This window comes from Melopsittacus undulatus, chromosome 4 (assembly GCF_012275295.1).
Source record: "Melopsittacus undulatus isolate bMelUnd1 chromosome 4, bMelUnd1.mat.Z, whole genome shotgun sequence".
Taxonomy (NCBI): Eukaryota; Metazoa; Chordata; class Aves; order Psittaciformes; family Psittaculidae; genus Melopsittacus; species Melopsittacus undulatus.
The window spans coordinates 38,831,605-38,953,757 of NC_047530.1; the positions used below are offsets into that span (position 1 = coordinate 38,831,605).

Below are 122,153 nucleotides of genomic sequence, written 5' to 3' on the forward strand. Positions count from 1 at the left end.
AGGACCCCTAGGAGATGCCTTTCAAAATGTCTCAGCAGATTTCGGTTCTCTCTGGTGACAGGATTATTTTAGTCCCTGATCAAGACCAAACATGGAGGCACCACATCCCACAGATATTGCCCATGAGATCTTGTGCTTACAGCCTGAAGTTCTGTTGTGCTAAGCACTAACTCCAGTAGTATGTACAGGATCAGATACTGGAGTAATACCTGATCCTTTATACAGTTTGACACAAAACTCAAATTCATTCATACACTCAAACTTCACTTTGTTTAATGATGACCTTGTCCGGTGTTTTTTCAAGTTAAAGATTAGCTGACACATATGAACTGGTAGTTACTGTAATATTAACCTTTTTCTTGACTGCTTCTCAGCTTCTCCCTGAAATCAATCTTCAGGCTTTGGGCCACCCTTACACTGAAAGCTGAGCAATACTAAGCCACAACAATCTCAAATACCATCACAGCACATCTTAAACTGCCTACACCTTATGGAAAAATCTGACAGATGCTTTACTTAGAAATGCTTTGGTTTAGGTATGTCATTCTATTTTGTTTCCTCAATATGTTTCTATGAAAACAGGGTTATGGTTTAGGATTTAATCTTTTGTGTATTCCTGACTTCAGTCATAACCTCTGTCCACATCAAAATCAGCTGGGATATCGTTTTCACAGCACATACCAGATTTGAAAATGATCTTTTCATCTTTTCTTCTTCTTCATTTTTTTTTCTTCTGTAAAGATCTAAAACCTAAGCACAAAAATAATGAAAAGAGCCTACCTTCATTTCACTGATGTGTTACACTCAAAGTTTTCTCATCCTTTTTGAATTATTCTTAGTGTGAATTGATTTTGCAGTATTGATTCTAGGAATACTGTCTGTAAGCAGTTATGTTTTGTGCAATATATTAAGCAGTAAAAAGGATCTGGGTGCATGTGTTTATAAAGAATAGAATATTTTTTTATACATACAACACATATATACACACACACATAACCATGGAAAATCAATCAAACAAGATGTAGTACTGGTTACAATAACACACTTTTTTCAATTCTGTGTTCTTACTAGAAAAGATTAAAACAACCCCGCAGTTGTCTTCTCCAGTGCAGAACAGCATATACATTGAAAACTTACTGGGAAAAAACACCACGTGAATTTCCATAAGTAGCTGAAAACCTGAATAACAAGACCGATGAAAGATGCATTGTAACGACATACGGAATAATAAAACTAGTGGTTTATACTAAAGTTACATATTTTGTACAGGAAAGTGGATTTCAATTCAATGTCATACTGCTGTCACCTGCCCTCAGTGCCTTATGTTGGTTTTATAGAGGTTGTACTTGAGCAACTGAAAAAAGAATCTCAAAATAAGCAAATCCACTCTTTCCTTGGAAAGTTGCTCATTGTTCCTTGCCTCAAAAGGAAGCAGTGAACATATCTATAATGCAAGTCAAAGACAAGAGTATGATTAATTGTCTACCTGACCTTTCCCAGGGAAAGACAGCAAGGAGGGCTGGAGAGGGCTAGTGCAGGGAAAGAGGGCTGTGAAGCTTCCTGGGGCTCTTTGTAGCCAAGGCAAAAACTGCATTTATGTATCTTTCCAGAATAAGTTCTGAATCATGTATTCACCAGTCTTTTATGAGCTGTCTGCTAATGCTGAAAGGTTCACCTACATGCCAGTTTCGGGATTAGTGTAACTGTAGATCATCAGTTCAGAAAGAGGTAGCCATATGGGTACAAGCTACAGTAATAGAAGCACTGTTGGTCTAGAAAAACTACATCCAGTCTAACAGAGTATGAAGTTATTGTAATGATATTTGTACGTTAAAAACATTGCAAAGATGTGTTTAAATCATCCCTGAGAGCAAAGACAACAGAGAGTGAGCTATATTGCAAGAGCTGGTTGGAATACTTTAGTGTCTTTAGGTACTTGAGAATAATCTGCATTATAACTTAAAAATAAATTGATGAATCAATTTCTTTTAGTTGTGACCAGTCAGTCTTTGATTCCCTTGTCAATGTCTGCCAGTTAAAGCTGAACCTAACGAAATGCATTTATTCAAAATTGTTTCTTAGAAATCTTATCTTCCCATCAGTTGCTTTAGCCCACTTAGTATTGCAGGTCAGGACTCATCCGCCTCACCAGGGTAAAGAGAACAATTTAGATCATTTTACTTGAGGACTTAGTTAGCACTTTTTACCACTACAAAATGCTCTAAGAATTAAAGGATGACAGAAAACTCCTTCAAATCACATTTCAAAAAGCATTTTCCAAAAATTACCATGTTAGTAGACTTTATTGTCACCAGAAAGCCTCTGTTAATCTTACAAAGCATCTGCAATGAATAATCTTCCCCTCCTCCATCCTTATTTGCTGCCAGAAACAGCTTATAAATGCTTAGTTCAAAACGCTGCCAAATTTTGCTTTTAGGCACACTGTTGTAAACAGAGGATATTTCTACTGATTTTGGTAGAATTTCTCCAGATTTATGTGGATGCAAGCAAAAGCCAAATTTTGCCTGGGTCTTTCGTCATCACCTGCCACTTCGTGCCTTGGTCAGCACCAGAACTGCCACCTCTGGTGTCAGGGGAAGGCAAGTGCTTGAGCCGAGTCTGCCCATCATTTGACAAATTATTATAAACAGATTTGAACAAATGTTTCTTTACAAAACAAACTGGTCAGCAGGCTCCAGGCTCTATTCTGATGCATTTTACAGGAAATAATATCAAGTTAGTTATTATGAAACTACCCCCTCCTCACACACACATAATTGCTTCCAGCTTGCTGATTATTACCCTTTCCTTAACTGATAGAGTGAGAAGAGAAATAAAAATATCTCCATACAGTGGGCCAAATCCTCATCTGGTATAAATCAACATAGCTCCATCAAAGTCAATAAAACTATGCTGATTTACACCAGTTGAAGAGCTGATGCACTATAATTTTTTTACTTGCTTTTAAAAATAAAACCTTATGTGATTGTGTAACCAACATTGCAACAGAAACCAGCATTTTCTTTTGTGAAGTCAAACATGTGCCCTCCCTTTGACTTCCAAACATTTTCACTTAGATAGCCTTTCTATAACTTTTTTTCCTCACCTTTCTGGCAGAGTGCTCCTACAACCCTTTTTACTAGGCTGGCCTCACCACAGAGGTACAGACTGGGCTGAATGACTATCAGACACAAAATGACAATTCCATAGAGTAATGAGGCTACAGAACAAAGTGCTACCACCACTCTTTCACACAAGAGAGGAAAAAGGGCTAAGCAAAGAACAAGACAAGAAAATTGCTTCTCTATTGACATTCTCTCTGATCTCCACCACACTTTGCAGTTAGCTAACACATATTAACAATACTAAGCAATTACTAATTCCTACCCAGGAATGACAGTACTGTAAACTGCTATTATAGATTAAGATTCTTAAATAATATTTAATATGATGAGACTTATTACAAGGTTTACTAAAAACAATAGAAACTATGTGCTCTGCCTAGAAAACTGAGATTTCTAAGGTCTTTCTTCAGTCTTCACTAAGGGCTGTCAAACACATGGAGATTTTTTTGGGAATACTCTTTGTCTCTTGTTCTGATCAAGAGCACAGACAGATCTCAGGAAATCTTTTACATCCATTGCAGAGGTTCTAGGCATTTCAGTGTGGTATTTTGTCAAATAATGGTCTGGTCTTTTCCAAAACCCTCACATTTTTGACTGGGTTTTTTTTGATTGATCTGTGTATTCAGAGATTTGTGATATAGCATCCTGAAAATCTGAACAATTTTACAGTTAATGCTGACAAAGTTTTGTACTTGTTCAGCAAAGACTTTTAAGAAAACTTTTATTTATTAATTCTTGGTATTTAGTAGCCCCTAACAACATGCTGGTAGTTTTATGGAAGTTAATGGTGATCTTTGCAGAATCACAGACCTTAATTTCCAATAGCTTTTTGAATACTGTGACAGATTAAGGTGCAATAAAAAGCTGCAATAGCATGCATTTCCAAACGATTTTGTGCAAAATCTGGGCAAGATTAAGCTTACTTTAAAATACATTTTCCATTGCTCTGAATAACATCTTGAAAATCATTCTATGCTGTCTGGAATTCAGTTGCAAAGACTGAATCAGAATCCAGTCACACATTCCGGTCTCTGGTTTAATATGCATATTTTAATTCAAAGGCCAGTCTGAAATGGATTTGGAATTGACAGGAAAACTTTCTATAGTCAGACCTGAAAATTTCCTTATCGTATTTGGTAGGTACCATTACACTGCTTATTTTGATTTGGAAAAGACTGCTTATCTACCTCTGTTATGCTGTGAACCCTTTGGTTTTGGGACCCTGCTTTTACTGTAACCATCATTTTGGAGTGCAGCCTTTATTTTGTAATGGGTCTTTGTCACCTGGTTGAATGAATGACTGAGATGTTGGTGCAGAGAAATCCAGTTCAGATCCTTCCTTACCTGTCTGTTTCCATGGCAAAATATGACTAGAAAACACAACCTAATCTCTGGAGAAAACAGCAGTTCCCCAGGCACCCTTTAAACAAGTACTTATAGGCACACACTCTCCAGATCTGTGCAGAGGAAATTAAAATAAAACACAAATTGGCAAACACATTCCATTCAATCAGGATTGAAAAAGCAGCCCTGTCTGTAAAGAAACTGGTGGTAGATCTTGCCAAGCAGTTCTGTCACATGTAGGTAGGACAGCCTTGCGTAACATGGGCAAGAAGTGTCAAGTTCTGCTGGGGACAAACAAAAGTTATTCAAAAAGTCAGTTCCTGTCCTCGCTGGTACTGACAGTGGCAACAAGTCACTCCAAAATGAAACCACACTAAAAGACAAGGAATCAAAAAGGGGTTTACATAGCTAGAAAGTGCAATCTTTCATAGGGCTGCAGTTCTGGCTCTCTGACCCTCAGGAGGAGGTTTCTGGGGCTGCGGGAGGTTGGCTTTCAAGCTGCCAGTTTAATAACCCAGAGCAGTCAAAAGGCTGCTCTTTACAAAGTTGACCCCATTTCCTACACAACAGCAAGAGCAACAGTTACATGCCAACATCTACACTTGTGAGGCTTGAGCTTTTCCTGCTAAAGTCACAAATTGCTGTTTGAGGAAGTTGTGTCAGCCAGTATAGAGATGGATGATTTGGATTCTCTATCCTCTCACCATTTGGAAGTGGTTCAGAGACTAGAGATCTGGTCTCTGTAGTGCCCCATTTTGAAGAGCTTGGCTTCAGCTCTGATTGCTGAAAGTTCGTCAAAGTAGAGGGCTTCTAATTAAACACTTCAGGTTCAGAGCTTTTTTTCAGTAGAAACAGCACATCTAACCAGTTTGGATCCAACGTTTCTTCCTCCAAGCATAAATCATATATGCAATAGGTGTAGAAGATTTAGGTCATGACTCAGATATGATTTTCTTTTTATCTACAGCAAAACTTTTATTTTATTCCAAAATATGGCAAGAACGATTTAAAAAAACTCTGCTTTGCCTTGAGCACGCTGAAGCTTTGTAGCATCTTTACACTGGATTCTTGGCTTTGGAGACTAGAGAAACCTGAAAGTGTACTGGATATGAAGTCAAAACAGCTTGTTACCCAACTTGCTTTCTTCCACAAAGGACTGAAATATTAAGAACACAGGCAAATAATGCTTGGATACAGCTCCCTTTGTTTGTGTCAAGTTGAATTTTGTTTGTCTGAAGCCAAACTGGGCGGATAATTTTGCATTCTTTATCTCAGTGGTGAATTGTGTGGTTCTGAAATTTGAATAAGATAAGATCACAAACAAGTGAAAACAAGTGTAGGGTGAAAAATCAATATGTTTCAAAGTAATAGTTGAGAAACAAATTATTCCTGTACTAATATGCTGAAAAGGTTTAGGGATTCTGGGAGGGCTGATAGGATTACTAACAGTTAACGCAGTATTATAAGGAATTTGAGATGCCTTCATAGATGCTAATCATGCTGTCACCTAGAAATAAGGTAGTCAAAAGGCTGATAATGGTAAATTGCAACATGAGGGATTTTTTAAGCTTCTCAGTCTTTGCAGAATAATTAGATCTTAACAACTGCAGTTCTTTTTAATCACTCATGCTAAGGTCTGTTTTTCCCATTTACCCTGAAATTTTCTAATGTTTTAGTTGAACTATTCAGAAGAGCTACACTCTTGCTAAGATATTGCTATTTTTCAGTTCAGGACTCAACTTCATTGTCACCGAAGAGTGGCAGGATTCCTGCAAACTTAATCACATTCAGACCTATACTGTGCCTGACATGAGAAAGCCATTAATAACTAGCTTATACCAACCCAAGTCTGTTCTGTCAGTGATGACACATCTTAAAAATAGTTTCCTTTGAATGAAATCTACATTTCTGTACTAAATTATTACTTGCTGGGAGTCACTCTTTTGGTAACCCTTATGCTGTGCTGAAGCAAAACATTTATTGCCCTTGAGAAACACCTGAATAAGCCATGCCTAATACGATACAATTCAAGAACAATTAAAGGCAATAACTGAAAACTTTAGGCTAGCAGCAATATAAAGACTTCCTTTGCCACCAGAATCTGACTTTTCTTCTTACAGCCCTGCTTGACTCACTGCATTTAGGAATGGTGTACGATTCATACACACTTGACTGTCAAAAATAATCCTCAGAATCCCCAGTCTCTGTGTCTGGTACATACATTCACTAGGACAGAACCAAAGATCTCCTGTTTATGTTTCTCTCTATATGCTGAAGTCTCCTGAGTGCTGGCTTTGTCTACAAGAAGGCCATATATATACTATAAACATCTGTGTGTTTATAGCACAGAATTCCCCAAATTCACACCACCTCAGCAGATGATTGACTCTTTTTAAAAGCTACACTTGCAATAGCAGTCTCATCCTCTCTGCAGGTATTTGTTTGGTAAACAGCATTCTTTAGAGAAATGCTGTGTTGACAGGAGAAGGGACAGGTTGCTGAGTTATGTGGCTGTGGGATGGTGATGGTAGGCAGGACTCAGCAGCTACCAATAGAGCTGTAAACCTCTAAGACGGGTGTCAATTCAGTCCTTCAACAAAGCCTGAGTGACTCAAGGAGCATGTCGAGGCACACCACCCAGAGACTTATCTGCTTAGTTTTACATTAATGTATTAGAACAAAAAAAGCAAAGAAAAACCCCACTCAGAAATCAGCAGAACTACATCTTCCCAGTGAGGATCATACTAACAGTGCTTAAGATGGAGTTTGGACTAAACACCTGAACCGAGAACACAAGAGAAGCTCCCAGTTCAGTTTCTTTGGGTTTTATGTGATGAAGTGGTGATTAAGGCAGCTGTATAACTTACTAAAGAAATTTCCTTACATATGACGCTAAATGGCAGAGGAAAGAGGAGAAATAAAAGAAGAATTACCTACTCATTAAGCTATTTAACAACAATTGTGAATAATTTTTGTCTACATGCACCTGAAGTTTCAACTGTATTTTCTTGGAAGTTTTTAAACAACTGTGAAATCACTTGCTACTTGCAATTACAGTGTAATTTTGAGTAATTAATAACCACAGCCATTCTAGAAGACAAGTAAGATGGTAGATGAGCATATGTTAAAAGGGATGTTTATAACTGGATGATTAAGAGCAGCACTTGGAAAGGTTCAGGGCTGGAAGCAAAGGTGAGGCCAGAGACATTAAGTGGGACTGGGGCATACAGGACAGAAATGTGTTGTGAATTGATACCATCACTTACAAGTCAGTAATTCCTAACTCTGTCTTTCTAATGCATTGCCAACTTTAGCTCCACATCTGGGATCCTTATGGAGCAGTGGGACCTTGTTTAGATCCCAGAACTGGTATCCCAGCCCTTCTGAGTTCCCAGTGGTCCATTATGCCCCTCTTGCTCCTGCAACCCAAGCCAGGATGTGCTGTAGCCATGTCCCTGTTTTCTGGGGCAGCAATCCACAGTCTCATACCCTGGGGAAAGAGAATGCCCTCCTGTTGAAAGATTTCCTAGCAGTGGTGGGAGGAGGTAGACTCTTGTGAAAGAGAAGGGGCCAGCATTTGGAAGAGCAGGAATCTCACTCCATGAGCCTCTTGCTCAGGTCATTCAAAGGTTAGTCCTGTTTAATGAGTCCACTTTCTACCCCATGGTAACATGGGGTAAAAATTCTAGGAAACAGCTGAAAAAGGCAATAATAACAGAAATGTTATAAATCTGGTGGGTTTTTTTTAAATTGGGCAGTGAAAATGGTAACACTATTCAGTGTGTGGCATCAATACCTGTGTTGGAGCTTTAAACATAATCCACTGAAGTCTGTCATGTGTTGTTATATTACCAAATTGATGGCTAAAACCCCGCTTAAAAGCTGTATTCAAAACAAAAAGCTAAACACAATGTGGCAATAACAAAATCCAAATGAAATTTATACAGTAATACAGACATGGTCTTTATTTTTTTCTACAAAGCTTAATGTGGGCCTAGCTTGAAATGTACCATAATATGCGTTAGTTGTTATGAATAAGAAAACCACTTATGACAGAATACCCAATGGCATCTGCTATTACAAGTTACTTAAAAGCATTCTTAAATACTATAAATATCCCAAGGAACTGTGACTTCTTTCTCCACTGACAACTTTTTACAACATCAGAGCAAGCTAACTTTTGATGTACGGTATTGCTGTAAAACTGGATATGACAGTCCATCGCTAAGCTGTGTTTTGGATTGATAAGGATGCACTTAAAGTAAACGCTAGCAATTTATTTTTCCTAATTATCTAAATTATTCCAGATCTAGAAATTCTAGGAAACAGCTGAAAAGGGCAGTATGAACAAAAATGTTATAAATCTAGTATTTTTTTAAACTGGACAGTGAAAAGCAGGGTGAAATTCACCTTGTACAGATGACATTTATATACCACTTTCCCTGCAGAGTGTCAGAATAGGGAGTCAGCTGAATCCTTCAGTGCATAATTTTTTCTTATCTTTTCATGAGACAAAGTTCACATGAAGCGATAAGCAGATGGAACAAATTAGGAAAAGGTGAATGCTGAAATGATGAAAAGAGTACTTTCAAACAGGTACATGTCCTCCCTTTTAATTTTTTGGCATTGCTGTAGCTGCCTGACCTTCCAAAATATGGTACTGGTGAAAATCCTTCTTTGAAATAGGGTTTCATGCACCTGCAAAAACAGACGACAGGACACAATAATCACTTGTGCCAGTGAAGCAGCTTTAAATAGGCTGAAATCAGCATCTTTCTCAGGTGTCATTGTTTTGTTCCCTTCTCAGTCAAACCTGGAAAGAGACTAGCCGACATTTGGAGAACCTTAGCTGTCATTTTATTTTGCTAAGCAAGCCCTGCAAGTTTATGTTGTCTCTAGATAAGGTTTTTTATGTGTTACCTACTACACTTTAAATTACTATGAACCTATCTGCACTGTTTAGGCTGCTTACTGTACTGGCAACCAAACTAGTTTAGTTTGAGGGTGTGAAGTCCTCTTCATAACTGGCATCACCTATCTATTGGATGCACATTGAGTGTTCCTCCCACTAAACATCTGATTGTCATAAAAGGGGAAAATAACATTTTCTTCCTGGCTTTAGAAGTTATTCTTGGTATCTTTGAATTAGTGTGTCTATCAGGAGGACAAAGGGGTAGTACCAGCTCTAGCACTTCCTCTATAGTTTTTGTAAATAAATAATATGCAATTCCTTATTTCCAAGCCCTGTGCTGGGCCCTCAGGCCCATTCAGTGCCCTGAAGGGATCTTTATTCTCTTTCTGCTTCCTTTTCACACAGTGTAATACCCAGTCAGCCCCAGGATTTGTAGGTAGTTGTAAAAGGGCAAAGGTTTCAGATGACTCTAGGCAACAGGAAAACAAAACCGAAATTTCTGCCCCCTTGCTCTAGGCAACAACTAGTGTTGGGGTTTTTGTTCTGCTTTGTTTTGGGGTTGGTTTTTTTAGTTGCTCCTGGGGACAGTGCCTTTGCTCTTAATTCACTCACATCTACCTGAGAAAATCACATGTACCTCATGGACTACTTCTTGCTCAGGCCTTAAGATTCAACCTATTGCTTTGGATAGTTGCTACCTCAATGTTTCCAGAGTTATCACCATACAAAGACACGTCTCAGAGCACCCTCCATTTAGCCTGAAAGAAGAGTCAGTAGGGCAGCTAGCTATATAAATCAAGTATATGACTGTCAACAGATTAAAGCCTTTTGATGTTGACTATTACCAGTTTCAACATTGTAAAATGTTGACTCTTTTTTATTACTCCACAAATTCTCATTACTTCCTCACCAGACAGAAGCTTGAAAGGGTGTCTGTATAAAACAAGCTACAGGAACTCAAAAATGGTATCTTGGATGCTTCACTAGAGACCAAAGAAAAGCAAATATACGTGAACCCTATCAGTCGACATTAAAAAAATGATAGTTTCGCAGTGCTGATTCTATCCTATCTCCAAAGATGAAGAATAAAAAAAAAAAAAGAAAGAAAAAAAGGGAAAAAGAATTAAAAAAAAAAGAAAAAGGAAGGTGCAGTGAACATTTTGTTGGGGCAGAGATGCACTACACAGCAGGTACATGCTGCCCAAGCCATTTGTTTCTTTGCCTGTGTCCTGGTGGGTCCTATGCCCTGCAGAGCTGTTCCTGGAGAAGTGAAAATACTCATGTCTGGGGCAGTTAAGCTGGCTCCAGACCTGTTGGAGCAGAGCCAAGGACCTGGCCCAACTGATAGATTCTGTTTTCAAGTTGCATAAGCACATGTAACCTGCAAGACTTGATTACTTTTTTTTAGTACAATGGTTAAGTTCAGATAGGATTATTTAAACAGCAGCTAGAATGGGACCCATGTAAGCATTTTCCACTTTACCTTAATCGCCCTCCCAGGTGCTCATCCTTGCTTGTAGGCCCTTGGGTTCTGATCTTACAGCTGTTCAAGTGTTTTGACATACTGAACACCACTGAATCTTTAAGGATCCTGCCCACAGGGGATTTGTATGTGTGTGTATTCACTTACTCCTTTAGAAAGATTTCAGATCATATTAATCCATATTAATTTTATTATGAAAAAATAATCAGGTTCCATAATGAACTAAAAAGCAATTTTAGTATGATTGAACTTAATGGGGGTAACATCCTCTCTTTACAGATACTTTTTCACCTTACTTTCAGGCTGCCTTTAATTTCTTTAGAAGTTCAAGCACACTAATGACCTTTTCCTCTCACAGACATTTTGCAAAGGCTGCGGAACATACTCGCATGAGAGAATATACTTATGTCTTGAAATACATAGCTATTGACTGTCAAAGGGGTTAATAAATTACATTTAAGTGTAAACAAAAGAGCATGTAAGTCAGCTGATCGGACTGGATTTTTAGCTTTACTACTAATATAGGAGGAAAGCATGCTATGTCACATATTTCAGATACTTCAACACAAATCTCCCTTTGGTGGGACAAGTATATACTTACACCAGTCATCTGATACAGAGTTAAGCAGAGTTCCTACGCAGGCAAACTCCAGACAAAAGGAACTTAATTCCAAGTAATGCTAAAGCTAGTCTATGCACAAAGCTTGCACTGGCTCAACCTTCATCACTTTTTACGCCCACTTGACCACATACCTTTAAACCCCTGTGTTAATGTGCTAAAATAATGTTCACACCTTGTTTCTCAGTGTGTCCACCTGACTGTTCAGAGCACAGCAGCTAAACCAATTCCAAAATAACTCTAGTTAAACTAGTCCATGGTCTGGACTATATGCAAAGCTCATGATACATCTAAGAGCAGGATTTAAGAGTAGACTGTGTTAAAACAAGAGGAGTCAGGAAAGTTCCCTGCTGCATTTCCTCACACTGTGAATCTGTTAACAATTTACAAGTGCTTTTATCCTTCCCTAAATCCTTGTGAACTGAGAGTTTACAGAAAGAAGGGACAGACCTAATTTTACAAAAAGAATGGTCAGATGCACAAGGTCTATATACCCTGGAAATGAAAGACTAGTTACATAGATTAATTCTGGTTTAACTGAAGAAACAAAGTCCAAATTATTCCCAGCAGCACTTTGCTATTCGACCCCCACTGGAACTGATTACATTTTATGACCTTCAGCAGAAGGACCTCTTAATTTCTGAGAGGTTTTATACCTGTACCATGCATCACTGCTGAGCACTGGGCATGATCTGGTGTAAGAGAAGCAGTGCAGCTTGTGGACCACTGAGTGCTGCTTCTTCACTATTGACCCAAGGGGTGGCCAAACCCTGTGCTCACAACCCACATCCTTCAAAGCTTTCCTGTGGCCTGGAGCCAAAAGGTGCTTCCTACCGAATGTTGGCAAAGGCCTGAAAGGTGGGGAGGGCAATGGGCCTCCATGGTGACCTGCTTCATGGCAGGCTGCTGGTGCACCACTATTGTGCTGGGGCTGGTGCCAGCCCTGGAGGTTGCCCAGGCTGCCAGCCTGCCATTTGGAGGCACGTGCTGGATGTGCAGAGGGGGTTGAGGTGATGGACTGCACAGCTTTTCTACAGCAGCCACAAACCCCAGCCTCCATCCTTGGACAGCAACTTTCAGCCTCCCGCACACCCCTGGGAAGATGGGGCAGACAAATGTCGAGGGCTTTCCTGAAAACACCTCCTTCCACCAATGCTCACCTCGGTTAAGCTTTAACCAGCCTCCTTATCTACAGGCGAGAGCACAGACACTCCACCCACCATGAGGCTGCCCCTGATGAGCAGCTTGTGGGGGGCTTTGTCGTTAAGGGTGCCACTGCCCCTGCAGAGACCCCACAGCATGGGTGCCCACCGCCCAGGCCCCCACCTGCTCCTGTCACTGCCAGGGGCCATGCCGGCCAGGCCACCTGCCTCTGCTGTGCACTCTGGCTCTGGCCCCAGGCCCTGATTGCAGTGCCCATGGCTCTGTTGCTGGCAAGGCTGGAGCCCAGGGTGCAAAAAGCCTCAGGCGGTGGCCCACTCACCATTCTGGCCTTCTCCCTGTGAGGACTTGAGGCCCCTTGGTGGGTGGATGGATGTCCCTGTCCCACCAAACAGCTCATGGTTTAGGCAGGCGTGAAGTGGTGAGGAAGGACATGAAAACAGACAGGCAGCTGGCTCTTCCTTAGGGAAGCCATGAGCTGAGCGTGGAAGCTCCCACCATCACAAAGGCACTGCGGTGTGCCTGGTTGTTAAAACATGGCTGGTGTAGGAGTGGCTCCAGCCTCCTCCACAAAACGCAGAATTTCCAGAAGTGTTTTTCTCCCAGATCCCACAGTTAGTGCCAGACACTGTCTAAATTCCACTGACAGGCCAGCCAGTGGAGCTGGTGCACACTCGGGTGGCAGTGTTGGCCTAACACTAAGAACCAAATTGACAGCAGCAAATAAAACCTCTCTGGCAGCGTTTACTCATCCGTGCATTCGGACTGAGCTTTGACAGCCGGAAGAGCACAGCTTCTGTTTGCTTCTGTAAAGTCGTTTGGAAAGTCACAACTTTTTGTTACCAGGTTCTGTGTGAACGTTAAGAATTTGTATGTGTTGGTATGTGTCAGAGATGGGCTGTAGTCACAGGCTGCTGTGGAGCTCATCAAGATCCAGCCACCAGCACAGACCCGAGCAGTGTTTCCTGGCATACCTTTCCCTTTCCTCCTCCTGATTTTTAACACAAATTGTCCTCCTGCCAGGAGATTCGTTCAGACTGTGTGAATGAAGTATTATGAAGTATGACTTGGGGGGAAGGGGGGAGGTTAGAAGTGTTTTATTTCAACTTATGTCAGCTGTTAAACATTTTTATCCAAGCATGTGTGCATGCAATATGCACAAGAATTAGATAATGCTGAGGTTGTAACTCTTTTTGCTGCTAAACTTCCAGTTGCACAACCAGCAAGAAATGGAGAATTGAGGTCACACGTATGCCTTGAATGGTTAAAAACCCTGTCTACAAAGAAGGAAATTCTCTCACTGACCTTTAGTTTTGTCAGAGGCACAACACACCCACTCACAGACATAAGAAAGCAAAATCAAGGTAGCTCAGGGCAGTGATGGGAAGGCCACAATTTGACCTTTTAAACCTTTCTCCTTGGTACTGACTTTAGTGGGGTACTTACTGAGATAAGGTATAAAAGAACACTTTTATACTTGCACACTTTCTCCTTTTTCTCATTATTAGCTGCATTTCTGTCACTGGACCTCATATGAGTCAGTGGTACTGAGTGTAACTTAAAGTTTTCTTTAAAGAAGGGGTCTGACCTGTTGCTTCCTTTAAGGACTTTGTAGAGCTGTAGGTGACCTTTTGTTTTGCCTTAAAGGAGGCCTGCAATTAAGAGTAACTTTCTGATTTCTGGGACAACGGGATGGTCAGTATGCTATTTTAAGTGTTACATCTCTGTAAACTTGGATTTACATACTTTTTTAATGACATTCTGTAATTATGATAACTAGGGTGCAAACAAATACAAAAAGTATTTTAGACCGAGATGTTTATACCAATTAAACTTTAAATATGGGCACATTGAGAGGTGCACAATGGTAAACTGTATCACTTGAAAGTGTGCCTATAGAACAATAAACTATGTGGATATTAAACATTTTTACAACATTGTGTCCATGCTGTGGGGTTGTACTGAGTAAGGTCTCAGGTACTATAACTTCCATGTTTGAAAGTGGTTTTAGGATTGTAAAGTCTTGCTCTTGCTTTTTGTTTAGAAACTTCTTGGATGGCTGGAATATGCAACTGAAATAATTTTCAGTTCTTAATTCACAAGTTACTGAATCTTTAACAATTTAATTCTGTAAATTGTTGCAGTAAATTGGTACCAGTAACAAAAACATTTTATTCCTTGCTATGAATGCTTAGCAACTTAATGGTAACAATCCTACTGTCACTGGCTGTCGTAAATCTTCTAAAGCCAGCAAGAGACCAAAGCACACACTGGATTTACCACCTTTTATGTCATTTTTCCTTTAGTTTTGCTCTACATAAATGCTTTATATAAACCAAACACACTTATGAGTCCCTGACTTTTAAGAAATGTAGAAATTCCATCAATACCTCTCTTGGGTGTGAGGACTCAACATGGGCATCATGGGACACAGATGTCTACCTAATGCGTGCTTGTCCCTGGACCTTGGGAAGAAGGGGAATGATTATGTAGGCTGTGCCTCAGGAGTTCTCCTTTTGGGGTATCTCCCTTGTGTATAGCTTTCCCCTGAAGAATATGTTCTGTGGCTGTGATGTAGTATGGTGGGCTTCCCTCTAGCTTTAGGACTCAGCACACCAGGCTTTGATCACTCTGCCAGCACCTTGTTAATACAGTTATGGAAAAGCAGTGTCTTACAAAGGCATGAAACTCCAGTTTATTTTGTACCCAGGGCAAGCTACTGCTTCACTCCAGCCCTCGTCTACGTGGGCTGAAGTGGTGGCCAGGGTCTAGGCATGTGCAGGAGCATCATAGTGAGGCTGTTCCACCTGCACATGCCACAACTCACCGATGTGTCATTAAGTGGGGTCAACTCTGCTCCTATTTGAGATCTACCATCAGAATAGTGCCTAAATGGTTAATCTCTTTGCTTCATCCTTCCTAAAGCCCTCTATGAGAGATAAGTAGCAGAAGAGAAGAAAATAAGGTGGGGGCCAAAGGAGTCTCATATTAAATGGGTAAGTCAGAATACTAGTCACAGTCGTGAGTCATCACATTTGTCCAGTGAATGACTCTATGAAAATCCAGCATGGTCTGTCTGTGAGTAGAATTATGTTTCAGATTGGCTCATAGCTGTAATCTTTGACTAAATAACCCTGTGATCAGCTACTGTGCCAACTTCTCTTATGTACTCCTCAACAGAAATTGCACTTCATGGGATCTCTTTCAATAAGCAAGCAGGTTTGTCTAATCTCAGTATTACTGAAAAAAAAAAAGTTGGAACTATATGGTCGTAGAACAAATTCATAAAGTAACAACCTTGAAATTACTGGTTCTACTCATCAACTGGACAGAGAGGTGTTCAAGTATTTCGAATAAGATGAATACAAACTTGGTAAATGGTAGGAGGTTAGTATTATGCAGTTCAAGAATCGTCAGTCTTAAATTTGACTGCATAGAGACTGCATGAATTTGACTGTTACCAATTCAGATCCACGTTTCAAGCAGGATATTTAAATCTATTGTAAAAGCCATATACACTTCAGTAGTGACAATGTGCAAATGTAGCAAAAGGTAGCAAATTCACCCATCATCCATTGAAAATCATTCATCAGTCATCATCTATTCTAAATATTGGTTAGCAATAAGAAATTCAGTATATTTTAGTGTCAGAAAATTACAGTAGTGTCAATAGTCTGTATACTGTGCACTACAACTGTAAGAAAGAAAACACAGTACCAATCCTCTCAGAATGTAAGCTGGTTTCAGAGACAGTATTAAGAAATGAATACTGGTTTCACAACATGATTTTATCATTTTGTAATCAGGCTACAGGCCAATCATACATGATCGTCACTGCAAAGTAGATGAGGTCGGAGTTCCTCCCCACTAGTATAAGGTTATCAGTCTAAATACCTTTAATAGCCTTTTCAGAGAGGGAAAAAATAGGGTACAATTGAAGTAAACTTCAGAGGAACACCTCTATTTCTGGTGTTCCACAGAAATTAAACATGCAATATCCTGATAAAAGCAATGAGAACTGTATGTCTAAATCCTTTTAAACTGTGAAAAAAATTACAAAGATGGAATGCCTTTAGGTAGAATAACTCTGATGATATAAGAAACATCTCAGTCCTCCCTCCTCAAGGGCTTTGTTGAGAGATAGGCCCTGCTGTATCTGCTGTTGTTTAACTTCAGCAATAAGGGAAGCAGACTCTGGCCATGACTTACTGCCCTCTAGGATAGCAACAGACCCCAAGGTTATGCGCATTTGCAACTTTGGATTACTTGGGTTAAGACTATTACGGAATTACCAAAAAAATGTGACTGTACCAAAAATTTACTGACAACAGGGATTGATCTTCACCTTTGTTTGTGACTCCTGTGAAAGCAACAAGCTTGAATGTGTCTATCAACTGTAGAAAACAACATCCTAAACTTCTGCTCTAGAACTGCTTTCAAAGCATATTGAAACACAACTGAGCTAGAATGAAAGATGAAGATATTTGTGAAAAATCATCTGTGTATCTCTTTGTTTTTTTCTGACTGAAATATGTTATTTATAAGTGAGTGTGTTAGTAAAAATCAAGCATAGTGCTTTACAGCCAGTGAAAGACAACAGACCAAATGTTACTGCTACCTATAGCTGGGGTGGATTGATAAAACAGCATGTTGTCTTTGCTCACATAATTTTAAGTCTAAATAAAGATATATGATCAAAAGAGTATATTTGCTCAGAAAAGTGGCAAAGAAAGGGCAAATGTTGAAAGAAAAGCTGTACTGGTAAATTATAAAGTGCATAATCAGATAAATAATAAGTTTTTGTCGGGTGCCGCAGGATCTATAGCTTGTTTGCACTATGGAAATGAAGGACTTTCAAAACAGCATTTGGAAAGAAAAGGAATTATACTATTTCTCAAAAATCTACTCCGTGCATTAAAATGAGTCAACGCTCACATATGTTACACTTTTCCCTTTTTACATGCTCCAGTCAACTGAGAAAAAGGTAGAGATTACTGATGTAACTTGACTGAACAACTAGCAATCTTTCATTTACACAAAGAGGTGCATTTTTTCACATTTATCTTTTCAACCATGCTCTTGATAATAATTAGAGTTGAGAAGCTATCATGCTGTTCAAAGTCCAAAGAAGTTCTTTATGAAGAAATCCAGTGAAGTTTTCTCTGACATCAACCAAACCCTGAGAGAACAAAGTGGCAACTTTGTGAGTAAAATAAAAAGAACAAAAAAGCAAGCAAGCAGCTAAACATACTGTGCAGAAAAAAACCTCTCCCAATTGTACGATAATACAGGTAAAACTGATTAAAATTTTGCTTTTGCATGGTTCCAGATATATGATTTGGCTTAACATTAGTTATTTCAATGTAAACTTAGGTGTGAATTTAAAGTGGCAATGGTCTAGTAAAATGATTCCATGTGCTCTACTTGTTCCAGAATAACAATGGTATACATGTGGTATAGATACATTTGGTAATGGATATAGCTGAATAGATATTTGGGAATATCTGAATAGATACGCAGATTATCTTTGCATAAAGCAGTTGCTGGTGATTTCAAGACAGGAAGAAACAGGATAAGACAAGGAATGATATCTGTGATAAAGCAAGGAGCAAGTGAAAAGAAATAAGGAATTTGTAAATTGTGGGGAGAGCTGAAGGAGCAGCTGGGGGGCTGCCCCAAGCCTGGGCTGACTCTGTCCTGGGGAAATCATTCTACCCTTGTAAAGCAAAGAGACCAAGTGTTTTATAAGGTTTTATGTTCCCAGTATAACTATTTTAAAGTTCCATGAACTGCCACGAATGAGAGCCAGTCTCCCTTAGTATGGCTGTTGGGTGTAAGTCATCTTTTAAAAATAAAACAGCTTCTTTTTTGCTGCTTTTTGGCAAAATACACGTCAACAACCCCAGTTATTGTCATCAGTCCCATTCTTGTACCTTGAATCAAAGCTACACTTTCAGTGATGTGTTAAAAAAAATCCACACAAATTATTGCAAAAATTAAACACAGTGTAAAAACACAATAAATATTTCCATGGAAGGCAAGCAACTTTTTTCCTGATTTCTCAGAATTAAAACCCAGTGAATCCTCAACAGACTTAACAGACATTAGCTGCTGTCATAAACATTGTTCTAGTTCCTGCTGACCTTAGTGGGAGCAGAATCAGAGCTTAGATTTATGGATTTCAAAGAACAGAGCTGGATTTGGAGGTGAAAACTGAATGAACTACTCCTGTGTATCCTATGAACATGAAAACAGAGTGCAGCCTTATTACTCAGTGAGGATCTGTTCTCTGGAAAATCGCCGAGGGAATAATGAGGGAGGAAGAACAAGAGGAGGAGGAAAAAGTGAGAAGAAAAGAGGAAGAGGGCAAGAGAGAGCAAGAAGGAAGGGGGATTTTGCTTTTGATGTCACAGTTCTATCAACTCATGCATTTTTCATGGGTACCAACTAGTGCTAAAATAAGGCTGTGCTGACAACGTGAGCACAGAAACAATCAGCTAAGTTCCCAAACACCACAATACTGGCTTAAAAATAATGAGATTTTAAATAATGAGAAATTCAAAGCTCAAAGCTTTTATTTCTCTTCTAGTTTGTGAATCGTTCAGGTTCAGATATTCAAGCTCTTCTCTTAAACTTGATATTTAGAAATACAATTATTTTTAAGGAGACCTGAGGTTCCAATTTAATCACATCTGCTGAAGAGCTAGAGCTTGAAACAAAGCTCAGTGTTGTGAAACCTCACTGTAATCATATGAGCTAGCAACACTCAGTGTCATAACCACGGTGTGCTGTACAGTTTTGACGCAAAGCTAACTAAAAATTACCAGATGTTAGGTAGAAGAGCATTAACTCAAGTTGTGTTTGTGCCCTTTGCTAGAAAATAATTAAAAACTGAAAGTGAAGCCAGCTGGCAAATGTAAATAAATTGGTGGGACTCAGGGGTTAACCTGTTTTGTAGCTCAAGCTTTGTATTTTGTGAACTAGAAAGAGCCAGAATTAACATTTCTCAGTGCTTTTGATTAAACCTGAGCACTTTTTAAACCAAGTAATTAATGAATTGGATGTAAACATTCTTTCAGGTTTTAGTCACGCATGCTACAGCAGCACCGATCGTTGCCTTTACTTGCAGAGGTAAAGAAAACAATCTATGTACAGGTGCAGGAAACAGCATGACACCTTTATTTGCAGGAGCAGCACTTGAAGTTGTATGCTTAAATTATTTACAGATCAGCTTTCAGATATTCACGTAAGAGTTCTGTGGAGTTTGTACAATTATTTCATAGATATTTTTCCACGTAAGCACTGGATCCTACAATAGTGAACTATAATGGATGTGAACTTTCTGTGTTTTTGTGTCTTCGAGCCGACTAGCACTTTTGAGAACACAAATTAACACCCCAATTTTAATTTTTAATTACCGATGGCACTGTACATGCACTGGTGTAAAAAAAAAAAAAGGATAAAAGAAAAAAGAGGAGTGAAAAATGATAACCATGTAGTGATATTTTTGGTGAACAGGAAAAAACATGTTAAAGGGCCCACGTACAACGTTTACGCTCATTTTAATTGTATATAACCTCACTTTCAGCAAAATCTATCCGTGTCCCCCTGTTCGTTCTGACAGCACTACGCTCCTGGCTTTTGGGCTGTAACAGAGAAATGTCTCCGGAACTGCACTGTCAAACGCCGAAAGCACTGTGGACGAGCCCGAGCGGACAGCCAGCCAGCTCGATCGGGGACGCGCCTGGCCCTGCTGGGAAGGGCAACTACTGGGGACAGCGAGTAGGTCGCCCGGGACTGGTGGTCGCCAGCTGTTCGGCTGCTCCTCGGAGCCCGGTTGGGAAGCGCTGGTCATGCCGGTGGCAGGAGCCGCGGCCGGGCGAGCAGCGCCGCAGGCTGGGCCGCCCCGCATTGCCTTGCCGCGCCATACCGTGCCGTACCGTGCCGCCCGCAGCCCGGCCGGCAGCGCCGTGCGGGAAGAGCCGCCTTCCCCAGGGCGGTCAGCCGGCCCAGGCCCACCCCCCGCGCCGGAGATCTCCGGCTGATAATTCAAAAATGGAGGATGCGCCCTCTCAGCCATTAATTAATAATGTAGCTCGCTGTCTTCCTGTGTGACACACGCTGGAAGGCACCGAGCGGCCAATAAAGATGTAGGGGAGAGCAGGGGAAGGCTCCTCCCCGCAGCTCTTCCTGATTGAGGGCTTGAAGAAGTAGATCAAAAACTTCCCAGGAGCCGGGGGGGCAGAGGAAAGGGCAGAAACGCGGCGAGGGCACGGCGCTCCGCACCGGCCGAGCAGCGAGGGCAGCCTGCGGCCGCGCCAGGTGGGCCCAGGAGCAGGGCATGGGGGGATGGCTCTGCGGCGGGCCGGACGGCAGCAGTCCCCCGTGCCACAGCCGCTCTGTCTTGCGGCGGCAGAGCTCAGCGGCGGCCGGGCCGGGCCGGGCCGGGGCGCGGCTTGGGGCAGGAAGGGCGAGGACCCCCATCGGGCAGCGGCCCGGCAGGAAAGGGAGGAAGGAAGGAGGGCGATAAGTGGTCGGCGCTGCCCCTCCTGAGTGTTTGCTTTGCGGGGAAGAGGCGTAGGCGGTGGGGGAGTAGAAGTTGGTGTCCGGCCCGGCGTGTGTGGGTCAGAGGCGGGGGAAGGGGGCGGCCCGGGGGCAGGGGAGCCAGAGGAGACAAAGCGCGGCGGCGGTCGGGGTATCCCCGAGCCGAGCACATTGCGCGGCTGGGGCGGGGGCGCCGCCTCCGCCCGCTGCTCGGCGTCATGGCCCCATTGTGAGGCAGAGGGAGGCGGAGGCGGGAGGAAGGATCCGCCGTTCGCTCCGCGCTCAGTCCCAGGCAGGCAGCGGCGCGTCAGGCACACAAAAGACCGCCGCACCGCCGCCGCTTTCTCCCGCTTCTTCGGCCCCCCCGGGGGGAGGGACACGCCAAGCCCGCTCCCTCCTCCCCGGGCCGGGGGCCGTAGCTGCCGCATTCGCTCACTTTCCCCACATTGTATGTTTTTCTTTTTTCCTTCCCCCTCGAAGCGGGTCCTGGGGCAGGAAGAGAGCGCGGAGTGGGGCGATGCCGCTGCTGCACCGAAAGCCCTTCGTGAGGCAGAAGCCCCCCGCCGACCTTCGTCCGGACGAGCGCGTTTTCTACTGCAGGGTCACTAATGAGATCTTCAGGGACTACGAGTAAGAGACAACCCCTCTGTGTCCGTCTTGCCACCCCCCCCCCCTCCTCCGGCGGCGGCGGCTGCGGGAGCGGTTGAACGCCGAACGGCTGACACCTGGGTGGGCAGGGAGGGGATTCCCCGGCAGCGCCGCGGGGAGCCCGGCCGGGGGGAAGCGCGGGGCGTGAGGGGGAACGCGGCTGACGGCGAGCCCGCTGCCTGCCGAGGAGCAGGGGAGAGGGCGGATCTCTCGCCCGGGGCAGGGGGAATCCCTGCCCCTCCTCGGCGGGGTATCCCACGGCCCCCTCCCCTCACGGGAAAGGAGGGGGGCCGGCTCCTTCCCCTCCCCTAAGCCCCGCTCCGTTCGCGGTGTTGCCCCTGCCCCCTCCGGGGAAGTGAAAGTTGCGCTTGTGGGAGGTGGCGGGCGGTAAGGAGCGTCTGCGGGGCCCGGGCTCTCCCCCTCCCCGCCTCTCCAACGGCAGCCGCGTGTCGGCGGCGGACGGCGCTAGGCCGCCCCGCGGAAGCGGCTGCGCCGGGCCCGCGTTCACCCGGGGCAGCAGGGCAGCCCCGGCGATATGTGCCGACCGCCCTATTGTGGTGGTGGCGGTCGGGCGGGGGGCACCGCCGCAGCCTGAGGATCCCGCTGGGCTCGGCCGGGCTCGGCTTCCCGGCCGGCTCCCGCTGCGGTTGACCTCTTGTTACCGGCCGTCGGCCGGGCCGGGGAGCCGGAGTCGCCGCAGCGCCCAGGGCCGCGCTCGCTCCGCCTTCACGGGGAGCTGCCGCCTCACCCGGTCGGAAATGGCTGGCGGGCCCCACGGCTCGGCCGGGTAGGAGAGCGAGGGGTCAGTGCACCTGTCCGGCGGGTACGTGTCCCGCAGCGCAAGCCCTCCCTTCCCACCGCCAGAGCTTAAACACGGCCTGAAGCCGAGCGGGAACACCTCTCCCCTCAGGACCTCTCCTCTTAGAGAGGTTTGTCACTCTCATTCCGGCCCTTCTTACCCTTTTCCCCTTTCTCTGTGTCTAAAAAGACTAGTAGGAATTACGCAATTGTCGTTAACGGCATTAACGATATCCGATCGTATTGCACGGGGAGTCCCGAACTTGCTGCGCTGACTTTATCGCTTGTAAGAAGAGCGAACAGAAAGTATTTAGCGAGACATTTTTTCAAACACTGGTAAATGTGTTTTCACCATCCTCCCCCCCAGTCTGATCCAGCTGCATCCCCGCCCTCAGAAAGGCCCCCACATCCAAACTCCTTTTTTTTTTAAAGACGTGCAGGCTAATGAGATTAAATCTGAAATACTTTTCATTTGCAGCACATGAAATTAGAGCACACCTAAATCTTTTTCGTGTTTAGGCTTGTTTTTCTTACTCAAGTACACTTCACCTAATAAAATTTTTAAAGAAGCTGGATTAGGTAACTTTGAACAGTAATGCTTTACTGTTTCCTGGACAGTATACTGTGGGGGGCAAAGGGGGCGTAGAATGTGATGTTGGAAGCTTTGTAAGGTGTATTTTCATTATAAGGTGTGTAAGAACCTAAGGAGCAAGAGCTGACAGCCTCCTGTCCTTGAAGGAATTGACTCCCCCTCCCCCAACTTCCAATATTTGGAAAGCTGCTTTTCTGGTTACAATTATTATTATCACATAGTTAGATGAGTCTCACGTATTTGTCAACACTGTGCTGAAATATGCTTCAGGTATGTGTAGCTTTGTTAAAATTTCAGCATGAAAAGTACCCTTTTAAAACATCTTTCTGCTCTCAGAGGATTTGGTGAATATTTTAAGTCCTCTGACAGCCTTATTTATACTGCAAAGATGCTGTCAGATGCAGTAGTATGAAAGACTGAATTCCATAGTTAACCAAAGTTCACAAATTAAGGAATAAATTTAGACTTGTGTTCACACAGGCAATACCTAGAAATGTCAGCGGGTGGTTAGCTCAGGGGTCAGAGCTTACAATATGGTATTTGGGAAAACTGCAGAAAATTCTGCTATGCCTGGGTTTTCTGGATGTGTGGGGTGGGGTTGGTTTGTTCGTTGGTTTGTGGTATGTTTTTTTTATTTTTTTTTTTCCTTTAATTCTTTTCTGTCTTTTTTTTTTGAGATTAGGTAAAATTGGTGCTTTGGATTTGAAAGTTTAGCATTTTTTATTTAGCAAGGTGTCCTGGAACAGATGAGTAAGTTTAGATTGATGTTAGTTGCTCGTGGCATAATCTACTGGAATAAATAGGGTCATCTGTCAGCAAGTTTTTCTCTGCTGCTTGCAAAGCGATGCTTCAAACAGCTAATGTCTTCTGGAAACAGCATTTCCTATTTCTTTACCTAAGCAAGGGCAATTAGATTAATAGGTGTGGGGAAGGCCCACTTTGAAAAATTGTATTAGCTTTTTCATGAAAGAAAACCATTGTCTAAATTGGGCTGAATCTTACTTTTACATAGAAACTTGAATTTTTTTAAGGGGAGGATTTAAAAATTACAGTGACTAGATCTAAGTGGGCTGTGAAGAATACGTGGTAACCTGGATTTAACCCCCTTCCTCAGCTGTATGGACATACTTGATTGTTACAAAGGTTAAGACTCTCTGTTTTTTGTTGAGTTTTTTGATTAGCTTACTTTTGCTCTTGTAGAGCACAAACTTGGCATTGAAAAGATTTGATCATGCCCATGACAGCTTTAGTAGAGACGAATACAAATCTTACATCAGTATTACTCTTCTCTGTATAAAAAATCATTATGCAAATGTGAGGAGAATTTAGTAAGATGAATATTTTGTAAAGTGACTTTCCCTTTAATCATGTATTTAGAATTATAGAATAGTTAGGGTTGGAAAGGACCTTAAGATTATCTAGTTCCAACCCCCCTGCCATAGACACTGCATAGTATACCATGTTGCCAAAGGATCAGTCCAGCCTGGCCTTGAACATTGCCAGGGATGGAACATTTACCATTTTGGGCAACCCATTCCAGTGTCTCCCCACTCTCACAGTAAAGAACTTCTTTGTTAGATCTAACCTGAACTTCCCCTGTTGAAGTTTAAATTCACTGCCCCTTGTCCTACTGCTGCAGTCCCTGATGAACAGCCCCTCTTCATCATCCTCTTAAGCATCCTTGTAGGCTCCCTTCAGGTATTGGAAGGCTGCTATGAGGTCTCCAAGCAGCCTTCTCTAGGCGGAACAGCCCCAGTTTTCTTTATAGTCTGAAATGCCATCACATAATTTTGTAACCCTTCAAAAGGGGGTGCAGTGAGGTGGCAGCGTTCGATTACTTTTATCAGGAGTAACAGGAACTAGGGGAACTGATGTTCTTCGTGGTTGGCTGTACTCCTGGTTAGAGTGACAGACCTGGGGACAGACACAGTAAGAGTCTCTGCAGCCACAGTAGTAGCTGGAAATGCAATTACGAGGGATGTATGAGAAACACATTAAAGCAGTGGGATGTTACCACCAGTCTTTGACACCTTGTCTGTGAAAGTTAATAGCTGATGGAGACGTGTTGTGAAAGCAACTATTAGAGTATGGGAAGTCTTGCTTGTGAAGACAGCCTGAAAAAGAAAATGTTGAGTAGTAAAGATACATGGTAGGAACATTCCTCATTCTGAAATGCAGGGGGCAAAGAGCCGCTTTGCATCTTCGAAACTTACTGAAACTTCTTTGTAGATTGGCCTGTGAAATTCTCAGATACAGTAAAAAACAGATAGGTTCAAAAGGCATTTTAAAGTGCCCTGTAGTTAAATTAGGTATTTTTTCTGTTGAAGAGAAACTTATAACTTGGAATATACTCCTGAATGCATGATTAACCTGTAAATATTAAGGAATAAACTCTCCTCTTCTCCCCCTCATTTCCTTTCTTCCTTTAGGAACTTTCTTCCTTTTTTTTTTTTTTGTTGGGCATCATTTTGTAATATGTGTTATTGATCACTTGGGGAGACAAGGCAGACTACAAGAATACTTTTGTGATACAGAATGGCAGGGTTGGTGTTCTGTGACTCTCCTGTAGACTAAGTAGACTGTATATGTTAGGGGCTCATAGGGGCTTCAGGATTAAAATTAACAATTATTATAAATTAGCCATTCCATTGGGTTTGTTTTCTCCCTGCTTTTTCTTCTAATTCCACTTAATGCATCTTTCTCATATTTTACATTCTACACTATATAATTCTTCTGTTTAAAAAAACTGCCCAGTTTGTTTTAAATATATGCTAAGAAAATGAATAAAAGTAAATGGTTTGAAAGAAACGTGTTCTTTGCAGCACACTAAAAATAAAGTAAATCTTGGACTCAATGGAAATACTGGGTTAGTTCAAGTAATTTTTAGGCTGAATTTTTACATCCACTGCAAGTCAGCATGGAGATTGCAAATTGTTTATTTCTGTTAAAGATCTGCCTCCTATCAAATACGTACTAAGTAGCAGTATTAAACTACTCAATGATTTGTTGACAATTTTTCTGTTTACCTTGTGTGGAAAACTATAATATAAATGAAAAAAAGAATTCAACTGAGAAGTTAGTATTAATTACTACTACAAAGGCAACTCTGTTGCCTTTAGTCCCTGCTCCTCCAGTGGTTGAGCTGATACTGGCATGTTCACCAGAGCGCTGCAGTCCCATTTGACTACTTGCAGGCAGGTGGGACCATGCAAGTGAGCTTTGTGGACATGTTTTGTATAAACTTCTTCTCCATGTTGTCGAGAGTTAGCTCTTGAACCAGTGAGGAAGCCCTGAAGATGGCAATACCTTGGTTAAAGATGTATGTAAGGCTTCAGATGTGATGTAGCAGCCTATGCATTTGCTGTTGTGAATTTAAGTTGAATGTAGAATATGATCAAGTGCATTATTACTCTTTAATGGAAGGGTTATCATGGCTATTGCTACCATTCACTTGGTTTGCTAGCTGTTGTGTCTGCTCTTCATAAATAGTTTTGTGATAAGGAACACTGAGGGACAGAAAGAGTACTACAACATCTAGTGCTCTGCTACTGGTTTTTTGTTCTCTCTCTTACACCAAGTTAGAGTGAGATCCTTAAAACATTGCAATAAAACTGTGTTAACAGACTAAGCCACAGATGGTTTTGATGTGCTATAGGTAATGACTAGCTAAAGACAATGCTTTCAAAATAGAATGTTTTTTTTTTTCCCCTGTAAGTTGACAGGGGAAAAATCCACACAAAACAAAAGAGGAAATGAGGGAAAATGAAACTAGAGGCACAAACTACTCTTGTATGCAAATGGAACAGGTTTTCCTCAAATATGTTTCAGTTAAAGTCATCTTAGAATTTTGCACTTGTGATAGTAATGGTCAAAAAATTTTCGAGAGGGTGTTTGTTTGGAGTTTTTGGTGTGGGGTTTTTTTGTTTTTGTTTTTTTTTTCTTGTTTTTTTTTTTTCCTGTTCCCCCCCCCTTTTTTTTTTCTTCCTGTAAGTTCAATGCTGTTGCTTTAAATAGCATGACTGCCCGGTGTCCCTTCACAAAGAATAACAGGAGCTCTTAAAGGGACATTGCTAGCATCAGCCTCAGCCTCTCTGAGGGAGGCTCTGCTTATTTGCTGAGCTCCCTTCCTCTTTTCCCTTTTTCTTTTTTCTTTTTTTTTTTTAATTTCCTTTTAATGTCGTAATTTTTGAAAATTATGTTCCAATGCTTTTTTTTAATAACTCTCAGGTTGTTTTTCACTTTTCTAGCTAAAGATAATGGTCAGGAACAAGTCTAAGACTACTAAAGTTGTCAGTCTAATACAGAAGTATAGAAACGTTGGGCAGGAAGAGACCTGAAGAGATCATGTTTTATGTATTCCATAACCTAAAAAAAACTAAGATAGGTTTTTGTCTAACCTGTTCTTCAGAATATTAAAGTAACTATACCTTAAGGGTAGCACACAATAAAATGCAATAAAGATACACAAAGAATGAGTGTTGGACATCCATTTTTTATATATCAAAGAATAATTTCTCTTGTTCTCTCTCCTTTGTCATTCTGCTTTTCTTGTTTAGAATAAGCAAACCCTAATTATTCTGTGTTACTTGTGAGTGTTGGACCCAAGTACTGTAAAATATTTTAGATGCAGATAGTATAAAAATCTGAAATTTGGTAGTTATTAAATATTATTCAGATAATATATCTGTTCTGTACTTTTCCCCTTCTTGCAGCTGATGTTCTTTCTAAAGCATCTCTCACTCAGAGGAATCCTGTGCTCATACAGAAAGGATTATCTGAGCCAGGACCCTCCATTGTCCTCAATCTGGAATTTCCATTTTCATTTACAAAATGTTATGGTTCATCTGTCCATCTGCAGTGAACATTGTTATCTACAAACGGATGCATGTTTGCCAGCTTGAGTTTGCAAGGGAGCCTGCAAGAAAAAACCTCAGTGTTAACTGCTCAGTTCTCCATCCTTACTACTAGGAATGATTTATACTGTTCTACCCTGTTAAAAATGGGAACCCTGCACAGTGTATTTTTATTATTTTTTTTTGTAAATGAATGAATTTTCAGTGTAGGTATCTTGTGTAGTATTCAGTGTTCTGAAAGTACTGAGTGTCTCCTATGAAATAGCTATGTTGGACTGATACAAGGCAGAGCAAACCTCCATTTGTCATCTTGTGTGTTGCCTACTTATCCATACTAGTCCATTAAGATTTTTAAAGGAGGGCAGATAAAAATCATTGTCTGAATTGGAGCATATTGAAATGTTGCTCTGCTGTCCAATCACTGATCCATAACGTATGATACGTTTTTAACATGATTTTGTGAATAGCTGTATCATCTACTTCATGTACAGTGTTTTAACTGCTCTTTGTCTGATATTTGTCAAAAATTGATAGATACTGACTAACAAAAGCTGCTCTTTCTTGATTCCAATATAATAACTAGTAGGCAAGCAATAGCAGTGTAATTTTAGCATTAATTAGAAATACAGGTAGGGAAGAGAATCAATATTTGCTAATGGAACAAGGGAGGAGAAGAATCCAGTTAAAAAATACTTTAATGCTTCTTCTGAGAGAAATGCAAACAGTGAAGGAATAAAAACTATTTAGAGAACTACTTGACATTAATATTTTACCTCTCCCATCTTTTCATTTGTGATCTAGAGCACTCGAAATCTGAAAGTTACTCAAGTTTCAACATGTTTCTGTGATCTTAAGGTTATTTTATGTTTCTGCACTTTAGACCCTCCTCTTGAAAATATTTGTGGAAATGTGGGGGATGTGAGAAGGATGTGACACCTATTAAACACAGCATGATTATTCTCATGTGTCAGACTTCTTCTATATGAGCATTTGTTTGCAGCACTTCCAGGTCTCGATATTATTAGTGTAGCCTGTAGTGAGAGGAGACTTTGATTTTACAATAGCAATTTACCATGCTGTGGCTAAGAAGTGGTAAATAACTCTTGATTAGGGACTGTAGTGATAAGACAAGGGATAATGGGTTGAAACTTCAACAGCAGAGGTTTAGATTGGATATAAGGAAGAAATTCTTTACTGTTAGGGTGGTGAGGCACTGGAATGGGTTGCCCAGGGAGGTTGTGAGTGCTCCATCCCTGGCAGTGTTCAAGACCAGGTTGGATGAAGCCTTGGGTTATATGGTTTAGTGTGAGGTGTCCTTGCCCATGGCAGGGGGGTTGGAACTAGATGATCTTAAGGTCCTTTCCAACCCTAACTATTCTATGATTCTATGATTATCCAAAAGGCTGTGCAGGAATAGAGCTGCCTTTTCATTTCAGCCTTGTAAGGGAAATTTGCTTTTATAGTAATTGTGAGCAAATTGAAAGTGTTTCTCAGAACTGAACTGTTTTCTTTCTCTCTCTTCCTTGCTTTTCAGTGATTTTTTTGAACGCATTATTCTGTGCAACAGCCTTGTGTGGAGCTGTGCTGTCACAGGTAAACCAGGACTCACATATCAGGAAGCACTGGAATCGGAGAAGAAAGCCAGGCAGAATCTTCAGAGTTTTCCAGAAGCACTCATCATTCCAGTTCTCTACTTGGCCACCCTTACACGTTGCTCCCGGCTGCATGAGATCTGTGACGAAATCTTTGCTTATGTCAAGGATCGCTATTTTGTTGGTGAAACAGTGGAAGTAGTTAGAAATAATGGTGCAAGGTAAGTATATTTAAAAATAAATACGTATTTCCTTTTGGTGAGGGTAATTTTTGTGTTTCTTTTAAATGAAAATCAGGATAAAAAACTCCATCAAATGCATCCAAAGTGAGGTGTGATGCTTAAGCTAGTGGTACTGTTACTGTTCCTCCCTACTTTTAATTAAAAGTAGGATTGAATTGCTGGGCTTGGTATCTCTTAGCTTAGAAGCAGCTGTGGGAGCAGGACAGCTCTCCTGGGTCTGGGCACTGCAGCTTTTTGGTCTGTGTGGTGGATTTGCAAAGGAATGTCAGCTCCCAGATGTAAAAAGTGGATTGTTTGTAGAATAGCATTTAATGAGAAACCAGGGGAAGCTATGAATTAAGAATCATATGAAAGTTTTGATGAATTGTCCAGAATGTAATTCATCACATGGTGTTTTGTGTACTCAGAATGGTCTAACTACTAAAAGTTTTGAAGTATCAGTAGAAGTCATAATTTTTCTTTTTAGGTAGTAGTGAAAATTTTGACTGCATTCTCAGAAGTTGGGAATTAATTGTAAAATGTTTGTAGTATGCGATTATCTGGGATTTAGTGTGATGGGGTTTTTTTCACACTTGGGGTTAGTGTTTTGCTTACTCTTATGCTGATGTTTATATAGCAAATATTTTTATTGTTATCCTAGTTTGATTAAAAACATGGAAAAATTTTGAGCTTCAGATGCTTGCTTTCTCATGTTGCTGGTACATGTGCTTTGTAGTATAAAGAAGTTGTTTTACAGTATGTAACTAGCTTTTTTTTTTTTAATCAGCTTCTGGGAGAGGGGTAGAGAAGGTCAATGTTTTGTCTAAATGAGCTTGTAGTTTCACCTAACACATTTAAATGGAAAGGCTCAACATGCTCAACTTGGAAGTACCTGCAGAGCGAGTGCTAAAGCCTTTGTGGGTTCAGCTGTTGCTGTTTTGTTGTTTGTGGAGTTGTTTTATTTTGCTTTATTCAGGAGGAAGGTACCAGCTTATACTACAGAGTCTATGCGGTTTGTATGGGTAGCCCGAGGTCTCAGCACATAATCTGGTGATAAGAATGGGCTAGTTCAAAATGGTCATTGGAGAACAGTTATTCTGTATGAGACTTTTTAGTGGCTGATACAGATTTTATTTGGGGCAAATCTTGTACTTCTCCAGGAATTAAAATATGTGGTGAGCTGCAGGGGATAAGTTGTATGGAAATTTGTATGAGCATGTACATAAGGTCAGTGCTTAATAGAGAATCTTCCTGTTTCTTCCCTGCTCTGTTCCTTTCAACCAGTGAAGTCAAAGTCTGCAGAGGCCAGACAGGAATAAATTGAGTGCTTAAGTTGTTTTGTGAATTTCTTTCTGAATGTTTCTGATACTGTTTTCTGAACTTATCTGAATGTTTGTTTCTATCTTTATTATCTTCATATGTGTCTAATGACTAGACTCAGGTTACCACTAGTATTACAGTTATTTTGCTTGAAGTAGTGTGTTTTATTTTGGTGGTGGTGTTCTTTTTTCATTGTGAACTATGGGTGTAATTCAGGTGCTGGGTTTTGTTTGTTCAATTAAATGCTTTGTTTTCAATCCTGTCAGTTTCAAAAAGAATGCTTTAGAAGAACAAACTCCTCCCACACAAGAGATCAATCTATTACTTTTCTAAACTCTTTTGCTAAAATATTTATGCATATGCATCTTAGCTTTTTTTAGAGCTTAAAGTAAAAGTAAGCTTATGTGATAAGTAAGTCTGTCTTGTTTTTTCATCTTTTGAAATTCATAATTATTTTGCTTTTATTTTTAGACCGCCATTAATCAGTTCATAAGTGGGATTAACAAAATGGTTTCTACTTGCCATATATGCTAAATTCTGTTCAGATAAAGTTGTGACATGGTTATCTCTTATGAGAATCACTATAATTTATTTTTTTCACCAGACTTGAAGTCCATCTTCTTGCATATTCAGAGTTGTGTTGAAGTACGCATCTAAAAATTTTGTGTTGGTGTTCCACTTTCACAGATCAATGTCTTCATAGATATAAGCTAGATTCCATAAGCCTTTGGGGTAGGCTAGATACCATTCAAAATACTGAAGATACAGATAGAATCTATTTTTATCAAAAATTACCCTGCTAGAGGTTATATGTTTTAACCTACATAAGTATAAAATTCTGTCTAGTGAAATGAAGCATGAAAAATTTGCTGAAGCTGATTGTATGCCACTGATATTTTAGCCAGGTGACAGCTGAGAGTTAGTTCAGGCCTTTAATACTAAATTCAGGAAACAGAGCAAATAACACTAATGCAGAGGGATTTGTATGCTTACAGATACATAATTAAAGAATATGAAGTGGGCGGAGGTGAGGTGTTGTTATTCTGCTCAATTAACAGTTGACTTTGACCCGTATTTTGAAGTACTACGTTGGGGATTAAGTATACCAACTCATGTTACTTGTAAATAACATGGTTGTCGAACAGAGCAATTTGCACGTCTGTCATGCAGCTACTTTTTTGTGATTTTTTTTCTAGCAAAAATGATCACAGTCCATCTACGGTGCAGTAGCATCCTATAAAACCAACAGAATTTTGCAGATCATAAAAACCCTGTTGTGTCATGGTGTTGGGAACTCTTCCACTGAATTTATGTATGAAGTTTTTTGCACATATCAGCAGGATCATTTATTTGCATAGCTTAATGCAAAGCCTACAACATAATGTATATGTAACCAGGGGTGGCTCAAGCAGTTTAAGTATTGACATTTTATAACCCCTAACTTTGCACATGTAATATTCTTGAAGGATAGATTGCTTTGATGCAGCTTTCTAGATTTTGAACCAAGTAAATTGGAGGGACCCAAACCCTAGAGGGGTTAGTATTTTGGCTTAAAGCAAATGGTTTTGTCTTGAGCTTATGAAGTGGTCTGTAGTACTGTAAGCAGTAGACAGATGATCTAGAAGTAGTAGGAGGACAAGTGCTTTGTGCAGAGGCCAGGTAGAAGATGGTTTTGGTTGAGACTTGTTCTTGTATCCGATCTCTGAGTTCTGGTTGCAGGATCTGATGTCCCATTGCTTTTTCTGGCTTTACATCTCTGTCAGGCTCTTTGAGTTTCTAGCCTTTTGTTGTGCTGCTCAATTTTGAATTTGCCTGCTTCTGCCTTGTTGCTGAAGTCTGGTGGGAGGAATTCATTCTGGGAGATGTTTTTCTGTCTTCCTTTTGTTTTGGTATGTCTGGTGTCTTAACAGACCTTATCAACCAGAAATAAATTGTAGAGAAATATCCCTCAGTCCTCTGATGTGTCTTGCTCAGGTTGTCTCTGAAAATTATGTGCAATTTGGTAATCAGAAACAACAAAGACAGAATTCTGCTTCTTTTTAACCCTTTCTGATGATGCCATCCAGAGGGACCTTGACACGCTTGTGAGATGGGCTGATACCAACCTCATGAAGTTTAACCATGACAAGTTCAAGGTCCTACACCTGGCTTGGAGCAATCCCAGGCACAGCTACAGGTTGGGCAAAAAGGAAATTCAGTGCAGCCCTGCAGAGAAGGACTTGGGGGTGTTGGTCAATGAGAAAATGAACATGAGCTGGCTTCAATGTGCACTCACAGCCCAGAAAGCCAACTGTATTCTGGGCTGCATCAAAAGAAGCATGAGCAGCAGGTCAGAGGAGGTGATCCTGCCCCTCTACTCTGCTCTCGTGAGACCTCACTTGGAGTATTGTGTGCAGTTCTGGTGTCCTCAACATAAAAAGGACATGGGACTGTTGGAACAAGTCCAAAGGAGGGCCACGAGGACGATCAGGGGACGGGAACACCTCCCATACGAAGACAGGCTGAGAAAGTTGGGGCTGTTCAGCCAAAGAGAAGGCTGCGTGGAGACCTCATAGCAGCCTTCCAGTATCTGAAGGGGGCCTACAGGGGTGCTGGTGAGGGATTGTTCATTAGGGACTGTAGTGCTAGGACGAGGGGTAACGTGTTAAAACTTAAACAGCAGAGGTTTAGATTGAATATAAGGAAGAAATTCTTTACTGTTAAGAGTGGTGAGGCACTGGAATGGGTTGCCCAGGGAGCTTCTGAATGCTCCATCCCTGGCAGTGTTCAAGGCCAGGCTGGACAAAGCCTTGGATGATATGGTTTAGTGTGAGGTGCCCCTGCCCATGGCAGGGGGGTTGGAACTAGATGATCCTAAGGTCCTTTCCAACCCTAACCATTTTATGATTCTATGAAAATGACCAGGTTTTGTTTGTTTGTACATGTCCAGCTTTTCTGGCCAAACTGGGTGTGACTTTTCTCCAAAGTGGCAGCTGTGCTAAGCTTTAAAACAGGAGGCACTTGAATTTCCACTTAAAGAACTGTAGGAGTTGTGTAACAAAATTTTTCTAGTAGTGTCTGTGTACAAGACAAAATGATCTGAAATATTGGTCTGAAACATAATACAAACATAAAACCTGATCTCAAATTAAGTTTAAATTTGTCTGGGTTGCCAAGGAACTGAAAACAGCTGACACTGTAAGTACTGTTATTCAGAATGTCAGTTTGCTGCTTATGGAAAGTAATTTATTGAAAAAGGCATGGAAATCATCATTATATAATATATAAATCTCAAATTGTTGGGGTAAAAAAATAGAACAATATTTCATGTTAACTGTGATCACTTAAGATGTAAAATAAGTAGCCAGTGTTTTAGCTTAACACTTTATTGAAGCAAAGGAAAAAAGTGGACCACATCACTGAAATTGCTTCCTGTATTTGTGCATCAGAACTTAGTTGAAGATCCATAACATAGTAGTTGTCTTTTTTTTTCCCACGAGGAATGGCATCTCTTGCAGTAACCTGTCCATCTGTTGCTGTCTCAGAACTGTGTTGTAGTATTGGTACTTAAAATTTGTGAAATTTATTTTCAACATGTTGGCATCTGAAGTCAGTTACCTGAAAGCTGGTACTATGTGGTGTGGAAGGCCTACCTGAAATAACCTCAGTGAATGCCTCAGGCACACCAAATAAAACCTTCAACAGCCTAACTCAGTCAGCTGTAGGACCTGTTCTTTTCTGTTTGAGGTCAGCAGTGTGCTTTTTTTTTAATGATTGTAATTTGTTGGAGCAAAAGCTAGATTTAAAGCATGTGTAAACAGCCAACTCTGATTTCTCATCAGTGTTCTGAGTCTGGTGCTATCACAATAAATAATGTCTGTCTTTATTAGGATATACAAGTGAGCAATGTGATAATTAGTACATTAATCTATAAGCTTGCAGTTTGACTTGAGCAATGAAGAGATCTGAGGTTTTAGGTTGGGCAACTCTACTAGCTCTTCAGCTCCCCCTCTACCCACCCTTAAAAATAGCGTATATGACAATGCCTTCCCTTCCTCACGGAGATTGGGGGACAACCAGTTGTTGTCCATCAATTAATGTGCAACTTAATTAAAAATCTTAAAGGTTGCTTAAAGGTAGTGTATAAGAAAGAAAAAATCATACAGAACATGGCACATACTAAAAAGGAATATCTTTTTTCTTTGGATTTGACCACTAGATGACACCACTGCGAAAGGGTATTTGCGTAATGCTTGTGGGCGAGCAACAGCAGAATGCTGTAATATAGTGTTTTTAAAATGAGCCTACTTACAGAAGTAGTAGACAAAGTTCTCTGTTGGGAAGATTGCTGCGTCTGATCACACATTGGGTACAGGTTGACATCCTTTCTCTGCTCTGAATGATACGATGTCGACCACTGTCAACCTGTAAGAAACTTAAGTAATGATAGAGCAGCCTTCTCTGTAAGTGAAATTCTTTTTTTAACTCATCAGTTGTTTGGCTGGTGTTCTAGTCCTTTAGGTGTTTGTAGTGGATTAACCACTGCATTAGGCTAATTAAAAGATTTGCATACTGATTTCATCTCTGTAAGCCTTAACTGGGGCAAAAGAAGTGTGATGCCGGTCATGACTGTGCCTAGCTGATAAGGAGTTAGGATGGTAGAAGATAAACCTTGTGAAAGATAAGGATACAGCTGATTTTCCAACTTTTTCATTCAAACTGGCAACAAGGTATTACTGGCTTTATATATAGTTGTTTTCTGAACACTAGGATAAGTTAATATGAGACCACTAGGTAGTAGAAGCAATATCTTCCACTCTGAGTTACAGTGAATGTGTTGGTGGACCAGAAAATAATTTACATTTTCCCCTTTGACATGCAGACTGCAAAGCTGTCTGGATTCAGAGTCACTGGGGCTAATGGCTAGAGAATCAGAAAGTTGTTATAGAGTGTTTCTTGTAGTGGTAAGGCTTAAGCATAAGTGCATGCTAAGAAAGTTTCCTACTGTATTTCGAAAGGTGAGTTTGAATTCAAGTAGCAAAGTTAGTGTGGTGCTCATGAAACAGCATAGCTGACATTATGGGAGAGCAGCTTACGCATTCATAGAGCAAGGACAGTTTGCACTCTTCCAGCATTGCTGTTTATGGATCAGTAAATTCCTGTCTTGGAAAAAAATCATGCTTAAAGATTTTACTTTCCATTGCCCTTCAGTGCTTTGAGATACAAATATATTTGTATTTGTTGACTAACAATTATATTTGTGTTTGACTAGTGGAAGCTATGAGATGATGGTATCTGGGAAAGAACCTGCAACTCCTTTGTTATAGGTTGTTGAACAGCTGTTTATACAACTATTTTTGGGCACTGCCACTCTGTTAGCTCTCATGTCTGTGCTCACACTCTGCTTTTTTAACTATAAGTTTTAAGGTACAGGTTTTGATTTGTGTTACAATTTTTGTTGTGTGGTTTTTAAATCATGCTTCTTACTACTACTTCTGACTGCCATGCAAATGAAGATGGTAGAACTTGAAAATAGCATCTCTTGCTGTACTTCAGGGAGCCACTATGTGCATAAAACTTGTCTCCTTGTTGTGTGCTTTTGTTATGTGTGTGCATTAAATTGTGCCAGTTAGCTTAGTAAAAGATGTCACTTCTTCAGATCTTGTGTCGCTTTTATCTCTAATTACTTTCAAGTGTACGAGAACTGTTAGGACAAAGATATGAATTGGTGCACTTATCTGACATTTACTTCTTAAAAACTTACTAAAAGTTGACAAAACAGAATGAGGCTGTAGCTTTTTTGGTTTTTCTTGGTACTAGCTGCTATAGCTTCTTATATTATTCTTGGGATTTTCTGTGTTCGACTAACTTTACATGCTGTTAGAAAGGGCATGCTTTTAAAATTTTGGTGTTTGAAAAACTGTTTTTATTTGTGTGTCTTTTTAAAAATTATTTTTCTTTTTCATCTGACCTGCTGATCTTGGGTTTTATGTTGAAAGTTGGTCCCAATGAATTCCAATATTCCCCCACCTTCTGCACAAGAAACAGCCTTCTGCATTCAAGGGACATTTTTTTGTCAGCTTATTACAAAACATAGAGGCATGTTTGTAACTCATCTGGGCCTTCAAGGGATCTTGGTTTTTGACTTGAAATGAGGACATAGCAGAGTGCCAGACTGTTGTATCATGGTAGTTAGCATGAGCCAGACCAAAAGCTGTTGTGCGAAACTCTCAGTTGATGGGCAGTGGTCTCCCTTCTCACAGCTTGTAACTTCAGCCTTGGTTGGATGTAAAGTTGCCTACTCAGCATTTGGGAAGAAATTCTGAGTAAGTGCAAGTGCAAATAATGTCAGGGTAAAGGTTTCCACTTGACACCCTGTGATGGCTGGTTTTGGACTGTTAGAATGGAGTATGACTTTTTTTCAGATTGTGGTGTTCTGCTTCAGCAGAGGTAGATGGAGGTACCTGTTTGTTGTGTAACTTGTAATAGCTTGTGTATATGCTTTTGAGTTGCTGAGCTGAATGAAAGAGAAATTTGGCAAATAAGTTACAATTACCCTTTGTTCTGAGTTTTCCTGAATCACTCTCATCTTGGGCTGCTGGTGAGTTTGAAGCATGTACCATGTCTTGCCCAACTACCTTGTTAGGTAGGTGGTCTCCCTGGAAGAGGCTTTACTGGTATTCCAATGTTCACTTGCCTAGATGTCACTTTCAGTTAGTAAGGATAAACTGCTGAAATCACTGAGCTACTCAACAAGTTTGGAAGCATTGGGGTTTCTAAATGAATGAGGTCTTGCTACTTCTTCCTTCCTTCTTTGCTTTTGTCTGTGGCCAGTATTTGCGTCTTGCTCTTAGTTCACATCAGATTATTCAGTGAGCCACCTGATGTAGCTAATATGACAGCTGATATGGCTTAGAGCTTTGGGGTTTTTTTGGGGTGGTGGTGTTTTGTTTTCGTTGTGGGTTTTTTGTTTGTTTGTTTGAAGTTTTTTGTCAGGTGGTTGAATTCAGTTTAATGGCAAACAAAAAATAATAAAGAGCGCCCAAGCTACAGAAAGCAAGCACTGCACCAAGTATGTGGCTGGAAGGAGGAATGGCAAGGGAAGATTTTGGTGGTGTTGAACTATTAAGTCATCTCTGCACCTTGTGGAGCAGTAGCCAGAGGCTGCAGAAACAGTTTGCTTTTGTACACCTTCACCCTGCTGCTTCCTTACCATTCTTATGGCAGTGACTGTTTAGTCAGACTTGAAGTTTTCTGCTAGTTGCATCAAGCTGCTTTTCAAAGCAGAGCCCAGAATTGTTCTTCTAGAGAGATGCTGATGGAGTTAGGTTTCAAGAGAAACTGTGTCCTGTGCCACAGTTTTCTGTCAGTGTTTCTTGCCTTAGATGGCTGGAATCAGTTGTTCTTTTCACTTGTGCTGTTGACCAGCCATACCCAAAATTCATGGAAGTCAATGGAAAAATCTCATGGGTTTTTGTTGTTGTTGTGTGGCTGTATTTTTTTGTTGTTGGGTTGTTTGTTTTTTTTTCATTTCAGAAAGATGTGCCCTGGTATTTTAAAAAGGTTACATTCATGTTGGTGGTACCTCCTCTGGGTTTGTGTTTAAAGCTTTTTGGGGCTCCTGTGTTGTTGTTCTTCAGCATATTTCCTCTCTCCCCTTAACATAGGCCAAGCCCTTCTTGGGACGTTTCCCATAACATGGAAAGACCTCAAAGAACTTGGTTTCTGAGCATAGCAGGAAATAAAGCTGTAAGCATAAAGGCCATCCTTGGGACAGGTTAGGGGACGTGTACTCTTGTTTCTAGCAGCTTGTAGTGCAGAAAGGGTATGCAAAACTGCTTGTGTATAGAGTAATTTTGTTGCAGGCTTACTCCTCTAGCTTTTGGCTGTCAGTGTGAGCTAGTTGCTGGGACTACTGTGTAAAAGTTCATGATAGCTGTATTTTCAATTTACCTGACCATTTTCTGAATACCTATGGCATTCACATAATGTGGCTCTCAAGTTTCTCCATGATATTTATTACTGTTTGAAGAAAGTGCTTCCTGACTAAGGGGGATATTAGAGTGTGTATTTACTTTAATGCTGTTGTCTGTTTAAATTCAGGCGCCTCCAGTTCTTTTTTATGGGAAATGGTGAGTGAGCATGGTTTGACTTTGACATGAGTTCTGTAGAGGTCTTAAGTCATCCTTTTTAGAAAGTATTTTAAATAGCATGCTTCATTTGAGTGTCTTGCTTCAGCTTTCATCTCTACTGTTTTTTGTGCCCAGTAGAAGAGTTCTAATAAGTGAACTTGGGGAATGATTTGGTTATTGGGAAAAACAGACTTTTATTCGCACTAGAGGCAGTGTCTGTTTTAGCCCAGGGAATTGGCAGCTACTACTAACCATGGCTTGACTGTAGCAAGGCTAAAAAGAGTCTTCATTTGTAGATTATTTCTTTAATGCCAGAATGAAGGGTTTAATCACTTTCTTCAATCTCCTGTTAGTAACTGTTGAATTTCATTGAAATATGTTTTTGTTGAGACAGGTAATGTGTGTTTCACCTGATTCCTTTCCCAAAGATTGATGGTAATGATTTGAATGAAGGCATAGATAATGTAGATAATGGAGAATCACTTGCTTTCTGTGATAGCTGGTTCCATTAGTCATCCTTCCTGTTTAATAATAAAAAGGCGAGGGAGGATGGGGGGAAGTAGCTCTATTGGTGATTTTGCTAGTTACTGAATCAAGTGTATAGAATATTTGATTTCGGTTCTCACAGAAGGAGACAGGATACCCTCTAAATTACAGGGATGTCCAATGGATAAGCAGGGAAATTAAGCGTTGGAAAAACACTTGGTGGCTAAATATTCAAATATTTTTGTCTAGGAGGATTGATTCGCGTGCATCTCTTTCAGCCTCTTTGTCCTTTCATGGCATTGGGTAGCATAGGTTCCGATTCAGCCTTCATGTGGCTGTTTTACTGTGATTGCAAATTGAGTGTGTATGCGCTCCCTCTAGTGGTCTTCTAATAGTGAATGTAATTGAAGAAGTGTCAGTAGCCTTAAGCATTGGTGCTTTTGATTACTTTCCATTAGAAATTAATTTTAAAGTGTTTTTAAAGTTGAATTGAACTTTCTAGGAAACATACCTTATAATGTGAAACAAAACCAATTCTACTAAGAAGTGCTTTTTTTTAGCAGGTAATTGTCGTTGGATTTAAAAAAGCCAGCCTAATGATATACATTCTGCCAGGCAGTCAGCTCCATATTATTTAATATGAAAAGGAAGCTGTGATATTCTGAATACTGAAAACCAAGATACTTTAATGATAGACTTCTCTTAGGACTCAGGCAAAGTCTGGTGCTGGGCCAGACCTTAATAAGCCCTGTTGGACTTGTACTGATTTCATGAACATCCATGAGGCTCTGTCTTCATTACATACTTGGGTGCTCTTGGTTCTGTTCATGAAGCCTATTTATTTTTGCACAGTTAATTAGTTTGGGCTCCATTCACCAGGAAAATGTGTCTTCCAACCCCAGACCAGCTTTGGAAACTGGCTGCATTGGACTGGCAGTGTGCCTGCGGTCATTTTGGCCAGCGGGTTTGGGCTGCCTCTGTGTGCAGGCAGCTCTGGTGTCCCCATATTGTTGTCTTTAGGAATATATAATGATGCTAATAGTTGGTTTGGGATTTTTAATTTTTTTTTTTTTAGTAGCATATCGCATTGGAACATTCTGGAGCTCTGTTCCTGTTGGAGAGAGGGGTTTGAGAGGACAGCTAGGTACACTTAACTGTGTTATTGGTTCTAGCTAAGTTCACAAGTAAATATGACACACGATAGTTGAATGTTTTCAACTTTTCTCCCTATGCTCCCCTTCCTTTCCTCCTTCCCCCCTCTCTCACCCCATCAATATCTTCAGGTTTTGGATGGTACTGTCTGCTTACAGAAAGAGGTGTCTAAGAAATATTTTGACCTTGTTTCCTTTTTGCCAGTATTTGGATAGAAGAACACTCAGAGTTTGCCTGCCATAGATTTGTTGGTACTTTATTTCTGTTTGCTTCTAATTTGGGCATGATGCCACACTAATTCAAACCCTGTGCTTCATGTATTCTTCATTTTCTTCATTTCTATTGGCAGTGTTTGGTGCCCAGAGAAGAGAATCACTGTGTTTTTTTCTCCCCCCATTCTTTGTGTGTGACAGCATCCCTTGACTGTAATAGTTAGTTTTCATGAAGCAGACAAGGCTTTAGGAGATTAAACTAAAAAATATGTACCCTGGAATTCCAGAATGAGGTGAAAGTTAGTGTTCAAGAACCAGCTATAATACAGTTATCCAGCACGAAGTGTTGATTAATTATACTTTTTAATATGTAGTTAATTCTGTCTTTTCTAACTAGCATTCAGGACAGCGAAGGGATAGACTTGTTTTGTCAATTGTGTGCATGCCAGATGGAGGCTTAATATGTGTCAGCAGATAAATGGGCCATTATTAAGATTAGATGCATAATGATCATTTCAGCCTTGTTTATTTAGGTCATCAACAGCAGTAGAAGATGATCTCTTATAAGTAAAAATACTTAGGATCTGAAAATCTTTTGCTTTCTTAGACTGCCATAAAAATAAATGTAAAGATTTGGTGTCTAGTTTTAAAGAAACACATAAAGTTAACTTTTTAGTTTGCTAAAGTGAGAACTGGAAAAAAAATACAACCATAAATTCTACCAGTGATTTGATTTCTTGTCTTGGCTAGGTAAGCTGATAGCTGTGAAAGCAGATGAAATTGTTCATTTATTAAATGGAACTCATCAAATTAATATTTTACCTGATATTTTGGTGCAAGGCACTTAAGGACTTATTTAGTAGACAATACAATGTTCAGTTATAAATATACTCTTAAAATCACATCTACAACTTTAGACTCCTTTCACTAGTGAAAGACTTTATTAGTAATAAATGTCTGTTTTATTCCAGGTTGCAGTGTAAGATTTTGGAAGTCATAGCTCCAGCCCATCACAATGGAATGGCAAATGGCCACACCAGCAGCACTGACGGAGACACAATTGTCATCAGTGACAGTGACGACTCAGAAACGCATAATAGCTCTGCACAAAATGGGTAAATGATACTTTGACAGTGCAAAGCATGTGGGCTGGGTGGAAATGAGACTAAAGCAGATGTGGCAGGGTCTGACTGAAACAGGTTACTTGATCTGTATGGATCATGAGTGTTCAGCTGAAGGTGACAAGCTGAACATTCACAGGTGTCAGTTGTGCTGTGCGTAATCCACCAGAGAACAGTGTGTTACGAGAAATGGAGTACCTACACAATAATAATTGTTTAATTTATTTGGAATGACAATGACAGTGTTTCTGTTGAGAGACAGTGGAAGAGCTGTGTATGCCTAGTCTTCTCTGCTGCAGAATCTGTCCTGCTATAGCCTGGAAAATGCAGTCATGTTCTGTATTTCTACAGTCTGGTATGACCTAGCATGATGTATTACTTGACTTTTGTCACAGGGCTGAGTTCTTACTGAAACTCTGCAGTCTTTCCAGAGACTTAATGCATTTGTGTACAAAATATAAAAATGTACAAAGCTTCCTTCATTGTGCATGTGTCCATATAAACATACACCATTGTGTTTAATGAATTGATTGATTTTTAGGTGCAGTGAAACAGCAGTGTATGTTTTGTCTTAAGGAATTGCCTGTAGGTTGGAGTAGCTTAATAATATTGAATAAGCTTTTTGGCTTTAATTGTGATGTTTGAGTATCCCTTTACTGACCAATAACTGAGTTTATACATACAGCTTATCCTAGCAGTATAACGAGGAAAGTTTTCTGTGCTTCACAAGCACAACATTGATGAAAGAGGAGGTTTTTAAGTGGGCTCCAATCTTGTATCAAGAAACATACAGGCTTTACATGAACTGTTACTGACTTTGAGATGTCATTTGGATGCAGAAGTTATTCTCATTGTTGGCTGCAAGAGGACTTCCATGTCCTGACATGCCTTGAATAAGCAGGGTGGAGCTTCTGGTTTGGCTAAGAAAGTAACATGGGATAAATAACCTGAAAAATTCTCTGCTGTCTCTTGAAGGCAGTATCCAACTTGTTCATGAAGACATCCTACGTCTTTGAGAAAATAAATGCATTTTCTGTGTTCCACAAGGCATGTGGCATTTGAAAGGAGGTTATTCTTGGAATTACGCAAGCGTGCACAGAGCCGACTGTGGGATTGATCCCTTTATGTTGCTGTCAGTTCCCTGCAACAGAGCTGGTAGTAAGACTGAGTCTTACATTCCGTCTGTGGTTGTCCCCAGCTGATTACTTATTTTGACAATGCAGAGAGGGAAGATCATTTCTGAGGGAAATCTGGTGAGAATAGACAAATTCTGAAGCACTGTTTTATTGCATACACAACTGACATTTATGCTACAAACTTAAATTGCAGTCCTCTTACAAACCTCTCACTTAAGTGAGCTTTAACAAATCAAGAGTGTAATAACAGTTAAATTAGTTTCTGGATATATTCTGAGTATATGCAAACTTCAGAAGTATTTGTTGTACTTGTAAAATCTATCTAAAGGTAGAGCATTGTTGTCAGGTTTTGTATATTGGCATTTATGGTTCTTTATACCCTTATTTGTAACAATAAGAAATCCCACTGAACTCAATTACGTGGTTTTGCAGCCCTAATTCTTCAGGGTCTGTATTTTGCTGCTTATGGAGGAACTGTGGAGAGTATGGATATTATTTGCCTTGGGACCAATATTAAGTTGATACGTGTAGAACCAGAGTTTTGCCTCCATCTGCACACAAATCTCCACGTTTTGAGACCCAGCCTTCATGCAAAGCTGCAGTGCTGTTAAACAATGGTACAGCAGATGCTCAGTGTGTTTGTGAGAGGGGGGGAGGGGAGCGCAGCACAGATTGATGGGCCATCTGCAAATATTTTTCTCTAAAGAATCTGTAAAGCTTGAGAATCTTAACTGAAAATAGACGTTATTAGATCTCCCAACCTTTCTCTGACCTTACTCTGGTCTGTATGGGGCGCAAATAGCCACGTGTTCAGTACTAGTGTTCCTGCTGGCCTGTTTTTATTGTGTTCTGCAGTAAAAGCAAGATATAGGTATTATATTTCAGCAGGACTCAGATATATACATATTATAGTTCCAGCAGGACTCAGACCAGATAGTAATGTCTTGGACGTGAGTAACTCAGAAGAACAAGGACTCAGACATTTCTTGTTAAGCTACCTTAAGACCATACTGTCCTGAGTTCAGGGAGGAAGGGCAAGCAAGCGGCTGTGTGGTTCTGAGTAGCCGGCTGGGCTTAAATCACGACGGTCTTTTGTGGCACCCAATGTGAGGCATGAATGGGTGAGATAACAGCAGTGTCTCCACCAGCTAATAATAAAAACACAAGCTTTCTTAGGTGTTGTGGAATTCTGGAGAACTACACATCCCAACACATCCCAAATTACAATCTAAGTCCCCTCTATCACATGAGCAAGAAGAGGAATGATTTCAAATGGGGCTCTGAGCAACAAGCCTTTGAGCAAATTAAACGAGAGATAGTTCATGCAGGAGCCCTTGGACCAGTCCAGACCGGGCCAGATGTGAAAAATATCCTGTACACTGCAGCTGGGAAGAATGGTCCTACCTGGAGCCTCTGTCAGAAAGCTCCAGGGGAAACTTGAGGTCGACCCCTCGGCATTTGGAGTTGGGGATACAGAGGATCCGAGGCCAGCTATAACCCAACTAAGAAAGAGATACTGGCAGCTCAAGCTGCTTCAGAAGTGATTGGCACTGAAGCACAGCTCCTCCTGGCACCCTGGTTGCCCGTGCTGGGCTGGATGTTCAAAGGCAGGTTCTCCTCTACACATTGTGCAACCAGTGCTGCGTAGAGTAAATGGGCTGCACTAATTACACAGTGAGCTGGAATAGGAAATCCCAGTCATACAGGAATTCTGAAAGTCATTGTGGACTGGTCAGAAGGCAAAGATTTTGGAATGTCACCAGAGCAGGAGGTGATGCGTGCTGAAGAGGCCCCACCATATAATAAACTGTCAGAAACTGAAAAGTAATATGCCTTGTTTACTGATGGGTACTGCCATATTGTGGGAAAGCATCAGATATAGAAGGCAGCCATATGGAATCCCCAAAGGCAAGTTGCAGAAACTGCTGAAGGAGAGGGCGAATTGAGTCAGTTTGCTGAGATGAAAGCCATCCAGCTGGCCTTGGACGCTGCTGAACAAGAAAAATGGCGCGTGTGTGTGTATCTATGTATATATCAAGAGACAAAAAGCAATGGTATATTGAAATATGTGGGATCTGAGCATGACGTGAATGGTATGAAATAAGGGATGGATGCTGTCCTGGGTTTAGCTGTAACAGTCATTTTTCTTCTTCTTAGTGCAGTGCTGTGTTTTTTGACTTCAGTCTGAGAACAATACTGGTAACACTGTTTTTAGTTGTTGCGAAGTAATGCTTACCCTGATCAAGGAGTTTTCAGTCTCTCATGCTCTACCAGCAGGAAGAGGCACAAGAAGCGGGGAGGGAGAAGAGAGAGGACACCTGACCCAAACTAGCCAAAGGGGTATTCCATACCACAGCACATCATGCCCAGTATATAAATTTGGGGGAGTTAACCCAGAAGGTCCAGATCACTGTTTAGGGTCAGGCTTGGTGGTGAACAGTTGTATTGCACATCACTTGCGTTTATTGCTTTTATTTTCTTTTTAGTTTTATATTCTCTTCCCTTATTATTTCCCTTATTAGTGGTAGTAGTAGTAGTTTTGTATTGCAACTTACTGGATTGTTCTTAACTTGTGAGATTTACATAGTTTTAGGTCTCCTCCCCATGCTGCCAGGAGCTGGGGGGAAGAAAGGGGGGAAGAGTGAGGAAGCAGGTGTGTGCTTCTGAGTTACAGGCTGGGCTTAAACCACAACACTCTTAAGTGTTTTATGTAATGCTTTGTAAAGTAAAATATAACAAAATAGAATGTTACGACTTTTATGCCGAAGTGACTAGATAAGGTACATAATTTTTAAAGCTTTCTACAGATGCTGAATGACCTTTTTCTTTCTTTATGCACTAAGCAAAATTTTGACTTCTAAGTTTGGATTTATGGAGAAGGATTTTGGGAATATGTTAATTTCTTAGGATAATCATTGGAAACTCAAACTAAGTAGAAAAAACTAAGTGTGTTTGGAAATTAGGTTGGGGCTATTATATGTGATCCACTGAAGGTGAGAGAAAGATTTCCTCAAACTAGAAAATAAAGGTTAATGATTATAAGATTTAACCATTTGATTATTCTTTGGGCCCTTCTTTTGACTACAGATAGTATTGGAGCTTAAAATCTGTTAAAAATGTATAAATTAACTGATACACTTTTAGTATAACATTGGTGCTCTGATGCCTTTTTATTTTGTACCTGAACATTATTTAGGCCTTTCTTTAACTTTCTAGACCAAAGAGCTGGAGATACAGGTGTGAATGGTGAGGGAACAAGTTAGTATTTGATACTATCCAGAAGTTCCTAAAGAATCAACCTTTGTTCCTTTAGCTTTCCTGTTTTGAAATTGAAGGTCATCATGGAAGACCAAGTTAACAGTATGAGCAAAATATGAAGCCACTTTTAACAAACATAAAATTATAGGCAGAGGTGTTAAAACCTCAGCAATAGGTATACTTACTTTGTTCATACAGCTTATCTCTTTTGCTAAGATGACTAACTGGTTGGGGGGGTTTATTATTTTTCTTAAATTGGAGTTGGTCAGAGTGACTCAGCCTGAGACTTAAACTTGGATGGCATTATGCAAAGCAAACAGTGTATATCACAGTGCTGATCTATAGGTCCAGTAGATGTGTTGTGGTTTCCAACTCTGAATCTTCTGTCCTTCAGTTGTTTTTAACTATGTGTTGATCATTTAATCATTCTAAACTATTTTTATCCAGAATTTTGCAAATTATTCTCACCTAAAATGACACTAACTGTGAATAAGTGCTGTTTCTTTTACACTTCATTTATATTAATTAATACATTTGTTATTAGGCATCTGAATGTTTCATTTTTTGACTTCTATTTGACAGAGTTAGTAGAGAAAAACTTAAGAATTGAAGCAAATTGCATGTTCAACAGCCTTGCAAAGTAGAGTTTGCTGCATTTTGTGTGTTCTTCATAGGGGTAAAGAATAGCAAGTGGTATATTGATTTATTTTGTTTTGTCATAGACTGCACCTTCGGGCATTTTGTAAATGCCACAAGGACTGTTGATGATGAAATGCATAGCTGTAAATCTCCTAGTTCATCCTCAAAACTTCTTCATCGTCCCTTACTGATGAAACGAGATGACAGTTGAATTCTTCCTGATATTCAATATGACTTCTGATAAAAAAATTACCATTCAATGATGTTAGTGCTGTTATTTAACAAAACATTATTTATTTTGTTATTTAGCAAAATGTAGCATTATTTAAAGAAAATCTCAGTAGTTCAGCTCTGTTCATGAAGCTTGTCCATAAATGTATCACACTATTTAAAGTATATTGTCTATGGCAGAAACCTTCTCTTTGTTTTTTAAAGGAGTGAAGTTTGTTTTGGTAGCACATTTGGTGATGATTCTCCTAGTAAGAGGTGTAGGAAAACAGTTATTCCTATGTTAAAACTGAAGAAATATTTTCCATGGGCGAGAAAAAAATTAGTTTTCTGTGGCTGATAGCTGTAAAAGGAAGTATGCTTCGGGGAAAAAATATTTAACTTGATAAGCATTTCTTTTAAATCATAGATTTATTGCCTTGTGATTCCTGTGATTTTCAGAATGTTGCTGGTGACTTTTCTAAATCAGTATTTCAGAAAAATGTGCTGTCTTGTTTTCAATCATTCTGATATGTGATCCTTAGGTCTGTGGCTGCTATTCTTACTGTATTTAACTATGTCTCTCATAATTTCTTTCTCCATTTTCCTGCTTTCTGTTGCCATCATGAGTACTAAGAGTATTACGAAGATGATTTTCTAACAGATAGGGGTGTATTCATTGTTCATCTCCCTCTTTGTTCTCCCCTCCCTTCCTATCTCCTATCTTCCTGCTAAGAAAAACAACATCCTCTATCTCTTTTGCTGTTCCTTGCAGAAACTGTCTTTGATGCAGATCTAAATGTAGTGGCAGGAAAGTTGGCAGAAGTGAATAGATCCTCCTTGGTACCAGTGGAATTTAAAGCCTGTATTAAATATGGCTGGGTATTTTGAGAAGTTCCATTGTGTATGCAAATAAAAATGTTAAATGCGTACAATGTAAGACTGGTGTTTTGTCAATGTAGTTAACATTTATTTATTTATTTACTTATTTAGGGAGAAGAAAGCCATAACTGATCCTTCTTTGTTTAAATACAAAGTCGAACCTATTAAAAAAGATTTATATGAAACTGTTATTGTTAAAGCATCTCAACTAAGGTAATAATCAGTATATGAAAACTAAAATTGTATTTTATAACTGTGAGTTGTTTTAAGTCACTAAGTTGTTTTTGATATGAAATGGCATTTTAAAATAGTATGTTAGAACTATTAATTAGAGGCACTGCAACAAAATACTGTGTTTCACAGGCTTTCTGTAGCAAGGGTTCTAAGCTTCACTAATATTAACACAGACACCCATTCTTTACAACTCTCTGCTTTTGTTGGCAAATGGAAGAGGGCTGGTGTTGCTGCTGATACCTGTGCTTACTGCTGTGTCTGATGGGAATAGATGGAAAAAAGTTTGAGAACCCTTTTTTCCAATATTGATGAACTAATGGTACTGGGAGCTTGCTCTGTCTGGTAGCATTACTGCTTTAGAAATGTTAGAGCAGACACTGACAATCAGACTGCTTTGCTGCTTTAAAGTAGAAGCTGCAAAGAGGTTTTGATGCTTAAGTAACAGTTGTGTCTTGAACTTAGTTAAAACTTTTTTGTTTTAAGAGTAGCTTCTGCATCAAAACTTTATAAACAAGGATACTTTGGGAAAAAAAAAAAACCAAAACCCTTAAGTGATTTCATGTCTTTTAGTTCCAGCATGAATAGAGATTAATTTTTTTCATTAACTACTCCTGTGTAGTTAATTTTCTCGTGTTCATGAAGTAGTGCAGGTTCCCTGGGATGTCAGGAAGCACTTAGAGCACATATTGTCCTGGATTGAAGAGTGCCACAGCCTGATAAAGCAGTGTGTGAATTCACCCCTCTCACTTGGTTGCTTGAAATGTCCATGCCTTACTTCCCCCTTTGAGAGATGTGAATACTTCTTTCCTGCTGTTTTTGTTTGCTTGTTTGTTTTCCTTGTCTTCTGAAGCAGTTGGACTTCAGTTTTATTTGGGTATTTTAAAAGCTATTGTGATACAAAAGAATGTTTGGAAGATCTAGCAGAGATGAATAGGCTGTGGAGTTGGTCTGTATCTTTGTATAAAAGAGGACATACCAGATCTTCCAAACAAAAATTACAGATGCATAAACCAATTGTTTAAGTATTACTTGGGTTTTGTTTTATTCATAAGGAAATTTTTAATTGAATTGGGGTTGCAAAGAATGGCTATTTGTTACAATGGTAAGAGTGTAATTTATAAATAGGAAAATGAGAAAAAAAGGTCAATCCTGATGTTACATGTGTTCTTGCACCTATTGTCAGCTGTACTTAAACAATAATTAAAGATGTAGTTGATAATGCTACCTTTCTTTCCTAATACAGCCGGAGGAAACATCTCTTTTCTCGTGATAGACTTAAACTTTTTCTGAAACAACACTGTGAACCACATGATGGAGTCATTAAAACTAAGGTAAATAAGAGGGAAAAATTTCTGGAATAGAGCTTTTTGTAAGTATAATATAATGAGTTAGTATTTTACCTCTCCAGAATAAAAGGATGAATACTGAACTCTGTAAACCTCTAAAACCAGGTTTTTGTTAACTTTTGCTTGTAAACAGAATGGTAGTTTTTCCGTACATGAAGCAGAGTTCTCTATCCTCTGATTTATTCTTTAGCTACCAGTTTAGAAAAGTCCCCAAAATAAAAATGGAAGCTTTTATCTAGAAAAATGCTGTTTATTAAAACATAATATATTTTTGCTTAGTCTAGCATGAGTTGTTTTCATTCTTCAAGCTATGCAGCTGGTATTTCTAAGTCAAATAAAAATCAACTGTGTCTGTTTTGGTACAGTAAGCTGATACTATGCTGTTGTAATGGTTTTAGCTGGAAAGTATTTCACTGTAGGTAGAAGTCAGTATTCCGTTCTTCAGTGAGACAAAAGTACTGAAGAGTTGTGGTGGCTGGAATGGGCTTTTACAGTCATTTTTTGCAAATTAATGATTCATTAATTAGCTTAAGTCTATGAAAAGGTAAGAATGTTGCAATGAATATCTGTTTTCATCTTTCTTATTAAGGCAACATCAATTGCAAAATATAATCTAGCAGAACAAAATTTCTCCTACTTATTTCCTGACGACCCACCCACATTTATCTTCAGTCCTACAAGCAAACGGCGAGGGAGACCTCCAAAGAGGGCATCCAGTAGTCTTGTAAGTAATAACACTTTTAATTCTATTTGAAGACATATCAGCATAGTCTGTAAGTTCCTTTGTTTTTTCTGAACTTTCATGACAGTCAGAATATAAGGTTGTCAAGCTTTTTTTTTTTCAGGATGAACTGGGATATATTACTTAATTGCTGTAAAAGTAGATTGCTTTATAGTTAGGTGGTAGAAGGGACCATAATTGAGATGTTATCTTCTTAATTTTATCTATCTAATTTCTGTGATCCCACCAAGAAACTAGTTTTTCAGTGTGTTGTGAAGATTTATAGACTACTTGTCCCTTCTGGAATTTGCTAAAAAACTTTAATTTATACTCTTAGATACAGCTATGGCACTTGCCCTCAGCTGCAGTTACATGTCTTGCCTATCTTTAAACGCAGCAAGTCTTGGTGCGCTAAGCTGTTTGAACAGAAAGCTGGAAAAATAAGGTTGTGTGTCACTGTTCCCCCGAATTATTAAAATCTCTGAGGACTTTGTGGGAAAATCTTAGAACCTGCTTTTATTCTTTAGAGAACTATTAGAAAAAAAAATGGAGTATCTGTTGTTGGTCCTTTCACTATAGATATTATGCTCTTTTTTGTTTTTTTCCACTCCCCCTCTGAATTCTCTATTAGGAGGACGAGATTGTGGCTAAACGAAATCGACAAGGAAACAAAACTAAAGTAACAAGGGAAAAGACAAGGTTCCAGAAGCAAAAAGAAGATATGCGGGCCATGGGTAAGTTGAGGTTTAGTCTTATGACCAGGAGAGCCAGTTTTTACAGGTCTACAAGGAGGCCATAATTAGAATATTTTTGAGGTTGTACTTTTCAAAGGGAAAATATAATAAAAGTGCACTGCCACAGCACTACTGCGAAGTGCTCCTTTTGGTGGTTAGAATGGTTATTTCCTGAATTAGTGTGTATTGTTTGGTTGTTGTATTTATTTTACTGAACGGCTAAATGTAGGAGGCTTGCGGTGCAGCTGTGTTGCTTTCTATCTCAGATAAAGAGCAAAATAAATTTTTGCACAAGTTTGGATTGTGAAATCATTTATATCATAACATGAACATTTAACACAATCTGTTGTATGAGGAAAATACGTAAACGGAAAATCTGCCTCAGAATTTAAAAAACCTGCAGTTCTTCCTAAACCTGTAATAATCCTTAAGGGAATCGTTGAGGCTTTCTGAAGATGTCTCTGTGTAGATGTTTAAGGTATGTCTAAATGTTCTGCAAGATTACTTAGAATGTGTTTTTATTTTTTTTTTTTCAATTAAAAGAGCACAAATCACTTAAGATGCTTTTATTTTGGATTGATTGAATTATTTTAGCTTTGGTTTTGACCTGTTTCAGATCTATCTAAACTTGATTTCAAATGAAATAAGGTGTCTTTTGTATGGGTTTATGTAGGTAAAGTGGTGCATCTTGAGGAGATAAAGCTCAGACAAGGAAATACTCTTCTGGATTTTAAGCACTGGTGTTCTTCCTAAGGAAAGGCTTTCATCTGTGGAAATAATTCAGTGAATTTCTGGTTTTTACCTCTCATTTCCATTAGCATAGAATGCTTTAGGATGGCAGAGACACCTGGAAATTACCTAGTCCAGCTCTGCTTGTATAAATGCAAAGTTTTTTGGGGCTTCTCAGGGCTTTTTTCCTCATAGCAGATCGGGCTTAACGGGCTTCACTAAACTTGTGTGTTCACTGTTTTGTACAGCTAGCATCTATTTGTTTATGTGCTGGAAAGAACAGCACAGAACAAGGTAATAGCTGATCAACATCAAAGCTGCTTCCTTTTTTGTGTGGTGTTAACTACAGCTTCTAGAAGGCAGGTTCAGATGTTCTGGCTAAATCTTTGTGTTGTCCTGTTGTACCCGAAAACGCGTTTTGCTGCGCAAAAGACCTTGCCAGCATGTGTAGTAGCTATCTGTAAAATCATTTTCAGAATTTTACAGGAAAATGTAATCAAAATCCTTTTGGAGTGCTGTCCACTTGGTAATAGGAAGTAAGGTTCTTTTTTAATTTTCTTCACTTCTGATTCTAGTTTTCTTGTTTATTCATTTAAAATGTTAAGCTCCCTGACCCCCTTTTATTTGTTAGCCTGTCAGTGGGTTGACAGACATTGTCCACAGAAAGCGGAAATTGGTATCCTGCTGTCTCCAGAAGAACATCTACAAAGAAATCAGGGTTTCTTCAGGCAGTAACATTTATTACTAATTAGAGTTCCAGTTAAACTGTGTAAAAAGTGAAACTTACACAAACCTCACTGAAATATTAAGTAGGTTTCAAACATACTGACTTTTCAGCAATTCAGTAATAATTAAATATTTAAAGATCACTTATTTAAAGGTTTTTACTAGTGCAGATATTTCATGGGTTTATGTGTTACCTAGTTTTGATGTGCTTCTATTAAGTAGTCATTAATATGAAATATGTTGCTGTAATTATACGTGGTTGGAATCAGTTCTTTGTATGTCACTTGATAGAAACCAATAAACAAGTAATAAACTTCTGTATACTCATAAAAGAGAAATTTGACTTTATTACAGTGATGACAACCTTATAAAACATGTAACAGGCTCAAAATTCTGATTCTGTAAAGAACTTTCAAGTGATTGAATTTCTGGTTGGCATAGAAAAAATTCAGTCTTCATAACTGTATCTTCCTCATATGATAATTATAAAAATGTCAGATTATTTAGCATACATAAATAAAATTAACATTTTGTAAAAGAAAAAATAACTGTGGTTTGGTTTTGTTTTTTCTCCCTTTTATAGCTTTTGAAAAAGCTAAATTAAAACAAGAGAAGGCAAATGCTATAGAAGCCAAGAAAAAGGAGAAAGAAGATAAGGAAAAAAAGAGAGAAGAATTAAAGAAGATTGTGGAAGAAGAAAGGATGAAGAAGAAAGAAGAAAAAGAGAGACTCAAAATAGAAAAGGAAAAAGTAATGCAGTCTATGTATTTCATAAAAAACAGTACAATGGCTTTTTAATTTACTTGTTTCTTAGGTGCTATCTGCTTCAAGTTATTTTCCTTTAACTGTTTTCGGTCAGATAAATGCACTTTAGAAGAATAGGCAGTTATAAGATCACATGGATTTATATTTCTGGGTAAAATTCTCTATATTAAAATTTTAGTTCACAAAAAGTTCTCTTCGAACTTACTTCTGAAGTAATGTGATGGGGTTTTTTGTCAGTAATGCATGATAGTATTTGATTAATGGTTGTCTTCTATTTAAATGTTAAAGAGTGTACTGGATCAAATTCACAGTGTGTTAAAAAGTTGTGGGTTTTGTTATGTTTTCTCTTTGGATGGAAACTGATAAATAACTTTTTGTCACCTTGAATATGAAGAAATTATTTATTCCACTGTACTTTGCCACATCTACTACCTATTTTGGTGATTTTTTTTTGTGGCAGCTTCCATAAACACTTTTTTTAGATTTTTTTTTTTCCTCATCTGCTTCCATTAATAAAAATCCAAACAAAAAACAAAACCACCAACAAAACCCCAAACTAACCAAGCAACAAAAATCCACCAACATTAATTTAAATTTTATACAGTTTTTTGATTGAGATAGTAAGTGATGCAATTCTAGAAACTGTAATAGGGCATTCTGATCATATTTTATATATAATTGTGACACCGTTTCAGGAAAGAGAGAAGCTGCGTGAAGAAAAGAGAAAATACGTGGAATATCTGAAACAATGGAGTAAGCCCCGGGAGGATATGGAGTGTGATGATCTTAAGGTATGAGTGAACTGGGAATAGGTCAAGCTTGTACTTTACAGGAGTCTCCAAGGTAGGTTCCCAAATGTAGAGGTGGATCTAGATCTGATCCAAATGCAGGAGGTTGTGCATCACCTGCAGTCATGTAATATTTCCCAGTGGTGATGCTAATAGGATCATCTTCGTTTTCACCCTCTAGAAAAACTTGACAGGCTGTTCCCAGTCTTAACATGGAACAGATGCATTCTTAAAACGCTGACCTTAGTGTGGAGGTTTTTGAGCATGCTTGACTTTTCTGTAAAATATACAAGATGAGTTCACCTCGAATAGACCTGTATTACTATTGAAAAGATTGGAGTCATGAGATGAAGTTTTTGGCTGCAGAAGGTAGAAAGACAGTGGCATTCTTTTGATTTAAACTAGCAGTATCCTTGCTTAATGAGCATCTTTCTGGATGATCCTGGAAACATGTAGAAAGTAACAAGAATTTACTTCCCAAAGAGCATAATGTTTTAAACAAGAATATTCTTGTGCGGTTGTACATAATAGAAGATTGTCTAGTGATATGTATTTGTTTACACTTTATTATGATTAGTTTTGGCAGGGGATAGGAAAGGTAGGAAAAATTGTCAGAAACATAAGGATGGGGTTTATTTGGAATACACATAGCAACATGAGAAGTACAAGGAGGACAAGTGGGAATAATGCTAAATGCATTGAAGGGATACCACTGGTGGGAGCAATATGAGAATTGAATGTATTTTCAAGAAGAGCTGTGTAGTCCCTTGAAGATGAGAGTGAAAACTCTTGGCTGTGTTCAGAAAGGGAGAAGAAACAAGAAAGGGAAGAGCATGGCCAAAACAAGACAAAGCTGAGCAAAACAGTGCTGCTATGCTTCAGTTGGATAAGAAAAAGGGAGGGGTGGGAAAGTAGTACCACTACAGTGAAAATTAGCAAAACTATAAATAAAGATGAGTTTAGGTAAGAACTTAAAAAAATTCCCTTCTCAGAATGTATGAAATGCCTTACTGTGTTCTTCTGAAAGCACAGGGTTTGGCATTCTTCTCGTTGATGTTTGTGAACTACCACCTTTGTGGCAAGGAGCCATCTTTATCGACATTTTTTGACTCTGTCCACTAAGAAACCTTAAGTGAAGACAAATCTTGGAGACTTACATCAGGATGTTAATTTGAAAAATCAGACTTGGTATTGCCAACCGATGTCTCTGATTTGGAAGTGGTGTCTCTGCTAAGTGATCTTTATACATGGTTACATCAGCTCCCTTTAAAGTGTCTGTAGCTATCATAACTACCTTACTGATGCAAAAACCCAAATACAAAAACAATCATTAGACATGATCTTGCATATCCTAGTACTAGATGAGTGTGATTTTATGTGAACATGTTGGGGTTTTGTTTGCTTGTCTTCACAAGCAATAGTGAGTAACTTTTTAAGAATATGTTTATTTTTGCTTGTCTGGGCAGTTCCAGCAAACTCAAATATGAAACTCTTGTGAAATAATACAGGTTTAAAGGAAAAATCTTGGCAGCCGGTGTTTTTAACTTGTAGTGGGTTTGAGCTCCTTTAAACAAATACACAAAATCATTCAACTGCATGAACATGAATAATTTTTTATCTCAGAAGGTTGAGATATCATCCAAGTTGTATGCATGCCAGTATTTAAAGTTAGTACTGCTAGTACTGTCTGGCAGAACTGCTTTAAGTAAAAAGTAAAGAAACCTGACAGGTACACTTACATCTTAGATTTGTAGATTGTTTTGTTTTAATCAGTTGTACTCTGCAGAAACCAAAGACAGTATTAAGTTGTCCCATTTGGATTGCAGGAGCTTCCTATTCCAGTGCCAGTGAAGACAAGGCTTCCTCCTGAGATCTTTGGTGATGCTCTGATGGTTTTGGAGTTCCTGTACGCTTTTGGGGAACTTTTTGATCTTCAAGATGAATTTCCTGAAGGAGTGACTTTAGGCAAGTTGTCATTTATGTGGCAAGGTGCCCTGATTTTTTTGGTGTTCCTTCTCCTATCAAACAGCCAAACATCTTAGATGCACCCAAGTACCTGTGCTACAAAATCTTCTCTGAAGCTTTAATATGTCAGTGCTTTCATATGCATATCAATGTAGTTTGCTCTTCATGGTGAACTTCTGCAATGTTTATAAAAATCAAAATTTCAATGTAGAAGTTGTTAATCTACTTATTAAAATGTTGACTTGTACTTTACCCTCGCAATTGTATATTAAGAAAGTAATGTTCTGTGGGACACCATGTTTCTGACACCATCACCTTAGGAATATTTGTAGTAAATTATGGAAAAGTAACTTATACCTGAAGGAAAAAAATGTTATCGTTCTTCAGTACATAATCGTTTTCCAACTTTGCGGCAAAAGTGACGCTTCTTAAACTTTATTCACAGAAGTTTTAGAGGAAGCTCTTGTAGGAAATGACACTGAAGGCCCACTATGTGAATTGCTGTTTTTCTTCCTGACTGCCATCTTTCAGGCAATGGCCGAAGAGGAAGAGGAAGTGGCCAAAGATCAAATAGCTGATGCTGAGACCAAAGGTCAGATCCTTAATTTTACTGTTGACAAACTGAAATTCCACTGGAATTAACTTTAAACTGCATGATTTATGACGTTCCTTTGTTTAACCTTGTCTTACTATGCATGGATATTCTACGTAAATGGACTTGTTTTTTCTCTGTTGTCTGAAATTAAAGCTTTAAAGTGGGCATGGAGGGTGGGTTCTGGGGGAATAGAGAAAAAACAAGCTTATTGTTGCTACGATTGTATCCAGCAAAGCATAATAAGCTTTTAACAACACTGCTTACGTTTTGGAGGTGAGGAAAACTTGTCTTCACCTTCCTCCTCTTCCTTCAGCACAGTGAGATATTTCTCCTGAGGGTCAGGAAACAAGACATTTTCCTAAATCTTCTCAAAGGTCTCTATCTCTAGCTAAAAAAAAAAAAAATAAATATTCTGAACCTAGCTGGATTAAAACTTAAAACTCCCCGGCATGACTGTAATCAAGAATTCAATATTCATTGCCCTTCAAGACTCAAAAGTATGCATCCACAACTCCCAGATGCTATCCTGTCTCCATGTTTTTCCAGTAAAGGATCTTGGAGTCCCTCTGCCTTTGGACTCTAAGGCTGAAGTTTCCCACTTTTTCAGAGGTTTTTACTGTATGCTAACCACTGATGAGAAGAAAGTACAGGCTTTGTTCCAAATTTATGTGGTCCTGTGTTTATGGACTGCCAGATTTGCTGACTAGGGAGAAGTTTTGACCCTTCTGCTAATCTTTATCTCATTAGCAGTTGATAGGAACATCAGAGCACTCCCCATTTGAGGGCAAGTGAATCTTGTGGTGCCCCTGTAAGACAGATACATGAGGTACAGGGGGTTCCTTTAATTCCTTCCTTGAAAACTAGGAATATTCTCGTTCTTAAGATTTATGTCCAATCTACAAAATGTCTTTGTATAAAATACGGGCAGTATCTTCAGCAGTGGAGTCTGCTCTTTTTAATTGAATAAAATTACAGATTTGATATGGTGTTAAGAAATTTAAACTGAATATTAATTACTGTTGCATTTAGCAATTAAATGGTATCTTTTAACTACTTAGAATATTGCGTGGGCAATATAAGCAAGGATCCCATTATCAGGTAATCATAGAATAGTTGATTGATTTCTTTACTACTCATAGGACTGATCAGAAAAATTGTAACTTCCATGTTTTAATTTGATGATATGGGGCTGGCGATTGCAAAAAATCTTCTGGTTCCAATTTAGCAGAGCTGTGGAAAGGACACTTTATCTGGTACTTGCCTTGGAACTTTCATGGCTTGTCACCTTTAGACATCTTCTTTCCTGTAAAAGAATTACATGTTCTTGGCTTTATAATTCTGGATAACCAAACTAGTAGTAGTCAGCATGTTTGCTCACTGCAATTTTGTACTGACAGTTTTTCTGCAACAGCAAACACTATGGGTTTTGGTGTGTGCAGTACTTTCTCAGACTGTGTTATACAGATAGAGTGAAAGGCAAGGTGCACAGGTTACTTTTGCAGTGACTGGGTGACAGTTGTCAAACATCAATGATACTCTTGTGGATTTGCTTTTTATGTAGTCTTAGTTTGGGTTTGTGGCTCTTTACTGACTTGGTGGCTACATAACTGCTTAATGATTTGGATCTGAATAAAGTGAAATTGATGAAACCGCATACAACACTGAAAAAAATCTGCCAGCCCTCTGGAGAAATACCTGTAAGTGCTAAGGAAATTTTTGTCTAAGAAACAGGAATTTTGCTGTTGCTCCCTTTCAGTCCCCTGCTTTCCTGGTCAATTTGCTAGTGTGTGGTGCTCCTTATGAAGTGCAGATGCTTGTTTTGGTGAAATATGGTTTCTTTGTAATGCCTTATTAATTGTATTTGTGCAAGACAGTAAGGCTGTGCCAAGACAGTAAGGCTATGTCTGAGTTGCAGATTAAAAGTATACACTGAATGGTGATAACCAGTATCAAAATGTGTGATTGGTTTGGATGGCCTTTCCTAAACAGCAGAATGATGATAGGAAATAACAGTTAATTTGAGGGAATGAAATACAGGTTTTCTTGCATTGTTGGTTGGTTTTGCTTTCAAGCGTGTTTGCGGATTTGTTTTTGCTGCCTTTTATGTTGCCATTTTGCATGTTTTGTGCACTGTTGTTGCTTTAACAGCTCATAGGGAAAACAGTGTATAGCATGTGGTGCATGTCCTTATCTTTTAGTTGGATTTTTAGTTGCATTTAAAGACATGTAAATTTTAATTTGGATGTTGAATTGAGTTTTGAATACATTGATGCTTTTGTAAATATTTGGCCCTCTTCCTGCTTTGTCTGCAACTTACAAAAAACCAGCTTGCTTTCCTCCCCTCCACAGTATAAGTCTTAATTTGCACTAGAATAAAGTGTTTATTTCCTTAAAGATTTAACAGAGGCTTTGGATGAAGATACAGACCCCACAAAATCTGCACTGTCTGCAGTTGCAACTTTGGCAGCTGCATGGCCCCAGTTACATCAGGGTATGTGTGGGTTTCACTTCTTATTTTGTTGCTGTTATTAATTTGCTCTGTATTTTAAAGCACATTTTTAAATACACATATACATTTAAATGCCTATATAAAATAACTGTTCATTCTTCTCAACTGTAGGCTGCAATCTGAAAAACTTGGATCTTGATAGCTGCACTCTTTCTGAGATTCTCAGACTTCACATTCTAGCATCAGGCGCTGATGTAACATCAGCCAATGCAAAATACCGTTACCAGAAACGAGGAGGGTTTGATGCTACTGATGATGCTTGCATGGAGCTGAGACTAAGTAATCCTGGTCTCTTGAAGAAACTTTCAAGTACCTCAGTGTATGATTTGTTGCCAGGTAATACAAGACAATAAATATTAGAGATTATTAGATAGCTCATCAAGCGATTGGTTTTGTAACTGCTTCAGATCAATAATGGTTGAAATTTACTGTATCATAGAATTATCCAGATTGCAAAGGACCTCTGGAGGTCACCTAGAGCAACAGCCACCCCCTATGCTCTGGCACCTACAAGCAGATCAGAGATTGCAGAGCTAGGCAGTCTCATTACTTCTGAGTAGCTTTTTAAAACCCCATTTAGAAAAATGTTTCACTTGCAGAAGGGTATCTCTGAGTGTTTCATTCAACTCCTGCTTTTTATTGCTGTTCTGGTTTAGGTCTGTTGTATATTATTTGGAAACGGAGAAAAGAAATACTACCTACCGTTACTTATCTCCATTTTGAAGATAATATTGCATTGTAGTTCTTTCAGTGCTTAAAGTTAATAAATTAAAAATAAAGGCTTGCATCTCTGAGCAAAGCATATCTTTTTCAGGAAATGCTGCTTTGCAAGTGCTTCTGGAACACTTATACTGCAAATGCTTGACTATTAATTTTTTTTCTCAAGTGAGAGCCAATCATCAGTCTGGAGTGTGTAAGTGTAAGGCTTATTTATAAGTTGTATAATGAAGTGGTCTAAATTTTATTAGGAGAGAAGATGAAGATCCTTCATGCCCTCTGTGGGAAACTTCTGACTCTCGTCTCCACTCGAGATTTCATTGAGGACTCTGTTGATGTGTTACGACAAGCAAAACAGGAGTTCAGAGAATTAAAAGCGGAGCAGCATCGCAAAGAGCGAGAGGCGGCAGCAGCAAGGTAAAACTAGGATATGGAAAGCTAAATTTATTGCTACAAATTAGATTAATTCCGCAGTTACAAAAGGTATGTGACAACCAGTAGTAGTGTTTGTGTTCTGTGGTGATTTCCTGAGACCCCTAGGTTTTCACAATGAGGAGTGAAACCTTGCATTGTGCTTTCCCACATTACTGTTGTTTTTTTTAGATGGTGCTGTAGTATAAAAGAAAATAGATGCAGACAGATTAGGGACTAGATTAATTGCAACTGGTTTTCTTTATCCTTCCTACTATTAGGATACGTAAGAGGAAAGAAGAAAGGTTAAAAGAACAAGAGTTAAAAATGAAAGAGAAACAAGAAAAACTGAAGGAAGAAGAGCAAAGAAATGCTGCGGTAGAAGTATCTGTTGGGTATGATACATGCTATTACTGTGATACATATGATAGAGCACTTAGTGATGTGGCCAGACCTTCCTTCCTTAGTTTTAATTTTCTCAGTCATATATGAAGGTATATTTTAAGTCTATAGCCATCAATGTTGATTTCACTTTTCTTCCTAGTGTTCTAGAATTGCTTTGTGAAAAAGATTTTTATTTTTAAAATGAATTAATTTTTATTATACTTGTAATTCTATTAAAAGGTACTGACATGAGAAATTTACAAAATGTTGGGGTGTTTTTTGTATTACTTTGTCTTGCATTGGTTTCAGATTTATGAATATCATCCTAATAGACCATTCTAGTTTGTGGAACTGGTGTGATCTGAGCTACATCATACTGACCTCACGTGGCAGTTTATAAATCAAATTAAATAGTGGGTTTTGTTTGTTTTTTTAAAAAATGCCATGCTATCCCAGGTGATTTCCATAAAACTAAGATTTATTTTTTTTTATTCTGTTAATGAAGTTGTATGGCTTCAGATGGTAAGATTCATGCAGATGCAGCTGTATCTGATTCCAGAAAAAAAAAAAAGCAAAGTGTAAATACAACAGCATATCTTTACCTGTTTGAGGAAGGGTGTTAGTTAAGTATATTTGCTTGAAAAAAGTAAGTATGGGCCAAAGGCAGATTTGTGCTATGTTTTGAAACTCCAGATGGGGGAGGGGGAGGAATATTATCCTGTAATGATCATGTAATTCTTTAGGTTTTTCACTATATTTGCTACTAAGGGGAAGAATGTGTAATAAACATTTTATAGAGCAGTGTACATTTTGCTGAGGAAGCATTTTCTTAGTAATGAAAAAAAATTGAGATCAGTAGAACTATACTTATAAAATATCTCAGCAAAGGGTCTGATGATAATAATGCTCTTTAAATGAAAGAGTGAGTACCAAAGAGCAGGTTTTGTCTTTAATATGGAACTTCCCATTTATAGTTCAATGGGTTTCTTTTGGGTTTTAATATAATATGACTTAAAATTATTTTTTTAAAGCATTGTAGGTCTTCTACTAGCTTAAGTAATTCTGAGAGGAAAATGCAGTTTGTGTTGAAAGTGCCATATTGTGTATATTTTTTTTCATTCTATTCAGCTTTTAATGGCGGGTCACTTAGTCACCTTTTGGTTAATTTTTTATGTGTCAGGGAGGAGGAACGGGAAGACCTTGATACTAGTACGGAGAGCAAAGAAGTCGAACGTAAAGAGCAAGATGCAGACACAGTGACAGAGGATGAAGAAGAGTTGGGACCAAACAAAAAACGAAGAAGGGGTAATACTATAATGGATTTGTTCATTTGTGTACATGTATGCACACACACATGCATACACCTGGGAAGTTCTTGGGGTTTAGAGTAAATTTTTATAAAGTATCAATCTTTATTGTAAACTTTTCAACGAAAAAGAGGAAAAAACCCTCAAACCCACAAGCAAAACCAGAAAAACCCTCCCAAACAAGATCATAATGGGCTGTTAAGTGCTTCAAGCTGTTGTCACAGCATTGGGCTATATGTCCTTTCACACTCTAGTTTCTTCTGTTACTTGATCTCTGGATTCCTCATTGTCTAAAACCCAGGCTGTTGCCTGAGAAAGTAATGCTCTCATCAAGATTCTTCAATGCCCATGTTTGAAACATTGTGATGGGAGGACAGATAACTGTTATTTCATTCCTGCAGTTGGGAAAGCTGAAGATCACACTGGAAACTGGTAGAAATTGAGCGCCAACAGCATTGTTCACTGTTGCATGTGTCAATTATAGGATGTACTTTTCTAGATGACTATCAGGACCTTATTCTTTGGTAAACTAAAATGTAAACTGGAGTATATTCAGCTGGTGTAAGTTTAGGGGACATAATAGTAGGATATATATTAGGAGAAAAAAAAAGGAGTGGTAACATAACTGAGTTTGTGATAAAACTTCTTATCTAGGGATTTTGGTATGGCTTGAGGCCTTTGTGAGGTTTAACTTTATCATTTTGAGTATGATAAATTAAATCCAGACCAGTTTGCACTCAATAATGAAATTGCTAGAATTTCACTTTATCATAATAGAGTACTTCTGTGACATACTTTTCTTAAAATTCTGGGCTTTGTTATAGTGCTAAAAATGACCATGTCAGTAAATGAGACTTGGTCTAGGTTCTACAAATTGAAAGTATTCTAAAGATGGCTACCCCTTTATCAAAGGAAGGGGAATAATCGCTTGAATTTTTCTTTAACAAAACTAGTATTGCTTCTTGACTAATCTGATGGTCTTAGACTGTGAGTTTTGATAATCACAAAGGGACAGCTCAAAACCCTACTCTTTCCTTGAGTTTTTGGTTAAGGAAAGAATTTATAAGTGCATTGCTGTCATACTTCTTCCTTTAACTTTCAGGAAGGAGAGGGCAGAATGGATATAAAGAATTTACAAGACAAGAAGAGACTGCTTGTGAAAAGAGTGAACCTCTTACTGCTGAAGATGAAGAAGCTTTAAAGCAGGAGCAACAAAAGAAAGAGAAGGAACTGTTAGAAAAGATTCAGAATGCAACTGCCTGCACAAATATCACCCCACTGGGTCGTGATCGTCTGTACCGACGCTACTGGATTTTTCCCTCTGTTCCTGGATTGTTTATTGAAGAGGACTATTCCGGTCTCACAGAAGACATGTTGTTGCCTCGAACCTCTTCCTTTCAGAATAATGTACAGTCTTGCACAAATGAACCTCAGGTATTCAGTAAAACTGGAGAGTCTTTGAAATCTTCTGAATCTACCTCCAATATTGACCAAGATTCACACACCAGTGTTGTCGTAGAGGTGCCAAGGCCAGTATATAAACCAAACCGTTGGTGCTTTTACAATTCTCGGGAACAACTGGACCAACTCCTAGAGGCTCTCAATTCCCGAGGACATAGGGAGAGTGCCTTAAAAGAAACTCTTTTACAAGAGAAAAGTAGAATATATGAACAACTAAGCAGTTTTCCTGTGGAAAAATTCCATATTCCAGGTAAATGAAATGAAAAATTCTTGGTCTTGCTTATGCAGCTCTAACTTCTGTATAATATTTTTAGAAACCCACAATTCTCATTTAATTGTAATTGCTAAGAGATAAGAATTATTCTTAAGAATTGTTTCACTCTGAAAAATGGATTTGGGTTTATTTTGGGGTTTCGTTGGTTTTTCTCTGATGGATCTTTGGTATTTTTCTGGTGGCTTATGCTAAAAAAAGCAACAATTTTTCAGTTATCTCACTGCTTAGTAAAATGGGATTGGCTTTTAAACAAACGTCTCTAGGAAGTAATTTGAGCTTTGGGAAAAGATTAACTGGGAATAAAGATTACTGTCTGCTAAAGGTAAATCATAGTATTGATCATCTGATGTCCTCATTTCCAGTCTGATGAAAGCAGACACAAGATACGACACTGGAGACAGGAATACTGCAAGGGGAGGCAATTACTATTACCTTGGTTTCTGAGTAGGACATGCTCTTTCATAACATTATAATGCATGAAAATCTTTCAGAAGCCTGTATTGGCCTATTGTGAACAAGGGAATACATACTGCAGGGTCATACTAATTCCTCTGGGAGGAATGTTTAAGAATCAGCATTTTGTTTCAAATTATGTGAAATTACTGTGAAGGCTTCATGTTAGCTGTGTTGGGGCAGGGGAGAATTACTTGTATCAGAACTGAGTTCTGTTTTGCTGGAGTGTGTATATGCCAGGGCATGCCGTGAATGCATCACATATGTAAATTCATACCTGATCTGCAGTTCATTTCAGTGGAAACTATTATGGGACAGAGTTTCTGCATAGTAATTAAGCTTTATTTGGAGATTTATGGCTATGTTTGTGGGGTTTGGTGAGAAAATCTCTGTAATTTTCTGATAAATTTATGTATGTGTGTGGTTCCTTGTGTTCCTAGTTGCTGCACCTTTATCTGTGTTTTGTGTGCTGCATTTCATGTTGATTTCTGCCCTCAAGCAACTTGATTTTCACACCCATAGATGTTTCATCTCTTGCTAATTGTAGAATACCACTGAGGGTTTTTTTGGGGTTTTTTTTTCTTTTTTAAGTAGCTTTGAACTTAAAAAGAAATCAAAAAAATTCAAATGCAGTGGTTCAGTACCAGTGTCACTTCATAGAGGCATAGAATCACAGAATAGTTAGGGTTGGAAAGGACCTCAAGATCATCTAGTTCCAACCCCCCTGCCATGGGCCGGGACACCTCACACTAAACCATATCATCCAAGGCTTTGTCCAGCCTGGCCTTGAACACTGCCAGGGATGGAGCATTCACAAGCTCCCTGGGCAACCCATTCCAATACCTCACCACCTTAACAGTAGAGAATTTCTTCCTTATATCCTATCTAAACCTCTGCTGTTGAAGTTTCAACCCGTTACCCCTTGTCTTATTCACTACAGTCCCTAATGAATAGTCCCTCACCAGCATCTTTATAGGCCCCCTTCAGACACTGGAAGGCTGCTATGAGGTCTCCACGCAGCCTTCTCCAGGCTGAACAGCCCCAACTTTCTCAGCCTGTCTTCATACAGGAGGTGCTCCAGTCCCCTGATCATCCTCGTGGCCCTCCTCTGGACTTGTTCCAACAGTTTCATGTCCTTCTTATGTTGAGGGCACCAGAACTGCACACAATACTCCAAGTGAGGTCTCAGGAGAGCAGAGCAGAGGGGCAGGATCACTTCCTCTGACCTGCTGCTCATGCTTCTTTTGATGCAGCCCAGAATACAGTTGGCTTTCTGGGCTGTGAGTGCACACTGAAGCCAGCTCATGTTCATTTTCTCATCAACCAACACCCCCAAGTCCTTCTCTGTAGGGCTGCTCTGAATCTCTTCTCTGCTCAACCTGTAGCTGTGCCTGTCATTGCTCTGACCCAGGTGTAGGACCTTGAACTTGTCATGGTTAAACTTCATGAGGTTGGCATCAGCCCACCTCACAAGTGTGTCAAGGTCCCTCTGGATGGCATTCCTTCCCTCCGGCATATCAACAGAACCACACAGCTTGGTGTCATCGGCAAACTTGCTGAGGGCGCTTCCTCTGTGTAAGAAGCAGTGATAAGTGGTGGTGTGTAACTGTACTTTGGAGGGAGCTTTACTGCTGTGGACTCCAACTGCTACCCTACTTCCTTCACTCGGATAACTTGCAGGACAAGTGAGAATCACTCTTAGGCTATGGGCTGCCCTTCCCCCTTTTTAAGTTCCAATTCAGGAGAGAATGGAAATAAAGTTGATATGTGCTATCACTTGATTCTATTCCAGTATCTACTAACTTTTTCTCATCAATTATTTGCAAGCTTATTGCTACTGTTTCAGTTCTGCTCAAGAAAAAATCCTGTACTTCCTTAGCAACAATGTTATGGTAACTTTTTATTAAATACTTCCAAGTTCTTGCACATACCTCTTCATTATTGCATTCCTAGGATTTAAGGTAGATCCTGTGAACAGGAATGTTTGCCACCTATGAAGATTCGCAAGCACTAATTTAGGATCTGGGCATCATTTCAGCTCTTTCTGGCTTTTGAGGTTTTGCATTAATTTTGAGTTATTTTATGAAGGGGTTTTTGCTTGATAGCCCATCATCAGCTCTTTTTAATAAATTACCTTGCTGTCTTCTTCCTTTTTTTCCCCAAAACCTTTAATTAGAGGGGACCGTCAATCTAGTCTGTGCCTGTGTCATGTTTCCTTTCTGTTTTGTTTTAAAGTTAGGTTTTTAAAGGGGATTACATATTGTTCTGTTGGCTTTTGCAGCTGGCAGTTGCATAAGCTTGTTTTAAATGTTGCCATGATAAAGATTTGTGCAGGAAAGAAAACTGAGGAGCTCTCCTCTAAAGTAAGGGTTGTCAGTTGAAATGGATTTTATTCCTTGCACTTACAACAGAGTTATTGTTGATTAGCTACTCGTTCAGAAAATATTTTTTAAAAAAGTAGTTACTTTTAAATTGACAAGGATTTCTCATCTTGTGTGTTGGGATGAGTAGATGCTAATCTGTATGTCTTCCCTTAAAATTGTACTCTGCTTGGTTGGATCCGAATCCTTAGTTGGTGTGGAGATGTTGATGTTGGCAACTGTCACTACATATAAAGAGGGAGTTTTGAACCTGTGTTTTTAGTTTGTTCTGCTCTGTACTACTGTTGTTCCCTCCACCAGTGGCTGCTTTAAAGAACAATGTCCACTAACGTGAAGTTGCTTGGTATTCTTGCAGACAAACCTCAAAGTGACGTCAGACCTCCTTCAGGACGGGGAAGGATGCAGAATGCCCATGATGGATCTCATGTATCTGCAGAGAAGCAGCTTGAACTGAGACTTAGAGACTTTCTTTTGGACATTGAAGACAGGATCTACCAAGGAACACTGGGGGCTATTAAGGTATTTGTGTATTGTAGAATAACTAGAAGCACAGTGGTGCCGGCGAGTCTGTAACTTACATGAGAACTCTTGCATATTACGGGCTTTACTGAGAGCATAATTAAATTGTGTAGACAGTAATTGGCACTAAAAGTTTTGTACCCTTTGATTCTTCAGAAACTTCAAATTTGTATGTTTGCTTCAGGTTACAGACAGACAGGCTTGGAGAGCAGCCTTAGAACATGGGCGGTATGAGTTTCTGAATGATGAAAACAAAGAAAATGGTATAATTAAAACTGTGAATGAAGAATCTGAAGAAATAGAAACCGATGATCAAGATAAATTTATTGTGAAAGACAGGTAAGAGCTGTGATTAAGTAATGTCTCTTCGTTATGTAGCAGTGCTCTGTTTTTTCAGCTTTCAAATTGTTTCTACCCTCAAATTCTTTGGTATTTTTTTAGGATTTGAGTTGTAACGTGAGATTTTTGTGTTAATTTATATTAGTTAAAGTACATGATTTATATTTCTATATGAAAATAATTTCATATATTTTCACATGACACTGTTCTATTACCCTGTAAAACTAAGGCACCAAGTTTTACTTCTATTCAGATATTACACTGCTCAAAGTGGATGTTAATTGTCAGACAAGAGATATGGGAATTCATTATGAAAATGTTTAAAATGCAAAGAAAATTTAATCTAGCAAATTCTGTTTTGCTTACCAGAAGGAGGGGATGCAAAAAAAAAAAGTAACAATCCACTTTGTGGAAGAAGTGGGAGTGTTCAAAAGGGAAATAGAAATAGTAATAAATTGTTGGTTGAACCATCCAGTGCACCTTTTCATGTGTCACAGTAAGAACCATCAGTGCAACAGGCCATGGTCTGCATTAACCTTTAGCACTGCAGCAAAACAGAGATATCTTACAACTTCATGAATAACTGTCCTTCTGAAGAGTGAGCTGCAACATAGTAAAAGAGAGGAAACCTCAAATGGTACAGTGTTGCTACAATAAGTGTTTTGTTGGCTTTGTTTTGGTGTTTCTTTGAGACAGATGTGGGACTCTATATCAGTGTGTGTTGTAAGTCAAACTATAGAAACTGAAGATTTTGAAATATTTAATTCTTAGAAGTTACCTACTTTCCAGAAGTAAAGTTCTACCTTAATTTACTTAATACATTTAATTGTATACCTTGATAGGGTGTGAATGTTGGCTTGTGTATTCTGTGAAGTTTTTCTTTCAGACAGGAATTAGACTTTTACTTTATGTAAGCTGTACTTTTGGATGAACTGTTGAATGCTCTGTTTGATACAGGAACTGAAATTTCTTTAAGGTTTTCCCTTTTTTATTTCAGTTTGATGAAATAGTATTTTCATACAACACTGTCTTTTAGATCTGAGTTCTCTAGTTACATGCAGAATGTATAGGGTCAGCCTTCTTTATATTAATGACACAATTTGCAGACATTTGCCTCATGAAAGCCACAACATAGAAATATTCCACTGTTTTAATTAAGAAGCTGAAATTTATCTGTCTTCAGTTACGTTGGGCACTTGCTCCATTGCCAGTTTGATGCAGCTGCAGAAGCTTGTTGCTTCATTTTTTTTCCATTTGATACCGACTCTGTCAAAGTTTCTGAATAAAGTCTACTCTAATAATGTCTTGCATATTAAAAGAAAGACTATGGGATTCTGAAATCATGTGACAGATTGCTTTTGATGCTGAGCTTTTTATCCACCTCAGAACTAGTGACATCTCATTAAGACCTTGGAGTCTGACTAGTGAAATGTAAATAACTGTGCAGCTTTTTTTCTGTTTGCTTTCAGGCTCTCAAAATGTGTGTGACTGCAAAATATAATGAACAGCTTTTAAGTTTGGAAAAAAAGAACAGGGACAACCAAAAGCATTGCTCATTCACCAGAATAAAGAATCCAGACAGTCTAATTAGCTGCCTTTTTTTTTGTTTTTTTTTTTTTTATTTTAATAAACCCCCAGTAGAAATTGAATTTTATTTTCATTTGTGCAAGTTGCTCTCCTGCACTATACTTAATATTTGTGGTTCAGGAAAATTACACTTTAAAATTATTACTTAGTCTTTGGTCCAGGAAAAGGCTGTTTTATTGGAAACCTAACTTTCCCCCCCATCCTCCCCCTTACTTGAAGTGTTAATTTAGAAGAATCCTCCAAGGATGAGAATGTATAAGTTAACAATTCTTGATTTAACGTTCTAAAATTGCTTCCTGGATTTACTTAGTTTATTTTATTTTAAAGAATCTTGTTACTTGTGGGGTATGTGTAGCTGAACTTCTTCAGGAGTATTGTAAAAGGCTGCATCTCACTGCTGGATGTGTTTTCACTGAAGAATTAGTGAGACTATAGTCTTCATGAAAATCTCTCATGAGCTAGCCAACGGATGTTGCATCCAGTCTTCTGGAAATCTTTGTACTTCAATACAATTATTAAGTTTGTTACCGAAAGATGATTTCTCTAGATTAACTAATTAAGCAAACTTGAGAACTGGGATAGCATATCACACCTGTGTAGTATCTGTTTAAGTCTATAGTCCATGCACATAAGCAAAAATAAAAATCTACTGTGGATACAGACTTAAACAAGTATCTGTGATGTTTAATTCTAAGTATGTTAAAAAAAAACCAGTAAGATCATTTACTACATTTCTATTCTAGACTCGTTGGGTTAAAAACTGAAGCTCCAAGTGCTGCATCAACAAGTACAAGTACTCCTCAGCCAGTTAATAATGTGGTCCACTGCTTGGCATCTGCACTACTTCAGATAGAACAAGGAATTGAGCGCAGGTTCCTCAAAGCACCTCTTGGTAAGCTTTCAGAATTGGAACTGTATGTCTCTAATTCTGTGTAAGATTTTGTACCAAAAAAGAAATCCACCCAAGCCCAGTGGCTTCTCTCGTAAGACTGGATGCTTTAGAGGGACATGTTGGGAAAAGAACAAATAACTAACCTATGACCATCTATCATTGTACAATATTGAAATGTCATTAAATTAAAAATTAAAATTTAAAAATTGGTCAGTTTATAAGGCCTTAGATAATGAGGAAATACTAATGTTTCTCTCATTATTCTCTGTGTCCTGAATTGTATGTGTTACGTAACAGCGTATTTTACTCTTTAAATATGTACATATTTAACCTGGATCATTTCAGTGATCTTGTTTATGTGGCCCCACAATTATAATGATCATTGGGAAATGCTTCTACAGAAATTAGTAAACTTTCACGGGGAATACTCTAATTCATCTTTACTGGTGAGGCCAATGTGTCATGCAGCTATACGATGGGTTTATTCTGTGTGGGTTTTAGGTAGCAAAAATGTATGTTCCTTTTTATACTGTTTTGGTGAAAGCAATATAGGTCTGGTTTATCTGGATCATGTTGTTCCTCAGTAACAGAATATTTATGGTATAACATAGTAAAGATTTACATTACAAACTTTCAGATCCTCAGGTTTTGAACTTAAGCTGTAAAACTTGGAAATAGAAGGTTGTAAGAAAAATATAAACTAAAGCAAGATTATAGCTTGACTTTAACACACATTCATTGTTTGGACTCCTCTGATGTGCTCTGGGGGTGAGAGTCAAAGTGCATAATGCAGGTTTTGATGCATTAACATTAGACACAGTGACCTAAAACTTTTTCTGCACCTCTGCTGCTGCTGCACAGAGTCTAGTGTTTGGGTATCAGTTGCCACTGAAGATGAGTTTGAGCTAAATTTGTGCCAGAGACTTCTGACACTCAGGCATGAGTTTCCTTCCACAAGATTTCATTATCATTGTGATGACCTCTGGAAGAGGGAAATGTGGCAAATGATTGAGATGAAAGGGGAGAGCAAAGGAGTAATTCAAACTGCATCTGTTTGAAAGTGTTACTCAGCAAAGTCATCAACTCACATATGTCTGCCTTTTCTAAGCCAGGCATAACAGGACTTATTTCCTGCTATATGACTAGATTTATAACAGGTGCATGAGACAGTTAATTAACAGTACATCCAATGTTTGTTGTATTTATTTTGCATGTGCAGGTTGTAAATATGTTGTGCAGTGCATGCCTGCACTTCCAAACTCTCTGAGGGTATTTCAGCAACAGCATCTTGCTGACAGCTATAAGTTTACTACAGTGTGCTCTTAAGGGGAAAGAAATGGTTATTAGTAGGTTATAGCCATAAACTGGGCATCCTGAGTTAGAGGAAATGGATTAAAAGATAAATGTCCCTAAAATATTTGAGATAAAGTGTTGGGTTTTTGTTGTTTTTTTGTTTTGTTTTTTTTTATTTAGCAATCCTCCTGCATCTTTTTTCCAGTGGTCTGAACTCTGCCATAATCTAATGATGGTTCATCTTTTTGCCTGACCCTTTGAATGATGCTGGGGTTTCTAGTTTGTTTTTGACTTGGGAATCCTGTTTTCCTTTGGATGCCTTATACTGTGTGACAAAGAAAGTATATAGGGAAATTAATATTATATTATTTGCATGTCTTAAATCTTGTATATTTGTATATTGTACTATACCTGTGCATCTCTTCTGCTCTGAAGAATGGTACTGCTGTAAGCTTACAGTAGTATATAGAACAACCTGCATAGCTGAAGGAGCAGGAAGGATCCCAGGTGTGCTCTGCTCAGGCTTACTGTCCTAACCATTAAGGGATGGTGTCATGTTCCCTCTTCCTTGCTTTACCTTTGGTGCCAAGTGTCTCATGTTTTTGTTTGCGTAATGAGCTGCCTTTGGCAGGAGATGAGTCTGACTGAAGGCAAGGTTTTAGTTTTGTCATTAGAGAGCTCTTGGAGGAGCCGTGGCTTTGTGTGGCTCTGTAGCAAAGAAATCTTAAACCAACTATTCACTTTTGATTTTATGACCACTAGGCAGTTATATGAAAGGTGCTCTGACTTGGGAACTTGGGGATGTGACCACAAGGTGTGACTGCAAAATGTCAAGGAAGCCTGTGTATTTGAGAGGCATCTGTCAAACTTAGGCGCTTCAGCAGTCAAGAGCAGTTCTGAATGCACACCTTTCTGGATATAACTCTCCAGTGTTTCAGACGTTTAAAAAACCAAGAATGCAAAATTTGCATCATCTTATATTGAGCTTAAGCTCCCCCATTGGAAACAGTGTTTTTGCATGCTCCTGCAGCAGGATCTGTTTCTGAGATTGCAACTTGTGTATGTATAACAGGCAAAGAAAAGTTTTCTACTTAGCTTGACAAGGAGGTGTTAGTAGTGTTACTATAACTTTGTATACCAAGTGGACACTGTTGCTTGCTGGTGAACTGCCTTATGCTCAGAACTGTGATACCCTCTTCTGTTGGCCCCTCTAGAAAGTGGCCAGCAGTACTGTGACAATAGAAATTAACTTCTAGTTTGTAACCACTGGGTTTTGGTTTGTGGGGCTTTTGGGTTTGTTTGCTGTCTTGTTATGCTTGATCTTATATAGTCCATTGTGTCCATATACTCATTTCTTTTCTGACAGGAGGGTTTTTTAATAGTTGTTCCAACTGCTTAATGGAACCATCCCTAGACTAAATGCCTGCCTATCTGTTTCTAATGCTAAATCTGACAAGCCCAACCTGTTTAGGCTGATTTAATTATCATTGAGATAAAAACACTAGACATCAAGCAAGTGCTAGTTCTGTTTGGTAGCAATACAGGGGAACACTAGGTAAAAAGAGTACCCCTGCATTTCTGCTTTAAACCAAATCGAACCTGCTTTGTCTTCATCAGTATTTCAGTTGTTCCCTTTGCTGTGGAGTTTCTTTTCCCTCTCTGCTCCCCCTTCTCTCCTCCTACCCCCCTTCACTGTGCTCAGTTCCTATTAGGGGAATGGAGCCATAATTCAGAATTTTTAGTTTTCAGTCTGTTTACAGCCTCTAGTACTAAAGACAGCACAGTGAAATTCATTGCAGTCACTGGCAAGTTTATCCCGGTGGCCTCCAGGGTGCAGAGCAGACAAAGGGACCCAGCACAGCAATAAAAGGACCAGCTGCTCCTCTCTGCTCAGTTTTTGTTCTGAGCCTCTATCAGACTGCCAAGAGCCTCACTGGTGATTCTGATAAGTTTAGAGTTGAGGTGCATACCAAATATTCAAGTGGAAGAGCAAGAAAAGACTGGCACAGGAGATAGCAATGCAAAAGGAGATCTAGAAACCCCAGAAACTGCACCTTCTGCCTTGCAGAGCTGCTAGGTGGCCTCTAATCTGCAGTTTGGTGATTAAATGTAACATGAATTACATGCATTTCTTAACTGTGAATTGTGTTTTAGAAATCATTTCATTACATGTAATTTTAATACTCAAGAACACTCCTGTACAAAAATGTCTTAAGAATATTGTTTCACATGGCAGGTGAGCTAGTACTCTTTTTGTTTAACAATTTTGTAGCCAATTACATAAACTGAAAAATTTTTTATTGAAACCAAAGGTTTAAACATGGGTAGTAATATAAAACCTTTGTTTTATAGTAAAACCCCTTTGTTTTATAGTTTTATTTGTAGTAAAATGCAACCCACAGATTAAAAAAAAAAAAACACCCACAAAAAACCTGTATTTTCTTTTCATCAATTTGGAACAGAAATTTGCATGTTCACTTAATCCTTTCCCCCCACACCTTTAATGCCTCTGGGTGTTTGGAGGTTTTTTGAAACTATGCAGCATTGTGCAATTGCATATCCTTTCTAGGAATACTAAAATGGAAACCCTTCCCTGAACTCAATAGCTATTGATAGATGAGTGCATAGATCTGTCAAACAACTTAATTTGCATTGTAGCAAGGCTTGGAGGGCTTAGCTGACAGAGGGGTATCCCACTGCGCAGTGTAGAGCTGCTGAGACACAAAGGAAGAGGCCATTTCTCCCTCCAAGTTAACAATATAAATGAGAAAGATGATGGATGGAAGAAAAAAGTGTTATTCTTATTTTACAAATTGGGATCTGAAGCAGCGGGTGTTGTTTGGCATGTTTCAGCAGCAGGACATGCTGAAGCAGGTCGTGGTCAGTAATTTCTATCTCTGTATTGCATTTTTAGTTTTGCACTGCAAATATTTGTTGTGTTATGTCATGAACTATATTGGTGAACCAATTCAGGCTAAAAATAACCACTAAAAAACCCAGTAATTATGCTCAAGCTGCCACTGTCAGCAAAAGAAATGCTTGCCAATCTGATATATATATATATATATATATATCCATATATATGCTTAAGATAAAGTATCTTTGCCAGAGTTATAGTAGAAATTTGCAGCAGAACTGAATTGGGTCTCATGTTAGTCTAGTGTCCTGACAAGGGGATTTAATTTCTTTTTGCTGATTTTTAAAAGCACACCAGGAAGATAGACTGTAGTGCTGCTTTTGCACTTGACCACTATCCTTAGTAGACTGAACTTCAGATAGGAAACCTAAGGATAAAGTAATAGGAAATTTTAGGGATTCCATGTTTGAATTTACAGTTCAAGAGTGGCTACATGTTATTTATGAAGCTGTGTTGCCTGCTTATCCTTTGCCTTCTCCCATCACTCCTCTTGTGCTGCTTGATGCTAGTGCAGATGTATGCAAGATTAGGCAAATTCTGGCAGCCAGTTGATGAGAGGCAAAAAGGCCTTGCCAGGAGAGCAATTAGTCTAATTTTTTTCTTTCATTTTGGTTGTTATTAGATGTTTTCTTATCCTGTTGCTGAGGAGAAATCATTTGACAGGTGAATCATATGCCATTCTTGTGCCCATTGTGACTATAGCAAGTCTGGCAAGGTGGCATTTTATACTGGAGTGCAGCATTAATCAGCTGGAGGTCACACAGTAGTAACTGGACTACCCCTTCTAGAAGGGGAATCTTTGAACATTTCCATAATCAAAAGTATTACTATATTGTGTCTTCCTTTCCTTAAATCTTCTTGCTTTAAAATGCAAGAAATAGCTTTCAACATTCAGAAAGAAATACCTTTTCTGCTCAGCAGCAGCAGTGCAGGGTGTCATTTATACCTTCTTGTTTCTCTAGCTCCTCAAACAGCCTATTTGATTCTGTAATTCCCAGCTGTTCATTCCCATTCAATACCTCCTCCCTCACTATCCTGTATGTGTATTTGTGTGACTGCTTTGGTGGCCTGGGTTGCAAACCAAACCTGTGAAAATACAATATAATCTCTCATCCCCTGCCCCCCCATTTATTTCTAACTGAGTTAGGATCCCAGGTCTGACTTGGTTTGCCACTAGGTGTGCACCACAGATTCATGTGTACTACATTGCTTATAAAATACCAAGAAAACGGTACTATTTCAACTACAGTGGTCACCCTGTCTGGTTAGCTGGATAGACATGCAGGTTCTTGTGACAGGAACAGTGCAGGACAGGAGTAAGGGCATTGAGGTGTGGAGAGAGGGCTAAAAGATTGTCTCCTAGATTATGCTGAGAAGTGCAGGTATGAAAAGCCCTTTAAGCTGTCTTTTGCCAGCGAAGTCTCTGGTTAATGCTAGGTACAGTATTTAAATATAAATAATTTTGTGGTTTCAAAATGTACCTACAAGGGAAAGTAAATTGGGAGTGTCCTTTTTTAATCTTAAGTAATCTTCATTTATAAATTTAATCAAATTGTTAGGTTTCCAGGTTGTTATCTGAGTAATACTTTTATGTCTTGCTCATGTCCCAAGTATGCGCAAGTTGAAATTGAAGTGGTATTGAACAGGAAATTCTTAATGGCATCAACAGCTTGGAAAATAACGGGGAAATATTCAAGTATTGAGGAGATAAACAAAGGTGATCATATTATCCCAGTTTACTACTGCTGTCTTGATAATCAGAACCTTACCTCATAGTCTAAAATAACATGGATGTTTGACAAATTTGATCATTCTGGTGTTTTGTTTTGTTTGTTTTTTTTCAATACCCCTCTTTAATGGAAGATGCCAGTGATGGTGGACGGGCCTATAAAACAGTTCTGGATCGCTGGAGAGAGTCACTTCTTTCTTCTACCAGCTTGTCCCAAGTCTTCCTTCATCTGTCTACACTGGATCGAAGTGTCATCTGGTCAAAGTCCATCCTCAATGCTCGCTGTAAAGTGTGTCGAAAGAAAGGTGATGCAGAAAGCATGGTGCTGTGTGATGGCTGCGATCGAGGCTATCATACTTACTGCATCAGGCCCAAGCTGAAGGTATCTGAGGAAAAAGAAGTGCTTCCTTTTCACATAAAACTTGAGTAGTTCGTACAACTTAATTGCATAGTACTAATGCTTTCTTCTTTTTCTTCTTTTTTTTCTTTTTTTTCTTTTTTTTTTCCTTCTAGGTCATTCCTGAAGGAGACTGGTTTTGCCCAGAGTGCCGACCAAAACAGCGCTCTAGACGCCTCTCCTCCAGACAGAGACCTTCTGTGGAAAGTGATGAAGAGACTGCTGAACGACTAGGAGAAGGGGAAGAAGAGGCAAATTATGATGAAATGGGGCAAAGTGAGGAAGAGCATTATGAAGAAGAGCAAGATGAGGAAGATGAATCTCAAGAGGAAGAAGAGATGAGGTAAATGGAAACCCCTTTAGCAGATGTCTTACAGAAATATCCTTATTATTAGGTGGAGTAATTGTTCACATAAGCACATATCTTGAAAATCCAGTCTGAAAAAGATGTTTATTTAAAAAAATGGCAGCTTGTTAGAAATTTGGCTCTTACTGATGTGTTTAATATTAACAAAACTTAATTCCAGTGGGCTTAAGTTCACTTTTCAGGATGAATATTCCAGCCTAGGATGTATAGGTGAGATAGCCATCAGAGCTGCAGTTCTGTACAGCTACTATTTCAATGTAAAGTGTAAAGTGAAGAGAGTTTCAAACAGTAGAAAACCTGTTGATTGAAGCAAGACTGTTTGTGGCTCTGACAGTTGGGATGCAATAGTTGGAGAGAATTTGCATCTCCTTGAGAAGTAAATTTATCTCTGGGATCTTCCTTCTTTCCTGTAATGGAAGGAGAGTCTTGAGTATTAGTTATAAATCCTGACTAGAGCATAACTTCTATATTGAGTATTCTACAATTGCAGTTTATTTACATAGCTGGAAATACAGTTTAAAAATCCTAGTTACTTGTAGTTGCTGTGAGAAACAAGCAAGTGATTTAAAGAAATTAGTAACTGGTGCTCCAGTTAATGCATTTTTATTGCACGAGCTGCAAGGTTGATGGAACTTCCAAGCATTTCTTTATAGTAGGTGCTCTGCATAGTGTCTGATTAAGAGACTTCGGTATTTAAGATAATGGTAGCTGGATGGCTGCATCAGCTTGAAAGGCAGCTGCCTACCAGTCCAACCTTGAATGGTTGGGTTTTTTAAATGCTGAATTAGAAAACTGAGGGAAGAGAGCCATAGGGAATTTGGGGATAAATAAATATAATTGTTCACTTTTTGTAGCCCATCAAAGCCAGGAAGACCTCAGGTCAAGTTTCCATTAAAAATGAGAGCCGCCAAACTCAACAATCCATTCTCAAGTCAGAACAGCCAGCGTCAGGCAAGATATGCCTCGCGGAGTCAGCAAAGCACACCTAAGCAAACTGAATCTTCATCTAAAGTTACCAGGAGGGGGTTGAGAAAGGTAAAATCAGCCCCTCCATCAGTGACAAAGCCTTCTTTAAGACTTAATAGCCGAACCACTCGTCAGACCCAAAGTTCATTACAAGCAGATGTATTCGTGGAATTACTCAGTCCTCGAAGAAGACGAAGAGGAAGAAAGAATGCTGATAACACACTGGAAAACAGCTCTTCCAATTCACTTGGATTTAGAATTGTTGATACCGTAGACCCAACTGAGCGGCTTCGGAAGTATCCAGTTTCTACTTCAAAGCTTTCTCTTCCTGTTACTGAACCCAAGAGAAGAGGCAGGAAACGACAATCCACAGGTTAGAGAAATTTGTTTCCCAGAACGAAAACCATGTTCTGTTCCTTGTGAAAATACTTGTGTGGTAGAGCCAGGAGACTAGAAATGATGCTTGAAGGCAGTTTTACCTCTTCCAACAAGGCAGATCCCTTCTTTTGCCATGACAGAAATAAACCTCGAAAAGAAAAATTCAGTCATCTAAAGAACAAATACTTAAATTGCCAAGGAGATTTATCATACCTGTATTTGAAGGTTCATATTTGCTAACAATATGGAGCAATTGCTAATAAGTGGATAGAAAATGTGAAAGTTATATTTATGCCTTAACCCTTAAAAATGTAAATGCTTACTTATAACTTTTATGTTTTTGTGTTGTTAAACAGTGCAGAACACAGATGTAGGCAAGGTAGCGAAATCTGGAATATATACAAACCACAAGAAGCTGCTGCCAGAAGAAAAATGTCTTCTATCTTGTATAGGGCTAACAGTGTTCTTGCTTGTTAAGCTAATAACAAGTATGTGATAGTAGGGGAATACTTGGAAAGCTACAATAACCTTTTAAAAACAGAAAGGCCCCAATGTGAGACTGAAGAGTGTGAAAGAGCTTGCACTCCAGTGTGGCGGCCTTGTATTTTGTGCCATTTCTGCCCTTCACCATTGGGAGTTTCTGGGCTTATCCTCTAACCACCCTGCTGACTACTCTTGAAAGCAGATAAAACCACTCTGAATAGAGGTTTTGTGGAAGCAAAAGTTATGAGCAGGCAGCTTATTCTGTTTTTCTCTAATAGGGCTTTTCTTTCAGTGTGTAACAAATTGTCTTAAAATTGAAATCAGTGGAAAAAAATCCTTTCCAAAATGAATGTGATGCAGGAGAATGGAGGAGGGACCCAGCTAAGTCCTGGTACTTTGCATTTTGTGCTGCAAGAGAGACATTTAGTGGTTAATAACAAGGCTGTAGTATAGTTAATACCTGAAGACAAACTACATGAGTTTTGTCCTGAAACTACAAGTTTATTACCCAAGAAGGTGTTTTACTACTTTTTGAAACTTTATTCTTATCAGGTTTTTATTTTTATCTGGGGGGGTGGGTTTTTTTTTTTCCAGAATCATCTCCTCAAACCTCATTGAACAGAAGAAGTTCAGGACGTCAAGGGGGAGTCCATGAACTCTCAGCTTTCGAACAACTCGTAGTGGAACTGGTACGACATGATGACAGCTGGCCTTTCATGAAACTGGTTTCCAAAATCCAGGTAACTGATAGAACTGTAGAGAGGAATGATGATAATGGTTGAGAATCATATTTGCTGCCAGTAAAAATTTGGGAATTTATAGTCTTGCTCAAACAGGGGGATACAGGTAAGCAATGTGATTCAGGAGAATGCTTGCATTTCAGCTAAAATATGGTGCTAGAAATAACTTCTACAATTGACATGTCGTTGGGAAATTTTAAAGTAAGCTTGTCAGGCATTTAAAAATACTAAATGCCTTGATTTGAAGGGAAAAAAATGTTGAGCATGGGACTGCTAAAAGTATATTTATGTTGATTAATTAATTATTTGGAGTAACCTTCAATTTACACAAAGGTATGTTTGAGAACAGACCTGCAGTAATATAACAAGATAGGAACAGCTTTGCTCTGATGTTAACTATAATGCAGTAAACCAGGGAATTTCTTAGCTTAGTTCTTAATTATTTTCTTCTAGCTTAGCTTTTAAAATACTTGATGGTAAGTAGGTACCCAAAGTAAGCGCCGCTTTAGAGGTTTGTATTACTGTAAAAGTTCCCAAGGCACATCTGCTTTTCTGCAGGTGGCAAAGGTTTGTCTGTTGGAACTGTCATACCCTAACCAAGTGCCTGTTCTCTCTGAGGCCTCTGGAGCAACTCTGCACAGACATTCGTGCAGTATCTAGAGCTCAGTGTTCAAGTGCTCTGTTAACAGTGATAGCTGTTAAATGAAGACTTGAAACTGAGTTCAGAGTCACAGCTAGCCGGAAGGATTAATGTATCTGGACAAAAAGAATGATGTTCAAATGTGAATGAAAGATATAAGTGCAGAGGAGGACGAGAAGAATCCTGAATGAAATAAGAGACTCATGTCTGCCTACTCATGTACTGTAATTACGTTGGATAGTGCAAGAATCTGGTGAATGTAAGGAGGGATAGAGAATTCAACTTAGTTTTGATTCTAAAAAGAAACTGCTAAAATCCAGTGTGTTACTCTTTGCCTGAATCAGTCACGAAGGGACAGTCTCTGTATAGTTTGGAAAGGAAAATCTATTCCTGAGTAGTTCAGATTTTCATCATGACAGAAATTCTGGTTTAATTTTTTGTTGCCTTTAAGACAATGTAAAGAATAAACTGAGTGTTCAGTGCACAGCAAGCCAGAAAACTCTCTTTTTAGTCCTCATGTGAACTGCATTTCTAAAGGGAAAGGAAGGTAAAATGTGGCAATCTAATTCTGTATCTCTACTAATTCTTTCTTTAGGTTCATTTGCAGGTTGCACTTCATATAGTAAAGTTACAGGCCATAAACAAGACCTTGGTTTAAAAACATATATGATGGTGCATGTGGGTATCTTTTCTTGGGGGGAGGAGTCACATTTGGATCAGATATCCTTTTCTTTTACTCCCCTGCCCTGCTCTGCGAATGAGACACTCAGCCTAAGCTTGGTACTTAACCTGGAATTAAAAATCTGTGGTCCAAATGGTCAGCTAGGCAATTCTTTTCCTCCCTCACTTTCATCACATAAACACTGTTTCTTTCTGGTACTTGAATACTGTGTTCTAGCTACAGAAAGGTTTGCTGCTTCCTGTTCAACACAACTAAATGGAGCATCAGGATTTCACATCTCCTATAAGACAGTGAACAGTAGTGGAGTGAAAATGGTCATTACTCATGACTGAGGAGCTTTTAATATTGTAGTACATTGCAGGAAAACTAAAGGTTCTTAAATCTTGGAAATCATTTTGCACTTGACAGATGGAAACACTGTAATGCTTATCTGTTCATGCAGTTTTCTTACAGTTGTTCACAGGGTATTTAGGGATAGATTTATTCACTGGCTAATATTTGCTGTGGTCTACTACTTGAATGATACAGAAATGAAGATGCAATACCTGAAAACTAACATTCCATTCAGGAGATGGAGGTGGTTGCTTGTGACACCTCTGTTTAAAAGCAAAACCAAAATGCTTTTGCTAATACATCATTTGTTTATAGGTAGAATTTTAAGCTTCCATTTGTCTATGGAAATTTTTTTATTTTTTTTTTAGGTACCAGACTACTATGATATCATCAAAAAACCTATTGCCTTAAATATTATCCGTGAAAAAGTGAATAAATGTGAATACAAGTTAGCATGTAAGTATTACTGATTGAAAGAGGTAATGAACCCTCTTCTCTCACTTTAAAAGAAATTCTTGTCATAAAATAGAGGATTAGGAAGCTGAAATTGTTTGGTTTGGGGCTTCCTGGTGTGTTTTGGTTTTGTTGTTTTTTTGTTTGGATTTTTTTTTTTTTGAAAGAGCATTTACTAATGTTTTAAGATAAGATTTGTTGAACAGTTCTTTTACTCCGAGATGCATGAGGTACAGATAGGTAAGAAATGAGCAGCTGAGGAACTGCTGGTAATTTCTCAAGCCTTTGATGTCAGTGAGTGGCACTGAAATATTTAGAAAAGGTCCTGTTGTTACTGCTGGATTTGTAGTTTTTATTGATAATTAGAGAAATGTCAAGAATGTTTACATGGCACTAATATCATGATAGACTCTTGACACATGCAAAGACATTTTTGTATTGTGACTGTAGGATCACTGTAGTGATTCGGTGGGGTCATACTGCTTTCGTACTGCTCCGAGACATGCTCAGGTGATTTACTTTTTATTTCCTAGCGGAATTCATTGAAGACATTGAGCTGATGTTTTCAAACTGCTTTGAATACAACCCTCGTAACACAAGTGAAGCAAAAGCTGGAACTAGACTTCAAGCTTTCTTCCACATTCAGGCTCAAAAGCTTGGACTTCCAATCACATCTGGTAATGTGGACCATGCCGCTCCTGCAGCGAAGAAGTCACGAATCTAACCTCTACCTTCCAAAGGATTTTTTTTTTGAGGAATCTGCTATGTTCATTAAAATGAAATGTTAAATCTTAAATCACGCAGTCGTCATACCTGTATAAAGCAATAACAACTGTTTAACCACCTTGAAGTGTGGCCTGCACTATATTCTCAATGTAATATTAAGCACTCAGGAGAACGTAGGAAAGATTACCTTTGCTACAGTTTTATTCAGTGTCTGATAATTTTGATAGATGTACTGGATACAGTACTGGTTTACAGAGGTTTTGTACATTTTTAATACATTCATGTGTCCAAATATCTTCCAGAAGAACATTGTTTTTTTTCCTGCACAAAATGACCTTGTTTCATCCTCTAGATTTTGTAGGAGCTGTGGTATGGAGGGCTTTATCAACTCAGATAAAATCTTCTGCTGTAGCACAGTTGAGGAAACTGTGTGTGTGTGTGTGTGTTTGAAACTTCTTTGAGCATATCTTCTCAACACTACACATGAATGAGTACAACTGCATATCTTTCTAAGTACTGTACCAGTGCTGGCTGGAGGTATTCAGTCTGAGTTTATTAAGTAGATATTTATTTAGCATTCAAAGTAATTTGTGAATTTGTTTTGTATTTATAAAATTTGTACTTGGGGATTAAAAACAAAAAAAAAATCAAAAAAAAAAGGAGGAGTTCCATAACTTTTTTAATTTTTTTTTCTGGGTTTTTTTTTGTTTGTTTATTCCCCTCTAACTTTATGATCAATCAATAAACACCTGCCCATGGCCCTGGCAGTTCTTCTAGCAATGAGTAAATTTTACGGGACTGTACTATAAGTTTTTACGTACAACTTTGGAAGTGCACAAATAAAAATGACACATTTTTCCAAGTATTCTGAGCTTACTGGCATTTCCTTCTGCATTACACTGTTGCACCACCTTCCCCATTAACCTAGCAGGAAAGGCTGCTGGAGAGAACACGGCAGTTGGCAGAACTTGGTTTCCATGTGAGTACCCCAGTCAGCATCTTCAGCAACTGCAGCCACTGTGACACCTGGTCTCTGAGTGATGCAAATGTTCACCAACATGTAAGGAGTAATGTAAGAAGTATGTGCATAAGTTGTATAGTTATTTAATTAGGATCTTTATCCTAAGAGTGTAAAACCTCATAGCTTTGTTTAGCTGACCAGCACCTTCTTTAAACTGCTTGCTCTTCTTGAACACAGTATTTATTAATTTAAATGTATTAAACTTGGTTTGAGTCAATACCTTTAAGACCCTTTAAAATCAGTTTTGCCACCTGAAGGTATGCCACACTGAAAAAATGGCATGGATCAGAAGTTTGGGGGTAGTAAGAAGTGGCTAGAATGGGCATTCCCTTGAGCTTAGGGAGTGGATGGGAACACATAGGAGACTGATCAGGTTGAAATGCTGGATTTGGGTGGGGATGTTTTCTTAAAAAGAACAAACCTAAAATAATCTTAAGGCTGTGAGAACAGTGGGGATATTGTTTAGAAATATCTGTTGGTACTTCAGAGTTTCTGTGCGAGCCTTCCCTTGTTCAGAGCTGACATCTCTCCTGTCCAAAGATGTGTTTCTTGTTCCCACCACAAAGAACACCAAACACCACAAGGAATGTGAGCAGCAGAAGACTCTTTGCATGGTGTAGGTGATATTTGATATCCCTGCATCTGTCTAGTCCGAAGAGGATGTGAACATCCTGACTAGCAGGCTGCACAGACACTTGTGCGAGTTCTTGTTCACATGAATAGTCCCCATTGACTTACATGTGAATACTTCACGTGGGGGGAGTACTGCGGGCTGAGCAAGTCCATCTGTGGCAGATGCAATTTAAATGGTTACTGTCCCCAACCTCCCAGCTGTTCATTCTTATTGCTCTTCCACCAAGATTATTTCCTTTGAAAGCTTCCCCTCAACCAGCACCATGGTAAGTCTGAGTTTAGGCAGAGCCGGTGAGAACAGTTTAGCCCAGCTCTCTGCTTGTGATGTGCTGTTTGTATGCTTGTGCCATGAACTACATTAGCAATTTGTCATGAGGTTTGCAAGCCTAATGCCTTACTTAAACACACTGAAGGTGAAATCAGGAAGTGGCCACTTCTCCTTTGATTAGCTATGTTTAAATGTATGCTGCATGTGCAATGGAGATGCCCTCGGCTTCAGTGGTGCTCACAGAGCATGGGCTGAGCCTTTGGTTCCTGGTAGTAGATTGCCTGAGTCAGCATTTTCAGACTTCAGCTATGTTTCCTCTGAGTTACCTCAAGATGTGTTTCTGTGGCTGTTTATTTCCCCCAGGCATATCCCTTTGGAAAAAGGGGAATTGCTTAATATCTCCTTCCTGGTCATAATCATGGCATAGTTGTGCTCCATGTCCACCTTTCCACCAAAACAAACTTGCGTCATACCATGACCAGCCATGTCATGTGCTGTTACCACCAGACAAAGTGTTGTGCAGTATCTGCAGAGGGCTCCAAGCCAAAGTCTCACAAAGGTGCAGAAAAGGATAGGGTCAACGGCTTTGTCTCCGATTCGGAGCTGCAACTAATCAGGCTGTACCAGACACTGCAGGAAAACAGGCTCCAAGTCCAGTGCCTGTCCTCCAAGCAGCATTTTCACAAGATCCAATAGTGAAAGTCTTTCCCTTCTTGGCAGCTCCAATGTATCTTGCCCTGGCTGGTACCCAGAGGCTGCTATACCTGCTGGTTTTCCTGTTGTGCAAATTCAGCCCCTTTCATTCACGTCAGGGCTAGGAATTAGAGGGTAACCACCCTGGGCCACTTCTGACGGGTTTTGTATGTAACTCTCTCATAACTATGGGGCCAGGTCCTTTGGAGGAATCGGGCTCCAATGCAAAGGACTCTCTCTTCAAGCAAATCTCAGTGTTTCCTCAAATACAACTTGCTCACCTCCTGCCCACCACAGGCTGATGAAGATGCAGAAGACAAATCTCTGCAGTGGCTGCTCTTACTGGAAGCTGCCTTTCCTACCCAAGGAGGGTGAGGTCAGGAGGAGAAGGCTGCATGCAGCCTTGTTTGGTGATTGATTGCATCAAGCCAATGCTGGCTGTTCATGCTTGGGTATCAGCCAGCAGCACCAGAGAACCAAAGTTGTATTCAGATGCAGGTGACCACCTTGGCTGGCATATTCAGTGTCATATTTGCTTGCTGGAAGCTTAGCTTCTGGAAACCTTAACAATGCTGGAAAGCTTGAGCTGCTTTGGGCTGGCAGAGTGCATGGCAGATGTGAGCCAGTGCTCTCTGGGGTTTGGGCTGTGGCCAGCACCCAAGCGCTGGATGGCTCTTGTGTGGAAGGTGAAGTTTTCACTATCGTAGGAGAGAGCACATAAATGTTAGTATTAGCAGCAAAGGAAGATGTTCTTAGCAAATAGGGACACTGAAAACCAACCTGAATTTACATGTGTAATTACAAGGAGGAAGAGATTGACAGACCCTGAACAGCCCAACGGTTGCCAGCTACCCCACAACCATCCATCCATGGAACAAGCACAGTCCAGAAGTGGAGATTGTGCTAGGGATGAGTGCAGGGAGCAGATCTCTGTGGACACCACACCATGGCAGCGTCCTGCCCATCGCCATGCTGCTGCTGGACTGGTAATCTTGTTTTATCTGTGTACATTCAAATGAATAATACCTTGGCCTGGTCATGTTTCCTCGTGTGGATCACTGTCGTAACAGCGCCAGTTCCAGCTAATGCTTCCTGAGGCTAACAAGAACTCTTTCTACCCTGAGAGAGCCATTTCACTCTGAAGAAACTGCTGGTGTCTGGATGACTATAGGCAGTCTCATTGCCACAGCAGTGACTTCTGGGTCTGGCTCTGCAGAGGTGCTCCTTGTGCTTTACCCAGCTTGCTGTGAGGGGATGTTCTGAGGTTTCTCAGTCTGCTGCCATCAGGACCACATGATGTATTCTTCCTCCCACCTGCCCTTCAACAAGCAGTGTACTTCCCTTAATTTGGTGCCTCAAAACAGCACCCTAGCAACACTTTGCCTTTAAGAGCTCAGTTGTATGTATCTATCGGGCCTGTGTAACAACCCCTCTTGGAGAATCTCTAGTTACTACCAATAAGAAAGTTTCCTGGGTTGGGGCACTCAGGTTTGAAAATGTTTGGATTAAGTCCAGTGCAAAAGGTGAAATGACTTGGGCTGTAAATGAAAAGAATTATAAAGACAGGTGTGTAAAGCCATCACCTTGTTTCCCATCTGTTGCCTAAGAGGGATGCTGAAATAGCAACATTCCTAAAATGTGTTTGTGGGTTTATGTGTGTATACTTGTGTGAAGTTTTGTATGTTTAACTGCTGTAAGCCCGTCTATTAAACAATGCTTATCATTAATGCTGTACTTTATTCAAGGTTTATCTCCGGTACCGGGGAAAGTGCCACTGGAACTGTGATTTACTCAGACCACGAGTGGTGCTAGGAGCAAAGCCCAGTGTTCTCCTGCTTCCATGCTCCCAGCAGCGTCCCCTCGCCCTAGCTTTAGTGACAATGTGGGGCTGGGGTTGTGCTTAAACTGGGGATTATTCTTCCTAAGTAATCAAACACACCTGACTAAGCACTCCATCATCTGCAGCTGCGTTCTGGCAAACACTTTTCCAAACCAATACTTTTTAATACTTGGAGTGCATTAAAATGTTCAGCATCAGTACAGACTACACCTGGCATGGTCATAGTGGCAGAAGGCCGCTTATGTTTCCCGAAAAGTGCACTGAGGCCAACTTGGGGTTTGTTTCTCTACCACAATCTATTGGTTTCCTGGGTTTGTGGTGCTCCTTTCTATAAAATGGCTAAAACTGATTTTACATCACTTCTTTCAGGTGCAACTCCACCTTTAACAGTTTTTATGTATGAAAGAAGAAGGTAGAATACATATTTCTGGGCACACAGAAGAGCGTACTGGAGGAGAAGCTCTGGGAGAAGCCCCAGGTGAGCTCCCCCCAGCCTCTGCTGGAAGGGGAGAAGGCAGCAAGCCTGGGGCTGAGCCTGCGCCCTCCCCCCTGCTCGCAGGGTGCATCCAGCTGTTCAGGTCACTTGCGTTTGATGATAGAAATGTTCAATTGGGCCATGTTTCCTACAAGGATGTAGGTGCTGACAGACTCTTCACAGCCACTGCCCACGGAAGATCATCTTTCACTTACTCTCCTCCCAGCTGCTCACCTTTCCTTTCTCAGGCTTGTTTCAACGAACCACAGAAGCAATGGTCTTTATCCGAGCAGCGGAGTGCTGCTGCACTAGCACCGTGTCGCTGCACAGTTACTCTGGCACAGTGTGCAGCTGGGCTTAACAGTGCCCCGGGGAGGAGCAGAAAATGGCACGCTTGTGCCATCGTTTCCCTTGTAACAACAGTTGTCTCGTAGAGGATATTCCTGCTCTGCAATGGTGACACATGGTCCAACTAGAGTTTTGTCAGTTTGCTGTTCTTAGCTTACCAGTTTCTTTAGGCTTTATACAGGTATTTCCTAGGTTAACAGTCCTATAACAACATATATAATAATCTATGTCCTTTCCAATTTTCATTCTCCAAGCACCTTACAGATGAAATTAGTTTGGGGAGGAAAGGACCCTGAAGAGACAGGCTGTGCTGTGGCTTGGCTGCTGTGCATCCTGTGTTTGAAACAGCAGAACCGTGAGTCAGGATGCTGAAACATTTGGGGTTTGGATCAGTTCTGCACCTGATTCTCAGCAGCATGGGGATTTGCCTGTGGGATCAGGGATTCATAGCTGCCTTTCACAAGCATTCCAGTGCAGATCCCACCATCAGTCACATGCTCGGCCCTGCAGTGCTGGCACCGCTCAACCGTGCTGCTGTCACCAGAGGACACTTTCGCACTGACTGACAGGTCCGGCAATCCAGGAAGGGTTATAAATATTCCTGTGGCCCCGTCATCCTAAAGCCCATCCTCAACCACCAGCAAGTGATGTCAACTCATGTATTTAGCATGTTGGGCTTAGCTAGTGCTGTATTTTTAGATTGCTATCTGAAGAAGAAAAACGTAGCAGTTTTAAAAGGCGAGATCAAATTTCTAAGCAAGATGCTTTGCGAGGGGGCTTCGCAATGCTTGTGTAGGTTTAGCTAGTGCGTCTTTTGTTTCCACAGTTGTCCATCTCTAAGAGGTTTCTTATGTCAGTCCTTGGGTTCAACCTTCAGCAGACAGAATTTCCTTCCATTCAGATGTGATGCTGCAAAATGGGTACTAGGGCTGTTTGGAGTAATTTTAATAGTATTGAAACTTCAGAACCAGAAGGGTCTATGCTCCTTTTTGTCTGGACTTTGCAACTTCCAATCTAAGCAGGCCGTATGAATTAATCTCTCCTGTCTTGGCACTTTTGTGATGGCTTCCTCCATCTCCTGGAGAGGATTTGTTCCCTTCCTGGCGATTATTTTTATGTGTGGCAAAGATGTCTCCTTAAATCAGACCTACAATGGCACAGAAGTGCTGATCATGATTAGAAACAGCCCATTTGACAAGGACCTCATTCCAATGCAAGACAACACAACCCCAGTGGGAGGGGAAGCATGGAGCTATGAAAAGTTAGTAGCAAACTCAGCCAAGGCTGCAAGACTTAGGATAAGTGCCCAAAATCTGTGCACAATCTGTGTACATTGCTGCTCTGCACTTGTCTAGCCACAGGAAAACAAGGATTCCTTGTCCCACCAGGAACCCCAGTGGGATCATTTTGGGGAGGCTCTTCTGTAAAGAAGAATGTAACAAAGTTGAATCATTATATTCCTTATGTGCCAGCTCGCCCCAGCATCCTGAAGGTCCGCATGTATCTGTCCAGAGGGAAAGGGCTTTCTGAAACCATTGCCACCTTTCCCTGGAGGGACACCAGTTTAAACCGTGTCATCTGCTGAGATGTCCAACCACATCCTAACTGTTGGCAGTCGTTCTCCTGCGAACCAGGCTGAAGCCGTTCATCACCCCTTCCAGCTCTCCTGCTCCTCCCTGGAGAGGAATCCCTGCTCTATGGCTGGACAAGTTTTCAGGAACCTGCAGCAGGAAGAGATGCAGGGCTCAAGCAAGGTGCACGACAGTGCTGCACACCCACTGTAGTAACAGACAACTTTCTTCTGGGGGCAAAGGCAGGGCATTTTTGCCATGAACACGAAGAGGCCAGCAAGGGGTGCAATTGCTATTGAAGAAGCACCTCCTGGAGCCCTCGCATTGATGAACATCCCTGCTAACCTTGGCACCCCAGCTTTATAGCTGCACTAGGAACTCCTGACAGAAACCAGCAGAACCATTAACAGCATCTCCTCCGTGTGGCTGGTGTGTGTGCCCTTGAACAGCACCAGGATGGTGTATGAGGAGTGCAAGGATTCCTCTGAAGCCGTGAGTGGATGCCGTGGGCTGGGGAAGGTACTGGCAGGAGCTCCCAGGCGTGGGAAGGCGCATTACCTCCCCTGTGCAGCAGCTCCTTCTGCAGACACAGGCAGGGGGAGAATGTGTTTCAAGCTACAAACGGTGCAGTTCAGCTGGAAACACACTGGCAATGCCAGAGAACAGTTTGGGTTTTCTTCAAACTGGTTTCATACTGGCATGCTATTCCTGTAAGAGATTCTCACTTTTAGGGGACTCTGCCAATAGTTCATTTTGCATGAAAAAGTCATGTATACAGAACAAGAACCCAAAGGGAATGGATTATCCAGAAGAGCTTTTTCCACGTGACTGATACATCCAGCACATTGTGCTGTTGCGTTTTGGCTGCCTGAAGAACATTTCTGGTCTTTTATTAGAATAATCAAATGATATAATCTTTATCTTGTTTACTATTACAGCCCATTCTTCCAAAGTGCTCTGGCAGCTCTCCCCTTAATCCACTTACCCAGCGTATAGGTCAGCCACAGATGCCTGGTTTTCTGAAGGTCACTTTGGTTCCTTTCTTGCCGTTTCACTGTAATAAACATTACTCTGTGATGCACAGCAACTTTTGTGCTCCCAGAAAGTGGTTCTGCTTTTTACATTTTCTCTCTTTAGGTAGGACTTACCAAATAGCATCCACATCTGCTATATAGCAGGGCTATATACTGACATATCAGTAGTAGGGAGATAGCTAACATCAAAGTCCTCACACCTGCCCTTGTCGGAGGATGCTTATGAGAAGGAAAGGATGACTTTGCTTGAAACAGAGGCTTCAAGAAAATAATTGTTCTGCCTGGCCTACATTTCCTTCCCTAGGAGGAGGGATGGTCTGGGGTGCCACTCAGGGATGGGATCCAAGCCTCCCTGCCTGGCACCAGGGCTCACCGCAGCCTTCCTGGATGACCCCAGGCAACCCATCCACTGGGGGAAATAATACTGACCAGGCAGAGACACCTCATTAATAGTGTTAATGAAGAGCTTTGAGACCTTGAAATAAAAATGCTTCAGGTGAAAAACGGTGAAGAGAACAATAAATAGTCTTCAGCTTGGAAGTGAAAGTTGTCTGGGGAAAAAAACCTGTGAATAAATAGAACAACCACTATAGTCAGTGGCTGATCTGATAAATCCTCCTTACCCGAGGTTATGCTGTAAATTTATCTCAGTTGTGAACAAGCTGTGAACAAGAGGCAGCAAGAAGAGAGACTTGGGAAGTAACTGCTCACGGGGAAAATGGACTTTGCAGGGCACACAGGAATTCATGAAGGGTAGCAGGGTAAATGGTAGTTACTTTACTAGTGCCATGAATGCGCAAACCTTTGTGAATGTCGAATACATGCCAGTTAGTTACATGTAACTTTTATCTCCTGTTTGTATTAACAAGGCTGAGCAGAGTTTCCTGTATTTTAGAATTCAGGGGAATTTCTGTTCTGTTTGACCACGTTTCTGCTGTCAGTTTCCACGTTTCTCTCATTGGAGGAGCTTTTATTTCCTTTTTTGTTGTGCTCAAACACCACCCCTAACATGAAGTCATTTCAAGACATAACGTTTTAATTAAATCTCTTTTATTGCCCACTGAGCAATGACAGCCCCGCTGCTGCCCGGCGTTATGATTCACCGGCACGTGTGACTTACCAGCACAGCGCGGGGGGGAGAGGGGGGAATTCCACCCTGCTCGAAGAGCATGCGGCTGCTGCTCCTCGAGCGTCCGTGCTGCCCAGGCCGGCCTCACGCTGCTGCTGCTGCTGCTCCTGCTGCTGCTGCCGCTGCTGCTGCTTCCTCCTGCCTCCCTCTGCCTGCTAGCCTGGCGGACGGCCGGGAGGTGAACTTCGCCAGGGAATGCGCACAGCTGAACAGCGTTCCAAGGGAACGAAAACAGGCTTTTCTTCAGCTGCATCCCTGCACAGTCAGAAAAGCAGCTCCACTTGGCAGGGAAAGGGGCTGCTTAAACCGACTGAAGTATCACAGCACTCAAGCTGGCATCGCAGCTAGGGGAAATCTTACCCCACTTCTTACGGCTGTGTCTCCTCAGCGCAGCGTGGGGTTGGCAGGGAAGATCCCTGGAGTGCGGGTGGAGGCCGGGAAGCCGTTGGGAAGGCATTGGGAAGGCACTGGGAAGGCGTTGGGAAGGCATTGGGAAGGCACTGGGAAGGCATTGGGAAGGCATTGGAAAGGCACTGGGAAGGCCGGCAGCTCCACACGCCTGGGCAGCCGCTGGCAGCCTGCAGCACCCTCGAGCGAGCGCGGTGGGAGCGGGGTGGCAGCCGGGCCGTGACTCAGCCGCAGGAATGCCCTGGCACGGGGAGCCGGGGCGCCCGGAGAGGGTGACGCAACAGCCCGGCTCCCATCCCCGCGGTGGGCAGGGGCCAGCGGGCACGGACCGGCTCATCGGGGAGTGGCAGCCGGAGCCTCGCTCATCCTCAGCCACCCCCCGCGGTTAAGGAGCTGCCTGACAGCTCGGAGCCCCCGGGGATTTGGGGACCACACCGGTGGAAGCAGCTGCTGAAGCCAGCAGAAGGGACCCTGCCAAGGACGGTGGAGCTTCCACTGGGAGGAAATCCATCCTCTGGTCCGACAGCAGGGCTTGATGGGGACCCACGCTCCACACCAGCACACGCATCCTGCCCCTTAGTGCGGGCTCCGAGGATCACTGCACATGGGAGACACTTGCAGCAAAATCATGCCAGGATCCACCACCTACAGTCAAATATATTTGCTGTATAATTGTTTAAAGGAAATGTATCCGCAGTGTAAGGAAACACATAAACCCTCAGTGTTTGCCTTTCACCAGGGTTTTCTCTAACACTCTCTTACATTACAAGAAGTTTTTATCCAGCGTTCTTTGCACTCCCACTGAAAATACAGAATTGTTGGAAGAAAACCAGACATTTCCCAGGGGGTGGCAGGAGAGGAAAGGGGTAAATCAAGTGCCCTGAGTGACACATCTCATCAAATGCAGTCTCCTATGGACTTCTCCCACAACAGATCAAATCTTTTAACTGAATGGTATTAAGATTTCCTGTTCTTTCAGTGCACACCTACACAAGCTCCTCTGCTTTCCCTCTGCAGTCCTCTTCCTGATGATAATCTGGCTACATCATAGATCTGATGTCTTCTAGCAGAAACTAGCAAGTTCCTGAGTTGAACCAGCAGACATGCAGCCCCACTTTCTTCTATCTCAAAAGAATTATTTTATGAAACTTAATTACTTAATTAAGGATGTTAATTACTTTTGTGACCCCTATTCTTCTGCCAGCTTTAACTCAAATAAACTAACAAGGTAAAAAGTCACCGGACCAGCCCAAGTGAGAGAGGGGGTGCCCAAAGAGGCCAAGCAGACACCTTGCTTCCATGGGAAATGAGGCTGAAATGGTAATGCTGAGTTTAGTGACACTGACAGAGAAGCAAAGAGGATGTACAGCATACAGAAAAAAAGGACTATGATTTCAGAGAGCTTCAGTACATAAGGCAACTTGGTCCATTCTAAGCACTTCACACTAAAGAGCATCCAGGAGGTGAATCCAAACAAACAGTGCCTTCTGCTTCACGGTGAGTCATTACTTCCATCCACAGAGGGTGAGGGGAGGCTTAGAGGGCTTCCTCAGAGGCATGTGCTAGGGTATCATTCACAAAGCTTTTAGGGCTGCTGCTGCTGGGCTCTCTGAATCATAGGGCTATTTCAGAGGTGCCTGGTGGGATGTAGGCTTTGTGGCACAAGGGTAGTGAAATTCAATGCTTCCTCAGTGCAGCAAGATGCCAAGGTGAGGAACCAGCTTTGTCTGAGTGTGCTCCGGCAGTAAGATTTGCTTGGTCATTATTGCTCTTAGCTGGAGACTGGCCATTTCTGTGGCTTCCTAGGTCACCACTGGGATCTACCACAAGCTCCTTCTCTGACTGCTGCAGTCATCAGGAGTCCATTGCTCAATTTCTTGAAAATGAGAGGCCCCTTCCTGTTCACCTGTGACCCATTTTTCACCCCGAGAAATGCTCTTCAGTTTGGTAAACTCATTTATTTCTTAGAGACGTCTGTAAAATCACAAAATCCTCCTTCTTCACCCTCGCTGCTTCTGTACTCTGATGAGCGGCAGGCACTGGTCAGGGATGTGCAGCAGCAGCCCAGTGTGCCTGGGTGCCTCAGGTGTGCACCCTGGGAGGCGAAGAGAAAAACAAGCACTTCTGACTCATTATTCGGCTTGCATGGCAGTAAAGCCAGAGGGTGAGTCATGGAGTCGTCATCCCCTGAGCATCCACCCGGCCATGCAACTCTGGAGCTGGTAACTCGTTCTCCAGCTTTTAAGAGGCTGGGATGTGCAGTGCAGAGTCCCTGCATTGGGGCATAGGGCCCTCACACACAGCGGTTTTACGGTATTGCACAAACATCAGGAGAAACCTGCTGAGCTCCTGGCAGTGGCTGTGGCCACTGGCACTGGAAGATGTACCACACACGTGCATATCTGCTTACAGAGGGGAAGGAACCCCTCTGCTGCTGCTTGCCATAGTGGTCTGCCGACATTTTGTGTGGCTGCAAGGACACAGACCTCCGTTTGGGACGCTGGGAACGGCACGTGTCACATGCAGCATGCCATGCCACACTGCAGTGTCATGAAGGCTGTTTTGGGATACACTGAGCCATCGTGACGATGAAGATGTGTAACCACTTAAGTCCACCCCATGGAGCTGCACAAGAGCAGCAGATACCTGGAAACAGGGCTGTTAAGATATCTTATGGTTTTATGTTGGTTTAAACCAACCATAAAACAGTTTCTTGAGAGTTGTCCATTTTAGGATTTGTGCTATTAATTCCCATGACAATTTTCACCTCTCCTAACTGGTTACTTGTTTGATCAAAAAGCAGCACATTGTATTTGAAAACTGATCTGGGTAATGGCTGACTCTTTAAATGCAAATACACAATAAAGGTACTCCTCCCTGGGTGCCACACTGCTGGCACAGAACAGGCAGAATACACGAGTGGTCATCAGATGGGAAAAGGTAGAGTCTAACAGACTTAGTGGTGGTGGTGAGTCCTGAATGTATGGCTGTGAGGAGCTGAGGTGTAATACAGTTCCTGCTTAGTGATTTCAAGGCTGATGGACCAGATTGAATTCTGCATACAGACAGAGTGGGAGATAACTCAGAACAGTGATTAGAAACATAGTGGCTCATCTGGGCAGTGCGGTGGTGCATGGTAGTGGATAAAGGGGAAAAAGTCACACATCTCCCACGCAATGCAGCACTAATGTGTGTATCTATGTATGTATATATGCACCTGCATGCTGACAAGCACTAGCTGGCTGGTTTCCACCAAGGTACTAGTAGCAATTCAGGTGTATAGGGAGAGATGGCAGAGTGGCCACAGCGCAGGCTGGGTGCTCACATGTACGCTGAGATCCTGCACTTTCTGTAACTCCGGGTTTTCAGACAGCACCTGTCCCGGGCGCAGAGCACCGCACAGTGCTAACAATCCTCTTGTCCACTTTTAGGGGCTACAGATACAATGTTCCGTGACAGGTGTCCTGCAGCTGAAGCCCTGTCCAGCTCAGCATGGACAAGTGACACACTCTGGGGAAGGTTACCCTTCCTTGTTTATGTGTAAGGCACCTTCCTATCTCTTAATGTTCCTCCTTCCTTGTTACCAGTTGTGTCCCGCCCCATCGTCTGAGCAGCTCTCCCAAAACCACAGAACATGCTGTGCCTGTGCCAGACACCCCAGGCCTTCCCTATTATAGAGGAAGGGCAACCATGGCAGCAGCTCATCTCCTGTTCCAGGGGGACAATGACTTGTGGCACGCTGTGACTTCAAAATACTCGCTATGTATGCCGACGTGTCAGGCGTGTACAGGCAGAGAGGCAGACAGCGCCTGGGCATGAGGGGTGAACGGGGGGCGATGCCAAAGCCGTGACTCTGAGACAGCACAAAGCGCCTCGGCGAAGGAAGCCGTGCTGAGCTGGCCAGGGCAGGGCACAGCCCCGCTCCAGAAGGGGCCATGTCACCACCCCGCTCGACCTGAAGCGGCTATCAGTAGCTGTGCTCCATGCCCGGCCGAGGGGCTGCGTCACCCGCTAGCAGCCAGACACACGCCGCGGTGGGGCTGGGGCCTGCCGAGGGGGAGCGGCCGGCCCGGCAGCCGCAGGTACAGCCCCAGCACCCAGCCGGGCCCCGCCGGTGGGAGCGCGGCCGATCCCGTCGGCCTGCAGACCCGGCCCAGTCCGGCCCTGCCCCGGCGGCACGTGGTGGCGGCACGGCCCATGTGACCGGCCCTCCCCGGGCGCCGCGGCTCATCCCCCGCCCGGCCCGAGTCCCCGCCCGCCTCGCCCCCAGCGCAGCGCAGCGCTCTCCTGCGTGCAGCAGCCCCGCACCGCCGGCAGCCGCCGCCGCCCCAGCACCATGGTAAGGGGGACGCGGAGCGGCCAAGCGGGGAGGGCGGCGGGGGTGGCCCGCGGGGAAGGGGGCAGTGCGGCCCGCTGGGGCACTGGGCTCAGTTGAGCAGGCCCGGCCCGGCCCGGCTCGGCGCGGCGCGGCCCCGAGGCCTCTCGGCCGCCATTTTAGTCTAATTTTAGCCGGGTGCGGGGGGAAGGGGCGGTGGGAGCGGCCGCGGGGCAGGAGCGGGTGGCGGGGCGGACCGCGGCGGGGCTGGGGCCCGTGCTCGGGCCCGGCCATTGGGGTTGGCTTTGGGGCCGGGGCCGGGCGGGCGGTGCAGCGCTCCCTGCGGCATGGCTCGGGCGTGCGAGTAGCCTGGCGGCGGTGTGAGGGGCTGTTGCGGGGAGAAGGGTTCCTGGCAGCCGGTACTGCGGCCCGGGCCTGTCGGGTTGATGGTACGGCCGGCGGGAGAGCGGGGAGGCCGGGAGCGATCGTGTGTGAGCACTGCGGGCGGAGCGAGGGCGGCCGGGAGCAGGGCTGGCGGGCGGTGGGACGCCCGTTCCCCGCGAACAAAGCCGTGAAGGGGGCAGCGGGCTTCCCCGGGCACAAAGCTCCCAGCGAGCCGTGCACCTGCCTCCCGAGCAGCCTGCCCGGGCAGCGCCCGCCTCTTCGGGTGTAATTGTTGGACCGAGAGCAAGCGCGCTGCGGATGGGCTCGGCTCGGCTCCCCTCTGTAGGGCTTACTGAACTGCTTGCTTTCTGTTGTCATCTCCCCGCTTGCCGTGTCGGTGTTTTGTTGCCTTTCTGCTCTAGGCTCGGGGTTTGGACGGCTTGCGAGCCTTACGGGGAGCTGAGCACGTTGTGACTGGTGTTTTTGTGTGAAGGAAGAGCAGTTAAATAATGCTCGTGCAGTAGCGCGAAGTAAAATTCAGGAGTTTTTAAAGCGCGGTGTTGAAGCTGACACAATGCAGAAAACATTTCTGCTGCTTGTAGAGCCTTACCTCACCCAGCAAAATGACGGTGCTGGATGTGAGCTGCTGCTGTGGCGTTTGTGCCGCTAAAAAAAAAACCCAACCCAACCAACCCAACAAAAAGCCACCCCCCATCCCAACCCAAAACTACAGAGTCCTTTCTCTCCTGTGTTCAATTTCCACTCCCCTCTGCTCACTCTCCCCCTCCCCAAAATAAGCTGAATGCATGACAAGGTAATGGAAAACTGCTTGAGTAATACAGTTGTGTGCCTACCTCTATAAAACTGCTATCCAGAATCACAGCTGAAGATGCTGAGATCTGCAACAAGAGAGTACAGAATTTACACCTCCTTTATATCTTCTGCGCCATTCCTGCAAAGATTGCTAAATCCATAGTGTGTTCAGGTTGAGTATAGTATTTTTATTCTTATGGGGGCAGGCAGACTTGTTTATCTAGCACTGTGAGCTATCATCTTCTCTAGTGAGTGTTAATTTTGGCTGTTTACTATATTTCTTTGATCTCATTTTGCAGGCTTCTGGAGTAACAGTGAATGATGAAGTCATAAAGGTTTTTAATGATATGAAAGTAAGGAAATCTTCAACCCCAGAAGAGATTAAGAAAAGAAAGAAAGCCGTTCTCTTCTGCTTAAGTGATGACAAAAAACAAATAATTGTAGAGGAGGCAAAGCAGATACTGGTTGGTGACATTGGAGATACGGTGGAGGACCCCTATACAGCCTTTGTGAAGTTACTACCTTTGAATGATTGCCGATATGCATTGTATGATGCCACATATGAGACAAAGGAATCTAAGAAAGAAGACCTGGTATTTATATTCTGGTGTGTAAAAGCAAAGCTTGCTGTTAAAATTGAATATTCTGGAGTTAACACTGGATGATTAAATAACTGCTTTGTTGTGGCCTTTTTCTTTCCTTTAAAGGGCTCCTGAAAGCGCACCTTTAAAAAGCAAGATGATCTACGCAAGCTCTAAAGATGCCATTAAAAAGAAATTTACAGGTATGGATCTAAAAGTGTTTTGTTCATTGATTATAATGCTGTTTAGATGTTGAGGTTCTCACAAGTACATTGTTGTCTGTCTGTCTTCCAGGTATTAAACATGAGTGGCAAGTAAATGGTTTGGATGATATTAAGGACCGTTCAACACTTGGAGAGAAATTGGGAGGCAACGTGGTAGTTTCACTTGAAGGAAAACCCTTATAAAAAGACAAACAAGTGCCATCTGGATCTAAGGAGCTTCCATTTCTGCAGCTCGTTCAATTGGAATAGTATTAGTCTCCCCGTCCCCTTCCCTCCTCAAAAAATAAGGCCCTTCCCTAATGCCCCTGAAGGAGATGTCATTGTTAAGCAGTCTACCAGTGATTGCCATTAGACTGTTTAATACTGGTAGTTTTATGTAGGATCCAAGGAATGCTTTCACGTCATACTCTTAGCCAAAACTGACGTCGCAGGCATTCCTTGCAACATGTACAATGAATGTGATAGTTAATGTAAATAGTCTAGCAGACAGCAAAAGGTAAGCTAATGGAATGCCTTGAAAGTATTGTCCACTGGTCGGATGGTAGACTCTATACAGTATTACTTACAGTTGCACTTGATTGCAGTTCCATGAGGCTCTTGTGCATTCATACACCTCACCTGCCTTGACAAGCCTATTTTTGTGACATGGCAGCACACAACACTATGCATTTAAAGCACTTTTTTGTAATATGTTTGACCTGCCCCCCCAAAGGAATGCCAATTAAGTTGCTGTAACTGTGTCATCAAATTATTGTAGTACCTCAGTTTCATTCCTGTTACATGCATATCTTTACAAATGAAGTAGCTGTTACGATGCCTTTTTGTTTTCCATTGAATGTACACTACTGAACAGGAGTAGAAGTTATCTGTTTACCATATGAGTCTTGAAACACTAAAGTTTTGTAAAACATCAGTCATGGTGGCAATTTCTGTATTAAAAAGAGCCTTAAATGGAACGTTGTTTTTTGAGATCAAAAATTGGCCACGTTGCAATAAAACTTGTGGCTTATTACAGAACGTTGCCTTGTTTTCATTGGAAAATATACTTTTTAAGTATGTTTAATTTAAGCATATTTCAAATAACTTCTGTGGAAAGTATTGTGAAGGTAAACAGTCATTAATCTCTTCTTGAATAATGCAAATTTTTCATTCCTAATCGTGATTTAGGTACTGCTTTACAATATTTTGTGGCTCTGTTCTGATCATTTGATAAAGGACTTGCTCCTAGTTTACCGTTAAAGAAGCTACCACTACCAGAGACCATTTGTTCCATGAAACACTTGTGTCAGACGCGTACGAAGTAATTAACCACGCAGTGTGTTCCATACCTGAGCGTTCTTAAAGTTCTACATGTCAGAGTAAACCCTTGCATGAAATCTTGCAGCTCGCCATCTTTCTTTGGGTAAGATGATTTGTAGCGTGAGTTGTACACAGAATATGAAGCCAGTAAATAATCTTTGGAGTTTTTTGAGTGTTGCATTTAAGACGGACTTGGTACAAGAAACAGCCTAAATGAACTGTTCTACTTGTTAGCTTCTGTGTAAATAGAACTGGAAAGTGTTTGCCACTACTGAGGCTTGCAATGGGGACATGATTTGGCTGGGAGCCAAATAATGCTCTCCTTATAGAGAATTTGATCTGCTCTGTGTGAACAATCCTCCGTTAGCCAGAGCTATTTATGGCAAACACATGCTTTTGTATCTTGTCATCGTTATCCACAAATGGCAAAACTGGACATGATTCTCCTGGTATGCATGAAGGAGCGCTGTTAGGCAGCCACTGGCAGCTGAACTGTACAGGCTGCGAGAAGGAATGCTTTTTATCATTACCTTATTTTAAAAAGCTGGTAGAGTAGAACTGTGGAGCTTTTGAATGCGGGACGTTTGCATTCAGTCCATCGCCCTTTTTCAGCAAGGAAGCAGATAATAATAAATACCTTTTTTGTAATAGTTCAAACAATATGGTGGTACTGTGTTTAGTTTCTGTCGTCCTGTAGAACTTTAAGACTGCTTCAGGCTTCTGGCTGTCCCTATGACTTGCACACCTCATTGTGTTAGCTGTTCTATGTAGACTAAAATTTACTAGAATTTAACTAAAAAGGCATGATGACCACTGACTTACTAAGTGTATTAATGAGTCTTGGTTTTCTACAGAACTCTCCTTTCAGGTACCTTTTAAGGTGGAGAAGTAACTGATGGTATGCATGTTGTCTAGAAAAAACAAGTTTTTATTCTTAGAAATAGTCTATTTCTGATTATTCACGTTGTGTGCAAAGCCCAGTTTAATGTAAAGACCTACTTTGTGCTTTATCTTTGACTTGAGTTCAGTATCATAAAATGATCTTTTAACTGATTTTTTCACAAGGTATGCTTTCTTTAAAAAAAAGCCAAACCGGAAAATGTTGATTTTTAATAAACCGTTTGAATTTCATTTTAGACAGTAAACTTTTTTAAGCAGTACTGTGTTTAAATTTATTGTTTGTCTCTGCTGCAAACAGTCTGGAAAGATGTCTGTGGCTTCCAAGTTGAATATTCAAGTTTATTTTTTTTAAACTAGCTTAGGTGTATATTCACTCAGTCCAAGTAGATAAAAAATTGAAGCACAAACTGTATTTATGTAAGATTCCTACCAAAACAAGTTGTGCATTCAAACGGATCAGCCTGCCTTCAGTTTGTTCTTGAAATGACTGACTGACTGATGTGAGGTCCAATTCAGATGGCTTGCTTTAAAAAAACCAACAAACCAACAAAAACCAAACCAATAAAGTGCTACAGAACTGTTACTGTTTGAATTGTGAAACAAATGAGAGACAGCTGGCATCTGTTCCAAAATGGTTTGTCAGCTGTTGTTTTCTGTCATTATGCAAAATGGTGAGGGCCTCATTGTGATAGAGAAGTGGAGGAAAGTCTTCTTGAGTATCTTTTGTGTATTTCCATGTAGACGTGACTTTTGGGTATCTTGGCTGCAGTTATTGTATTGATAAAGAAATATTAGATGAAACTTTCATGAAGGTAGCTTGTGAGAAAATGACATTTTTCTTCTTAAAATATACTTTAAAACCAGCAGCTGTTTGTTTGATTTGGTAAATCCTGGAAGAGGTATAGACAAACAGGTTTGATTTCTCCAGAAAGGGAAATCGGTCCAAGACCAGGTGAGTAGGTGAGGTTTATGCTTGTGGCGATTTTAGAAATGAAAACCTTTAAATTAATATGGACTCGAGCATAAGAATCACTCCCAGTCAGATCATTAAATGGATTTTGAGTGTGTTCAGTTAAAACCCAAAGTGTTTCTCTAAGTGGGAGAGTCTTTTTCTGTTGTACCATTTCCTCAGAGCGAGTGGTGGAATACAGCAGTTGCCACAGTTTGACAATAAGCTTTACTCTTATGCCAATTCCAGTATAAACCAAATTTTCATGTCTGCCTATTTTTTATAAACTTCTGTAAGTTCCCCTTAGTTTGTGGTGGCGAGTTAATGGTTGTAGAATGAGAACATGGCACTAATGGTGGATCAAAGATCATCAATGTAGCACCTGTCTATAAGTATTGAATTTCTTTGAAATATTTCTGATTTTGAAAACCTGGTATAAATAAAATTAATTTAAATGTCCTCAGCTGTTGAGTGTGTTTGTGTGCTAGGCAGCACCTGCACCATTCACTTTGCTGTTCTCTTTGGATTGGGAGCAGCCCAGAAACTGAAAGGTGAGAATGTGGCGTAAATGGGTGGAATATGCGTGCTTTTGTAATGGGTTTCACCTCCAGTCTATTCGATTCAATACCCAGATGCACAAAAAGCCAGCACTGATGGCTCTGAAGGTGCGTATGAAGTTTTTCGTGGGTTGGTGCTGGATAACCTTTTTCTTGTGTTGGGTCCTAGCTCATATGTTGACAAAATGGGGTGGGTTGGGGTTTTTTTTTATGGTAGCAAAAAATAATGTTTACACTGACAAGTCATTTTTAATACTCGGGAAGAAAGTGAGCTGATGTAGTGTGAAAATGGTGACTCCATGAAGAATGATAAAAAGGTAATCCTTGCTATCAGTGGTATCTCAATCTGAAATTTCTTGGATGTAGGAATTACTTAATAGGAAGAGAGTTCATTTTGCATACAAAGCTATCAAGAAACAGCTACATTTGATTCTCTAGAGAAGACAGGCTTTCACACTATAGAGTATAACAGCATTTCTAGTGTTTACCTAACATGCCTTCTCTGTGGCTGTAGGGGACATATATGGAAACACACATTAAAAATTAGTGAAAGGTCTCTATGAAATTATTTTAATACAAATTACTGCTTAGTTGAATAACATTCTCACTGTTTTCATATACAGTGCTTGATACCCTATTGAATTTGGGCATTTCCCTGCCTTACCTCCCATGGTGTTGAATCAGCAATAACCCCCATGCACCTTACTATTTCTTGCATTGCTTATTTCCACAATCTGCTAATAACATCTGAAAAAAAACAAAACAAACCCTAAAGTGGAAAATTAAAGCCTTTTGTAGGAAATTCAAACAGGTAACAATTTATGTTGTTTACATGATAGCATTCTCCTCTTATATTGTAAAGCCCACAGCAAAAATGTGTGCTATTTGAAGGCACTGAAAGTAATTTCAACATTGCCTTTTTCACGTCTGATAGTATGTTAATATTTCAGTTGTCACCTTTACTTCATAGTTACTTAGATTGGAAAAGGAACTTGAAAGTGTCACTGATTATTAAAGAAAATTTATAAATGTCAATTCAGATGATAAAAAACAAACATACACAAACTTCAATTTCCTGCTGCTAGGTTAATTTTTCCTCTTGTGTGAACAGGCTCAGGAATGTGTGTGTAGCTGTAATCATGCCTCTCCTCTTCCACCTCTTTATTTTTAAAAACAGCTGTGTCACTGCAAATCCCCACCAGCTGCCCTCCATCTTCTGTAAAGCTTTACAGACAATCTCCACTTGTACCTTTTAGTATCTATTTTTCCTTTCTCTTGTTTGTGATTGTAGGGGTTTGATTTAGAAAAACTAAATGCTGTAATATTATGCTCCTCAAAAGCTTTTCTATTATGCAGAAAGTTAAAAGCATCAGTTACTCTCTGGTGAGCACAGCTGCTGGGTATACATTGATTTGAAAAAAGAGATGTGATTTTTGAGAATCAGTTTAGAGAGCCTTATTTGTGTCTGCTTCCTCTTAGTGGCAGCACTGCTTTCATCCATGACCTTCTATTAAGGCTAATGTGAGAGCTAAGCTTTTCTTCCATTTTGGCTGTTTCAACAGAAAATGGAATGTGCATGTTGCAAACAAGGTGCAGAGAAGAGGAAGGTTTAGAAGAAGCAGTTTTTCACAGAGACCTTTGCATCTACTGGGGAAAAAAGGGTTACAGCAGAGGATTTGTTTCCTTTCAATTTCAGCATGAGCTTGCAGCTGTAAAGGCTGAGGTTATGTTATCTTTTACTCTGCCTGAACATACTGATTCCACAGTCTCACTGTCTCAATGCTTTCAAGTAATGCAATGTGAACATTCAGCTCTGTAGCGGTGAAATTTGTTTTATTCCCACAAGCATGAAGCCGTGCTATAATGGGGCTTTAGGATAGAAATACAATACAGGTGATGCACCTAAGCTGCCTTTGAACAGCCCTTTAAAAATGTGTATTTTTTTTATTACACCAAATACAATAATTAAGCTATTACATTGGTTGGCAATGAGGATGAAAGAGTGTAGTTGTTAACTGGGTGACTGCAAATGACAAATATTCATGGCCATATTTTAGAGTCTTAGCCCTGTTATTTACACATGGCTTATAGATGAAACACTTCCCAGGCCACAGAATTCACTGCCTGCATAAATTCTTTTAAGAAGCAGTAGCATAATTTTAGCTCTTCATTGACTCTGCTGATACAGAATCTGTCACCTGAAGGTTTTTATTCTTCTGCGTTGGTGAATTCCCTTTGTAGCGCTGCATTATTTCTCTGCATCCACACTTCAAAATGAGTTCCGAGAACTCTCCTTCCAAGTAACCAGAATTCCTAAACAATATTTATTCAGTGTGACTAAAGTAGAAAGGCATCTTGTAGAACATCCATAGGAAACAAATGCATGGCATTAGCCTGCATGGCTATCGAACATGTTTGGCCCTGCATGCTGTCCATGACTGTTGGGTTATTCTGATGGGAACATCAGCCCATTCAGGTTTGTGTGCAACAGCCCAACCCAGGAGGTTTGTGGAAACAGAAAAGAATGCCTTAATGTTGCTCAGATAAAAGCTTTACAAGCTGGCTGAATGCCTTGCTCACCAGTAAGGCTGAGTGAAACAGCTGTCAGGCTCACAGTGATGACCACTTCTTAAGTGTTTTTCTGGAACTGTTCTGACAAAAACACCTGGCTTTGGTTCTAGCCAGTTTTATAGGTTCACTTCTACAGATGCAGTGGTTGGAAGTACCTTCAGGACAAGCTATATTTAGGCATAAAACCTTTCAATAATTCTGGTAGTTGCTTTGGTCTCATTATTATTTTAATTCAGTGCCTTTAATTCCATTACAGCTTTAACTGCCTAGAGTCCATCATTGCCAATACTATGCTCACAGCACAGCATAAACATTTAAAAGTCATCGTCGTCAAAATTAGTAGTAGTTTAAGGTGATTTTATTCCTATAGCTTGGTCTCATTTTTGCAATGAGGATGATAAATCAAGCAGCCTTCCACAGAGCTCCTGACTGAACACATGCCATAGATCTTCATCGTAGGGTTGAAGAAGTGTTGGAGCATTCGCATCAAAGCAGTTTGCTTTGCTTTCTTGCATAGCTGGATGTATTTCCTATCCTGGGACATGTTGAGGTTACTATGGTATCACTATCTAAAGCATTTCACCTCCTTTTTCATTCCGAACAGAATGGGCAGACTGCAGTTCCAGCTTTTTCTTACAGTTATTCAATCAACCATTTTGGCTATGGGTTTTATTTTTTCCTGATTGCCAGAAGGCAAAAGAGAATGCTTCTCATAGCACTGTGCACCATAAGGCCAAAATACAGCATTGGAATTACATCTGGGCATCATAATTGTTTCTAGCTATTGTGGCAGGTACCAAGCGTGACCTTGTTGAACTTGAGTCGTGTGCATGTCCTGGTGGCCTCCAGAAAAGAGCTATGGTGAGAGGCTGAGTGTCTGGCACTCTAGCTCTGTCCCTGCAGCATCTCTGTAGCATCACAAGGCTAGGCCTTCTCTAGAATTTCTCTTTATGCAACTGTACATTGCTTCTCCAGCAGTCAGCCTGACTGACAGCTGAAGACACCTTCAGGAGCACTAGGACTGCTGTTGCTCTAATAGTGGAATACACAGTTGAGATATTTCCAGTAGTAGCGCTGTGTGCACCAGGTTCCAGAAGCACGTGGCTCTATGTATTCTGCAGTCACCCTGTGCACAAAGTAATTGTCCACATAAAAATAGTTTTAACACCAATAGTAGTTTATAATCTTACTTCAGCAGCTGTTTTCTTTGGAAAATAGGGAGGATAAGATTTTTCCCAAGGTTTAATAATTAATATCGAGGAAATGGAATAATACACTTTCATGCTTGTGCTTTAAGTATTATTTGTCCAGATATTCAGGGAACCTGGAATTAATAACCAGTCTTTCCACTTTTCAGCTAACTCTGGGAAGAAGAGAAGAGTTATTTCTCATTACATCAGCATCTTACGTTTTGTGCAAATACAGAGCCTCTCAGTTTCTTCTCAAAATAGTGTTTGGATCACATTCAGTGGTTAATGGACAAGAGCACAGGATTTTTTACAGTATTAATATGAACATGCACATGGTTTTGAGCTATGAGATAAAAACTTAAAATTACCAAAGGGCATATTTTGGGAGGAACAAAAGAAGTATCTTCAAAAAACTGAAGTTTTTCTCTCCTAACAAGTTTCTTATGCTGTAAGTTGCCCATGAAAATCTCGTCTTTCTAGTTTATTAGTTACTTGGGTTTGGTGTTCTCACTTTCTCCACACTGCATTATGTTTCAGTCTAATACAGATTGGATTAAATTGTTATCAAAGGAAGGATGTATTTAAAATATACAGTTAAAACAGTATTTAAAATATACCATTACTATAGGAAAGAGTAAATTGTTTGCTTGACCCAGTTTTATGGAGCTATTACTTTTTACAGGGATGGGATAACAGTTAAGGAAAAGGGACTACTGGGTTTGCTGAGAGTATTTAGGAACACTCAATGGGAATGAAATTATTATTGTAGTGCTTAATCCTGATATAATCATAGACCATCTCATCAGCCTTGCAGCAGCATTTGCGATGAATATTCTAGCTATTTTATGATATTAGTCTGAGATAATTTGCCATTGTTATAAACCTGGAGCTCTTCAGATACAGTATTTATACCTGTGATGAATGTTTTGATGTTTTCACCTGTTATGTTTTTAAAAAGATGATTCATAACTAGTGGAAATGTGGCTCATCAGTGTCTTTTACAGGATGTTATAGAACCACCAGTTTACTTAATCTATTTTTGGGAATTGCTATAATGTTATCAGGCTTGCTTTTCCATCTTTTTGGCACAGTGTGAAAGAGTACATAGAAAGGGTGTTGGTGGTGCATAGTATCTGTTATCGCTGATGTTAAATGAATTTAATGGTGGTGAACTTACAAGTCATGCCGTGAGCAGAGTCAATAAAAAATATTCTCAGATCAGAATTTGTCAGTAACATTTAGTTTCCTTTGAACAGCTAATTGTCCTGCTGTTTCCTTAACCAGGAAAATGAAACTGAGCCTTTCCCCTTCATTTGACTTCCTTTCTGTGTCCCTTCTCCAAAGCGTTTTACCCCCCTCTTGGCTACATGCACAAATTGCTCACCTGCTGCCTCTGGTTCTCACATTTATCTCAGTTACCCCAGTCTCACCTCTGCTCATCACAACCTTTTTCCTCCCTGTTAGCTCCAATTCTCCTCTGGTCCTGTTCCCTCACATTAGCAGTGTGCTTTAGTCTTTATCATCAACATAGAGCAAACAAGAAAAAACCCCAAACACTTTGAATCCATTTACTGGCTTCTCTTGTTAAAAATACGTGACCTTATGAAGAAATTGTTCAAAGAGTAAACTTGGCTACAGTTTGCTGAAGTGGCAAACAGTCTGAAATAATCTCAGATGTTTGAACAGTTCCTTTCTGTCCACAGGATTTAACTCTGAAATCCAGACTCCGCCATTTAGATGGGGAATTGCTCTATTGGGTTACTTCAGGCTTTCCTCAATGCCAGAAGCCTGAACCGTCCTTTCTTGCAATCATTAAAGCATCTGATTTCAGCTGTTAACTTTCACAAAAGTGGTAAGTACTTACAGTGTTGGGAGATGCTACAGATGCATGAATTTAGAGTATATTGAAAACTAAAGCTGTAGAAATAGAATGAAATAAACTGTGTATCAACATAGAAACCTGAAAGTTAATTGCATGGCTCATAGGTTCATAGTCAAATGCACTGCTTCATAGGCAAATCAAGAAAATCTTGGTCTTATAAACTGTATAGAAAACTGCGCCAAGGATTAAAGGCCATATTTTACTCCCTTATGTGTTCAAAAAATAAATAAAGGTTCAATAATAATGAAGTAGCTTTTTGTATAATAGTTATATCTTCTGAGTTTTCCTCTGCTTCCTTTTCTGAAACCTTGTATTATGCTTATTAATCTCCTTGGGCTTTTCTCTGCAGTCACAAGCATAAGAAACCAACAGCGTTGCAGTGAGGATTTATTTCCTTTTCCTGATCTTAAAAAGAAAGTAAGTCTGATAAAGAGAAATATGAAGTAGGGCCATCTGAGGGTGCTGTTCGACAACATAGTGAAGGCAATCTAATGACACGTATGCGATGAGAAGGGGATTCCTCCAGAAGCTGGGCTGAATGCTCCCCCTTTTTTCTACTAGGTATGGTGCCCATACCTGCCTGACCAGCAGTGAATTTAGGAATCTACTTTTCTCACTTGTTTTGAAAGGTTATTTTTTAGCTTGTTTAGGAAGGCACAATTCCTGAAATGTTCCAGATGCTTCTGAGAATTGTCTTGGTCTTGGTAATTCAGTATATGGTATGCAGGGTGTCTGTGGAGGAGCTGAAGTTGTTCGTGACAGCCACTGTACTCCTGCATGTTGCTCTGTCCTTTTCCAGGCAACACCAGGGTACTGTATTATCTACATCTTGTGCAGTAAATGCAGTGAATGATTCTGACACAGTCATAGGTGTCTGCTGGGAAATCTCAGGCAAAAAGTAGGAAAACCAGATGACTTTCATCTTGGCTTCTTGTCATGTAAGTACTTTACAGTACTCTGACTCCTACTGCTTTCACTACTGCAGTGGTGAAATTCGGTTCCTCAGATCTCAGCTGCTGATAATGCCACACAGACATGTAAAGGCATTTTAAAGTTTAACTTGTAGAGTAACTCCATTTCATGTTATCAGACATGTGCATGCCTGACTCCTGCTCTTTCTAACAGTACTCTTGCCACCCTTCCCCCCCTGAAGATCTGTGATATGAATTAACTGAATTCCTCAGATTCTAAAGTTCTGACTATAAGCTTTTTGGAGACTGAGAGTCCTGCCATGCCATAGTAGTCTGAACAGTGTAGGCAAGCACGCTCCATGTACAGTATGTCACAGAGCTCTGAATATCCAAGGGCAGCACTTCTAAAGAGTTTGGGATTTGCTTTGTTCATTTAGTTGGTGAGACAAACTTTGTTCAACCCCAGCATCCTGTTAGCATTCTAGATTAATTGTATCTAGTGGCAATTTGAGTGGAAAAGTAAATTATGAGTTTACTACAGACAAGTTAGAAAACAAGAATAATAGGCAGAATGGCTCACCTGACGTGTATTTGGAATTCAGTTGGAGCACGCATAAAATCATAGAATGGTTAGCATTGGAAAGGGCCTTAAAATAATTTAGTTCCAACCCCCTGCCATGCGCAGGGATGCCTCACCCTAAACCATGTCGTCCAAGGCTCTGTCACTGTTCTGCTGGCCTTGAACACTGACAGGGATAGAGCATTCACAACTCCCCTGGGCAACCCATTCCAGTGCCTCACCACCCTGACAGTAAAGAGCTTCTTCCTTAGATCTAACCTGAACTTCCCCTGTTTAAGTTTAAACCTATTACCCCTTGTCCTATCACTACAGTCCCTAATGAAGAGTCCCTCACCAGCATCCTTGTAGGCTCCCTTCAGATACTGGAAGGCTGCTATGATGTCACACTTGAACCTGATCCTCTCCTACAGTGGGAGAATATAAGTATATATGATGGTTTGTTGTTTTTTTTTTGTCAGGGTTAATGTAATCCAGGCATAATCGGGGCAGCACCATTAAAATCAGTGGAAGTTAGAAATGTTTATTATATGTTCATTAGTGTCTGGAATCATTAGAACAGCATGGTGTGATGTTAATGACAGCAGGGGAATGCTCTGGGTGTACAGTATATGAAGACAAATACTTTACATGCATTATGCGTATCTCAGAGCACGTATCATGGATTTGCAGCTTTAGACAACAAAGACAGTATAGTCCAGACTGAAATATGATGTGTCTCAATATATAAAGGGGAAGAAACCATGATTCTTTTACTAAAAATATTATGTTAAATATGTGTTATTAATTTAACCTAATAGTGCTCACTTTTTAAATGCCTGAGATACAATGATAAATGCTGTTGTCTTATCATGTGGCCATTTATATCTGTTATGAGATTTTTGGATCAGCACCACTGCATTGTCTCCTCATGTCCTGTATGTGCATAGAAGTGCACTTCATTTTTGTGAGTTTATGTTCAGAAAACAGCATTGACATCAAGGCCCATTTGTAAGGCAGAAGCTCGGTTCTCCCACCCGCATCTCCCCTGTGGCCCAGTGTAGTAAGGGTACTTTAAACAGGACTAGCATACACTGACAGCACTGGATTCAGCACAAACATTGCGCAGCCCAGTCTTATTGCCATATTGATTAGAAAATGAGTGAGTGCCCTCCATTTTTCATACGAAACCATAATAAACAAAATCCATCCATTATGGAAGAAGCCTGAACCCACCTCCCTCTTGATTAATTGTGGTTCCAATTCATATGTTAGTGCCCTAACCAGGTCTAACTCTAGTATCCATGGACACAAACATCTCCACACCTAACACATGCCTTACTTGTGTCTGTTGAGTACTTCTCTTCAATAAGCCTGCTGGGTTTTTTTTTAAGAATCAGATTCAGTAGTCAGAAGAATAATTATTTTTTCTGGCATAGCATCACTGCATGTTTAATTTACTTCCTCCAGAAATGATCTTTCAAACACTGTCTTTGCACAGAGGTGAATGTGTTTTTCTCAGCCTAAGCTCCAGTGATGAGATGCCAAGAAATATTTCCACACGCTCACAATCTGGGAAGTGAGAGGTGTCTCTGTAAGCTATAAAAATCAATTCCTGCTGCAAATACAGCACTACCCACGCTGCCAGCCTTGCAGAGTGGACTCACTGAGTGGATCAAAGCTATTTTGTTCACTTCCTCTTATGTGGGAATTGTTTGGTCTTGTGCATTGCTGAGCATAGTGCTGCCACAACCAAAGGAACACAGACTTTGGTCTGGACTGGCTGCCTGAGGTTCCGCACCACCTGAAATGTCTGTGAGTGTGATCACAGAGCTCCACACCTGCAGTAAGCAGGTGTGGTACAGGTCAGGACTCCATGCTGTGCATGTGAAAGTTTGCACATCATTTTTCTATGCAAATCAGACTGATGGGCAATGGAGACCTGATGCCACCCAATGGGGCTTTCATTCCAGCAACTACCTATTGCTTGTTATCCAGCCATATAGCCCTCTGCCCTTTTTCTTCCTTCCAGATTTAGCAAGTTCACCTTAAAATTAGTTATTATTTTTCTTTCTACTACTACAAAGAGATGATATTCCAGAATGCTGCTTTGATGCTTTTAAGCCTTATTTTAATTCCAGACTGAATACATTTTTCATCCCCTCAATTGTTCTAGCAGCACCTCTTGGTACTCGGTCCAGTCTGAATCTTTCCTGAGTGTGTTTGACTATGCCTTATCACTACATGTTAGGAAGACTTTAATGCATTGCTTTCTCTGCATCACAGGATCCTATGCCTTCCTCCATTAAAGTCTAATATATATCTTGTGACTGAAACCTCTACTTCTTTCTCTTCCTCTGTTTTTTCCTCATGATTATAGAAATTTTTTTTGCCCCCTAAGGTCATCACCTTGCATAATTTACCATGAAATTCCATCCTATTTCTATTACTACAGTCCTCAATGGCATGAAGGTCTTCCCTAACCCTAACCCCAGTCCTCTTCTGTATCACTAGTACCTTCCAGTTTTGTGTTATCAGCAGATTTCATTAGCTCATTTACTTCCTATTTTTTTGTGCCAAGGTTATTAATGAGAAGATTAAATAAGATTGTTCCCAGAGTGAATCTAGGAAACTGCATTAATAATTCCCTTTTCTCCTGACAGAATACTCCTGTCCAGTCTGTTTCTTATATGCTTTACAGTTCATATATAAGTCTTGATTTTCATCTTAATTAATGTTATACAAAATACATTCAGGATTCCAGCGAGATTACGTCTAGTGTCTATCTCAGTAAAGAAAAGGCAGTCATTTTATCAAATACGTATATCACAGAATCACACAGAATAATTTAGCAATAAATGGGTATTTTCATCCCATATCCATATCCTTCTTTACCTTTTATTATGTTTTCTTTCCAAATGTGATCGTCATTCAGCTCAGACACACATGCTTTGGCAACTGCCTAATTGACTTAGTCCTTTTCTTGAATATATCTAAAAATAATTTTAAGAGATCAGTATCTCACTTTAATTGTTAATAAATTAACCCCAAATATTTGGTTCTTCATTCAAAATAAATATGCTAAGAATTACAACAAATTAAGGGATTTTCTAATACTCTATTAATAGTTATAAAACAGTGTCTCAGCAATGAGGGGAAATATGAAAAGAATGAAACAGCTGTAAACTTTATTGTGGATGGAATTCCCAAATTCTATAAGCATCCCTTAACCAACCTTCAATTATGGAGCATGCTGTTATCTTACTTATGGAGCCCTATGTGATAGCCTTGTTGCCCAATATAAATCAGTAGCTGGCAACACTTCGTGCTAAGCCATGACACTGAATATACTTGAAACAAATTTCCGTGTTGATATGTTTTAGATTCAGAACCAGATGTGAACTGCAGGTGACCCAAAGAGGAGGGGGTTAGAAGAATTGCTAGAATGCTAGGAGGGAACTTGAGCTGAAAATATGCAGATGTAACAAAGAGCCTTACTGAACGTGACTGAACCTTACTTGCTCTTGTTATTTGCTTTACCTCATCACAAAGATTTTGCATGTCATGCACAATCACATCTTAAGCAGCCAAAACATTTTATGATTCATGTGGAAGTCAGAGCCCTGTGTACCTTAGGGCATTGGTTCAGAATTGTGGCACAGGGAGGAACATCACCTAATGAATCAGTGTGACACTTTTTGCTGTCCTTTCCTATGAGCTTGTACCAACCTGTAACACAGGTACCAGCTTTGTGTAACTCAATTCTGTTGTGCTTGCAGGATTTGATACCGTATTGTACCACTACAGCACACTGAGATGTTTTATGGAGCAGAAATTAATGTACATTCTAAGATAAAGTAGTCATGATTAAGCAAAAGTCTTAGCTGTTAGTTGCTCAGTGCTGATATTGTGACTGTATGACTGGGAGACAGGATTACATGAAGTCCAGAGCTAAGAAAGGTCAGCTCAGACTGGAAGGGGAATCCATTGCCAGGACGTATTACTGCAACTCCTCTGTCTTCAGTGCTACAGTTGGGTGATTATATGGAGATGTGAAATAAGAAACACAGCAAAGAAACTCTTTTTTCCAATGAGATGTGAAAGGCAAATCTTAACATAAAACTTTTATGCGGTGCATTTGCAATGGGGCTTTGCACTGGTGCCTACCTTTGTCCTACAGTACTGAATCTCTGGGTGGGGAGATTTCAAAGTGCGAATTCCAAGAATAGCATTGCCTTAAATGGTGGGAAATGAGCTGCATTGCAGGTTTGGTAAATCTGAAGGTTTTGTTCAGCCACTTAGTCATAGCTGCCCCCTCAAGTGAGAAATAACAAAAGGAATTTTCAAGAGAAGGTGGGACTGGAGCAAAATACAATGATCTGAAACTGTACAGGTCCTTTGTGCTTTAGAAAGGAAGCAGAGGTAAAAGATTTCCCATGTAGAGTATTATCAAATGACTAGAGCCAATAAATTGTACATAATAATCTTGACTTCATGTAATCAGCAAAGCTCCATTGACTTTAATGGAAAAATATTGATTTGCACTAGCAGAAGAGCTGAGTGGATGGAGGTGCATTTCTGACTGTCCTCCTTAGGTAGGTAATATCCCTGAAATAATTATCAAGTATAAAGATTATTAAGGGTCTGTGTTTCTTTTATAGCTCCTTTTACTTCAGTGTCAAAGCTGTCATTTACAGCCCTAGTGCAGAGCGCACCAGGCACCCACTCCAGAAGAGGGTCTGAATTTTTTCCCTTTTTTCCACTGGCCTGGCTGAGAGTTCCTCACCAGTCCTGAGGCACAGCTCCCTGCTCCGCTCCTGATATGTATTGCTTTGTGAACTGTGTCTACCGTAAGGGCAGAGAGCGCATAACAGGGAGGCTTGGGAACTCGGCAACAATGAAGAAGACTCTGAACCCCTGCCTTTTGCATGGAGTCAAACACTGCCCTGATAGAAGAATTTTTGGTGCCCATGTTATTTCATGTATCATCAGGATTTGGCCCTACATCTCATGGTTGCTGTGATAATTGCGAACAGATCTGAACACAGGAGTTAAACCTAAATTAACATTCTGGATTTGATTTACCTTGGGAAGGAGAGAGCTTCATCCCAGCAGGAGGACTTGAATTTCCTAGGCTGTTTCCCATTGCTCTGTCCCCGTTTGCAGGGCCACCCATGTGTCCCAGCATCCACTTTGGCCACATATAAAATTCTCAGTGAGGCTGGTTCACCTGTTTGCCATCAGATCCATGCACCCAGATGCAAAAATCTGTAAGTTAAAAGGCATGAGTATGGAAAAAGAAAGAACAAAGCCAAAGTGCCTCTGCTTTTCTTTCTTCCTCCACCATACATTGCACAGCTGGGACAAAAACCATCCATAGCACTGCTCAGTGCTTGTCTGAAGACCTGATCCTGTAACAGTGCTCTCTGAAGCACTGAAGAGCCAATCCTGGACCTGCTTGTGGACATTACAAATATACGAATTTCTGAATACATGCAGTGAAGGTCAGTGTCTCAAATACCGAACACTTCAGATCCCCATATTGCAACATGCGGCTTGTTTGCTCTCAAATACAGAATTACAGTTCTAATTTCTGCCTACAAATATACAGCCTCTCATAATATCACATTACCTCTGCCTTCATCACGGGACTATTGCAACTCAATAAAGTGCTGATGGAGATCCAAATGCTATTCCATTAGCCTTTATTTCAGATTATAGCCTGGCCTGGTCAACAGCATAAAGCTGTGCTGGCTAGATGCTGATGGACAAGTGCCTTTGTTAGCCGTATACATGCATGCTTTGTGCAGTCCTCTGTTGTGATGCAAGCTATCCCACCTGAATTTGGGCTGAGAAAGGCTTGGTATTTGCCTGGTGCACATCCTGTCCATCAGTGAAGACTACCACACTACTCTAAAACACCATAGCAGGAGCCACTTAAATTTTTCCTGGTGTACCCATTGGGTTTTCACAGTGGCATGCTTTATTATAAATACCTGTGAGCTCATCTTTGCTGACATGCAGGTTGAAGTAATCCATTAGTAATGCCACAAGGCTTCCTGATTTGTTTAAGCCAATCTAAAGTGGTGGTGGTGCTGCTGCTGAAAAGTGGGGTGCTACCCTTCTTATTCTCCCTTTGTTCCTATTGTACTGGCTCAAGTGAGCTGGCTGGAAACTGATCCTGCAAGAAAAGCAGGTACATTGGATCAGCTCCCTCATTTGCCTGTCCCTGGGGCTGCACTGAGGGAGGACTGGGACAGCAGTGGGAGTAGAGACAGAGGGAGAGGCAGGATTCCCTCTCCTGCAGCAGCATCACCTTTGATGGGTGTCTTGGTTTCAGCTGGGATACAGTTAATTTTCTTCCTAGTAGCTGGTGCAGTGCTGTTCCTTGGATTTAGTAAAAGAATAATGATAACACACCAATATTTTAGTTGTTGCTCAGCAGTGCTTACCCTGATCAAGGACTTTCAGTGTCTCATGATCTGCCAGTGAGGAGGAGCACAAGAAGACAGGAGAGAGCAAAGACAGGACACCTGACCCAAACTAGCCAAAGGGATATTCTATACCACAGCACGTCATGCCCAGTATATAAACTGGGGGGAGCTGGCTGGGAGGGACTAATCATTGCTAAGGGATGGTCTGGGTATCGATTAGTGGCTTGTAATTGTATTGTGCATCATTTGTGTTTATTGTGTTTTATTCCTCTTTCTATTTTTGTTATCTCCGTCATCACCACCATCATCATCATAATCTTTATTTCAGTTACTAAACTGTTCTTACCTCAACCCACAGGCTTTACCTTTTTCTCATTCTCCTCCCCATCGCACTGGGGTGTGTGTGCAGGTAGTGAGCAAGTGGCTGTGTGGTACTTAGTTGCCAACTGAGGTTAAACCATGAGAGGCTTAACCCAAAATGTGCTCTATAGTTGTTTCACATTAAGCACCTCCAGATCCAGAGAGATGGTGTGATAAACCAGACAAAATGGGCCTGTCTGGAAGATGGGCTGCAGCTCCAGTGCTGGTGGCTGTACTGTGGGATTCAGCTATTCAGGGCAGCTACAACTGCCCTGCACATCCTGGCTGTTTTGCAGTAAGCACCATCAGTCAAATCAAGCTGTCCCAGGAGACACTGACTCAAAACCATACAGCTGGAAGTAAAACTGCAGTAAGCCTAACAGTGAGTGCTATATGTGGCTGCATTTTAACCCATGCCTACTGGCTATCCAACACAATTTAAAATTAGCAGGCACCTGCATCTTCATAGCTGTTAAGTCAGGAAATGAGAACCAAGAGATGCAGGTGTTTTGAGTTTTTTTGGTTTTAATTTTCTTGGCTTATGTTTGATCATTTGGAATGAGACCCCTTTGGTCCCTTTAGGATGATGGTCAGGTAGGCTCACCTGATATGTGCAGGAAGATACAAGATGCACTGTTATCTTTTAGCCAGCTTGTGAATGTTGCCTCAAGCAGCCCAGGTCAGTGGCCATCACATTGTCTTATGCTGCAAGTGATGCACTAATACTACTGTCCTTCATGGGACATGCTAGGTTTTCATCCAAGGTTTTCAGAGGAGAACTCAGAAGATTGAGGCTACCTGCCAGACATAAAAGAGGGTAACAATGAAATTTAAATAAGCAAGTGAGCTGCCTGGTTGAGGAGAGAAAGGTTGTAAATATTGTCTATTTGGACTTCAGTAAAGCATTTGACACTGTCTCCCACATCATTCTCCTGAAGAAACTGGCTGCTCATGGCCTCCATAGGTGTAATAGGATAGGTAAATGGTGTCACATCTAGTTGATGACTGGTCATTAGTGGTGTCCCTCAGGGCTCTGTGTTAGGGCCAGTGTTGTTTAATATCTTCATTAGTGATCTGGATGAGGAGATTGAGTGCACCCTCAGTAAATTTGTGGATGGTACCAAGTTGGCTGGGAGTGTTGATCTCAGGAAGGCTGCAGAGGGATCTGGACCAGCTGGATTGATGGGCTGTGTCCAATGCTATGAAGTTCAACAAGGAAAAGTGCTGGGTCCTGCATCTGGGCCACAACAACCACATGCAATTCTGCAGGCTTGGGGAAGAGTGGCTGGAAAGCTGCTTAGTGGAAAGGGACCTGCGCGTGCTGACTGATGGCCACTGAACATGAGCCAGCCTGTGCCCATGTAGCCAAGAAGGCCAACAGCATCCTGGCCTGTGTCAGAAACAGTGCAGCCAGCAGGGCCAGGGCAGTGATCATCCCCCTGTACCTGGCACTGGTGAGGCTGCACCTCAAATCCTGTGCTCAGTTTAGGGCCCCTCACTGCAAAAAGGACATTGAGGTGCTGGGGCAGGTCCAAAGAAGGGCAGCAAAGCTGATGAAGGGTCTGGAGCACAAGTCTTATGAGGGAACTGGAGTTGTGTAGTATGGAGAAGAGAAAGCTCGGGGGGACCTTATTGTTCTCTACAGCTACCTGAAAGGAGGATGGAGAGAGGAGGTGGCTGGTCATTTCTCCCAAGTAGCAAGTGACAGGACAAGAGGTAACGTCCTCAAGCTGCACCAGGGAAGGTTTATACAGGATACAAGATGAAATTTCTTCACAGAGGGGGTGATCAGGCATTGGAACAGGCTGGCCAGGGCAATGGTGGAATCACCATCCCTGGAAGTGCTCAAAAACATGTGTAGGTGAGGCCCTCAGTGACATGGTTTGGTGAACTTGGCAGTGCTGTGGTAAATTTTGGACTTGATCTTAAAGGTCTTTTCCAACCTAGTTGGTTCTATGATAAGAAGCCAGTGAAGAGCACATGAGAAGAACAGAAGACTGAATGTAAGACTGAGAAGAAGAAAAGACAAAAATGGAATGAGCTGGGACTGATTACAAGGGACCTGAAGGCTTGGGAGTGAGGGGAGGGGTGACATTTTTTGATGAGCTAGAGAGAACGGTTATACTTGGGCAAGACCAAAGGAAACTGGGGCAGAGAGTGGGGTAATCAAACAAAGAGAAAGGAAGAAACAAGTTGGAAGGGGAATGGGAGATTAGGAAGGGAAAATGCTAAATAATAAAAAGAGGAGAAAATAATTGAAAAGCGAACAAAAAAGTAGTAAAAGAAAAGGAAATAAGATAACAAGGAGCAAAAGACAAATAATAATGACTAATAGTCCCCAACAATAGGTATCTACTGAATTAGGCAGAAAGTGTCATTCAGTCTGTTCTGGCAAAATAAGCAGCATTGTGCAGTCCTTCCTGATATCCATTATTGTACCAGTGACAAGACATGACAAGAGCTGCTTTGTCTGCCCCGCTTGGTGCTGCCCTGCTGGGGCAGAGCTGGCCTTTGAGGAATGACGTCTAAGAGGTCAGTGTTAGCAAATCTGCTTTTTATCCTTCTTGGCCACACTTTCATCAACAAGGCCTCATTTATACTGAGGTTTTTTTTTCCTGTATCGATTTTACTGTTCCCTAGCCCTGACAAGAATCATCATCGCTAGCACTGATGAAAGCACTACTGTAAATGGCCTTCCATATTTTTACCTCAGACTTCTCCACATCTGATGTGAAAAGAGTAATACAACTGCTTTGGGGAAGTCCCCCATAATGCTCCTACTACTGCAGTTATTGAGGCTGATGATGTAAACAAAAAGGTTTTTGTTTCGGTTGTAATAATAAATTCTTGAAATAATTTAAAGCATTTTGTGCAAGTACTTGGTGCAAGCAAAACCCTTACTCTGAATCAAAGGTGAGGCCAGAAATTCTGGCTTTCTATTGAAGAAAGGCGTATTAAGAATTGGGAAGAGTAATAAAGGATTCTCTCAGAATATTCTCTGAAATACTCCATGTTCAGCTGGTTTATAAAGGAGAAGGGACTGGAGTTTAGGAAGAATTGAGTTCAATGGCTTTAAGTCCAGAGCAGGCAGCTGAAATGCTGATAAATATTTTTATGCATCCCTGTGTGCCAGGGAAGGAGAGAGCTGCTTTACAGGCTCTTTCCTAGACAACCCTACAGGAGCTATGGGAGATGCAGTTTCCGTGTGCACCCATTTGCAATGAAGTATTTGTGTAGGGCAATGATTGCCTATGATCTCTTTACAGAAATATGACAATTAGGTTAATAACAATATGCAATCCAAAGAAAGAAAAAAAAAAGGTTCAGAGCTCAGAATAAGGGATTTTTACCTCTGTTAACTGGATAATATATTCTTCCCCTTACAGCTTCTTGGCATTAGTTCATGGCTTTGCTGAAAAATGAGGCTTTAGATAGTTCAGCTTTCTGCATCAGTGTGGCTGTATACAGGCATTAAGTCATTCATGGCAGACAAAGCCAGAATGTGTCTATAATGCCATGTAAATGAATTTTAAAAAGGCAAAAAGAAAAAATCTGATTCTTTAGTAGGGAAGAAGTGTGCTGAATTTCATTACAATCTATATGCATACGTATAGTCAGCATCTGGCACAAGGAGGCCAGGATTTTTAAAAGTGCAGAGTGAGCCTTTTCAGGGTCCCTGCAGTCTGAATAGAAACCCACACATCCTTATTATTTGCATATGGCCCCATTATGCTTTGGAATTCACACAAGTCTATTCCACACTGGGAAACAGATTTTTTTTTTTCTGATGGAAATTATTGTTCCTCGGAGTAGCTAGAAGTTACTTGACACATAATGTACTAAGCTATATTTTACTTTCTTCTCTAGAATATCATACATTTTTCCCCTCTCTGTTGTTTTAATCCTACAGCTTACATCCTCTTTGGGTTTCTAAAGGAATATGATCAGTTTGATAGTAATTTTCTGCTATGAAGTGATCTGTCTCCATATAACAGGTAAAAAGCCTCTGTTGCTGAGCTTTTCATATAGGTTTTATAGTAAAGTTTTCAAGCCTTTTTCTCCTTCAGTCTTAATCCTCAGAAAATATTACACTTGAAAGCTCTAGTTTTCAACAGAAATAAGACGTAAATATTGATTTATCTTTTTAAAATGTAATTATCTGCTCTGCCACAAAAAGCCTTGCAATGTAGCTTTAATGATATGGTTGGTTCCTAAATACAGTTTCAGTTAGCAGCACTAGAGAAAATTTAGATTAAGTATGTAAGGGAATAAAATATTTTCATCTCAAAGACAAAAAAGGAGGAATCAGTCTGGCACAGATGCAGGAAAGCTGGTCCTGCTGACCACAGTTTGTCTGCAAGATGTTGTCTTTGAGCTCCATATTAACAACACATGACATTGGCTGAGGGAAATGGAGAGTTAATTAGGTTTAGAGGGGAAGGTCGAGAGACTTCTCAAAAGAGGAAAGTGCATGGAGAATAGTTCCTCACGCTTTTTAAAGATGCCTCTCAGCTAATGGAATATCAGAATTAAAGCACTTGCAGGCATCAAATGCATTCATTGAATCACTCCATGATTAGTCACACAGTACAGGTAGTGCTATATGACATGATGCCATGGTGTGGAAAGTCTTTAGATCTCTGCAGTGACTCTGATAAAAGCCAAAATATGAAATTGTGTGGCTTCTAGGTTTCCAGGGATATCACACAATCAACACAAGGAAATACTACCTGGGTAAAAAGCTGGGAAGCATTCCTAAAAATATGTATATAGCACCATCTACTGACGGTATGAGTCTTTGCAGGGGAATGTTTTAAAACCTGAAGACCTATGCATTACAATAGTGCCGCAGTTTTCCCCTAATTGGTGCAGGATCAGTCCCTCTTTCTGCTTTTGTCTCTGTAAACTCAGATTAATGACAATCCCTGCCTCAAGAGTTTAGCAGCTAAAAAATGAGACAAAATAAAGCACAGTAGCCAAAAGAAAAAAATGAGGAAAACAGGGAGGAAAAAATGAGACAAAAGATGAGTAGCCGAGTGAATTAGAGCATGTCATGGGGCAAAAGTGAGGTGTTGCTGGTAAAGGGAGTAATTTCTCAAGATGTCATTTGAAAGGCCCACGACTTTCCTTTCTTCTGGCTTCAAACTCCTGCATCCTCCTCAGAGCCAGTGCAACTCACCGTCAAAACACTTTTCCCTTCATTCATCCTGTGTAATTTGTCTGCTGGTGTGACAGACTGACGGGAGTCAGGGCCTGCTGAAGACCAGAGCTGGTGTAAAGTAGACAGCCAGGTGTGTGAAGAAGGATGGGAGGAATGTGATGGTACCAAAGGGCTGTCAGGATTGCCTCAGTTACAATATGCAATTTCGTTCTTGCTGGGTTATATTTAGTTCAATTGATCTGGCTTATTAGTGTTATGTGGACATCAGGGTCAGTGTGTAAACAAACACGATGGAAACTCCTTAGGTGGGGTGGGCTCAGCTGTCGAAGGAAACTGAATGTGATCCTGCAGGCTTATTAAACTGAGTTTTGACCAAAAGAGCACTGAGAAGAGGTAGTGCTCATCTCCCAGCTACGAGCTAGGGTGTCCCCATGGCATATATGACCTGTCTACCAGCTGCCGAAGCAGAAACAGCATGCAGCAAACATTGCTCTGCCAGTGGAGAGGAGCATGGGGACAGAAGTAGGACAAGACATGGAGCTGGGATAAGTTGGTCAAGGCAGTATGAAAGATTAGGATCATGGATAGTATTGCTGTTTGGAAGTTTTGGTGTCATGTGGTACAGAGCACATTTAGAGCCACAGCACTGCTATTGTTTTGGAATATGTCCCTCCTGAGCCATCCAAAACATGACTGAACTGATCCCAGAACCAACTGGACACCATATAACCCTAATTTTTTGTAGATGCACCTCAGATGGTCATCCTACCAGATTCCTGCCCATCAATTGGATTACTTAGTTGTTCCCTGGAAGAGGGACTTGTTTCTTTATTACTTGTGAAACCTTTTCTCAAGTCTTTGACTTAGGTTGTTTGGTCCTACAAAAATATATTAACAATAAATAATGAATGTTTAAAAAACCCACTCATTCTGTCGTTGATTCTAGTTTTCCTAGGAAAGCAGATGCTTGCTAGATGGAGTGGTGGTACGGTACTGAGCCCAGGCTGCGCACCAAGCAGGATGCTAACGCATGCAGGTCAACCCCCAGAAATAGTTTTCCTGCTTGCCTCTGTCTTTACCCCTTCAGCATGACAAGGTCAGTGTTTGAACAGTGGTCACACACTCTTTCTCAGAATCTTGTAAAGTATTTTTACTTCTCTTGACCCAAGTAGTGAGTCAGTACTTTGGAATGTGTTGTATGTGTCGGTATCAAGCCAGAAACAGACTGTGCACATGAAAATTGTTTAAAGAACAGCTTTTTTACTTATTTACAAAATGTATGTTCAAAG

General features: G+C 40.6%; 2 protein-coding genes across 2 annotated transcripts; both read left to right on the forward strand.

The window, feature by feature from the left end:
* Nucleotides 1-20,826: 20,826 nt before the first annotated feature.
* BAZ1A (bromodomain adjacent to zinc finger domain 1A) lies at nucleotides 20,827-83,222 on the forward strand. The gene is made up of 27 exons (XM_031049018.2): nucleotides 20,827-20,966; nucleotides 21,669-21,818; nucleotides 29,614-29,892; nucleotides 42,145-42,288; nucleotides 48,528-48,629; nucleotides 49,894-49,981; nucleotides 50,586-50,720; nucleotides 51,349-51,451; nucleotides 53,490-53,656; nucleotides 54,367-54,462; nucleotides 56,286-56,424; nucleotides 56,870-57,016; nucleotides 59,415-59,510; nucleotides 59,640-59,864; nucleotides 60,497-60,662; nucleotides 60,938-61,051; nucleotides 62,221-62,345; nucleotides 63,450-64,058; nucleotides 67,272-67,435; nucleotides 67,620-67,774; nucleotides 70,105-70,253; nucleotides 76,327-76,574; nucleotides 76,706-76,932; nucleotides 77,811-78,295; nucleotides 79,378-79,523; nucleotides 81,547-81,634; nucleotides 82,165-83,222. Exons 2-27 carry the CDS (start codon nucleotides 21,706-21,708, stop codon nucleotides 82,353-82,355), a joined length of 4,701 nt encoding a protein of 1,566 aa, XP_030904878.2. The 5' UTR covers nucleotides 20,827-20,966; nucleotides 21,669-21,705; the 3' UTR covers nucleotides 82,356-83,222.
* A 12,810-nt stretch (nucleotides 83,223-96,032) lies between these two features.
* Nucleotides 96,033-101,701, forward strand: CFL2 (cofilin 2). Its single transcript, XM_034061969.1, has 4 exons — nucleotides 96,033-96,116; nucleotides 97,589-97,896; nucleotides 97,997-98,073; nucleotides 98,165-101,701. The coding sequence occupies exons 1-4, from the start codon at nucleotides 96,114-96,116 to the stop codon at nucleotides 98,275-98,277; spliced, it is 501 nt and encodes a 166-aa protein (XP_033917860.1). The 5' UTR covers nucleotides 96,033-96,113; the 3' UTR covers nucleotides 98,278-101,701.
* Nucleotides 101,702-122,153: the final 20,452 nt, after the last annotated feature.

What these genes read in the sequence shown, in the direction of transcription:
- BAZ1A (XM_031049018.2), top strand. Translation starts at nt 21,706, where the DNA reads ATGCCGCTGCTGCACCGAAAGCCCTTCGTGAGGCAGAAGCCCCCCGCC. An exon ending in GAGATCTTCAGGGACTACGA is followed by an intron (nt 21,819 to 29,613) that starts GTAAGAGACAAC and finishes CTTGCTTTTCAG; the next exon opens with TGATTTTTTTGAACGCATTA. An exon ending in AGCTGATGCTGAGACCAAAG is followed by an intron (nt 57,017 to 59,414) that starts GTCAGATCCTTA and finishes ATTTCCTTAAAG; the next exon opens with ATTTAACAGAGGCTTTGGAT.
- CFL2 (XM_034061969.1), top strand. An exon ending in GACCTGGTATTTATATTCTG is followed by an intron (nt 97,897 to 97,996) that starts GTGTGTAAAAGC and finishes TTTCCTTTAAAG; the next exon opens with GGCTCCTGAAAGCGCACCTT. An exon ending in CATTAAAAAGAAATTTACAG is followed by an intron (nt 98,074 to 98,164) that starts GTATGGATCTAA and finishes TCTGTCTTCCAG; the next exon opens with GTATTAAACATGAGTGGCAA.